The 102,250-nt window shown below is 38.8% G+C and overlaps 9 protein-coding genes and 2 long non-coding RNA genes across 13 annotated transcripts; 7 read left to right on the top strand and 4 right to left on the bottom strand.

Annotated features, from left to right (window-relative positions):
• Positions 1–1,166: 1,166 nt before the first annotated feature.
• LOC117489580 (activin receptor type-1B-like) lies at positions 1,167–12,645 on the top strand. The gene is made up of 9 exons (XM_034138975.1): positions 1,167–1,319; positions 3,253–3,498; positions 5,143–5,409; positions 6,045–6,275; positions 6,419–6,586; positions 8,583–8,739; positions 8,861–8,985; positions 9,104–9,234; positions 10,178–12,645. Exons 1-9 carry the CDS (start codon positions 1,253–1,255, stop codon positions 10,301–10,303), a joined length of 1,518 nt encoding a protein of 505 aa, XP_033994866.1. The 5' UTR covers positions 1,167–1,252; the 3' UTR covers positions 10,304–12,645.
• Positions 12,646–12,991: 346 nt separating this feature from the next.
• Positions 12,992–25,468, bottom strand: LOC117489579 (5'-AMP-activated protein kinase subunit gamma-1-like). Its single transcript, XM_034138974.1, has 13 exons — positions 25,140–25,468; positions 19,005–19,056; positions 18,807–18,907; positions 18,638–18,719; positions 18,492–18,550; positions 17,875–17,920; positions 17,721–17,775; positions 17,117–17,243; positions 16,760–16,925; positions 16,619–16,656; positions 16,160–16,306; positions 15,705–15,804; positions 12,992–15,277 (listed from the first exon to the last, which is right to left on the bottom strand). Exons 1-13 carry the CDS (start codon positions 25,146–25,148, stop codon positions 15,267–15,269), a joined length of 993 nt encoding a protein of 330 aa, XP_033994865.1. The 5' UTR covers positions 25,149–25,468; the 3' UTR covers positions 12,992–15,266.
• A 2,717-nt stretch (positions 25,469–28,185) lies between these two features.
• rhebl1 (Ras homolog, mTORC1 binding like 1) lies at positions 28,186–33,129 on the bottom strand. Its single transcript, XM_034138545.1, has 8 exons — positions 32,719–33,129; positions 31,725–31,796; positions 31,558–31,625; positions 30,853–30,935; positions 30,466–30,522; positions 30,313–30,360; positions 30,036–30,117; positions 28,186–29,914 (listed from the first exon to the last, which is right to left on the bottom strand). Exons 1-8 carry the CDS (start codon positions 32,768–32,770, stop codon positions 29,822–29,824), a joined length of 555 nt encoding a protein of 184 aa, XP_033994436.1. The 5' UTR covers positions 32,771–33,129; the 3' UTR covers positions 28,186–29,821.
• Positions 33,130–34,602: 1,473 nt separating this feature from the next.
• On the top strand, positions 34,603–41,026 carry LOC117489333 (zinc finger protein Eos-like). 2 transcript variants are annotated; one of them, XM_034138543.1, is made up of 8 exons: positions 34,604–34,728; positions 35,820–35,877; positions 35,991–36,095; positions 36,746–37,000; positions 37,581–37,748; positions 37,855–38,004; positions 38,292–38,423; positions 38,964–41,026. In XM_034138543.1, the coding sequence occupies exons 2-8, from the start codon at positions 35,838–35,840 to the stop codon at positions 39,803–39,805; spliced, it is 1,692 nt and encodes a 563-aa protein (XP_033994434.1). In that variant the 5' UTR covers positions 34,604–34,728; positions 35,820–35,837; the 3' UTR covers positions 39,806–41,026. The 2 variants fall into 2 exon arrangements, with proteins under 2 accessions (XP_033994435.1, XP_033994434.1); XM_034138544.1 differs by lacking the exon at positions 38,292–38,423 and having other exon boundaries at positions 34,603–34,728.
• A 2,831-nt stretch (positions 41,027–43,857) lies between these two features.
• Positions 43,858–45,722, bottom strand: LOC117489658 (40S ribosomal protein S26). Its single transcript, XM_034139121.1, has 4 exons — positions 45,705–45,722; positions 44,397–44,637; positions 44,185–44,315; positions 43,858–43,946 (listed from the first exon to the last, which is right to left on the bottom strand). Exons 1-4 carry the CDS (start codon positions 45,720–45,722, stop codon positions 43,911–43,913), a joined length of 426 nt encoding a protein of 141 aa, XP_033995012.1. The 3' UTR covers positions 43,858–43,910.
• Positions 45,723–46,683: 961 nt separating this feature from the next.
• Positions 46,684–48,940, bottom strand: fkbp11 (FKBP prolyl isomerase 11). The gene is made up of 6 exons (XM_034138542.1): positions 48,594–48,940; positions 48,444–48,506; positions 47,661–47,748; positions 47,484–47,517; positions 47,245–47,315; positions 46,684–46,934 (listed from the first exon to the last, which is right to left on the bottom strand). Exons 1-6 carry the CDS (start codon positions 48,717–48,719, stop codon positions 46,726–46,728), a joined length of 591 nt encoding a protein of 196 aa, XP_033994433.1. The 5' UTR covers positions 48,720–48,940; the 3' UTR covers positions 46,684–46,725.
• Positions 48,941–52,218: 3,278 nt separating this feature from the next.
• Positions 52,219–56,085, top strand: LOC117489330 (ADP-ribosylation factor 3-like). Of its 2 annotated transcripts, none has more exons than XM_034138540.1 (5): positions 52,219–52,273; positions 54,122–54,374; positions 54,480–54,590; positions 54,674–54,798; positions 55,331–56,085. In XM_034138540.1, exons 2-5 carry the CDS (start codon positions 54,227–54,229, stop codon positions 55,490–55,492), a joined length of 546 nt encoding a protein of 181 aa, XP_033994431.1. In that variant the 5' UTR covers positions 52,219–52,273; positions 54,122–54,226; the 3' UTR covers positions 55,493–56,085. The 2 variants fall into 2 exon arrangements, with proteins under 2 accessions (XP_033994431.1, XP_033994432.1); XM_034138541.1 differs by having other exon boundaries at positions 52,220–52,277.
• A 5,439-nt stretch (positions 56,086–61,524) lies between these two features.
• erbb3a (erb-b2 receptor tyrosine kinase 3a) lies at positions 61,525–83,248 on the top strand. The gene is made up of 29 exons (XM_034138957.1): positions 61,525–61,885; positions 67,374–67,531; positions 69,069–69,255; positions 70,263–70,388; positions 70,864–70,929; positions 71,242–71,360; positions 72,255–72,396; positions 72,841–72,954; positions 73,295–73,412; positions 73,550–73,623; positions 73,721–73,811; positions 73,983–74,000; positions 74,551–74,762; positions 75,430–75,562; positions 75,726–75,819; positions 77,469–77,623; positions 77,708–77,761; positions 77,857–77,998; positions 78,348–78,467; positions 78,563–78,661; positions 78,914–79,099; positions 79,209–79,364; positions 79,531–79,606; positions 79,923–80,069; positions 80,392–80,489; positions 80,603–80,797; positions 80,905–80,973; positions 81,363–81,624; positions 82,065–83,248. Exons 1-29 carry the CDS (start codon positions 61,798–61,800, stop codon positions 82,868–82,870), a joined length of 4,305 nt encoding a protein of 1,434 aa, XP_033994848.1. The 5' UTR covers positions 61,525–61,797; the 3' UTR covers positions 82,871–83,248.
• An 842-nt stretch (positions 83,249–84,090) lies between these two features.
• On the top strand, positions 84,091–91,913 carry pa2g4a (proliferation-associated 2G4, a). The gene is made up of 13 exons (XM_034139223.1): positions 84,091–84,282; positions 85,127–85,255; positions 85,419–85,524; positions 86,248–86,317; positions 86,428–86,520; positions 87,897–87,960; positions 88,142–88,220; positions 88,377–88,455; positions 88,568–88,701; positions 90,027–90,121; positions 90,214–90,341; positions 90,461–90,514; positions 90,613–91,913. The coding sequence occupies exons 1-13, from the start codon at positions 84,201–84,203 to the stop codon at positions 90,673–90,675; spliced, it is 1,176 nt and encodes a 391-aa protein (XP_033995114.1). The 5' UTR covers positions 84,091–84,200; the 3' UTR covers positions 90,676–91,913.
• Positions 91,914–93,013: 1,100 nt separating this feature from the next.
• On the top strand, positions 93,014–94,739 carry LOC117489619. The gene is made up of 4 exons (XR_004556610.1): positions 93,014–93,082; positions 93,183–93,209; positions 93,697–93,719; positions 94,426–94,739. It is a non-coding gene; the product is annotated as an uncharacterized LOC117489619 (long non-coding RNA).
• A 1,164-nt stretch (positions 94,740–95,903) lies between these two features.
• On the top strand, positions 95,904–97,508 carry LOC117489620. The gene is made up of 3 exons (XR_004556611.1): positions 95,904–95,995; positions 96,467–96,489; positions 97,195–97,508. It is a non-coding gene; the product is annotated as an uncharacterized LOC117489620 (long non-coding RNA).
• The last annotated feature ends 4,742 nt before the right edge of the window (positions 97,509–102,250 follow it).

Here is a 102,250-nt window from a genome sequence, read left to right as displayed (position 1 = left end):
TTGTTTAGTAAGGATAGAAAAGGTGATCCATGAGTATAAGCTATTGAAAATGTAGAAAATCCAAAAGGACTGAAAGGATGTTTTTTTAATGTTTACAATGTAATGCAATATTTACTTTATTTGCGCATTTATAATGTCTACCTCATCATTCACATAAAATACAGGCAGAAGGTCACATACTGTATGTACACCTGCATATCCAGACCTATGTAAGATGTAAATAAAGAAATGTGCAATAGCTCATGTGTGCTTTAAGCACAATTGTTTTATGTATTGTGTATTTTGTAAATAGATAGACTAAAACAAATTGTAAATACTGTACAATATTGTAGCAAATATTTATCAAAATGGTGGTTTTGTTTAACGTGTTATTGCCACTTTTCATACATTGCCAATGCCATATTCATATGAAATCTCCTGTTTTTATTAACTCTGTGAGAAATAAAGAAAACATTGATTCCTTGATGTTTAATGCTTACCTCAATATTTTCTCTTTGGTTCAAATGACTATGTGTAATGTGTTTCTGGCAGTGATCAACTGCACAAGGAGTTAGTTTCCTCTTATCACCTCTGTATCTATCATCAGGCAACTGCTTATAATAAGAGCTACATTTACGAATGATTGAATGGCTGGATGGACTTAATTAATAAAGTATATGTCAGTAAGTAAGTAAGTAAGTAAAGAAGTAACTAGGTGATAAAGTGAGTAAGCAGGTAATTATGTATCACAATTGTTCATCTATTAATGAGTACTTCATAGTTGTTCTTTTGTGTTATGTTATGCTGCAGGGTAGCTCGTGGATTTTACCCCAGGTGTAACTAAAGTCTTATTTGTAGTTTATTTCACATAATTAAACAGAATATGCAAGGTAACTCACTGTATGGTACTAAATAAATTCAGTGGAGTAAAAGTACACGATTTACCTCTGAAAAAATAGTGGGGTAGAAGTACAAAGTAGCAAAACAAATTAGCAAAAGGTAAAGTACAAGTCTCTCAAAATTGTACTTTAGTACAGTACTTGAGTAAATCTACTTAGTTAAAACAGATAGATAGATAGATAGACAGATATATATATATGATTGCCCGCGGCCCACCTCTGTAACCCCCAGTGTGTGTCTGTGCTGCTGCCTGCTGGTGGAGCATGTTAGTAAACTGTGCACTGGCAGCCTGGTTAGCTGTCATCATCAAGTCTCGCCACATAACGCTAGCTAACTTAATGTCTTAATGCCATGAACCGGGAATATATTGATCATGGCCAACCTACGGATTGCTTTAGCCGTCGTGGTTGTTCAGGCCGTCTTGTACAGAAGCTGCGAGGGTGAGTGACTTATTGTTTGTTGTCTTCCTAAGCTGCTGCTTCTGCTGCTGTTATGATCGAGGCGAACGGCTGTGCAGTTAGCTGTTAGCTAACGTTAGCTAGGTCAGCTAGCCTAGCCGGACGACAGATTCAACTGACACCGGTCAACATTCATTTAAATGAACTTGGGTGTTATTAATTAAACAGCTTTCATGTGTATGTGACTATTACACGATATCTCACCGTCTTTCTGTCGCTGTCGAGCTTGTTAGGTTAGTCTGAAACAGCAGCAGTTAAAGTCTGTGGCTCAGCGGCTGTAAGCAGGGTTAGCTTTGCTCTCTGTAGTTATTTACCCGCTGTGAACAACATTATATACCTTCCATTTAGTGAGCGTTTAACTACCTCTCTGCATCACATTAATAATATCTTAATGCATTAATAATCTTAATGATCTCTCTCATGTTGCTAATGATGGCACGTCATACATACAATATTTACACTTTTTAAATCTCTAACGTTACAGGTTTTATTCTGGAAATGATGTTGTGCTTTCATTATTAATATCATTATTATTATTATAAAGCATAGCTGTTAATACTAATAACAATAGTAATAGTTTGATAGGTTGTCCTATCATAATGTACACTACCTTCAATTATGTATATTGTGTATTAAATATATATACTTTATACTTGTACTTTATTTTCTTCTGCTGATATGTGTATATGTATTTTATTTTATTATTTATTCATGTGCAATGTATTATCTAAATGCTGCTGTTATGAAAAAGTGTCCCAAATGTGGATCAATAAAGTATATCTTATCTTATTTATGAATTTATAGAGCACTTTTCATACAACAAATATAGCTCATGGAATGTGAGAGCTTGTGAAGTATCAAAACACCTGCTGATTACAGAGCCTGAAATGTTAATGAAAGTACAAATCAGATAATATCTGAAGGGGCATAGGAGGCATCCAGTTTTCCTAAAAGTAAAACCGTCTATATTAAGATCAACTTTTATTATTAGTAACGCACACTTTTTTTACCAATGCATTTTTTAAATCACAATTGAACGGCCCCTGTCAGTATCTTGGATGGATTCCTTCGATAAGGTGTTTTTTACAATCATCCCAATGTGGATTAGAGTTATGACATTTATAGCCATCTAAAGTCTGAAATGTCTCATTTAATGTTTAGTCAGCGTTTATCTCCATTATCTTCTTTGGTTGTTTTGACCAACAGCATCTGCCAAGTAGGTGTTGCCATTATATGAGTCATCACCACAGAAGATGTTGTAACACATTAACTCTACATTTCTCCTGTTTCACGTAGATGACACATATTTCAGGTGTATATGTGTGGGTTTTCTAGCAAACACATTCAGCTTACATGCTGAAATTCTGAAAGTCACATAATGTCTGTGTCTTAATATTATTACTTAATATCATGTATTAAGAAGGATCAGTGTCTTGTTTGTCAAATGACAGTCACATCTGGTAATTTCATCTCTACTTGTGCATGCCATAAACACCCCCACCTCTAACACTTCCTCTACTTCCTGACCTCCCCACAGTCCTCACCTCTCTAATTCGTATTTGCAATACATCACTCCCTGCTAACTATTTCTAGTTTTACTGGTTATTGTCATATATTGATTCGGCTGAAAGGATATTTAGCATATTGTTTGCAAAACTCAAAAAAGAAAAAAAGATCTTTGAGCATACATTTGACTGTTTTAGAGCCAGAATGATTAGTCGCCTAATCTAATAATCGATTGAGAGAAACAATCTGCAACTATGTTAATAATTTAATTGTTAAAGTCATTTGTTATGCTAAGGTTACAGAAAATTCAGTTTTCAACTTCTCAAATATGTGAAAATGCATTTCTAATTTATATCAAACTACTTTGTTTCACACTGTGTTGATTCTTCTGCCACTTTCGTCCCTGCAGCTCTGCGGTGTAACTGCACCACTCCGCAGTGTGAGAGGAATGGCTTCCAGTGTGAGACTGATGGGGCCTGCATGGCCTCCACTTCCTTCATCGAAGGCCAAGAGCAGAGCATCCGTATCTGCATAACACGGGACAACCTTGTGCCCCCTGGACAACCGTTCTACTGTCTCAGTGCAGAGGGCTTGCTCAACATCCACTGCTGCTACACAGACTACTGCAACAGCATTGACCTCAAAGTACCCACAGGTGAGAACTGTGTATCATGTTGTATATACAGTACGACTGGAAACACTTCTTGCACTTGAGAGTGTTCATGAGCTTGAAATCTTCATGCTAACATGGTAAAAAGAAGATTGTATGTTAGTGTTTAGTGTTCAAACTGCAAGCTGACAGATGTTTTGGAGTTGTTATTACGACTTGAAGAGCTTTCACATGAATGTTCACCGTTCGGAAACTATTTTTCCTTTTATTCCGACACCAAATGAATGCAGCACAAAATTGATTAGGTTCTTCCTTGGTCCATGCTACACTCTTCTACCAAGTTTCATGATAATCAGGATTTGTTCAGAGAGACTAACTGAGCTGAAATCATTATCTCCCCCTTGTGTGTTTTCACCTTGAGTTCCACACATCTAACGTCCGCTCATACATACAGTGTGAGTCAAGCACAGGCAAGAACATGTTTCCTGTTTTCTACACAGTCTGTGACTCATGGTTCCTGAGAAGATACAGGTTTCCTCTGGTTTTGTACAGTGTCCAAAAATATTAATCAGAGTGTGTATAGAGAGAAGAATGTTACTGTGGAAACATTGTGACAGGAAATTGTCGACAGTACTCATCCAAAGCATGCACAAAACCATAAGTTCATATAAAGCTTTTAACTAAAAAGCAGCACTTCATAGACTGGTACAGTATAAACAAAGGGACTAATATTTTTAAAATACCTTGTTCTAGGGCTGTGCGATTATGGCAAAAATCATAATCACGATTATTTTGGTCAATAATTGATATCACGATTATTAAATACGATTATTCATTGACTTTGAAAACATCCATTTATTGAACTTTAAAATACAAATAATAATTTGAACAGTATCTTTTTAACTGTTGATTTCCCTGAACGTATAATTCAACTGAAAAACCAATACAAAAATAAATAAATTAAATTATACATTTATATCTACATTTAAATAAATAATATCAAAATAATAAATACCAATAAACAAGATCAACAAATATTTTGGAGCGCACTTCCCCAAGCTACTAAACATATATAAATATGATAAATACAAATAAATGAGACCAAAATAAATTAGATCAAATATGTTGCACTGTCACAACCAAGCAAAGCTAAATAATTGTTTTTTTCGATTATGTTGTTTTCGTAATTGTGGCAGGCCAAAATCGTAATTGCGATTAAAATACGATTAATTGCACAGCCCTACCTTGTTCACTTCCACAGTAAGTGATTCACGTATTTGACGTTGGATAATTTTTGAATAATAATGGTACTAGACTAGTACAGTCTGAACAAAGTTAGGAATGCTTCAAAATATGAGAAAGGTCAACAAAAGGAATACGCAGACTAATCAAATGACAGTTCTAGAATGTTGAATTCAAATTCTAGAATGTTGGACACAAATTCTAAAATGTTGAATACGAATTATAGAATGTTGAATTTAAATTCTAGAATGTTGGATACAAATTCTAGAATGTTGAATACAAATTCTAGAATATAAAATGACAATTCTAGAATATTTAATGAATTAAACATTAAATGTTAATTTCATTGTAATTCAACATTCTAACACTGTAAGGTAACATTCTAGAATGGTAATATGTACTGAGTGCCAGATATTGCATTTCATTCTCGACTTTTCTGTCTTTCAGTCACCACTCAGGCAGGACCCGGGGGAGGCTACGGCCCAGATGGGACATGGGGGCTGGTGGAACTAGTGGCTGTGGTGGCAGGGCCGCTGTTCTTGCTGTGTCTGCTGCTTCTGACCTTTATGTTCCTGTATCAGTACCACCAGAGGGCCTACAGCCACAGGCAAAGGTTAGAGGTGGAGGACCCCTCCTGTGATCATCTCTACATGACCAAAGACAGTACCCTGCAGGACCTCATTTACGATCTGTCCACGTCTGGTTCAGGCTCTGGTCAGTGCACAACGTCATAATGTACACTGATCAAAGATGTAAACGCAACACTTTTTATTTCATTCCTATTTTCACGAGTTGGAAAAAAAGAGATTCCAAGTTTTTCTGTGCAAAAGGCTTATTTCTCCCATTTTTTTTTGCACCAATTAGCCAAAATCCTCATTAGTGGGTACTCCTAATTTGCCAAGATAATTCCTCCACCTGACATGCTGTATATAGTGATTTAATACTATAATTATTACAGATATGTGCTATGCAGTTTAAGGGCAACAGCTCTGGGACGATGGCACGCTCCCTGAACTTGCAACATCTGTAGAGTTGGGTTTTGTGATAAAAATGCCAATTATAGAGTGGCCTTTTATTGGACCAGCCCAAGTTACACCTGTGTAATAATCCTTTTTGTTTAATCAATATCTTGATATGCCACACCTGTCAGACAAGAAATGCTCATTTACACGGATTTTAACAAATTCAAACCAAAGTTTTAAAGAAATACGCTTGCTGCATGCAGTCTTTTATTCTTCATTTGAACTTAAGAAGAATTCAAGCAAAAGCAAAAGTGTTTTTATTTTTGCATGGTGTAGCACAAGAATATGAAAAGACTGCTGATAACTGTTCTTATCTTTTCTAAGCAGGCCTGCCTCTATTTGTCCAGCGGACTGTTGCCAGAACAATTGTCCTCCAGGATATCATTGGTAAAGGGCGTTTCGGGGAAGTGTGGCGAGGACGTTGGAGGGGAGGTGACGTGGCGGTGAAGATCTTCTCTTCCAGGGAGGAGCGCTCCTGGTTCCGTGAGGCTGAAATCTATCAGACTATCATGCTGCGCCATGAAAACATCCTGGGCTTTATAGCTGCTGACAACAAAGGTGCAAACCTGTTAAATGTTGTATAATGGGAGAATAATTCACAGCTCAGGGTGAAGTGTGTTGTATTTGTTATGTAATCATTCATCATTTTCAATTACATTTATAATGTTTTGTATATGTCTATATTCCCATCTCCTGCCCAGACAATGGCACATGGACCCAGCTGTGGTTGGTGTCAGACTACCACGAGCACGGCTCCCTGTTTGACTACCTGAACCGCTACCCTGTCACCACTGAAGGGATGATCAAACTTGCACTGTCAGCTGCCAGTGGCCTGGCACATCTGCACATGGAGATACTGGGAACACAAGGTGACTGCTTCATTTATAATGCAACACATAAAGTGCTCCTGTTATTCATTTCTCTTTTGTCTCTTTCCTCTCCCCACAAGGCCTCCTATTTTGACAAATTACCTTAAAGGTCCCATGACATGGCCATTTCTACTGATCATAATTCCATTGTTGAGGTCTACTAGAATAGATTTACATTGTTCAATGTTCCAAACTCACATTGGTTTCTCATACAGCATCTCTGTATAGCATGTGTATTCACTCTCTGTCCTACACGGCTTGTTGGAGCTCCTGCCCCCCCCTCCCTATGAGCCCACTGTGCTCTGATTGGTCAGCTCGCCCACTATGTTCTGATGAGTCCACCACCGTTACAGCGGAACATCAGTGTTTATGTGTTACAATGGCGTTTGTTAGCAACCAGAAAATGACCCCAGTAACGGGCCGTCTCCACGGCAGCGTTAAAAAATCTTGAAACGCTTCTGCCCATTCACTTTGAATGGGGTGACGTCACTTTTTTTCGCTTTCGCCGAAATGCATTGTGGGCAGGCGAGCGGAGATTCTCAGGATTTTCAAGATCCAAAGTTGAACAATGTTCAACTTTTGAGGCTGAGGTGGAAGCGTCAGCCAATCAAATCCCGTGTACGCAAATCTGACAGTTCAAGCTCTAGCCAATCAAACGGCGTGTATGCTGGGAGAGAAATACCGCAGGTCATTTCCTCATATTCCAAAAAATGGAGGAGAAATTAGCGGTAGCGAATCAATCACCCGGTGCTTTATGACCAGACCTACCGGGATATAAACCGGAGGAGCCAGGCATGGAGGGAGGTGGCAGAGACAGTGGTAGGTTTTCGCCTGTTTTGGGGAGTTTATATCCAGTTTACTTCGGGCTTTTTTGCTTCGTATGTCGCGGGCGGGAGATTCATGTGATTGGTTGCTCGCAAAAAATCCTCAAGCTTCAGATACGCCCACCTCCAAGATTTTTGTAACGCTGCCGTGGAGACGGCCCGTAATGACAAACAGATGAGAATGCTGCGTGGGGTCTGGGTGCCATGTTGGCGGGACGTTGCGGGGCTCGCTGCTCCGCCCTTTGAGGCTCGAGGAGCGGACAGTGTGAGCTGGATTACTGGTGTCGTTTCCTGGTTGCTGCGTGGGGTCTGCGAGACAGCGAGACACCGCGGAACTCAGCCTGAGCACACACACACACTCACAGCCAGGCTGCGCACGCGCGGAGATCCGCGGAGCCACGGCTGAGAAAAGATAAGGCTGAGTGAGTGTGTGCCGGCAAAGCTCCGCAGAGTACCGTGGCTGAGAAAAGATAAGGCTGAGTGAGTGTGTGCCGGCAAAGCTCCGCAGAGTACCGTGGCTGAGAAAAGATAAGGCTGAGTGAGTGTGTGTGTGCGGAGCCGTTACGTCACTATGACCAGAAAGAAAAAAAGAAAAAAAGAAAAATCTCCAACGAGGCGTTCTGGGGCAGCATAGACAGGTATTTTCTGTGTCTTTTACATGCATAAAAAGCTACATAACACACAAGGGGACGGGTAATAACCGGAAAAGGATGTCATGGGACCTTTAAAACAAATGTTTAACCCTTTGAAAACAAATTGGGAAAATAAATAATTTAGCTTAAAGAATTATAATAGAAATTGACTGAACAAATCTTAGTTCACTTTGCCCAAAACAACCAGAGCGAAAAGTTTTAACCTTTTTCCAATTATGTACTTTATACATTTGTTGTGGCTAATATAAATAGTTTCTTCTCTCTTGTCTTTGTCATCTGAGTTATCTTAGGAAACAATTCACTCTGAATCCTCAGCTACCCGTATGGAGTTTAAAGTAAAGTCAATTTGTTGCTCAAATTGGGGGGTGTTTTTCTATTTTTATTAACCAAACTGATGGCCAAAAAGAATGTTATAGTTTCTAGTTTCTCAATAAAGAGAATCGACATTGACCTTAACAAAAAAACAATTTAGGGATAAGAGTTCACAATTGTCTGTCATGTACACTTCTGCTTTGGTAGGAAAACCAGGTATCGCCCACAGAGACCTGAAGTCCAAGAACATCCTGGTGAAGAAGAACTGCACCTGTGCCATCGCTGACCTGGGCTTGGCTGTCCGTCATGACTCTGCCTCCGACACCATCGACATTGCACCCAATCAGAGGGTGGGCACCAAGAGGTCAGTGTCAACACCCGCACCTGCAGCTGCTGACTGTGCTTCTCACAGATATCTTTGACATCTTTTCCAGAAAACACTTTGACACGTATTTACAGACTGAGATTGTTCTTACATCTCTCAGGTACATGGCTCCAGAGGTTTTGGACGAGACGATCAACATGAGACACTTTGACTCGTTCAAATGTGCTGATATCTACGCTTTGGGGCTGGTCTACTGGGAGATTGCACGCCGCTGTAATACTGGAGGTCAGACTCGTTTGTTTTTACTCTGGATACTCAACCTGTGGTGTTTTGATATTTGTATCCATGTTAACAACGGAGATCACAGCACTGATCTGACCCCGCCTTTGTCCCGTGTTATCAGGTATCCATGAGGAGTACCAGCTGCCCTACTACGACCTGGTACCGTCTGACCCTTCCATAGAGGAGATGAGAAAGTTGGTCTGTGACCAAAAGCTTCGACCCAACATTCCTAATTGGTGGCAGAGCTACGAGGTATAACAATGATCGATTAAAGCAATATGTTTTAACTTTTCAAGATCTGACTTATACCAGAATGGTAATTCCAGTTTATTACAAGTTCAAGTTCATTGCTAGGATCTAGAAATGCTTGGTAATCACTAAAGGAAGTCCAAGAGGTTATTAGGTTAAACCCCAATGTTGAATTACTCTAAAGGTAATAATATATACAAATTATTTAAAATATCTATAAAAGACTAGACCTATGATATATATTTTGTTGAGTGGTTTACTTACATTATAGCAAATGTTTCCAATATTCAAACTTAGAGAAATCCATCACTTTAATCAAAGTACCAGTCCATCCTGCAATGATAAACTGCCAAATCCTACTTTTTCTGTTAAATGTTTGGATTGGGGGCTCCCAGTGGCAGAAAAGTGACATATTGTGCCTTTTAATATGGTCATAATTTTTCTCCCAGAAATATTTGTCAAACTGTTTACAGGCTGTCTGCTCTTGTGTGTTTTCATGTGCCAAGGGAGATGCACATTATGGCTGCGCTTGCTCTCCGTTAATCGTACTTAATCTGTTGGCTTTTTTACAACTAGAGCCAGATATGTCGGCCAGTATTACTAGATTTAGTGACGCATACACCAGTACAGGTCATTAGAAACTGGTGCACAGAAATGCCAAACTTATATCTTTGTGTAATTTAGTTGCTAGAAATGACAGCCAAAGCTAGGACAAATTAGCCTAACAATGCAATGAAGTGAGTTATCCTATAAAGCTCTTTTTGAATGCAATTGAATTGAATTTTTTAAGCCTAATAAGTGTTTTGACACAGGAAACACAAAACTATTTTAAACAAATGTTGAACATTATGCATGGACTTCTTGAGCTACATTTGTGTCATCATAGCTATGTATACTGTATTACGAGCTATTAATCCTTATCTGCCCCATCTCCATGTTGTCACAGGCCTTACGGGTAATGGGAAAGATCATGAGGGAGTGTTGGTACTCGAATGGAGCCGCCCGCCTGACGGCCCTGCGCATCAAGAAGAGCCTCTCCCAGCTCAGCATTCAAGAGGACATTAAAGTGTGAGCTCAGAGAACGAGCACTGAGCACTACCCGACTCCAGACTTTTGAAAACTGAGCACTTTGTAAAATATTTCTCCATTGACACTCCTGCCAGTTTTGAAGCCACTTGATTTCTGACCAACCCTACCTCGCTTACCCAGCCAAACTACCAAGAACACCTTTCCTGTCTTGTCCTCAGCTACTGCTGCCCTTTTTGTCCCTCTCTACACTCCGTACTAACAAGGATCCTTGGGTTTCCTGTGTACTTGTATGCAATCGATTGCAGGACATGTATTTAACCATTTAACATTCTGAAAATCAGTTGCTGATATCTCCTCAAGGTCTCTTCGATCACAGTCGCTTAATAGTTAACACATTTGCTCTTCTTGTGTTTGAAAGGGTGCAAACTGGGAGTGTTTTTAACTTATTTTTACTTATTCTGTTATTCAGATGACTCGATCTTGTTAATATATGGGGTGTTTGTGAGGCTATTGTTCAGGTTTCTCTGTGCCACCTACAGCATACAGGCACATATCACTAACTGCTTAGAAATCCTTCAAAGAGAGCTATCCATCTGGTTCTGCTACCACTGTGTTGTTTGCTTGTATGCTGATTACCATGTAAGCATGTACAAAGCACTTAGGGCAGTTTGTGTTTGAAAACTTCAAAGTCATAGGAGCTTGGCAACTTGCCAAACATGATTTAGCCTTTGGACCCCTTGCCTGGAGCCCTTTCCCATAAGCTGTTGTAAACCTCAGGTTTTCCTTATGCTATCCAATCAACAAGTTGTTTTGGCTCTTCATCTTAAGCAACATACAGACATAGGAATCAAGCAAAATGTATTAAAGTAGGATGGGGGGTTGAATGTAGAGCAACAGCTGCCAGGGTCTGTGTGTTTTATTTGTTGGATCTTCTTAGCTGAGACACTGGCTTCGGATTGGGACACTTCTTACATAAATACATGTAGAATATTTAAATGGTTGTATCTATCTAAAGCCGCTGTGTTTGATCAACCCACAGAACATAACCTGCCATGAGAGTAAGCTCAGATAAGCCGGTGTGCACGACACTCAGATAAACCTTACGTTCTTTGCAGCAGCGAATCCTATTTACACTGTACTTTCAAACATGGGATTTTTTTTATTTTGAATCCCTTTTTAAATACACTAACCCTGAATCTGAATCATAGCTTGTTTTTATTATACGTTTTTAATATATTGTCAGAGCATGTCCAATGTTCCTTTCCCTGCAGGGCATATATTTCCTGGCCAAGTATAAATACTGCACATAAACTAGCTGTTTAGGATGATACTAGTGTAAATAAGATGGTTCAATTGGATTTTATGTCGTGTTTGAAATGGTTGAATCTCTTACTAACTTGTGTTTTGTTTTTGATGACGATCTACTGTTTGACCTCTGAAATGATATTTGTGTGTGTCACAGCTCTAATGTTGACTTTTCTCTAATAGCCGTCTATGACTGCTCAGCAGCATTTGATTTTTCCCTTCAAAGCTCCGTTTGTTCACCATACAATACCTCCTCAGTGTGCAAATTGTAGGTGGATTTTTTTCCATCAATCTAACTTTGTCAGAAATCACTGTCGAAATGTTTTGTTTTCAGGAAATAGGTGCACTTTTGTCTTTAGCTGTATGCAAACTCAACAGGTACTTTGTGTGTGTGTGTGTAATCTTTCCCGTGTTATTTATATTTGTATGCTGTGAGTCCCTACGCAAGGCTGAAGGCCACGTGTGCACTACTACTGACCTCGCAGCATTAAAACCAAATGTTCTCAGAATTATCTCTGGTCATGTCCTCAAGTGTTTATTTAAGATCACACCACTGAAAATGAGAATGTTTATACAAATCACGCCAACCAGTTGCAGAACTCTGCTGACTAGAGACTGTAAGGAGGATCTGACTTTGTCTTTGGGAGAAGAAATGTAACTAAATACTACTGAAATGTCTGAATTGCTGTCTCAAAAATGTGTTTGACCAATACTTTTATTTTAAAAATCACTCTTTCCCTGAATGTTTAAGTCTTTCAGGATGTATGTAAGAACAAAGAGACTGCCCTTGAGGCTGTGAAAAAATGTGTAGATCTACTGTTTGATAAGTGGTTGAGTGTCAACCATGACATACACACTAAAGGGGAATGACTGTCTTGTCCAATAGTACCTGCCTTACAATGTATAAAATGCATAGTGTATTTAAGGTTGAAATACCTTGCTCCAAGTGTCACCAAGAAAGAAAGAAATTGGTTGTTATTCTGCAGGCAGTGAAAGAGACGACTGCATCCATGTAAAAACCCCTTCAGGACTTCAATCATGTACCTTCTAATATAGTAATAAATGCAATTGTTTTCATAATTGGTGTGTATTTATTTTACTTTCTTTCATCTCGACCAACCAGACTTTAAGTGAAAAAAAGGTACTAATGACATTTATCTAACCTGTCCTAAAGTATGACTAGGCATTATATTTGTATGAAATGTATAACTTGACATAAATGACGATTATTCATTTTAAACAAATAAACAATAACTTCAGTCAGTATTAATTGCGTAACATCCGATCACATACTGATTCCAAACACAACGCCATCACATGTGTGCGGCCAGATACTGGTTAAAGTTACACACACTTTGCTCTGTATATAATATTCGATCTGAAAATATAAAAGTATCTCAGACAAGTAACTCAAGTCATGTCTCCATTCAAGTCACAAGTATTTAGTATCATGTCATTTATTTTCTGTAAAAAAAAAAGCAAATTCATCAACAGTACATTTAGTCGACTCAAGTCCAAGTTACAATAACATGGGTCAATATCTCCATGACCAACTCATATAATAAAGTACAAACCTCAAATTTGTATTTAAAAAGGTTGCCATATGATGTCATTTTGTTATGTGCTTTTTTCCACTATCTAAAACTGGACAAATGACTTCATTCTGGTTCACCGAACAGTTTAATGTTGCAGTGTGAATCAATTTCATATCAGATACCTGGTTACATCTTTAGATTAAGGTTATATCTGGTAATATAAAACATTTAACAATAATACCAATTTAAAACAATCTCTTTAAGAACCTTTTATTGCTCATCCTTCCAATGTTAATCTCAATGCATATCACTGCATAACTGTGCGTTTACAAACAGGTGTACACATACAATTTACATATGTAGAAACATGAAGTGTGACAGGTTCCTGGCCCATCCTCTTTTGAAAATGGAAAAGGGAAATGCTGGTATTGAGTGATTTTGATAAAGTCCCCTAAATACAATTAACATTAAATGTTTAACTGAACGCAGCAGACATCACACATCATCACTGACTGTGACTGACATCAACAGAACACACTAAAAAGGTAGAAATCATAAAGAAATCAATGCCACAGACATGTTCACTTGACCATTTGTATTTAGGTGGACCAAACTTTAAAAAACTAAAGCTCATTTGTAGCAATGCAGCAATGGTTAAGTCCCTTTAATGATAATAATGCCAAAAATCCAAAGTGTGATTAACAAAACGGGAAGAGAACAAATGTCTTTCTAAAGTCAAATATACAATCCACTAAACATGTTGTCACGTGAAACACAGACAAAATGGCAAAACACAGAATCCATAAATATCCAGAGCATTTAACGGTCATCTCCTCCAGGATTCATTGATACTGTTCTGAATTGCACCAATGACCTTCTCTTGACAGCCTAATATTATTAAACTCTTCTAATACTAGAGTTGCAACGATGAGTAGGCGAGTCTGTTTTGAATAATGGATTAGTCTAGTCTAGAAAGGCTTTTTCAGCCTCTTAAATATGGACATTTCCTGCTTCTCTCTGTTTTTGGATCATGTGAAATTGATTATTTTGGAGTTTGCACCGACAAAACATGACATCTAAAGACATCACCTTGGACATAGAGAAACTGACAGTTTTCTGACATTTTATAGATAAAACAAAACAGATCCATTCTCTCAGCTACATTGTTGTCTGGCTTCACAACTAATTCGATCCTGAGTCCTTATATTCTTTGCACCTTTAACATGTAATCAATTGATTTAATTGTTGAAACAATTCCTGGCTTAATTCAAATGTAGTCAGACCGTGACGGGGCCTTTTTCGTTTTACCTGTGAAATCATATTCTAACACAAATGACCAGTGCAGACGACTAGCAGTCTCCTTCAAAGTCTAGAGTTTGTATGATTAATTGAGCTAAACCCAAAGCAAAGTGTAGCATTAAGCTAGTGTATGAGAGACACAAATACAGATAAATATTTCTGCAACCATATAACCTTCAAAATTAAGTTTTAGGTTTTTCTAGGTAACATTTTTACGAATCCTCCAACCACGTCTAAATAATAAAACCAATTGGAAAAACAAGATCATTTTGTCAAGAAAAAACAAATCATTTATGTACAAAGTACAGGACACAGGCTAATGTTGGAACTTCCCAGAACAACAATGCACACCAAATATTAATCTGAAAAATAAACAGTGTTTAAAAGTCTTTGACAAAGGCTTTTGTGCATTCATATTCCAGCTGTATTAAAGAAATGTAATTCTGCCATCAAAAAGCATTACAGGTAAATCCGTTTTTATTTAGCTAGTGACCGATTACATAATTTAAACTGATGTGAATGAATTTGTGATAAGAGCCATAATGACTGGCCTAAGATCATGGAGCACAGCGGTGGGAATGATGCCTGCTCAGAGAAGACGGCTCCTCATCCAGAGGTCTTCACATCTCTCCTTGCTTGGAATTTGGCTCGTTTTACAGGAGCTTCTGTATGTCTTATGCTACTACCATTTTGTTTTGCTGTGTTGCTAAAGCTTTATATTTTAGCAGAGAAGGCGAAGTATTCACGTGTTAATATAGGAAGTCAGGAGATAGGTGATGGTACTTCAATATACACATGCCTGTTCTCTCTCCATTTGCTCTGACCTTCTCTTAAAATTGTGTAGCCTTTCTTGTTTCAGAAACATCCTCAAGCTGTGCCTGTGGACAGAAAATAAAAATCATTACTTAGTTCATCATAAACACATTTAGTAGAGATCACCGAATGCAATTTTCTTGGCCGATTCCAATTATCTTTTGTCTGACATGATTTCCATATTTTTTCTAAAACAAAATTAAAAGTATACACAAAATATGTGTTGTAACTTTTCTGTAAAGGAAAATTAAACTGTATAATCCTACAGATATGAATCAGAGAAAGTATCATTCTATACTGTGTAAGTTGGCCAATAAGCTGACTGCCTGTCAGCTTTGATAGTAACATTTATAAATTCAGGAAACGTGTGAATGATTACTTCTTTTTATAGTGTGTATTTGTATTCTGTAATTATATTATGCTGTTGCTTTTACTTAAAATGAGTCTATTCAAAGAAATCTTAAGAAAGCTACACAACTGTACTGTACTTACACTCTTCCCCATCGGTTAGGACTAATGCCTGGAGAATATCTGAAAGGGAGACTATTCCCTTCACCACTTCCTGCTCGTCCACCACCACCAGTCTGTGCACCTGAGGGAAACACCACAATCAACGTCACTCTCACCTCTGGAAAACTGTATTTCTACAATGGCCAGAAGAATTTATACAGAAACTGATAGAGGACATGCCAGGTGTCAGTAGTTGTGTTGATAAAGTATCTTCAAGTGTTTTGTTTGAGTTTCTATTTAATGCAAAATCAGAGAAAAGCTACTTGTAGCCTAATGTACTTTCACATGTGTTTAGTCACCCACTTAGTACTTTAATTTTAAACATTTCTGACACGGTTTATCACAGGGCATTTAAACCCTGGACAGTTATAGCAAAAAGCAACAGGGCCATCAGCCACAAGGCTACTCTGTGACACATGATGAAATCCAACACTCACCTCGGCCTCCACCAATCTGTTGATGATGGCCTCCAGGGTCTCGTGCCTGTTGCAGGTCAGCACTCCTTCAAAGTACTGAGAACGGTGCTGCAAGGCTTTTGTCACCGTCAAGTCCAGGTTGTTATACGTCTTCTCTGCTGCCAGATTCTGCAGCAACACAGGTCTTTAGGTTAAATATGTTACTTTTTTCAAAAGTTTGAAAGAAATACAGAGGCAATTTTAGCCTCACGTTTCAAAATCCTTGTTTATATTCACATCTCAAGTAAGCCTGAGTAATATGAAGAAATCCTCTAAAATACTATATGAAATATTGCTAAAATTAATTTGTAAACTGAACATTTTGGACTGTTGGGCAAATCAAGCAAACATTTGTATGCATTAATCAGGGCATTTGGAAATTATACAAGCATCTTTGTGCATGTAAAAAGAAAACATGATAAAAGATGAATAACAACTTACTATAACATCAAATTTTGAGTATATATCCACCACATGACCTGCAGGAGAAGCACCATATTAGTACACAAACTAACACAATTAAAGAGGTCTTTGTCATTGATGCAAAATCAACAAGGGTGTCATTTCAAACTGCCCTCATACCTTTGTCATCCACGACGGGGAGCGCCGACACTCGCTGTTCAACAAAAATACCCAGCGCCGTGTACAGCGGTGTGTCTGTGCGGACCACTGCTATGTTTTTGAACGTTCCGATGTTCAGGTCCTCTAAGGTTTGTCCCAGGAAAGAGGGTTTTGGCATCTCTGATATCTGGAAACAATAACAAGAGATTGTGCACGCTTTATCAAAACTGAGGGAGATTGGATGTCTATGTAAATATTGTTAGAATTATAACTTTTTCCTTAAATGTAGCAAATAGTCTTTACTCTATACTCATCATCTGCCATTATATTGAATGTATTCAATGTAGTACTGGTACGGAGCGTATAGAGATAACTTACAAAAAGCTTCAGGAACTTGAGAATCCTCTTGTGTGTGAGAATATAGAGTGTGTTCCCGGTCAGGGGGTCGATGACAGGCAGTCTGTGGATCTTATTCTTCAGCAGGGATGATACTGCATCATACAAACTGAGACACAGAGAAGATTAAAGAGGACTAAGTCAATCAAGGTGTTTTGGACAAAGCATGTTGTAAGATGAAAAAAGTGAAAGGGAAACAATCTAAAGAATAGCAAATAATGTTAGCTTTTCAATTATTGGTAAAATAGTGAGAAAATTAATCTTTACAAGTTAAATACTAACATAATTTCAAATCTCCCAGCATCTTTATTTAGATTTAGAACACTTTGAAACTATTGGAGATATTGATTACTTCATGAAGTTAATATGAATCCTACTATCAATCACACAATTGTAGAAAAGCTGCTTGTAGCCTCATCTTATTGCCAGTTAGTGTTTGAACTCTGCCTTTATAAACACAGGCTAAACTATCAGATGCCTCCGTGTGCATCATCTGTGTGTCCAGATAAGAGAACTAAAAACAAAATGTAAATGCCTTGAAGTACTTCTGTACAACAAAATATGAATTAAAAAATAATACACTCACCTCGCATTGGGAGAAATGCTAACCAAGGGTTTAAAAGAGTCTTGCAGGTACAACTCTATTACAAAAAAGAACAGAAAATACAGTCAAGACTTTCAAAATTCCACAAGTTAATTTGAAGAAGTATTATATATCATTACATATTAAACTAAATCACCTCGCCACGTTTCAATTTTGTGTTCTTCCAACTCGTATATCTGGACCTAAAGGATAACAAGGAGAGAAAGGGTTGACTTATTCAAGAAGATCTGAGAAAGGGCTGCAACCAAAGATCTTGGTTATGAAAGATGAAGGTGTAGACACATTTAGAAATTGATAGATTAATTGTTTGGTCTATAAAATGATAGACAACAAGGAAAAAGGTCCATCCCAGATTATGAAAAGTCCATGGAGATGTATACAAGTCCATGGAGATGTTTAAAAGTCTTGCTTTGTCAGTCCAAAAAAACAAAGACGATTAGTTTAATGAATGAAACAGAGATGAGCAGGAAATCTCAACATTTGAGAGCCTAAAATCAGACATTTCTGAAATTTTTTCATGCATTCCTTGAATCTGTTATCAGAGTAGTTGGTGATTTCTGTTCCGACTAATCATTAAGTCAACTGATAATTGCAGCTCTAGAATCAAACAAGCTTGAAAAGTTATAAGGTCACATTCCTATTAGATAAAACACAGCCTGACAAATTCCTCCTGAAATTCATCTTCGAGTTGTAAAATGTTATACCTCATTATATCATTCTAGGTCAGTAACCATCTAGTGTCTACAATCTTACCAATGGAGATTTGTAGTAGCGATGAAGGATGTTTATAAAGTCTGTGATGGTCAACATACCTGTGGAGATGCAGGAAGAGAATCAAGTCACACCTTTATTTCATTTTGTCTTACAGTGAAAGTGTACCAACTGAAAATTGTCCTTACCGACGAAGCACTGCTTCTTGCTATCCCACAGAGGCGCTGCTCTTACCCCATTAGAAACAAGAGCAAAAAAGGCTTTCTTCACCTGTGAAATAATTACAGCAAATAGTTCAGTCTACATTAGCCAATGACAGATAGACTTCATTTATAAAATGTAAAGTTTATGTCTTACCTGAAGTGAAGTATCGAACACAACAAGTTTGGAGCTGGTAGGTACGAGGTCATAACACCGATGGGACTTCATAAACCTGGTGTACACATTGTGCTCTGGGTCTGAAGGAATGAGAGAGACAACTCAGGACAATTATTTGCTGTTTTTAAACATGACTGTTTCTGACTTTGGTATCAATGTATTTCTACATTAGTTTACCTTCTATGACAGGGTCCTTTTTGCCCTCAAGATCATCAATAGCCACTGGAATCTGAAATAAAGAGATAAAGGTCTTTAACATTCAGTTGTCTGTGTGAACTTCAAACAAGTGAATGTGTATGGGTAAACTTTAATTATTTAGAAGCCTGCATAATATGGCTAAATAATCCTCAACTTAGCTAATGTAACTAGAGAATGCAATTCCTGAAGAAATTGCTAGTGGGAATGCTTTATGGTGAAAAGCTGACGCTAAACTGCTATGCTGAAATGTAATGTGTAAGAAGAAAGTGAAGAATTTAGATTGAAATGATACATGAACACTGGGGGCTTGAATGTGTGATGAGAGAAGAAAAGAAAGTAAAAAGGCTTGGAAAAGCAGCAGAATAGTTGAACTGCAAACTTTTGAACTAACTCGATGGCGAATGATCTGTCGCCATGCCAATGGCATTTGATGACATCTCATAATACGCTTAGATGTGTTGATGGCTGCATCGTTACCAAACCTGTGAAGTTTTGGGCCGTTTGGAGCATTTTCACTGAAGTTATGAGAAAACCGTGTTTCATGGTGAGCATTGTGTTGCCATGGCAGCGGCATTTGAAGAAATCTCAAAACTGTCCCGTAGATGTCTTCACGTCTGGACTATTAGCACACATGTGAAGTTTGAGCACTTTTTGAACATTTTCATAGGAGTTATAGCGACATCGTCCTTTATGGCAAGGGATGCGTTTCCATGGAAACGGCATATGATGACACCCCATAATTGACGTAGAGCTGTTGAGGGCTGGACCGTTAACCATTATCTGAAGTCTGGTGCTGTTTTGACCCTTTTCATAGGCGTTACGACAACATCGTGTTTTATGGCGAAGGATGCGTTTCCATGGAAACGGCATATGGTGAGATGTCAGATTTGACGTAGAGCAAAGAGGTGATATACAGGTGAAGATTGTGGGACGACCGGACCGTGTCCATTGGAGCTACAGCGACATCGTGTTTTATGGCGAGGGATGCGTTTCCATGGCAACAGCCTATGGTGAGATCTCAGATTTGGCGTAAAGCTGTTGAGGCATGGACCGGTGATATACAAGCGAAGTTTGGGGGACGATCGGACCGTGTCCATTGGAGTTACAGCGACATCGTGTTTTATGGCGAGGGATGCGTTTCCATGGAAACGGCATATGATAACACCCCATAATTGACGTAGAGCTGTTGAGGGCAGGACCATTAACCATTATCTGAAGTCTGCTGCTCTGAGCATGTCAGTTGGAGTTATGACATCGTGTTCCATGACACAGGTGTATATATTTGAGCTAACGACGTGTCCAGAGATCAAAGGTTTCCATGGTGATGTGCAGTAATCAGTGAGAGAAGAGCATTTTCATTGTTCTGAATGAGAGATAAACCTCTTACATGTGAACGTTTTGTTGAATAACCGTAACAGATATCGGTGAAATTTCAAAGAGTGAAGCATGTCAAGGAACTTGAGCATCTGAAGTGTACTTTTTGTGTACTTTCGGGTTAATAATGTGGCCTTTTTGGCAGATTAACTAAAGGTGTGCGGCTGCTGTGGTGGGGAAAGATGAGGCTGAACTTACAATGGGGTTTAATGGAGACATGTTGAACGTTTTTGTCACTTCATGCCCTCAAGAGTCATTTTGTTTAATTATTTTGCTTAATTATTTTTTTATGTTTCAAGCTACGAGATGTTTTCCTACGTTTCTCATGACAAATTATGTCTCAGGAATGTAGGGTTTGGGAATTATGGCAGGTTTAAAAGAAAATATGAAGGCAAAATTAAATCTGTCCTCCACTCTAGCTGTGACATCATCACACACTCTAAAATCTGAAGAAGGCCTCTTTACCAAGGTCTGAACAATGTTTAATATCTCTAAAAGTACGAATCAGATTTAAAAGTTGTGTTACACGAATAATATCAGAAAGATGTGTAACATTTTAAAGTTGGAATGAGGTTTCTGAGTGAAAGTATGAAGGAGCAGTTAGCAGGTGAAGTTGCATGAAGATTGTTCAAGTCTGAAGAGTTTCTCCATTGACTTCCATATTAAAAATGTGATGAATTATGGGATGTATCTCTGGAATTATGAAAGTTATGAATGAGAAAAGTAATAGCCATCGATTCCCGACCGAGCTGAACGTTTTGATGTTTGAACGGAGTTTCTGCGATGTGGAATGTGGGAGAAGAAGAGGTGCAAAATAACCCGGCGGAATAATAAAGAATTTCGTGCGTAGCATAACAGATAGTTGGAATGCTGTATCAGCATTCCAACTAAATGATCCAAAACTGTGCAGCAACACTTAGGCTAGGCATGTGGTTTAACATGTTTATGATTTGAGCGTAGGTGCAACCCTAAACATTGTTACATTTATGTATAATGTTGTTATAAGCTAACTTTGGAGTAGGGTTAATAAATGGGCAGCTGGGTTAAAGTTAAAGTGGACCTATCATGCTATATTTAAATGATATATTGTAGGGCCATACCTATATAAGGTATATTTATACGTTTCTGTTTTCAAAATACCAAACGGATCATGCATTTTAGCCATGCCTCATTTCGCTCTATGTGCCGTTTGCTGTCTACGGGGCTGATCTCTGTTGCGGCTTTCACACCAGCGCTTTTCCCTTTCTAGCTAGAGCTTTTCTGGTTCAGCTCCGGTTTCCCTTTTCAGCTCCCGCTCTGTTCACACCGCCCAGCTGCCGCTGCTGCGTCATGACGTCACCGTTTACATGGCTGATTTTCTCCACAACGGAGCTCACAACAACAACGGGGGGGGGGGGACTGCGTCGGGTCGATGATCGTGTTGCTTTTAATCATACGAAGCCAGATTAAATTAAATAACGACTTCTCCAACCTTATACTTTTCTCCAGAGTGTCGTGGTTCATTGTTTATTAATGTGTTTCAGCGGCATTTACCGACCGCTGCAGTGCTGGCTGCTCTTTCACAGGAGTTTATTCTCCCGTTAGCTCCGGGTTAGCTCACACGGCTCTAAAGTATTCACTGTCTGACTGTCACACAAACAGCTGATACATATCCCCAGTTCCCCTTAAGTGAATGTGTGTCAGTCTGAATTGACGCTGTTTGGCATCACAACGCTGTTATGAAAGTTTCTCTGGTATAACATGGGTGATGTTAGCATAGCAACCGAAGCTAAACTGACTACTTGCTAAGCCGTTTTCTACAGGCACATTTTACCGGCATATTTTTCATTATGATTCTACTTGTGATAGTCGGACATGACAACCTGTGCAGCCCATGTATTGATTCCATCCGATAGCTGCTATAATAACAAACAAAACGTCTGCCTGCTCTCCACAATGATCAATAACAGCGAACGGATGGTCAAAGTAAGGTACAAATAAACAGAATCACACGGGGAGGTGGTTTCCTGCACGCCTCGACGTAAGAGAGAAGTAAGCGACGCCGCGTCATAGCTCCGAAGCTCTTGCCTCTAGACCGACAATTTTTTGGAGCTGGAAGTGAACCGCATTCCGGAGCTATGACGCGGCGCCGCTGCGGTGTGAACAGGAAAAACCGGCGCTTTTCCAGCTCCAGCTCCGAGCCGGAGCTAGAAAAGCGCCGGTGTGAAAGGGGCATGTGAGCTGCAGCTGACCACGCCCCCCTGCAGAAGAGGGGAGCCGTGCTCTGATCAAGTCAAGAGGGGGAGAAAAAAAGATCTCCGTCCTCCATGTTTTATTAGGCCTAGGCTCCACGGGAACAAAAACGGGTTGTATCCGCATATTTCTCTTGCGTATAGCCCTTTAAGCTACACGACGCTGTAACGGAACGGTAGAAACGGACCCTGCAAACGACAACGGGTCCAAAGGTGGATAGATCTGGGAACGGAGCGCTCTGGGGGGTCCAACGGGGCCGTGTGGCAGCCTATACGGTCATCCGTTTCTGATAATGACGACGCAATAGCCCCGCCTCTCCCCGCCTCTGCTGCTCACCTCCGCAAAAGTACACTGCACACTGAATTCAGATTATTTATCTTTATCTCGATATGGACATAAACGCGAGTGAAGTCTAATCTGGCAGGACGGAGACACGCAGCTCCTCCCGCTGTGATGCAGCGGGAGCAAAACACACACTTCAAGTCAGATCATCACCCTTAGCTATTTTAATTACCTCTCAAACTACCTAAACTAGTTATAAATATGTTTATTTTTACTGTCGGGTTTACTTACTGGATCAGCTGCTGCATGAGGCAGCATGAAGATTTAAACTTTAACACACGTTGACCGGCGAAAAACTCTGCCCGGTTCCCTCGGCCCCCACCGCGGAGAATAAACAGAAGTGCAGCCATGACAACCATTCTTCTTCGCTGCTTTTGTGGAGGAAGGTGCTGCTTTTGTGGAGGAAGTTACAGCGCCACGTACAGGCTCGGCATATGTACTGCAGCTTTTCCAGCGGTTGGATCTAAACGGAGCTGTCTCGTGTGGCAAGACACTATCCGGTGTATATTGCGTGTGGACGGAAGCTTTTTGGCAATTGCGTTTGCGCTAATCCTATGCGTTTTGCCGTATGCGTTCCCGTGGAGCCTGGGCCTTATATAGAGTCGTTATTCATTTGTTTTAAAGCTCAATAAATAACAAAGAAGACCTTTGACCGGCACTTTTCTAATTTTGTCCGGAAGATTTAAACTTTAACGGACATCTTGACCGGCGAAAGAAACTGAAAGTGAAACTCTGCCGCACGGTCCCCTCGTTCCTGGGAAGAGGCGGAGAGGTGGGTGTTTGTCATCTGCTGGTGGACTAACCGGAGAGAATTACAGTGCTTGCCTCGACGGGGAGGGATTGCATTGAATTAAAGCAGCGGGAGCAAACGCTTGCCTCTGGGAGGGAGAAAAAAAGCCACAGCGGAGAATAAACAGAAGGGTAACCATGGTAACTATGGGCGGGAAGTCTTCTTTGCTGCTTTTGTGGCAGACTACAGCGCCACTTACAGGCCTGGCATATGTACTACAGCGTCTCCAGCGCTTTCGAGCGGCAATTTGGCCGGCCGTGGCCCAACCTCACATTCCCCTGATAGGTGGAGAGTTGGCCCAATAGCTGTAGCGCCACTTCTGTGATGTCATAGACGTTGCAGCCCCTTTTTTAGAGATTTGGGTATGGAGGAAAATAGAGAGGGTTGTGTTTTCTGACACTTGGTGAGTTCCCTGGAACACCGGGGACACATATTCATGTATAAAAGACGTACAAAAGTGCATTTTGCATGATAGGTCCCCTTTAAGTTAACGTAGAGTGGATCGTGTAGGTAACAATGTGTATGTTGTATGCTTCCATGGGTCAAACATAACGTTATGTATTAGGTTGTTGTCAAGGTGCATTTATCAAGGTCTCACTAACATTTGGTTCACAACATTATTACCCATTATACGCACTGACTCGTTGATTAAAACTGATTATAGCTAATTAGTTGCAGCTACTGTGCCTGCTATCAACAAGTTTAACAACTTGAGCTAAGCACAACCCTTTACCTGCTTCAGAAATGTGATCAAATCAAGTTTTATTTATAAAGCACATTTAAAAGCAATTTTTGGTCGAGCCAAAGTGCTGTACATGTAATAAAAACACATCACTACCATGTGATCCAGTTGTATCCGCAGGTGTAAACGATTAATTTGGCAGTAGTGTTATAAAATAAGCTGAACCTTTTTGGCAAACCAACGGAGAGTGTCCTCGTTGTTGAAGTTATGTGTAAAACTGAATAAACTCCACTTTTAAACATTATTATAAGATTAGCATTAAGCATTAGCAACAAGCTAGCTGCTAGTCTGTTGACAAAAGGAGCCAGTCGAGGTGACTTAATTCGGCTGTGGCTTTTACTTCGGTGGCACTAGTAAGGTTTTATTGTACACTATGTCTTGGTTATCTTATATGATAACTCTACAACGATACCGGGGGAAAGTAAAACATAGCTTTTGCTCTTCCTGGCGGTTGGCTAAAGTTAGTAACAAGTGAGCTAACGTTAGATTGAGAACTACTCTGTCAATAATTAGCTAACTTACTTAGCTGCTAACATTAGCGTACTTCTGAAAGTCAGGTTATAACTAAGGTGAAAAGGGATTCATTACAAAACCGTACAATCTATCCACGCTTAAGTAGGCTAGATACACTTACACACTCCATATTCCATTCACGGTTTCTCCTTCCTGTAGCCGGGTTCGTTTACAGCCGGTGGGATCTTGCAGTCAGAACCACGCAGGTCTTCCGCTACACCTCGCAACGAGAAACTTGAATGGCTGGCATTCGTTACCGTAGTTCATGTAGTGTTATCGCACCAACATGTAATATCTGAAGACCATGAATTAACCCCACATACTATAATCCTGTGTATGCCTACCTACATGCCGTAAAAAAATGCTGCGGTCAAACCAGCCTCCACTTCGGAAAACACAGTCAAGCCAGCCCGCACATTGTATTGCGGTGCGCGAATATCCTATGCATTACGGTAGAGGCCTGGAAAAACTGCCTTCAAAATAAAAGCGCTTACTCGGTCAATAACAAATATACCTAAAAAACATACCAAACATATTCATATATACTGGAGCTTAAATAAAGAAATATGTACTATATAATGTGATCAATAATCATTTAAAAACAAACTACGTATAACTACCACATTATAACTGAGTGAATGTAAAACTTAAGGATACAGTTATGAAGACATATCTGACCATTACATTCAATATTAAAATGTCTATTTCCACTGGGTGACTAATTTAGTTGGAATGCTGATACAGCATTCCAACTATATGTTATTCTACGGACAAAATTATTATTATTCCGCCGGAATTGTGCACCTCTTCTCCTCCTGCATTCAACATCGCAGAAACTCGGGTCAAACATCAAAACGTTCAGCTCGGTCGGGAATCGATGGCTATTACTTTTATCATTCATAACTTTCATAATTCCAGAGATACATCCCATAATTCATCACATTTTTAACCATTGAAGTCAATGGAGAAAATCTTCAGACTTGAACAATCTTCATGCGACTTCAACTGCTAACTGTTCATTCATACTTTCACTAAGAAACCTCATTCCAACTTTAAAATGTTACACATCTTTCTGACATTATTCGTGTAACACAACTTTTAAATCTGATTCTTACTTTTAGAGATATTAAACATTGTTCAGACCTTGGTTAAGTAGGCTTTCTTCAGATTTTAACATTAACTAGAGTGCGTGATGTCACAGCTAGAGGGTAGGAAATCTTGAAATTTGCCTTCATATTTTTTTTTTAAAACTGCCATAATTCCCAAAACCCTACATTCCTGAGACATAATTTTTCATGACAAACGTAGGAAAACATCTCGTAGCTTGAAAAATGACAAATAATTAAGCAAAATAATCAAACAAAATGCCTCTTGAGGGCATGAAGTGACAAAAACGTTCAACATGTCTCCATTAAAACCCATTGTAATTTCAGGCTGATATTTCCTCACAGCAGCAGCCGCACACCTTTAGTTAAACTGCCAAAAAGGCCACATTATTAACCCGAAAGTACACACAAATTACATTTCAGATACTCAACTTCCTTGACATGCTTCACGTTTTGAAATTTCACAGATATCTGTTATGGTTCTTCCACAAAACGATGCAACAACAATGCAGAACAATGCAAACCTTTGATCTCTACAGAGCTCGTTAGCTCAACTATAAACACCTGTGTAATGGAACACGATGATGTCATCACTCCAACTGACAGCAGTCAGTTCTAACTGTTCATTTCTCTCTCTCTCTCTCTCTCTCTGACACACACACTCTCTCTCGGCCCAAAACTTCACAGGTGTGGTAACGATGCAGCCATCAACGCATCTAAGCGTATTATGGGGTGTCATCAAATGCCGTTGCCATGGCGACAGACCACTCGCCATGAAGCACAATGTCGCTGTAAGTCCAATGGAAACGGTCCAATCGTCCCCCAAACTTCGCTGTAGATCACCGGTCCAGCCCTCAACAGCTCGACGTCAATTATGGGGTTTCTTCAAATGCCGTTGCCATGGCAACACAATGCTCGCCATGAAACACGGTTTTCTCATAACTTCAGTGAAAATGTTCCAAACGGCCCAAAACTTCACAGGTTTGGTATCGATGCAGCCATCAACGCATCTAAGCGTATTATGGGGTGTCATCAAATGCCGTTGCCATGGCGACAGATCATTCACCATCAAGTTAGTTCAAAAGTTTGCAGTTCAAATATTCTGCTGCTTTTCCAAGCCTTTTTACTTTCTTTTCTTCACTCATCACACATTCAAGCCCCCAGTGTTCATGTATCATTTCAATCTAAATTCTTCACTTTCTTACACATTACATTTCAGCATAGCAGTTTAGCGTCAGCTTTTCAACATAAAGCATTCCCACTAGCAATTTCTTCAGGAATTGCATTCTCTAGTTTCAATTGATGTTGACACCATCGCACAACACTCCTAAAATAACATGACTTTCTAAAGCACAATTTAAAATGTATGCTGTTTAAAATCTCAAATTAGATCTATTGCCCATCTATATTTTGATTATTATTTAATGGAAACTGTCCATAATCAAAGAGTCATTCGAAGTCAATCAAAGACTAATATCACTCCAAGGTGATAGCAGGACACCCCATCTAGTCACTTATAGAGAGAATCAGGACAATCTGATGTAGAGTTTCAAAATAAAATACATTTGAAGTCTCATATATAAGCTATCATCCCTCCGTTTTTAGATAAGAATAAAACAAAAACTATCCATTATCAAAGACTTATTTCACTTCAGGATGATAGCAGGACACCCCATCTAGTCACTCAGAGAGAATCAGGACCATCTGATGTAGAGTTTCTTAAGTTTTACATTCACTCAGTTATAATGTGGTAGTTATACGTAGTTTGTTTTAAATGATTATTGATCACATTATATAGTACATATTTCTTAATTTAAGCTCCAGTATATATATATATATATATATATATATATAGGTATATTTGTTATTGACCGTGTAAGCGCTTTTATTTTGAAGGCAGTTTTTCCAGACCTCTACCGTAATGCATAGGATATTCGCGCACCGCAATACAACGTGCGGGCTGGCTTGACTGTGTTTTCCGAAGTGGAGGCTGGTTTGACCGCAGTTCTAAATAGGCGACCCCTACTGTAATCCAGCTCAAACCAGCACAAGTACACATCAAATGAGTAACAGATTTATTTATATACAAAACTGTTTACAGCAAGATTTCTGAATTAACATTGACCCACAAGGGGATATTGGTGTTCAGGTGCACAACACCACCTGCACAGTGGTATCAAGTCAACAGAAGGAAAAAAACTAACCCTTTAAGAGCACCTTGAGTCATGAAGGGAAGAAGATGAGGGAGTTTGAGGAACTGTAAGGCACAGGACACAGCATCACCAGCTAAATTCAACCATCATTATCAATCAACAACTAAGCAAAGCACTTAAAAAAAAAAAAGGAAGTTACAATTACCCACTACAGGTTTAACATGAGGATTATGGGGGGAAATCCATGTTGTGTCATGTTTTGCCAGGCTACAAAATCTAAGAAAAAAAAACGTATTAAGGATCTCAAGCATCTGACAGTGAACATGCAAGTCCAAAATGTGAATTAAATGGACTGCATGCCATTCTGGCTTGGTTTAATCAAGCCAGTTTAAACCATCATATCAAAACCATGAGATCAAAGATAACTGAACTAAATGTGTAGCCTTGAGACACTCGAATAGTCTTACGCAGTGTTAAAATGTAATTTGAAAAATGCAACTCAATAATGTTCATAATTATAATGCATTTATAAGAATATAATCTACTTGGAATATTGAAAGGAGAGCAAACCTGCACCACTCAAAATAACCAATAGTATCAAACCAATGACTAAGATTCTATTGATATTGTATAAAAAGGCCATAACTGGTAAATACCAAAAATCTATTCCAACCTAAACTAAAATTATTTGAGGGTTGCCCATGACATCGTTATTACAGTCAGTAAGGAGAAATTAAACTGTATAAACAACTGAAGAGGACTAATATGCTTAGCGGAAGAGCTTAAAATGTGAGTTTTTAGATATACAAATAGATTCCTCCATCATGAAGACAAAGTTCAAGAGTTAATTGGCGAAAGGTACCTGAAGATAAGTTGAAAAATTACAGTGAGAAAAACTGTGAAACAAGTGATATTTCTTATGTTCAATTTCCTCCAGGGTCTTTAAGGAACTCCATTTGTAAGAGATACTGACATTTTAACACCACATTTAAAGCAATGTGAACTGTGACTCTGAATCACTGTCAAAAAAAAGAAATAATACCAGTCCTTAAAGAATGTTATTTACCAGCCCTACCTTTACATTAACTCAACTAATCAAAGAGTTAGAAGATATAAGCCAATGATGTCTCAAACATCATCTTTAGAAGTAATTGCCATAATACACTTAATAAAGAATTTGATGCAATTAATTGGGACTAATATGTCTGGAAATATGTTTTTGTTTTCTGGGCATTTGAATAGATGTTATGCCCAGTTTAAGATTACATTTCAGTATTTAAAGAAAGTATTTACTGTCAGTAATTCTTTGTCTAAAACAAAGATTAATCTTGCTCTTAGAAACTTTTCCTTGCGGTTACAATATGTGGGATGGTTTTATCGACTGTCGGGCCAGTTGGCTTGCTATGTAAATCAATCAAGCATCACAATGGAGCAGAAAAGTTCCACTGCAGTGTCTTGGTGTCGGTGAGGTCACGATTGGCCAGCTGGTGAAGTTGTGCCTCTTGTCTTCAGCAAATGAGCTTACTGATGTCCTGGATACACTTTCACATCACAGCACACTTCTTCTCCTCTGGAGGTCCATTTCCATCAGCTTTCTCCATCTCCAAAATGATCCGCTTAAAAACCTCCACAGCAGTCTGTATTGCAAGAATGTTGTAATCAGTGTGATGAAACATATTGAAATGAAATTAATTTTGTGAATCTTTGTCAGAATGAGTATGTGGACTGCATCGATTAATTGGAAATATCTGTCATTACCTCATTTTCCTTGGCTGAGGACTCTATGAATGCAGCTCCCCAGGAATCAGCAAGTTTCTTTCCCTCCTCTGGCTTGATAACCCTGGGAAAATAGAAATGGAAACTTCAGTTACGGAAAACTCCTTTAGTATTTGGATAAACAGGTACTAGATTAACATAATCCATTTTTATTTCTTCCGTTTTCATGAAAAATGTCTGACTGTATTATTAATTGTATTTTCAATGACAGTAACATCATGCAGTTTAGATTCTAAATATGTTCAATAATCTTGATTACCTTTCCATGTGGAGATCTTTTTTGTTCCCTACAAGAACAGTTGGGACCCTTTAAAAAAGAAAAAGAAAAACTTGTTGGAAAACAAAAAACACTTACAAAATAAAAAAAGACCATTTTGGAAGCATTGCATTTTAAAGATCAAACTAAACTTACTGAATCTTCCCAACCATGTCTAGCAGCTTGTCGTGTAGAACCTGTACAACTTCAAAACTGACCAGGGACAGAAATCAAAGTACTTTTAGAAAAAAATATATACTTATGAACATTTGTTTAAAGAAATGGGCAAACAGGCACCCAATGATTTTGAATACAGCACTGAAATAGATGAAACTGTGGGTTATCACAACAGTAGTTTTAACCCTTTTAAATATTTTTGTTCTAGGAATAAAGTATCAACAAAAGTAAAGTCTGTATATGTTTGAACACATTCCTATCATTAATTGTGAGACACAAAGTGTAGTCTACATAATATAGAATGTTTTAAGACTGGTAACAGTGTGTTCCTATTCGTACAGATATGAAAAAGAAACATCCACTCACCTTTTATTGGAAGTCACTGCGTAGACAAGGACATACCCATGGATGTCCATTGAGTGGGATTGGTGAAAAATTGAGTACTCATCCTACAGACAGAAGGGGAAAAAAGGTATTATAATCTCATTGGGCATTAAAGTTACCAAACACAACACATCACTAAATGGAGTCGCACATACAGGATTATCACTTTAAATGTTACATCCACATTTGAATACTACGCAGTTTAGGTTAAGCTCTTTTTGCATTTCTATTCATACTGTTTAAAATGTGTGTTTATGCATAGATGCTGATAAAGATTAGGGTACACTCCTTATATTCATATTTTACTATTTGTAAAATTAGATTCCCATTGTGGGTTGCGTATGAATTTTTCTGATTTGTGTGGTCCAAACATTTCCAATAACTCTAAAGCCTTGTACTAGTACAAAATCAAAATGTATTGGAAAAATATATAATTAATAATTTCCAGATTTCAAATCAAGCTTTTTATCCAAATAAATATTCTTGTTGTTGAGCATTTCCCTTTCCTGCTTGCTGCACAAAAAGGGAGGAAAACACAGTTCTACCAGTAGGCCAGTCTAGCTTTTTAATCAACAAAATAACAAATATATATATATTTTTTTTTAAAGGGTGACAGTGGCATAAGAATTAGGAAAAAAACAAGACCTAAGTGCTTGTGTCAGATATGTTGGTAGATGAAGAACTTACTTGTCCAGCTGTATCAACCAGCTGAAGATTGAAGTCTTGACCATTCACGTTGACCAATTTGTTAAAGGCTGGGGAGAGGGATTAACAAAGATTTTTTAGATCAAGCTCTATATATCAATACTTTCTTAGCGGCAATATCTTACACACAAACTATTAATGACACATACTGTTTTCGATGGTGGGGTCATAGGAGTCAACAAATTGTCCTTCCACAAACTGTATTGTAAGAGACGACTTTCCTGTGAAGGGCAAAGAAACATAACATGGTTGTTGTTGTTGTTGGGGATATTCCTACATAGTTAAAACTGTCTCTTCATAACAATCATCTGCTCACTTTAACACACACACACACACACACATAAATACTGTGTCAGTGTAGTAGCTTTCTGAAATATGTCGTGTGTGTACGGAAACACTATTGTATTAAAAACTCTCAGATTACGTGTACAACCCGATAATAAATACTAAATAATTGACAGATATTAACTATTGGTGAAGTGATAGTGCTCTTAAGATACACAACAGGTTCTGCTACCACAGCTATCAAAATGTGTGATCCTATGTTCATCTGTGGGGTCATTTCTCTTCTTTACAGCTATATATATATATATATATATATATATATATATATATTTGTGAATGCTTTTGATGCAACATTGTTGGTAATGTCTTCTTTAAATATTATAAATACCGTGATAAAACATGATAAATAAACGGTTAACTCAGAATATGATTAGTCATTAGTGTGGCGCAATATCAGACACAAACATATTTTTAGAATATAAACGACTGATGTTAACTTGCTATGTCTAGTATGGTTAGAGGCTGATTTTCTTAATTCCTCGACATTACATACTTGCTAGACTTCAACCCCCACGACTAGTCTCCATACTAGGATGTCACCGGCTGAGCTAACTTTGTTTTCACACAACACGTTACAAATAGTAACAGATGGCTTTAGGTATACCATCGGATAATGTTAATTGTTAGTGTGGTTTTGTTATCAACTTGCTGGGTAAACACACGGAGCACAAATAGCCTGGACGAATGTTATCTAGCGTGTGTGGTGTAATTACACATTAAGAGGAAAACAAAGCGTTAGCCTGTTAGCTAGCTAGCTTACTAACATTAGCTGCTCACCAGCTCGTGTGCTTTACTCACCTACAGACCTGTACCCTATAACAGCAATCTTTCGATGCTTTGGTTGAGGCATTTTGGTGAAAAAAGGAGTTCAAAAGGTTTTAATAACGTAGTACGCCACCTAGTTTTACTATCTAAACAAACTTTTATCGCCACATTCGTCTCGCATCACGTGACAACAACAAACTTTTCGGAGCTGCCGCTCGAGCTCTCTGCTGGGCCTCGAGCTGGAAGTTCAGAGTTTAAGTACACAAAGTACAACTCCTATTTATTCAAAAAATCTCTCTTTCTGTGTGTAAAATGTAACTCGACATCGATCGTTAGTTTGAAATGTTGAAATTGTTGTCCCAACTGAAACTGAAATCGAAAAAAAAGTCTCGCTCAACGCGGTTACGATTAGCGAGTCGAGCTGACGGAAACTGTCATTGTGTAAGCACACCGTCGTAAAACAGCCAATACGTCATAACTGACACATCTTGTACAGTAGAGGTCACTGTGCGCCCCAGACAAAGCAGATTTCTGACAGACAGCCTGTTCAGACTTTTTCAGTCTGTCCTTCAAGCTCAATCACCGATTAAAATGTGCAGTAGCAGTAAAGGTAGAAAAGTACTTAGATCCCCTAGTAAGAACAAGTTATTATACTACATAGGCTAGTAGAAATACTCAGTTAAAATGAAAATAACAGCAACAAAGTATAAGCATCAAGATATAAGTACACAAAAACAAAAGTTGGCTACTTCTACTTAATCGGCAAAAAGTAAGATTTCAGGATAGGTTAATGTATATCTGTAAATCTGGATTATTGAAATATATGTATTGATGCATTCATGTGTTTATAATTTGAATGTTGTGGCTAAAGGAAGGGGTTATTTTTATTGAGTTATGTTATTCTTTATATACTACCAGGTAGCAAATTGTGAATTATTTCAAGGGATCAAAATAGTTTTAATTTTCCATATACATGTCAATAATAATAACAATTGGACTGCGGCCTACAACATTTTGTTATTTATGGGGTTATTTTATTAAATCTCTGAAACTGCTATCATGTTGTATCACCAGAAACGAATGACATCTGATAAAGCTTAAAGTACAGAGATTAAGACAATTGCCACTAGTGTATATAAACTTTAAGAGCTGCACATAGGAGAATAAGCTGTTTTTTTTTACAACTGATGAATGCCAAATCAATTTCAGAATGCAACTGCACCAAAGCAATACATTTTAAGAGTATTTACAAAATGAATATATTACCTGATTTAAGACAGCATTTCAGCGCTGCAATATACATTATTATTGGCATCGCCAGCTGAAAATATATTGGTCCAATTTAATAATTGACATGTAAAAACATTGGGTCTGGATGCAGATGAAGCAGGTGTCCCTCAACCTGTGGCTTCATGCCATTATTTAGTACAGAACACATTTTGAAAAAAGTATTATTATTGTTTTAAACGTACCAACTGTTATCTGATCTGATTTACATACATTAGAATACCATATATGACATAAATACATCAAATTAATGTGTGTTGTATCCTACCCGGTGTCTCTGTATCTTAAATATTATTATTACTACACATGTTCATTGTAACCTGTTTTGTATGTATGAATCTGAGCTGTTGTTTTTGGTTAGTTTTCTTTACATCAATTGTTTAATCTTTTTATTTCATTTGTTTCTCTCCTGTGGAGATCCATAATGTAGACATGTTCTATATGTTCTATTCATTCAAAAATAACTACTAATAAATATAACGGTAATGTAAAACAACACACATATCGTGTTAGCTGTGTTTGCTTGTGCTAAATAAATAAATAAAGACATGTTCTAAATTCATTTCACAGTTTCTCGTAAAACATATTCGTAGTTCAAGTGAGGCCATTCACTGTTGCTTTTTGAGAGGCAGAGGTTTGGCATCTGACCGGAAATTGTTTGGATCTGGAGGTAAACGCTGCCGGGAGATGCTGCCGTCATAAACAGGCAGATGAAAATACAGAATAATCTCACTGAAACAGCCCTGACAGGGACAGGTAATGCGACAGTTACTGCGATAACCATACAACTTCAAAAGTACTTTCTATGATTGACTATCTCCGCTGTACGGTGTTGTAAAAGTCGGCTTCAGTGCTTCAGGGAGAGCTAGCTCGATAGCTCAACACTGGCTGGTTAGCAATTGCATTTGGGAGGGGGTGGGTGCCATAGCAACCGTTTAGGAAACATTGACAGTGGCTAGCTAATGGCTAACGTTGGTTTGTAATGCTAGCGATAAACACAACCTCGTAAAGACTTGGGTGTCCAATTTAGCGCCATTACAACTATGAATGTCACAAGTCAACGTTATATCCCTTGCGTCATCTCCCACATTACTTAGCTTTAACTTTGGGACATTCTTTTCAATAAGCTGCCGAAGATGGCAGACTGATGTAGCGTTGTAGTGTGAAGTTTAGCTAATTTAGCTAACGGTCATTTCACATGCTAACGTTAGCCACAGAGGCCGACCCATAGATTTAGGTCACCTCAAATCCACCGTTATGTAAACGTCAAAGTAAAGGCTATCTTTCTTGATCACGATGTGTTTATCAGACATGTCTCAAATGAGCACAATCTTAGATTAGCCTGAACATTAGCCTACTTTATTAATGTTGTCATGGGTCAATGAGCTGATCTGTGGCTGCTAAGATTTGAGTTGACGCTAATGTAGCTGCTAGTTGACTGTTGTCTGGTTCGATTACTTAACAACTAATCTTCAGCTCATCTATTTTAAGTGCTAGTAGCTAATGTTGCAGTTAACATTGGTGCAGTTCAGGATGTATTTCTTGAGAGTCAAGTTGCACTGACAAGTTTGTAGTTAGCTGACATTCATGTGTGATATCACAATATCTTTGTATTATAATCCTAAACTTCTCTGAATTAAGTTTTCATGCCTTGTCCAAATGAACTTTAAGTGTATCAGGGGTTATATTTTACCCATGTGATGTCAAGTTTGACCTAGGCCTGTAACTACTGAATGTTTACCTGTTGTATTAAAATGGGGGTTGCACAACACACGTTGGGCGAGATGTGAGTTTTTTTTAGAGATAATTCAGATTGATTTTAACATTTTGCACAACTGTCATTTCAGTATTCAGCTTGAACTAGTATGGATGTTGAAGACTGCAATGTCCCGTCTTGCATTTCAGGTAAGACTCCTATCTTTCTCTTAATTCAGTTTGTATTAACAGTTGTACATACTTTCATTAATTGGCACGTGGTTCAAATGACAGATCTAGCTTGTTCCACTTCTCTATTGCAGCTAGTGGAGACTCTTCAATGGAAAGAGAGTTTTCTGGGGCTCTTGGAGGAGCAACAGTGAGCACCCCAAACAGCAAGGATACCTCCCCTAGTCGCTCACTCAGTGGTAAGTGAGTAATGGTTATTCACCTCTTTTTAAGTTCCAATGAGTTCAAATGTTTTTAAATGTCATCCTATTTTTTTGCACTGTGAAACCAAACCATGATAAATGGAAAGCCAACCAAAAGTATCAGCTTCTCAATCAATGTTTATTTATATAGCCCAATATCACAAATGTTACATTTGTCTCAGTGGACTTCACAGTTTGTACAGAATATCAGTATGACAATACGACACCCTCTGTCCTTAGACCCCCACATCGTACAAGGAAAAACTTCCAAAAAATGAAAAATCCCACAGTTTAAAGGGAAAAATGGGAGAAACCTCAGGGAGAGCAACAGAGGAGGGATCCCTCTCCCAGGACGGACAGACGTGCAATAGATGCCATGTGTAAATCGAAGAGATAATACATTTGACAGCGTAGGTAGACCAAATGTTTGGAAATGCATGTGTCTATAATAAGATGAATCCACGAGCTTCTCTCAGATTTGCACGAGCTGAACAGACTACGGCTTGTGAAAGTATACTAAGGTGTCCCTACTTTTATCACATAAGTAATGACAAATAAGCACACTGTTGTCTGTTTCTCTTAAATCTGGCGATATGCTGGTTAAAAGTATTTAACAACTTCTTTGTGTTTGCTCTTTTCCTCTGTAGCCAACTCCATTAAAGTGGAGCTGTACAGTGATGAAGACCCAGGCCGCAGTACTGAAGATGAAAGAGGGGAGCGGCTCGAAGAAGGGGGTCCTGATCTGGGATCTGAGGCTGTTGGAGGCTACAGGGAGCTCACCAATCCTGAATCCATGCAAGCTGGAGCCACCAGACTTCCAAATGGAAAGCTCAAGTGTGACATCTGTGGAATGATCTGCATTGGCCCTAATGTTCTCATGGTGCACAAACGCAGCCATACAGGTAACTGATCAGTCCAGTTCAGATAAGTCATCTCTGTGAGAAAACATTTGCTTTATGTGAAGGATATAAGGTTAGATACATGTCCAAAAACATAGCATGGATGTTGAAAAGAAATATTGTGTTTTTCTTATACACATAACCTTCTACACACATTGCTGTGTTGTTGCCATTCTTTACTGAAGTACTGAACAAATAATAATAATTTGTGTTCTTTGCCAAAGTCACTTAACTATTTACTGGAAGAACTTGTCTTAAAGCCATTGTTTCAGCTTGATGAACAGCACATGGAAGTTTGTGAGATTACTTGATTAGCACAAATTACCCTGAAATGCCAGAAATAAGGTTACTGTTCCACTCCATTTGTGGGTGAGATTATTTTGACAAGAAATCAAAGAGTGATGGGAATGAAGAGGGAATTGTTAACATGAAGAAGGATGCTTTCTAACCTCTTTCTAACGCCAACAATTATATGAGTATGGGTCATGGGGATTTAGTCATGGAAGGAAATTAGACACTGTTCACACACGTTATTTTAGATGTAATCCGACCATTTGGATTGATGGGTTCGATCTATCCCCAGGTGAGCGACCATTCCAGTGTAATCAGTGTGGCGCCTCCTTCACTCAAAAGGGTAACCTACTCCGCCACATCAAGCTGCACTCAGGGGAGAAGCCCTTTAAATGCCCCTTCTGCAGCTATGCGTGTAGAAGAAGAGACGCGCTCACTGGCCACCTTCGCACTCATGCCGGTAGGACGGGTTCAAGGCTGATAACAGTTTTTATTTTCTTTATGATAGCATACAATATTGTGACACTAATTTGCCTTTAATTTTTTTCTTTATACTCTCTTCCCAGTATCCTCTCCAACTGTAGGGAAGCCTTATAAGTGCAGTTATTGTGGCCGCAGTTACAAGCAGCAGAGCACCCTGGAGGAGCACCGCGAGCGCTGCCACAGCTACTTACAGAGTCTGGAGTCACAGCAGCCCTCCAGTGCGCATAATACAGGTACAGTTGAATTGAATTCATGTAGGTGACATGTCACAGGTAAACAACATTTCCACAGATAAGATAGTAACCAAAATCTAAACATAGTGTCGTAAACATTTTCCAAACGGATGTAAATCTAGTGAAATGTAGTCTACAGTACCTCCTAAACAGAGCAATGAACACAACCTCTCTCTTAGTTGCTTTTTTATCCAAAAACCATCGTACAACTTAAACATTTGGGATAAATGCTGTCTGGGTAATAAGACACCCCCCAAATAACATTAAAGTTTGTTTGTACTCTGCAGGAGAGGAGATGAGAGAGCTAGAGTTTATACCAGACGCTCTACTGCAACCCTCCTCAGACAAGATGGCATTTATCGATCGTCTTGCCAACAGCATCACCAAACGCAAGAGATTCACACCTCAAAAATGTGTAGGTGAGCATTTGGTCTCAGAGTGGACAGGTTGAGGAAACTAAAAGTCGCATTAATTGGTTGAATTGGGAAACACATACAATAGTACTGATCTTTTTCTTCAAGTGATTTCTTTTTTTATGTGTCCAAGCTGCATGATTGGCTGTTGATTCAAACCAAACTACAATGTGAATCAGAAAGATATGCACTATGAATTGATGTTTATTGATTAGTTACACACATCTTGTGCAGGAGATCTCTGCATCAAATGCTTAACAGGAACATTTGTATTATTTAAAATCTTATACAAAGCACCATCATTTAGAAGCTTTTTAATCGCATTGACTCTAGATGGCACATTCTGAACTTAATTATATTAAAATCCTGTACAGAGGCATTTTGGGAGGAAATACAGAATTTGAGTCAGATTTAGAATTAGAACCTCCAAACTAATCATGGCATAAAGAATGTTACCAAATAACTTGGCAGGCTGTTCATTTACCTCGACAAGCTTTTGGACGTATTCCACAGATTTCCAAAGTACATTCTGTTTCTCTTTTGCAGGACAGAAGCTCATACACCTCAACCTTGCAGATGCACCTTATGAGCTCGGCACTGGTTTGGATAAAGACGGGGAGATGCACGCGGAGGACTACGAAACCAGACACTTTACTCATCTGGGAGGAGAATACACAGGTGTAGAAGGTAATGGAGGAGGAGGGGTGTCGGACACACTGAGGCCTCTACACCTTCCCACCACTCACCCCTCATGTTTAACAGAACTCAGGCCACTCCACAGCTCCGTGGCTCTGGGCGCCAGGCTGGACTGCACGGGGACTGGAGCCGGGCTGAGAGCTGCAGGGGTCGGGGGGAGGGAGGCAGCAGAGGGTCACGAAGACCTGCCTGCGGGTCGAAGTCATGCAGCCTCACCTAGCAATGGTTGCCATGACTCTACAGACACAGAGAGCATGCCAGACGAGCCCTGCAACAGTACCGCTCCAGCCCTGCACAGCAACAATGGCCATCATCTCCCTCACTCCAAAAACCACCACCCAGCGCCTCCTCTGGGTTCACATCGCAGGAGGCAGGACAGTCCCAGCCGCGCCAAAGACCGGGAGGACGGAGCTCTCCTACCTCCTGCCCTCGCTCCAACCCCAAGCTCACCCACCGCGCCGTCCTCCACCTCTACAGAGGCGTTTCGAGTTGTAGACGGGGAGGGAAGAGCTGTGCGCTCTTTTCGTTGCACGCACTGCCGTGTGCTTTTCCTGGACCATGTCATGTTCACCATCCACATGGGCTGCCACGGTTTTCGCCAGCCTTTCGAGTGTAACATCTGTGGACACCGCAGCCAGGACCGCTATGAATTTTCTTCACACATCGTCCGAGGAGAGCACATTCTTGACTGAGGACAGAGGATGGTCAGCCTGCTTCATCTAGAGATATTTTTACACTGAGACAAGGACCTGGCTGGGTTTGGTCTGCACACGGGTTAAAGGAGACGCTAAATACATGAAACTGATCTGAGAATTTCAAATAGGCGCTGGTACTCAAACGCATATCCCAGGATTAATGGTCAGCTCATATGTGTGTTTTCTAACACTATAAGCGTGGTCCTTTGTACTGTAAATGCACTTTGATCAATTAATCAATTTAAAAAGCACTTTTAATTCCTTGTAGATAATGAGACAATGCACTTTTTTATCCGCAGATGTGCCTTGCTCCAAAGTTCAGGATTCAAACCTGATGCACAAATTACAATATACCAATCTGGCTTTTGTCCATAACCTGAAAAGTCCCTTCTCGTGCACTTTAACAGCTCAATAAGAAGTGAATAGGCTCACCTACAATAGAATCTGTAGAAAGGTCAATGCCTTGTACTAAAAGCACTTATTTATTTAAATGATTCCCTTACAAATGTTAAGTTCTACAGAGTTTTTACAACTTGGGGTTGCCTCATTAAATGCTTTTTATAATATAAAAAAGTGCAGACCAAACTCAAAAACCAGGTCCAAGTCGAATAGAGGATTTTGAGGGGTTGTCCGTGAATAAGAAATGCACTTTTGTTTTTAACAGGGTGGGACAGATGGAACTGAGTGTGTGTGTGTTTGTGTGTGTGTTTTTGAGATGGTGATATGACAGAACCTGTGGTTTATGGAAGTTAATTGAATGAGTAAGGTAGAAAATGAAGGCCTTTGTGTGAATGCCGTGTGGCACAATGTACGAAATGTTTTAGTTTTTTCTCTTCTATTACTGTTTTTGTTGCACTGATACCTGCCAGAATACTTTAATTATATTAAACTATTTTATTGAATACATTAATGACCTGCACATTTCTCTAAATGAGAAAAAAAGGTTTTTCCCCCTCTGGGAAAGGAGTACGAGTATCACTGCCACCATTTTAGAGATTACTGAATAGGTTCTTAACAAGTCTTTAACATTTGCTTTTACATCAAACTGCACACCAACACAAATCTATTTATATTTTCTAATTATTTTTGATGTTTTTATCTTATTGTATTGTGCCTTTCTTCACCTTGATCATATCTTGTTGACCAGAATCATGTCGGATCATTGTTGGTGATTTTAAATAACTTAAGTTACAAAATAAAATTCCTTATTCAAGTTTTTCCCGACAATAGTCCACATCTTATAGCTTTGCACAATATTTATATTCTCCCACTCTTCACTCCCTCACGCTGATTTTCATTAATGTGAAAAAAACACTTTTACTAATTTATCAAAGACTAACGTGCAAGGCTTTTGCTGCTATGACATGAATAAGTGCAGTGGCAGTTTAATACCGTCCTCACAGGAAAAACGTTTAGATATTAGATTTTCTTTGAACACATTTTAGTCCACAGTGAAAAGGGTTTTTCTTTCAAAATGCTGGTTGTGATCTATGATATAACCTGTATTGGTAATAAGGTGCAGAAATGATATGTACGTTAACCCTTATGTTGTGTTCGGGTCTCCCGTGACCCGTTTCAAGTTAAAATTATATAATAACTACGCTCTAGTTTTTTTGATCGGAACAAGGCTTCATGATATCCTCCACAGCAGCTATATAAACACTACAAAACTGATTTTGACAATTTTAGCCAAGTCTGAAGGTCTCTAAAAAAATAAAGTGTATAATTTGGTGTTCGGGTCTGGGGAGACCCAGCAGCATTGTTGTGGGTCACTGGGTCAAATTTTGCCCAATCAAAATTCATCTTTGACTTTAGACACCCCACCCCCACCCCCTTCATCCACTGCAACAATAATTTTTCGCATCATGCACCTGGTCTCCCATCCCTCTGCCCCCCTCCCCCCACGGGAACTCGACCTTTCTCAAAGAATATGTACACTAACACTTGAACCTGAACTCACACATGCACGTGTGCAATATGTGGTGTAATATTTGGGCCATAAAATAAAATTACAACAGGATTGTACGGTTTACGGTTACGAATGCATAATAAGTTAGTTATGATGTAGTTAAAACAATATTGGATGATAGTCATTTTTTTTTTGTGTTTTGGACTGAGATAAATCATGGGTCAAAATTGACCCGCGAACACCATGAACGTTAACAGCTTTCGAACACAACACAAGGGTTAAGAAAGATGTTTCACTTTCAGCTCTTGATTCTGTTTTGACTATTTAAATGGTAAAACAATAGAGATAGTGGTCTAGAAGTCCTTGTTTATATTTCAGATTCATCTCCATGTTCTCAATCCAAATAGTCACTAAAATAAGTTTAGAACAGACTGAGACATATTTTTCAGAGACCCACTGATATCTAGATTTCTAAATGTGTATCTATTCCCCAAGAGCACCTTTGCAGGTTGAACAAAATCCACTGACCACTCAAGGCTTTAAGTGTATATTTAGGGATCATTTCTAGTGTTATGAATGACTCCATGGTTTTCTCAAAGGATGACATGTCTCTTTATCTTCTAATCTCAACCAAAGAACCACTTCTTTCTACCGTTAGGTTATTTTGAAAATGACAGTTGCAAAAGGGGGAAAAATGCATCGAGTAGGAATAAGAAAGAAACGGCAAGGTAATATTTCTGTTTTTATTGCTCCTTTATTTAAACCTTGTAGATGTTCAAACAGGATACTTTCCAGGAGGTATCTCCACTTAGCTTTACAGAAGACATCTAGAAAAGATCATTTGGAGATTCCTTTTCAAAATAAATAAACTAAGTTTACCCTAATGTTCTTTTGCTTTAACAATTGTAACAAATTATGAAGTGGAGTTGTACTTGTTTTGATTAATGGTTAGAAATCGTATTGCACAATACTGTATGAGATTTTAAAGGGAGCGTCAGGTGTTGACACAAAGCCCTGTGGGCTTCTCCCCATTACAGAAACACATTTAAATAGGTGGACAAATATCTCACATCTAAAGTTGTAGTTTTATTTAATATTCAAATTAACTTGCCTTAATATAAAAATATAGACTGTTAGGTAATGTCAGGAGAGAAGTCTGCAGTAAGTCAAACATGGCAGTGAAGCTTGAGATGTGGTTTGCTGCAACCTTACTTAGAAAACCATTGACATCACTAATTTAGATGGTCAACACCAAAGTGGTCGCTGAACTTGACATCAGTTTTACTTGGACAAGAGCTTAGACCTATTGACTGGATCCAACTTCACTGTATATTGGGATTTAGGCTAAGGCTTGTAGTTAAACAAGGCCCAGGTGTGATTATTCTGTTGGTGTGTTTTGTTTAGTTGACTATTGTGCCTTATGTATTATTTTGCCCCCTGCTCATTACAAAAGATCACACATTTTTTTGCAATCTTTGACCTGAACAAAGATATTTAAATTCATTATGTATAAGGGTTTTGGGAATGCAGACTGTTAGGAGCCGAAGAACCAACTTGATACAATGTGTGGAACATTCTGAATACCTGAATTTTCAGCTGTTTTGTCAACCTCAAGTGTGACTGATCTTGTACAGAAATAGCAAACTACTTGGTTAGCTCTCTAAACTGTTCGTTTTGTTCTCCAAAAATAAGCAAACTCGTTTGAAAATTATCCACTCTTTTCTGTGGGAAAATGTAACCTTAGGGGGTAATTATTCTTCTTCATGTGCAACACTAGACAGATATGTGCTTCTAAACCCGATACATGCAAAACAAATGCCGTTTGCTCCCCAACCTTTTACTTTTAGACACAAAGATAACCAAATAAACGACTCCATTTATAGACTGTACTACTAGAAACTAGTTATGTGTTCAATTTCCTTTGTTGAATAATTTCTTCCCTTGAGTTTTACCATATTTGTTAACCATCCCATACCGTTAATGGTTTGATATTGCTTTAAATAACTGCAGAGCCTTTTAAATTACTGTAAGTTTTGTACTGTAAAAAGGTTTATTCCAAATAAAATACTTGACAGACTTGTCTTTCCTGAAACTACCCACAATTGTGAGTTGAGAATAATTGACACCACACATGTTTTTTTAAAGAATTTTTTTAATTTATTCTTCAGATGTACAGCATCATCCAATTCTGCTTTACATGGGCTTAGGAGGGGCTCTTGGTGCACCGGCCTGTAAAGAAAAAAAGGGAACATTTAGACTTCTCATATAGACCCTTCTCACAGTGGACAATGTGACTTGTCAAACAAAAAGAAAAGAAATCCCCATATCATCTGCATTCATTCAGCGGTGCCAGTTTCAACACCTGCACTAGACCTATTATTGGTCATAATATCTACTGTGACTATGACTAAGTGTAGTTTAGCAGATCCAACAGTTAACGCAACACAGACTAGTAGAAAGTACTTACAGCGGGCCTGAATCTGGGAGGTGGGGTGCGGTCTTTCCTTGCCTCACAAGAGCGGTTCCTCACCACCTTACTGTGGATGGCACAGCTGACACAGTAGTGGAGCTTCACGTAGAGTTTGGGCAAAACGTAAGCTGCAGGGTGAAAGATTCAGATTAGGACAAGCCACAAGAATCAAAAAGACAATTTATGATGCAAACAGCCTGTTCACTTACAGTCAAAGACACTGGCCTCTGAGATGTCTCTCACTGCCGCGGCCTCCACGATGTTCCTAATGACAAACTTCTTGATGGCCTTATCCTTGGGCACACAGCGGGCACAGTTGGTGCAGCGGATGGGCTGCACATGGCCACGACCCTTCTTGGCACGACCGTTATTCCTCCTTTTCTTTGTCTGTAAAACAAAAATCAGAAGAGTCAGAGAGACATACAACCTAAAAACCAAACAGTGCAATAGCTATGCTTCTATTTAACAAAACAACTTAAGTACCTAAAATTGGCATCAAAGTCAAGGCAAAGGTCTGGTCTGCTTATGTTTAACATTAAAGAATTTCCCCTTTTAAATAAAAATAATTTGTCTCCAAGTGAATTGCTAAAAGTATTGATTTTTACAGAGTATTTACCAAATACAACTTTTTTCCTAGTATACAAACTTAAGTACCATTTGTAAACTTTTTTTAATATCTTAGTGTAATTTGACAACTGTTGGCATGCTGAATACAATTATGTTTTTGAGTTACCGTTTTTGCCTTTTTATTAAATGTCTTAGCAATATGTTATTTGCATGCACAATACACGAAGGAAAATTATATTCAAGGGAAACCTATATGGCAATTAACCTTTCTTTTAATACAAAGCACAGCACAAACAGTCCCGGGATTTGTCAATCAATTGCCAGTCTTCCAATACATATTTTTTTCCAACAGGCTTTGAGCAAGGTAATACGTCAATATTATCTGAAAATAGCCCGTACACTTAACTAATCCTAAACGCAATGCAAATATAAGATGGTGGGGGGAATTAACCATAATCGTGTATCTCTCCTAAACCGGGCTTTGTATAGCTTTGTATATGCATGTGATGGCAGCGGTGTCTCAAACCCGACAGCCATTGCACCACACGTAAAACAATAATAATTTGAAGCTTTTGAGTTATGTCCAACTGACACATTGGTTCACATCGTCGGCATAAAATAAGATATATAATGAATCCACGCCACTTCGTGGTGTATTTCCACATATTAACATCATCCTTCGCCGTTTCACAGGAACACATGCACAAATGGTTAGCATGCTAACAGCTAGCATAAGGCCCCGACTATTTTTATTAATACATTAGAGTGACATTTGTGGACTTTTTTTACACATCGTTGTATAGCTATGTCTTTAAATGGGAATAATACTCAATTACGTGTGATAATTCGAATACAATGACAGTAAATTCAGTTTTTGCCACACGGCCGCCGCTGAAACACACTCACCATGTTGCACGGGAAGCTGGAAAGAGGACCGGAAGAGGTTGTACCGCCAGAAGTAGGGCCATCCGCTCCGCCCTCAAAATATTTATTTCAAAAATACAATCTTGTAGATGCCCTATGTTGTTTATTTCTTCTACAGAATAGTGTGTTCGAATTGAGTGTCTAAACTAAATAAAGAAATGCACAAAATATCTTGAGAAAAATAACCTCATTCATATTTTAATCGCGGAGGGATATCAGTGTAGTCAACGTTTCTTACCAGCGTAACGCGAGTGAGCGGAGTTCATGGGTGGAGGCACACTGGCAGTGCCGTCGAGCACCGCCGTATAGTAAAACAAGCCCACCTATGTTCCTTACTCTACTGAGAATAATCAGAGCCATAAAGTGCGTTAAAATATTATTTATTTCATATCATAAAGATAAAGTGAGTTTCACACTCATTTTGCGATTGAAATTCACCAGACTACTGTGTTTTACTGGCCACATATCTTTCACATCAATGTGAAAATAGCAGACGATTACTTACATGCTTTTCACTATTTCATTGCAATGTTATAAATGTACAGCCAATCATTTCATAGTACATTCTGCAATGTTCGATATTTAAGGATGCCTGTTTATTTGTTCAACTTCAAAAATGACGATTGAATTGCAGACTTGAGTCAGGCTACTTGTTGAAAGTGAGGTTACTATGTGGCAATGCAGTGATCACAGAAGTCTGCACTACATTTCCATACAGAAATAATTAGCTTTAATCATGTAACTTTAAGGAAAACGTAATCTTTATGGATATATGTTACCTATCTCAAGATGGAAGGCTTATTGTGCATGCTGTGTGAAAGGTTGATAGAGAGACAAACTGTAAAGCTTTGGTTAATAGCTTCTCTGGTAAGAGAAGTTTCAGACCATTATAACTTACCCAGGATTAAAAGACAGTGAATTTATACATAATTACAACATGTCCTATTTTAATTCCCAGAATGGTTTATACACAAAGCCAATTCAGATTAAATAAAGAACACCAAATACAATTAAAAAACTTTATTTAAATAGTTTTGTGGCTTGTCCTTATTTCTTCTTGATCTTCTTATCCTTGGACTTCTTTTTGCTCGGCTTCTCTGCATTGGCCTTGTTGTAGAGGTAAAGGCCCACCAGGCCCAGCAGAGTGGGCACCAGAGCCAGACACACGAGGGGGAGCACGTCCGTCACCATTTTCTGCCATGGCGTCTGCTGTGTCAGAGAAACAACCTCCACCTCGAACTCAAGGACAGCGTCACCTAGGAGAAATCCAACTCACGTTTAATGTGTTTTACTCATTTACATTAAGTAAACAAATGAAAATGAAAAGTGAAAAAAGAGATGAGAATAGTTATTAAAAAATGCATGGACTTTATTAGTCAGCAGGTGAAAAATTAATTATTTAATTGTTTGCACTTCAGTGTGCGTACATTCGGTTCACAAATAGGAACATATACATATCTAAATAACGAATGAGGCTTATTCTTTTTTTGTTCATGATTGTACATTTTCACCAAGCCCTTTGCTCATGTCTGTGTTTGTATTGATTTGTCTGCATGGGTTCAGTACCTGGAATTGTAGGAGGGTAACCTTTTTTTCCATATGCGAGGTGAGATGGAATAGTGGCTTTAATTTTTTGCCTAAACGAGAAAAAGAGAACACAGTTACAGGGGAAGAATTTCTCAGATTCCATCACAAAACTATAAATTATAGTAGTTTTTGCAATGGCTTAAGGCTGCATGCAGACTTTAATAAGTAAATCAATTGATAGGCTCTTTCTTTCAAATGGACCTTCACATTTTACTTACCCTTCACACACGCCAACCAAGCTTTGTTCAAGACCTGATAAGAAAATCACACAGAGAAATTCAATCAGGAAAGCGAGCACATTCCCCGGCACACTCAACATGTTGCAGAACTCTCAAATGTGAGCACATCAAAGTGCCACTGATTGAGCAACACCTAATGATTTACTGTTAATTTACCAGCAATAACTGTCCTCTTCCCCAGCTCTACCACAAGCGGGTCCACGGATAGTGACGAGTCGATCACCTTTCCATCCAACAGTTTACCCTGGATAGTGAAATATACATGGTAACGTGTGAGATGGTGACAGGAAAGAACAACACTAAGATTGGAATGATTGATTTGTTTAAATGTATCAACTCCTGAGAAGTTTGAGCATGCACCCTTTTAGGAGGTATACTTGACTATGTTATTCTTCAAAGAAAATATAACAACATATATAATGGATTCTTAATATTGTTACCATCTTATCAACCGAACGATTATTCGATTCATCTATAAAATATTTGTCTGATTAATCACTGATGACAAATAACATTTAGACTGTGAGTTTTCTATTTCCTAAAGATCAACATGTGTGAGCCTCCAGTAGAGAGCCTCCTGTAGGCCTACTATAAGAATGCCTGGATGAAGTGGTTGGGCTTTATTGCTGACGTGTTGCACCGCCCCATCACTCCATAGTAATAGCAAAGGACAGATAAAGGCACACGAGACAATCCCAAATAAAACGTAGGCCTACTGCTTGACAATAAACCACAATCTGCCCCATTTTCATTTCGAAAATGCAGTTCTGACAGCTGCTGAACCCAGATATGTCTGTAATACATAAACACAGCGGGTTCCCATGGTTCATGCAGACGGTGCCACATAGACAACAACTGCTTTCGTCAGCAGCTGGGTCCGCTTCCCTACGATTTATTACAAAACGCAGACATAACGGATTGTTGTGTCCTCTGTCTTACCGTGTAGTGGATTGTCAGCGTATCTCCCATTCTGGAAAGTACAGAGCAAGTTTCGGGTTGCACCTTTGGGTCAGAAGAGTTAACTGTTAACACTGTTGCATATATTTGGCAGTGGGTGTTATTGCTGCATTGTGACTGTGTCTGGCTCACCAGGGTCTCCACCTGCACCTCCTCGACATCATTTTCGTTTCCCTGCGAGAGTCCACAGGTGAGAACTGCCAGGAGCAGTAGAAAAACGGTGCTCTTCATCGTGAACTTCTGGAAAACAGCTGCCATCCAAACCAACAACTTCCGTGTTCAGGCTTCTTCTGCATACAGCAGCGGGGGGAGAGCGTGTCCCTGTGTGTCCAAAATGGCTCAGCCCCGAGTAATGCTGATGTGTTATTATGCTGTAGTGATAAGGACTCGCGGCCCGTGGACGTTGTCCCAACACCTGGGCCTCCCTACAGAGTCCGCGTCGATCATTCCGCCAGCATCCCGTCAGCCGCCGGGGGAGGGGAGGGAGGGGGGGGGGGGGGGGGGCGGCAGCGGTAGCTCTGCAGAGGCGCTGGGGGGCAGTGCTCTGCAGCAGACTGTCAGCTCCTAAAGCCTGTGAGTTATCTGTGTTATTGTTTGAAGCCCCTCACTAACACACTAATATGATACTGACTTCAGAAGAGGACAGCAGACAATGTCAAATGAGGTGAAAGCCCATAATAACAAAAACAGTATTTATCTGTCATATTCAATGTTTATGGATAATAAGTGAACAATAACTTCAAGGAGCAAAAAGAAAGCAGACATACAAATATTAAATTGTCAACAAAAACGTGGCAAAAACGTGGCAATACCTCATACCCAATAATTATCATTATTATCATAATGATAATTATTACTATTATTATTATTAGACATTTTATTATTATTATAATGTTTTTTACAATCAGCTTTCAGGTCACCCAAGGACACTTTACAAAACCAGACAAGAGATTATACATAGTAAGAAAACATAATGTGGAAATTAAATAAAACACACATTGCGTGGTCATTTACAAAGTTGACAAATTAGATTATCTCAAACATGTTCACTACGTTGAGACCATAGACTGTATATATAAAGGTTGAGACCTATTTTCTTCCCCTATATTTAATGATTCATCACCCTTTTTTTTGTTTGAGTGCAATGTATGAGTGCTGTCATGACTCCTGTCAAGCAGAAAACCTCAATGACTTGCTAACAAGATCATTAAATGTCAGCAACTCATGCATGAAGCAGAGTAGTGATTAATCAGCATATAAGAATAGCTTGATTAACAAAGATTGGAAATGTATAAACACTATTTATTCAAATTTCTGAACTACAACTCTGTTACTCTCAAAAAACAAAAAAAGCCAAACTCATAGTACCTGCAAGTTGAGATATAATTCTTGCAGAGTCTGTGCTCATTCCATCTTGTCAACTGTGTTGTTTTCATCTATAAATGACTTCCACTCCCCCTCGCTGTATTTGCAATAATGACCTGCAAAGCAGCAGAGCATCAAACATTTGAACCACCAACTGTCTCAAGTCCTCTGTTTGCCAGCAGGATGTCTTGGAAGTATCATTTGCACAGCTTGCAGTATTTGTGCCACATGCTCATGTATTAGATATGTATTACAATACCTTTTTATGACAAACGTTAGTAGGCTATAATCTCTATGATATGGTGCCAGCTAAACAAACCTAGTCTGCTCAGTGCTAGGTGAAATGCCATGATGTTGCTTGCTCAAGCATTGTGCTGCTCTTTATTTCTGTCCACTGAATCCTGGTGAGCAACAGTGTAGCACAGTGTGTCAAAGCATTGTAAATGTGTGGTGAATTTGTACTTAAATGTCTGAAATAACAGTAAAATACAGATTCCCTCTTTATAAATAGGAGTAGGATCAAGTACATTAAAATGCAAAACATCACAGTGCAGCACAAAATGGAAACTAATTACTCATCTTTTTGTGCAAAATACAAATAAAGCCTGCTTCCCCGTCAGATAACAGACCTATGCATAGCATAGCAGCATATTTATACTTTGCTGGTAAAAAAAAACAGTAAGTCATTTTACGTTACATGATGTTTTATTTAGCTGACAATTTTATCCCCAGCGACATACAATAAGTGCAATAAACCGTGACGATACAAAATCAAAACACATCCTTGTAGTGTCATAAAGATACATTTGTATTTGTTTTCACATACCTTGTTTGCCCCCATTGCCACATTTACCTAATGTGTTAAAGTTCTCTTTTTCCTATATAAGATTTTCTGTTGTTTAAAAATAGTATATAATCTATATATCACCTAATTATTTACATTAAGGATTGCATGATTATTTCTATTCAGAAACTTTTATTTTGTTCCCCATTTGTGGATAAAAATATTGCACTATAGCGTTATGCAATTCTGAAAATAATTTCCTGAAGACAAACTTAATTTAACGTACTTGATTTCACACAAAAAACAGGAACTCTAACAGGATGTCAAGCTCAGTAGCAATTCAAATCAGCATATTTTAAATGACAATGATAATTTCGACTGAACTTGATGCTAAGTGGCATACAGCTTAAAATGCACTGAAGAATGCTTTCAGCTTCTGGTCATCTCTTGGAAAATGTCCTGTGTCTGTTCAAGTGGAAGCTGGTGATGCTTCTCAGCATTTTGTATTGAAATTGATGCCCTCAATGCAATTATACTTTATTTAATTTTAAAATACACTATATTACACAACATTGCAAAATGTGTATATTTTTGTTCCTTTTTTGTTATGTCATGGGCAATAATTAATAATTTTATTTAAAAAGAAGTCGAGAAGAATGACCACACAATTATGTGTGACTAATCAGAAAAATGAAGGAAGTAGTATTTGAGTCTTGGGTGGTTACAAACATGGCCCATTAAAAACAGAGAAACGAATATAACTGTTATGTGTTCGGAGAAAGAACACATTTTTCACCAGAGGTAATTTATTGGCACTACTTATTGTTAACTTTTTGTTAAAGTTATGTGAAGAGTGATATTTATGTTATTGAAATTGAACTAAAAAAGAACTGCAGCTTTAGCAGCATGTTGTGTTTAACCTCATCCTTTCTTTCATTGTTGTGAAAAACCAAAACACTTACAAATCAGAAGTGAAGTGACAATGTTCCAAAATAATTTTGAAATGTGGCAAATCTTTATCAAACCCAAATAAAATCCTGTACCAGAGTGTAGTAATACTCGGGTACAAGTAAAAGTCCTGCAGTTAAAATGTTACTTAAGTAAAAGTACAAAAGTATTGTCACCTAAATGAACTTAAAGTACCAAAATAAACTCATGCAGATTGGTATATTTCAGAATAAGATATATTATATGTTTTGATTATAATTATTGATGCATTAATGTGTTTAGCAAAGCTGGTAAAGGTGCAGCTAGTTTTAATGACTTTGTATACTGCAGGGTAAGCTTGTGAATTTTCTCCAGGTGTAACTAAAGACTTATTTAAGTGATGATTCCCACATCATTAATCCAAATCGGTAAAAGCAACTAAAGGTATGGAATAAATGTAGAAGAGTAAAAGTACACTATTCACATCTGAATTGTTGTGGAGTAGAAGTACAAAGTAGCATAAAAGGGAAATACGCAAGTAAAAGACAAGTATCTCAAAATTGTACTTAAGTACAGTACTTGAGTAAATGTACTTCCCCACCTCTGCAGTCAACCTATGCAGGGTACACAATCAAGGTTTGGCTTTGACATCAAATCTCGCGAGATCTGGTTCACTGCTGAGTTCGTCTCCCGGAAAATACCGTAAGACATAGCAGCAGAGGAAAACTCGGCTAAGGTAGGTAAGGATACTGGCACCATGCACCCAGATAACACACACGCAGGTACCACCAGGTGATTAAATATCGTTGTGTTTAATGGCTGCCTTGTGGCGGCTGTGTAGCCTCGGTGCTGTCCGCTCTGTGGCTGCGGTGGGCGGCTCTCTGGCAGCAGGATGCCCGTTGAGGAGGGGATATAATCGGATGGATGAATGGGGTGGATCGGGTAGTTAGCTAGCGCATCGATAAAGCGATTAAAGTTAAACTGGTAAAGAGTTTACATTATTTTAGATAATGAGGAGGTCGTTAAGCTTGGTAGCTGAGATTAAGTGTGCTTATTCGCTAGCTGAAGCAGTGAGATGGACGGCTGGTAGCCATAACGTAACCGTGTAGCATCCTGCTGCCGTAACCTGAGTCCCCCGGAGCTGAATGAACATGATCAGGCCGGTATATCGTGCAGTAATCACATTTATAAGAGCTCACACTCATACCTGTGAACGCACCTGTGAGAGGAGAGGATCTGGTGTCAGGCAGTGACAGGTGTGGTGGTCCTCTTCAGCACCATGGACAGGGCTAAAGCTAGTCTCAGTTCTTCTGGAGACTTTATTTATTTGTATTTTATCCTCTGTGTGTTAACATACAGTCTATGGTGTTAACTCAATATGAGTCTGTTGATAATCTGAGTCCTTAACTGGCGTTGTAGGATGAACATGAAATATAGCTTCTACACATACTGTTAAATGTAGAGCATTTGCAATTTGTAGATTTCACATAGGGCATATGCCAGAATGTCAAAACATATTACATTACATTTACATTTAGAAAACATTAGTTGGGAACATTCCATCTGTGAAAAACATTTGCTGTGTTGAAAGGCAACATAAACATGTAAACTACAAGATAAATACATGAATACATTGAAATAAAATCAATCTGATAATCAGGCTTATAGCTAGTAAGAGGACTTTTTCGCTTTGATAATTGTGTGCAGTTCTACTCTTAGAGAATGTTTTTGGACTCTGGAATGAAGCTTTGCAGTATATTACGTCGTATACAGATATCGTGTTTTGCAACTACATATCGTCTTGAATGTTGCATGTAAAGGGGAAATTACTAGACTGTTTTTGGTATTGTAGTATTTTTGTTTACCCACTTATTTCAACATCACTGATGTACAAAGAGATCATTACATTTTATTTTCTCCACATCACCCAGCCCTTTATATAAAAGCATTTTACTCCTATACTCTGTTGACACATAAATATGCACAAATGTTTGTTGCCGATACAATAATCAGAATGTTGGACAAAACTGCAGACGTGTTGTTCTGTCCGTGTTTTAGTCCAGGTGGTTTTGTGGTTGGGGATCAACTGAATGGTTTCAAGCCAGGCCTGTAATGTAGGGCATTTTGAATGTGCTCTGAGGGCTTGGCATTGTTGCAAGATAACATTTGAAGGAGAAAGAAAACAATGAGAAGGGTCCAAACAGATTGTGCTGCAGCCTGGAGTCATGGCACTGACATGCACCCCCTTCACCCTCTGTGGTGATGACTGAAGGCAATTAGCATAGCTTGCATCTGTCTTAGGGTGGTGCATGTAGAAATCAGAGATCCTTTATTTGTCCCACAGCGATGACATTTACATAAAAAGGTGACAGTTTCTGTCATGGTAGTGCAGTGTTTTCAGATCATTAAAAGAGCAGGAGTGTGCCCTTCTTTGTAATTTAACAAAGGCCTTAAAGAGCGTGTAACTTATTACTAATCATCTCTTTATTCCAACATGTTTGTGAGAATCATTCATCTGATTTCACAATGCAATATTGCATTAAACATAAAAGTAATAATGTGTATTTGTTCTGTTTCTTTTCAGCCCCCCTTTTTAATCAAACCTTGCTGGACAAGTACACATTTGTGAAAAATCATCTTTGATCAAGGTTGTAGCCACACACTGAAGTTTCAGAACCTCATCTGAATCATGGGGAACCTTTTTGGGAATTTGCTGAAAAGCCTCATAGGGAAGAAGGAGATGAGGATCTTGATGGTGGGCCTCGATGCTGCAGGAAAAACTACAATCCTATACAAACTCAAACTGGGGGAAATAGTCACCACCATCCCAACCATCGGTAGGTGCTCAGTCAAAAATAATATCTGTTGCTAATTCTTGTCATATGCATAAATGGACCGCCATTTTTGTTTTACATGTTGTATGAACCCACTCTTATTTCCAGGGTTTAACGTGGAGACAGTGGAGTACAAGAACATCAGCTTCACTGTGTGGGATGTGGGCGGGCAGGACAAGATCCGCCCCCTGTGGAGACACTACTTTCAGAACACACAGGGTGAGAAGAGCTAATCAAACGCTACTTTCCTGTTCTTCCTCAGAAAGAATTAGGATGACGTTTTTTATGTTTGGCTGTTTCAGGTCTAATCTTCGTGGTGGACAGTAACGACAGAGAGCGTGTGAACGAAGCACGGGAGGAGCTGATGAGGATGTTAGCTGAGGACGAACTGAGGGATGCAGTCCTCCTTGTGTTTGCCAACAAACAGGCAAGAAACTATAAACTGTTCGGCATACTGTATATACACACTTATTGTACATATTGCATATACATTGACACAAAAAAGGGTTGTAGTGGAAGATCAGTCCATATCAACAAACCTCTTAGTATCTTCAAAATAGAATTCTACTGCTATAATCATTATTGTCTAAATTAAAAGATGATAATAAGCGTATGTGTAAACTTGGTAATAAAATCGATTCTGATCTGAAATACCTTAGTTGAATGATGAAAAGCTATTGTGGCTTACAACCTTACAACCCTCTGGAAGTCTTTGATGGAAAAAATATACATAGTTTCGTTTGTGACCTTCTATCCTTTATATACATTTATCACGTTTGCAATATCAGTCAATATCACCATAATTAGATCTGTTTCAAACCAAAACCATACACACACATCTGCAGAAAAAACAATACTTGCAATTTTAACCTAAACTAAAATGGAAGATATTTGCTTTCTAGTCACACAAAGCCAGATGACTGACCCATGACTTCTCTCACCCTCTCCTCTCTGAACAGGACTTACCGAACGCCATGAATTCCGCTGAGATCACAGACAAGTTGGGCTTACACTCCCTGCGTCACCGTAACTGGTACATCCAGGCCACCTGCGCCACCAGCGGAGACGGCCTCTACGAGGGTCTTGATTGGCTGGCCAATCAACTCAAGAACAAAAAATAAACAGGAACAAGCAGCCGTCCAACTTTCTATTTGTTCCTGGAACGGGGGCTTCGGTTAGGTACGGGAGATTTGATCAATAGGTGAAAAGCAAGATTCATGGTTTAAGGGATATTTTAGGCTTTCATTTTCAGTCTGTTGATCTCTAAGTAGTTAACCTGTTAAGCCCCATAGCCCCTGCCCGAAACTGTGTCTTAGGGCTTTTTAACATTTAACAACCTATTAATGTGTCATACCCACTTAACGGGAAGAAACTCAGCTAACTGACGATATTAAAACATTTTGCAGAAACAAAACACAACTCTAATGCCGAGCGTCTGAATTAGCACTAAGTGAAAGAGTGCTAACGCACTTAGCACATAACTCACAGTAGAAATATTTTATACTTCATCGGATCTGCACAAACAAGACATAAAATTCGCGGCAGCGAAGGCAAAACCAGACAACACACAACTTAGCTTTACGTAGCCAAAACGGCAAATACGTCGTACCTTTGCTGTTTCTGATCAAAAGTTGTGATCAATGGCATTAAAATGCATGAAAACGCTGCTGAAGGTTAAGCCAATGTCTCTGTGTCACTTTGAAATGATTACTGATAATCCATCATAACATTTCTGTAAAAAACTGAGTTTTCATACAAAGTGTATGAGAGCTGTAACCCAGCTTCCGGTTTTGGGCATGCTGGCTGCGCATCACTCCCTTCACCAATGGTAATGTTTAGATGGATTTTAGGAACTTCCCTCTCGATTCTATTGGCTCTAACGGTTCAAAAGTGGTGTCAATCACCAAAATCGACCAAAGGGTTCCAGAGATATGGCAAATACACCCAAATGACCCCAGAAGTTGGTTCTTTTTTCTAAATCTCTAAAAAGGTCAAATTTCACTTGTTTTGCATCAATCTTGATACAGGGTACTTATTATATGTTATAGTTTGGATTCCTAAATCTTTTAGTCTACTATCCCATCATTCAAGGGTGTTTTTCACTATAAGTCATGTTTTCTTTTTTGACGGACACTATCATTTAAATTTTTTTACTATGTTCAATCTGAATTTACTTTAAAATAAAAAAATCTATATTGATTCTGACTTTTCTACATCCAACTCACAGGTTTATCATTACTTTGAGAAAAAAGATGATTAATTTACCCCTTTTAGAAGTGAAGATCTAGTCATTTGTTCTGGGCATGTCATTATCGAGCCTGAGACCTGAAAAACAGGCTTGGGGCTTAACAGGTTAACAGTGCTTATTAGAAATTGATTCTCATGTACTTCATATAATCGCACACATACATAATGGACATTAATCACAAGCAATCACAGCACACACTTGCTTTTCCTGTGTCCACCTCTTGTCCTTAGGTGCAGTGTACTGTATGTTTGTCTCTAGGTGCTGTACCAAGTCTCCACTGAGTCAGCAGTGAGTCAAAGATGACTTCTTGTTGATGTATTTTGGTTTCATCTGTCAGCTGTCCATACAAAGAACTGCTCTCTGTCAGTTGCACTTCCTGTTTTTTTATGTTTTTCTAACAGAGCCATGTTTGGGAACAATCACAGCTGATGCATGTCACCCTAATTCTACATTTCAATTTGTGAGCAATGCTGAGGCACTTCGATACTCAGATACAGTGTGTAAATGTGTGCGAGTGTGCAAACATTCTGTGTGTGTTTGTGTCAGCGGTCAGTATTATTCGAGAACAAATTCAACAGGAGAGGAGTTTCCCCTGTCCCTCTTACTGCTTCATTTTTTAAATGTTTCAATATCTGTGTCGTGATTTTACTACCAATGTTTCTGAAGCGTCAAAGTCGCCCTTTTAAAATATTTTTAAACGCACAAGACATTCTCAACCGCCTGCATGCGTACTGGTAGATCTTGCTGACATTGTTGCAAACCTTTCCATCCTGGGAGCTGCATGCACGTCGATGCTGCTTGTAGATGTTTCAAACTGCTCTCATTGTGTTCTGATGCTGTTTGCAGTAGGATGCACATACTTACAATCGACCATTATCTGCATTTAGTATCAACATGCGCTGAATACAGTATAGTCAGCTTTATGCTCTGTCAATGTGAAAGCAGTAAACAACACACAACACACATGACCTGCTCAGTTGCTGCTTATTTGCCTCCGTGGGCTGAGTACTCAATCTGCGTCAGGTTGCTCTCTGTGTTTTTGTCTCAGAATGTGAATATTGTTGATGAATCTATAAATGGCTGTAATATTTATTTAACATGCATATTGCTTTAGTTCAGTGATTATTATGTGAAAGAAAGCAGGGTAATCAGAACACATCCACGTCGTGTGTCACAACTGAAACCAGCAGAACCCACAGACCTATGTCAGTAAAAAAACTTCTCGTGTGCCATACATGGGTACTACTACTCGTATACCAGTGACAGTACAACATACTGTAAATCCACCCCAACATTGTGCATCTTTTGCATCTATGTTAAATCATGAGTTTAATCATTTGGGTTTTGTGGCCTTATATGTAGAATTGACTTCTATTTCCTTTCAGCTTAATCGGTTCTGATTTGGAGTCACATATATTTATCTATAAAGACTGATTTAATGTATTTCTTAATTCCCTCAAATGGTGGGTTTTATATCATCATTTTAAATTATTAGGTTTTCGTCTTTTGTTTTATCAGTTTACTTGATTCTTACTCAGTGGTAGATTTATTTGGTTTTCTTTGGGGTGTAAGGAAACTTTGATGTAGACTGTCTGTGAAACAATGATAATCAGTGCAAACAAAAACATTAAAATGATTCATTCTGTACCGTTATAGTTACACAAGTAGATATAAAAACGGTAAATAACATGTTTCAATGCTGAGTGCAAGGAGACATCTGTATGTGATGTAAGACCAGAAGAAAAGTCCTGCTGTATTACAAATAAACCACTTTTCTGTACGACCTGTCTCATCAACTCAGTGTTACTGATTAATTTCCCATAAATATATTTTACATTTATGTTTACAAGTGACTGAAAAGAGAATATCTGTGACACGCTTCCACCAGAAGAGGGCAGTCTGGTTCAAAGCATAAAGACAGCATGTCTACATTTTACAAATCAAAGTTGCATGTAGCTTTTTTTAACCTAATTCTTCTGATTAGCCCTCTTTAACAGCTCAAAAAAACATACTCAACTTTGTTTTATAGCCTACTTCATGACTTTAGAGCAACTAGGGGATTTAAAACACCTTCTCAAAATAAAGTTAAAACTGTTTAAAATAGAGTATGTACAAATATTAAATTGATTTGTGGTACATTCTGATTGATGAGTTGATATTAAGGCAATTAAGAAAGGACAATAAAGTGGCTTTATGTCAGATTCCTGTGTCTTTTGTTGAGGACTGTGCAAAGTTTTTGCAAAAAGTGCCATGTTGGACTGCTTAGGTCAAAACAGAAAATATGTTCAGAGTATTGAAGACTTAAGCTGATTTATTGTTTTAGCAACTGTTTGTGATTAACTGAATTTTATTTCCTTACATTTATGACCTCAGCATCTTCACTATGTAATGCACTGTCTGTCTATTTTTTTATAAACATTTGGCATGGTAAGGACAGAGAACAGCGGCATCTTTATGTGTTTCCCTGAACTTAAACAGGCTGTGTTGTGAGAAAATACTTCTGAAAATGACTTCCTGGTAGTGGTGAAATATTAACCTTTTGTTTTGAGAACTTTGTTTTACCTTTCAAATGACACTGACTGGAGAACATGTAAATGACTCTTTTGTTTAATGTAGGCATTTGTTGTCAGATGTATAATTCTATGTAATTTAACCTGTTTGGGTGAGAAACGATACGTCAGAAATGTTAAGTGTGTGTGTGTGTGTGTGTGTGTGTGTGTGTGTGTGTGTGTGTGTGTGTGTGTGTGTGTGTGTGTGTGTGTGTGTGTGTGTGATAGACTTGAGCTGCAGGCAGAGCCAGTTTCTACAGAGCAGTTGAGCTGGCTCGCCCACTCTTACGGACAGACGATGTTTGCATAAAGCTTGAGTGACAAACTAACAAGATGTCGAGAGATAAGATTTTCAGGCCAAACCACGTATTAGTCTAAGAACATTTTCTGCAACTTGATCTGGTCTATAGTGATACTTGTGCGTCAAGTAATTAGCTGACGCTGTTTTGCACAACTCATACACACATAAGTCCGAAGTACATCAGTCAAATCACGGTGCAATAAAATGATTCAGCAATCAAACAATCTTACCTTACCTAGGGCTCCAGAAAGAAGGAGTGGAGGGGTCAAAGCCCAATTGTTAAGATAACAGATGTAAGAAAGGTTCCTTGTGTGTGACACACAGAAGGAAACTGATTTAATTTTTTGTTGTTGTTTTTAGAGGAAAATTAGAGGGGATGTGATTTTGTTTTTTGCTTCAGTCGAAAAGGTCATTTATTTGATAAAGGTCATTAGCAGAGAAGGAAGGTGACTCACTGTACCGACTGTAATGATACATCCACTCTGTATTTGCCTTTTCACAGTGATTGAGCAAGTACATTTACTGAAGTATGCAAGTTGTTTTTTACTTTGATGTATTTTACTTGAGTATTTCCATTTCCTGCTACTTTAAACTTCTGCACCACAATTCAGAGGCAAATATCGTACTTTTACTACATTACATTTACTCAACAACTTTGGAATTTCAGATGAAGATGTTAGTAATTTGTCTTTTAGGATATGCCGATTAAGATAAGTTTGTCAACATATTGAATTAATCACACTCAGTCTCTTTACGTCATGTTACCAAAAATCACACACATGGTTTCTAGATGCCTTTATCCTGTCATCCCTGTCGCCTTGAAGCCGAAGGTGCCATGTTACAGTTTTATTGTGACTGGGGAAGTTTATGGCACGTCATCCTACTTTCTCTCTGTCCACATCCCTCTCTGTTTTTACCTGCCAAACTTTTTGATAAAGGCAAAATGTGACAGACCCGAAAAAATGATGTTAAATCTAAATCTAAACTAAATATATGTTTCTATTTCATCAATTGTAAGTCCTTTGTTGATTGTTCTTGGTTTACTATGAATACTCTGCTGGACATGTTGTTGCATTAGCAGTGGGTTTTTTCTTTAGCCATGCCAATGTAAGAGCAACATTGTTATTGAGTTTTCTTTTGTCTTAGGGTTTTTTGCTGTTCTTTTTTTGCTATTGCATAGGGATAGAATACTATGGGATGAAACCCTCTTTAATGGTCACACATGCAGAGCACACAACACACAGAGTGAAATTTGGCCTCTGCATTTAACCCATCCTAGTACCAGGAGTCTAGTACTAGGAGCAGTGGGCAGTTATTGTACAGCGCCCGGGGAGCAACGGGAGGAAGGGGGTTGTCCGGTGCCTTGCTCAAGGGCACCACGGCAGGGCCCAGGAGGTGAACTGGGACCTCTCCAAGTAGCAGTCCACACTCCACATTTAGGACTGTTCGGGGACTTGAACCGGCGACCCTACGGCTCACAGTCCAAGCCCCTACTGACTGAGCCATTGCCAGATATATATTACTGAAATGAATGAATTCTTGTTTCTTTAAATGTTAATCCTGGGTTTTAATGCTTTTTGGTTGCCATTTATTCGCGGTATGCGCTTTCTGTTTAATATGGAATGCTTTTACTTTGAAAGTATAGTGCTTTTTGATAATATTACTTGACTGTAAATTACAAACCCCCTCTGCACTATAACATCCAAAGCCTTCTGCATCCAAACTTTGTGGGCTTGCATAAAGAATGAATGACATATAAAACATAAAATAAACAACATATTTAAAATGATTGATTATTGACATATAAGTTATAACCCTGAATCAACAACATGAAACACTTTTTGTTAGGACTGTTGTGACTCGTGCATCCATCCACTTGCATATTTCAATGTGTCTTAAAGGTGTGCATCGTGTGTCCAGCTGTTGTTGGTGTTGCGGCTGCAGACAGGCCCTCCCAGTTAAATCAGTGCCAGAGAAACAGACGCTCCGGCTGCTGATTGGCTGAGCCCTGGCTCCAATCACTGAGCTGTAGTGATTCCTCTCACACGGGCCGGAGCAGGCGGCTTGTAAAGTTACGGCTCAGTTTCATGTCAAACAGAGAAAACAGAAAACAGGTTTTCACTACGGAGTGAAGTTACCTTTTTAATAAGAACAAAGCAAAAGGAAGAAAAAAGACAATTTGGATTAACTAAACAACCTGCTGTTTTTAAATGGACTGTCTCGGAATAAAACGATCGATTTTGTAATGAGAAAGGTCCAAACTTTTTATTATCGATGAAATGGACATCTTTATTTAAAACGTCGCCGGTGTGGATAATCTGAGTGAGGATGACTGCCCTGATGAGGAAGCTGCAGCAGGTGCTGTGCGTCCTGCTGCCGTGTGCTCTCACACTCTGCAGCGCGCAGACACAAGGAGGTGGGCAAACATACACACACACACACACACACACACACACACACACACACACACACACACACATACACACACACACACACACACAAATCCTCTTTTGTTTCCAAAACCAACACTTTTCACACTGAAGTATCCCAGAATAAATGTTAAATCCCTGCGAACACCTGGATTAGAGCTGTTCAGTAGGCTACTGCAGGGGGTTAGAAAACACCTGTCCTTCCTCTGCCACCGCAGACACGAGAACCTGTTCCGCAAACGTAGAGCTTGTTTGCTGTGAGTCACCTGCACCTCTCCCACGACTGTGTGCTTTCTCGCGTTTGTCTCATTGTTACGTCGGTGTAAGGTTGGGACAGACGAGCCCAACCTTACACCGACTGTTGACTGACAACCACAGTCAGCCCAAAAGATCTCAAAACTTTACCTTTGATTTGTCATGTTCTCAGTCTAATGAGATATGGAAGAAATAGTCAGATGTATTAGCTAAATAAAAGGAGCAATACCACAATGTGAAATGATAAATACTTAATCCTGCTTTAAATTGTAAAAGTGCATAATGTATTAGCGATTAAATACTCATTGGAAAAATGCATCAAATCCTCCTGATAGAGTGCTAATTGGAAATCTTTTGTATATTTTCTTTATAATGATAAACAGATAATCAACACAGTTGCAGATTCGTTTTAGCTTCATATTTTAGTCAATAGAAATGATTGAAATGAATGGAATGAAGTAACGAGTGCAATACTTCACTCTAAAATATAATGTATAGGAGTCAAATTAAATCTTCAAGTAGCCATAACAATTGTTGTCGAGCGCAGCACTCAAGTAATTGTACTCAGTTACTTTCCACCACTGAGGGTGGTGACATGTTAGAGGCAGAGAGGTGTTGTGATTTGAATCTCAGCTAGACTCTGTCCCCTGGCTGCAGGTGAAACAAGTGACACGGTGAGTTTGAGAGAAACAATGTGAACACCAGATCATTCATCTTTAGGCAGATGATGCTCAGGCGACAGAGCCTCTGGCACCTGAACTTAATACTAAAATCACAAAAACACAGTGAATAAATAAATCATGATCACATGAGAAGGAACATTTGATTGAATAGATTGTACAAAGTTACTATTGCAGTTAATATTCTCTTTAATCCATTACAAAATAAACCATGTTTGCTTGATGACTACTTAATGTCTTTCTAAAGAATTGGGAATTTCCAAAGTATGAAAGTGACATTTTCTGTCATCGGTCCTTCTCCTTAAGTAGTTGATGAACAGCATTTGTTGTGCAGTCAGACAGTTATGAAAGAGGTTGCTGTTGTTATGTTGGTGCAGGACGGTGGACCTGCATACCAACCAATGTTACCTGGCCAGCCATAATAAAATAATTCAAGATAATATAGTTTTTTAGTTCTGTGTATCTCGTCAAACTTCAAAGCCAGTTGTCATTTTAGATGCTTACTGCACTTTCATGAAAGAAGCAATTGGAGAAAACAATTTTACATATAAGAAGCATGATTTCACCCTGCAAACAAACAACACTTGTATCACTTTTATTTTCAAAGTTTTCAGTTTTCAGTTTTGCCAACGGAGGATAGGTTTTTTCCACATATGTCATCATGACTTTAAGAGTCAAGTTGATGTCTCAGATGTGAGATATTTTATGTATCAGATAGGGCTTTGCTTTACAAGAGTACGATGCCTCAGTGTAACATTTGATTTACCATCAAGAAAAACAACATTGAGTGGAGCCAGTTTGATTTGCTTCTGTACATTTACAGGTGTGACATCCAAATAACAGATGCGTCAAAAAGCAAATATGCTGCCGCTCCTGCTGCCAAAGAATAATGTTAAGCAACTCTCAGTCGGCGTCATTCTGATCACTGCATGCTATGAACACACTAACAACTCTTACAGGTTATTTTTGCACAGCCATTGGCTGTAAACCAGTGAATGCTCTGCAACATGGAATAGTTCATGTGCTCAGGTGTCTGTCTTTGTGTTTGTGAGCGTGCGTGTGTGTGTGCGCTCTCTTGTGAGGTATGCAGTAATCTCTGGCACAGCCTGTGCCAAGTTTCTGTTTACTGCAGTCATCGTCTCAACTGCTTTATTCAGCTTGTTTATCTCCTCCTCCCTCCTTTCTTTTCTTTCTCTGCCTTTTTGAAACCCTGTTAGCAGCGAATGAACATAACAGCCTAACCTGATCTGTGTTATGTTTCGTCATGTGCTATGTGACACTTTAGTGCCAAGGACAATGAGACCATTTATGCCCTGAGTTTATGTGCTGCAAATAATATTTAGCGAATGGAATAAGTAGGAAAGTGGACTCCATGATGAGACAGAGATAGAGGCTGCATGGGTCGCACGTCTTGATTCACTACTACACTAGTAGTTTTGCGGTCTTTCAAAATAGGGCCATTGTTTGCATGTGTGTTTATTGACTCTAAACCCTCCACCCCATTCCTTTTTTCTCCATCATCCATCTGCCAACATTGAAAGTCCTCTTTTGACAGAAAAACCCACTCAGCCTGTTGAGATGTTCGGCCTCCACAGCTGCAGCCTGTGCATTGTCTGTATGGCTGACATACCACTTTGTCTCAAACATGTGTGCACACCGGTTTGTCCCTTCTAGTGGGTTGTGCTTAAACTGTATGCATACTGTACATACTGTATTGGTGGAAGGTTCTTGAACATACGTGCGCAGGTGTTCATGAGTGTTTCCCAACAGGCAATTCAAGCAGTGTAGAGTCAACAATTCGTCCACTGATAGATTAACTAAGGTGGGGTAGATAAAGGGCTTCACCCTTGGGCAGCTCATAAACTGTCATCATTCCAACTGAATGGCTTTTAATGAAGAATGAGACGTTTCTGAAGCATGTTAGTCATTGCAACTTGATGTGATAACCCTGACTTGTCCCGTGCTACAGCGTGCAGAAGTATAAATGTTAAAGAGTTCATGTGCTGGTTTCTTAAGGAGAGCTCCCGGGATTTAAATTGCATGAAGTTGATCGATATGCAAGAAACAGATTTAAAAACATGGTGAAACTCGATACAGCAGAGGCCTAGATATTCCAGTATGTGTGGTTCAAGCTGTACAAGAACATGACTTGAAGATACTCATTAGGGTCTCTGTTATGCTGCATATATGTTAAATTGTAAAGACCAGAGTTATTTCAGAAAATCATACATTGGTAAAAGGAACAAATCATATAACAAACTAGTGCAACATTTCAGCAAAAGCAACCATTTTTGGATGTTGCATCAAAATAGTAAATTAAGAATCTTTTAAAGATATTTCGTCTCATTAAACCCTGATTAACCCTATGGTGTAGGCCTTTTTTTTAACATACTTAGTATAAGCTCCCTTCTTAAACAAACTGCAGGCTCCTGTTGACTAAACTGAGTGTGTGAAATCATCGGAGATCATCTTTAAAGGGTCAATTCACCCAAATAACAACACAAATATGTATTCCACTTCCCACAAACTGACACAAATCATGGACACACTATTAAAATACCTCCCTTTGAGTCTCCTGCCTCCACTCCAAAAACGCTGAAAGATTCTAATCACCACTGTAGTAAAGAAGTGGCGGAAGGACTTTCCAAAGTTAATGAAACCAGTTATGTATAAACACCTTGCAGGGGGGGGGGGGGGGGGGGGGGGGTGGGATATGTGTTTTTGTGATTTGAGAGAAACCATCCTTGAATATGTTTTTTGGTGCAAAGCCAGTGCTTGTAAACCCGATGTTCTCAGAAACACAATAAAGCGACTCTTATCAGGGCTTTATGGACGTAGGACACGCTCGTTGCACCGTCTCTCCCTAACACACACACACACACACACACACACACACACACACACACACACACACACACACACACACACACACACACACACACACACACACACACACACAGTGCTGTAGGTTAATAATGATTAGCTTTTTCATGCCCTTGTTGATCCTGTTGTTCTTCTGAGCTCTGTATTGACTCTGATGACAGTTGGAGGAATGTGTTTGTGTCGACTTTACTTCATGCGTGTGACCTGTGAGTAAGTGTGGTTAAAAAAACATTCCTCACATCTTTACTCAACAGTACAACAGAATAACAAGTTAACAAGACTGACTGATGCATGATGCTTGGACTAAGGTTATAGACTAAGTTAAAACAAATAACGAAAAAGCAACAAAACTAGAGAGCGTGTCGCGATGGGATCACAGTTGAAACCCCAAATCGAGCCACGGGCATTAAGTTGGGGGACTAAGACACTTTCCCTTTTCTTTCGACCCTTCATTTTGATTTCAACTACACACAATTTTGCAACTGAATGGTAAAAATCTCTTTACGGGCATGCAGATACTTTTAGTTTAATTTGCTCAAGTTTTTAGGCTAGATTAGTCTCTGAGATTCATGCCATCACTTATTATACCAAGCGCTAACATAATGACACTAAACCTGTTAAGGAAATATATAAAAAATCAATCTTTTCTGGAACTTAGGTAAAACTTAAGTAAAACTAGCAAACACATTGTGAAACAAACTGAACTGAACCAAAATTCAGTCAAAACGTAAAAAAGCGGACATATTATGATTGTTTGTCACGACGTGTACATTACACAAGTAATTGTTAGTATTCTCAGGCAAAGTATTGACATTTAGATTCACAGTCATGTTTAATGCTCTGCCCTCCTCTTTTCTCTGTGCTGCTTCTCTGCTGTCTGACATTTGAATAGCAAAGCAGCCTTCCAGTGACGCTGCATGGCTGAACTCCCACAGCTCGTAAACAAGGCCTTGTATGTTTCTCTCACAGAAAACGGCCCTGCACAATCCCCAGCTTGTTTCAAACGGTTACAGTACACTCATTGATAGTGTGCATGAACACAGTGGTTTGTAGTAAGGCATAAAACAGTCTTTATAGGGGCTTAATCTAGTCCTTGATTTAACAAAAATATCCATAGTTTTATAGTTCATAGTTAGTGTGTACACATATGGAGAATTTGCTCCGGTATTTTGTTGTTCTCACAACAAAGCTGAATAAATACACGGGCTATTAAATGTATCTGTAAGCCTATATAAATATAAATAAATAAAACATACTGAAATGTGATCATTATTGTAGTGTTAATAGGGTTGCTGTGACTTGTTGTAACACGTTTTTGGTAGAATATTGTGTTACTATGCCTTCATCAGCCATAATATACTGTAGCTCGTTGGTAATTTATTCACAGACATGTCCATTCATTTTATTTTATTTAAATATCCATGTTGGAAACACAGAAACAGACTCCAGTCATTGTCTCTCCAGTTAGAAATGTGTGTTTTATGTCTTTACCATCACAAATCTGTTTTTCTGCCATTTCATTCAGCCAATTCATTTTGTTTTTGAATGTAATATTTTAATTAGATTATGTATATACATCACCAGGTTTATCTTTCAAATATGTGTTTCTAATCCAAACATATTGACATTAACAAGAGTTAATTATTCACTTTTACAGTGAGGGTTTGTTCTGGCACCCAAAATGATCTGAGCACGACGGGAAATTCAGAGATCCAGTACAACCTGATGAAGGTTATTTACACCGACTGTGAGATAGTGATGGGCAACCTGGAGATTACCATGATGGAGCACAACAGAGACTTCTCCTTCCTGCAGGTGAGGCTTTCAACTAGTGGTACACCGAGCCATCGACTTGGGCTGATTAATGCCATTTTGAGGTCATCTGCTTTATTTACTGTATTTCTTTTTAAAACCAACCAAACCAACAACAGGAAACTACACTAACACTTGTATGTAAGTTTACCAATGTCCATTTTCTCTCAGAAACAAGGAGAAAATAATATATTTCTTTGCTGCATAAAAACAACAACAAGAAATGGGATTTTTAGAAGGCCATTAGCTCTTGTTATATAATTGGTCGTAGGAACCGGAACCAATTGTGTGTGTGCTCGTGTTTTCCGCGGAAAGGTAAACAGTTGTATAACCATGCCTCACACATGTGACGTTGCTGAATGGAGTTTGATTGGAAACGCTGTTGGAGTTTAATGGAAAAGAATCCAACTAACTAATAAACGGAATCAGAGGCCAAATGTGAACTTTTGTATCGGACATCAAACAAGGTAAACAAGGTAATCTGTGCGTAATTAACCACAGCAGTACAGCGTCACCCCAGCGGCTAAAAGCGTCAGTTAAACCTTAAAGGCATCTTGTATCAGCGGCTGGCAAATGTTTCAATAATAGATTCCAGAAAACCGCTGTCGACTAATACTTTGAGGCATCACCGCACGTTTACAGACTTTCACAGATGTGTCACTGAGAAAAACTGCATGGTAACCAGTCTGGACAGGGATATGGATTAACGTGATGCCAAAATACTTCCCACATCTGAGTTGTTTATCTCCGTCCATAGGGGATGTTGTCTTCGTCTCAAATGAACAATGAGCTCATTTATGTCCCCTTCCAAGTCCTTTTCTATTAATCTCTTTGATTAATCACTGCACCACCGTCATGGTGACTGACAACACAAGAAAAACACACCTCTGCTGCCAAGTCGTGACTCTGATAACAATCACCATGACTAACAATCAGAGCAAAGGTGTTTGTACTTCTCTTCTTTCTATTATAGTGTTTATCATTTACGCATCCTTAAATAGCCATTTCTGAAAACAATTACATTTATGATTTATTTTTGTTGAGTTGAAAACTTACATTATTCCCAATCATTCCAACATTGTTAGAGAAATCCATTATTTGATTCAAGGTAAAGGTCTGTTTAATTTGCTGTATGTATCCCTCTCTCAATACATTTTTATCCAGTTTAAAGCCTCATGTTTACAATACATCTATTTTAATATGTTGGCTGTTTTAACTGACTGAAGGATGTTAGTCATCAGACATATGTCTTAGCAAACACAAGGGGCACTCAAACAGCATCAGAGAACACTTTCTGTTTCTTCTCTCTGTGATTTCACTGTGATTTTACTCATTTTAACCACTGGGTATGTTTGATTTGGAGAGGAGACATCTGCAGATAATTTGGCTACTGGTACAACCCTTCTGATTTATAAATATTCCTAGCAGAAGCTGGCTGCAATGTGTGCCACCAAACTCTGCCTTACTTGTTGTTTTAATAGAGGAAAGGTCCAAATTGTGTGTTTAATTTATCTTTCTTCATATTTGTTCCTCCCTGCAGTCTATCAGGGAAGTGACGGGCTACATCCTGTTCGCGGTCAATGAGTTCAGCCGCATGCCTCTGAACCAGCTGCGGGTCATCAGAGGCAACACGCTGTACGAGGGGAAATACGCCTTGGCTGTGATGGTGAACTACCAGAAGGACGGGCAGCACGGCTTGCAGGAGCTGGGCCTGACTCACCTCACAGGTACATAGGAAGTCACTCGGTGTGTGTGTTTAGGTGTCCGAGGCTGCAGGGCAGCAGGTGACTGGTGAAGTGCCTCTACCTCATTAATTTGGCCACCTGTGTGTGAGTGTGGGTAAACAAAAACATGTCTCACTGAGTTCAGAAAAAACAAAGAGTGCACTGATTCATCATGACTGATGTTAAAAGGTCAGTTTAACCAAAAAACACTGTTGCCTCTGGTATCCAGCATTGCTTGCAGGTTTGGAAACATTAGTCTTGTCCACTGTCCCAAAGAAATTGAGATGAATGGAATTGTGTTAGTGATGCTCAAAGATTTAAAAAAATGACATCTGACAAAAACTAAACAGTGTCCTCACTACTATGTTAATCCGCATATCTCGCTGCAAACACCTTACACCTTGGAATCATTTTGTAAGCATTTTCTAGATAAAATATTCCTTGAATGAAAATTGTTAACACTGCATTATGTTTATCATTCTAGATCAGGACACACAATAACAGATTATCGTGACCAAATAGCAATATTATCGTGGTATATCTCGAAGGTTTGGGAAATAAAAAAAAGATAATTGAATAAAAATATCATTCAAATATCAAATTCATCTTTTACTTTTAATTAATTTGTGCATTTTGTCTCTTTTATGTGCAATTATTTGCACACAAAGCACAAGTATAGATGAATAAAAGCAAAATGATCAACATATGGGAAGTGAAAATATATGTTGGTGTGTTTAAGTGTGGGTGCATGCAGGAGTTGAGATAAGGAGGTATTCCTGGTGACTGTTGGAGCTCACACACCTACACACTGCAGCCACACCTTCAGGAGGGTGGGGGGGCTGCAGCAGCGGTGTATGTAGGTGATGTGAAGTCCCAGGAATGTCTCAACTGCCACGGTAACATGAGCGCATTTCATGTATGAACTGTAGTAAGGGATGAGTCATGGGCTCGCCCGGGCTTGCTCTGCTAATTGTGTTTTTGCCATTTAAATGTTTGTGTTCCGCCCACAGAGATACTGGAGGGAGGAGTCCACATCATCCAGAACAAGTACCTGAGCTATGCCCCGCAGGTCAACTGGCTGGACATCGTGAAGGATGCAAAAGCTGAAATTATTATCGAGGGCAACGGGCCTAAAAGTGAGTAGAAAGGGTGACAATAAGACATATTACCTTACATGTTTATGTTTTATGTCTAGGAGTTACGCTTTGGTCTGCTTTACAATGTTAACATGCATCTACTGCAGAAAGGCTGTCACAAGGAAGAGGCTAAAATGAGAGCCACACACTACTGATGATAGATAGTAATAACATAACAAATATTGATTATAGAAAGGTCATTACTTTACCCCAAAGTCTGACAGAATAGATAGAATAATTGAGTGAGAATATAATGTTATTTAAAAAAAATGTTATCCCTATTCACAGCTCACTCATTATTCCTTTTTGATTTGTTTTAATATCTAAGATGAAAGTTTCCCAGGTTAAATTGTAAATAATTAAAGCCTCTTGTTGACCCAGACTATAAAACATGTATTTTTTTTGCATAATGCTTTATTAATCTACTTGCAGAAATACTGAAAACGATGAATGTGCTACATTTGTTTTTTCTTAGAGCCTTGCAACGCGGCATGTGGAGACCTTCCATGTTGGGATGCAAGAAATGACACATGCCAGATCTGTGAGTGAAATCATCATCACTTTATTTCCCAAGCAACAAGCAGTTCTGTAGTGAGGGGGTTTCAAGCATTTCAATCAACTTTTAGAGAACTTAATGTTTATTGAATCAAGAGAGAATAATAAATACACACTGGAATCCCCTTGTTTAAAACCATGTTGAATAGAAATGTGTTAGATATTTTGTGTAAGGAAAATAGATTTCTTTATGCACTGGGCATTTTTGAGATTTCGGAGGAAAGAAAATATAAAAAGAAAAAGAAATGTAACCACTGCTGCAATAAATTAACAAATGCTCATACACTCTCTGTTTCAGTGACCAAGACCGTGTGCGCGCCTCAGTGTAACAGCCGATGCTTTGGTATTAACCCGAGCGAATGCTGTCACATCGAGTGTGCGGGAGGCTGCACAGGATCTCTGGATACAGAGTGCTTTGTGAGTCTGCTGCTTAAAGGCCTTTTTACACAGGGCACATTTCAACATGTCACAATAAGAAAAAGAGGATCTCATGATTTGACCTTAAGGGGTATACTGTATATGAGGTCCTAAAGCAACTGCTCCATTATCTGTATCAAATGCACACATTGATGCCACCAAATGAAACAATACAAATAGAAAGTAGGCTACTACAAATAAACTGGAATTAATATATATAAATATAAATTATTAATATATACACAAAAAAAGATAAGGTACATATATACAACCTTCAAATTGCTTTTTTAAATCAACATTGCTCTGCACACTTGCTAAAGAACATTTGTGTGGACATCTCAGTTCATTTGTAGTGCTGCGCGAGTATGACTAAAAGTATGTGAGTAAATCTCACTGTAAACTATTTAATCATCACCAAACTCGGTGTCATTGTGACCGATCATAACTCAGCTTTATGCACACACATACTTTTAGCATGGTTTAGGAAACGGGCTCGGTGTTACAAGACGGGTCGAGGGGTTTGGCGGCACCGCTGCAGACTCTCTGCACGGAGGAGCAGCGGAGGAGCCCGGGCGGTGCTGCAGCTCCTGATCGGAGCAGAGACACACGTTCACTAAGCCGAAAAACTATATCTGTAACAGAGATTTACTATTTTAAAGTAAAGTCAACACATATCGACCCTAAATATAGTCTATATTAAGAACGAGAAAAGATTTTAACATATATATCGTTTTTTGTAAACATATGACAAATGTGCGAGGGTGATCACGTCAGAGCATCGTCCTATGTGCCGGGGCTGAGCCCCGGACAGCCCCGGCCCAATTTAACCCCTGGACATAAGCACCTGGAGTATGAGCTGTGTTGCTGACTTTGCTATCTGTGTGACGTTTGCAGGCCTGCAGGAACTTCAACAACTCGGGTGCCTGCGTGCCTCTCTGTCCGCAGACCCTCATCTACAACAAGCACACATTCAAACTGGAGCCCAACCCCAACGCCAAGTACCAGTACGGCTCCATCTGTGTGGCCCAGTGCCCCCGTGAGTCCACACACTCATAGTCACACACACTCGCAGGTCAAAGTTGATGGTTCCCCAGATGCTTTTGTATACATATTTTATTAGTTAAAGAAAATGTGTTAAGATTTGTTTACAGTTTTTGAAGTGGCAGGTAATCTGTTTCCCCAGTAGATTATGGATGATGATTGATTCTTCTTTTTCTTAAGTATTCACATATTATATATAGACTAAGCCTGTCATTGGCAGACCATCTATTTGTATTGTCTATATATGTTTTGAGTTAGGGGCCTGCTAAATAATAATTTCTTTCTACCCTTGCTGCCACTTTCTCGCCCTTTAATGTTTAAATAGAGTTGTATTTTGACTGTGAACAAATATAAAACAAATGAAATACTACTTGTATATTACCCTGGTCATATATGTTTAAGTCACTTATTTGAGACTTACCTTGTTTCTTTTTCACAGCTAACTTCGTGGTGGATGAAAGCTCATGTGTGAGCAGTTGCCCTTCTGATAAAATGGAGGTGGAGAAAAACAGATTTAAAAGATGTGAACCCTGCGGAGGCCTCTGTCCAAAAGGTGTTTAAGACAACTGAACAGTCCATTTCCAATACATGGATTAAATAATATATATATATATATATATATATATATATATATATATATATATATATATATTTGCAAGTAAAAACTCTACAGTAATATAAATTATTATGTGTAAGCAGCATGTCTAGCTGCTAAATGTTGAGCTGATTTGAGCTACTTTACTGTGCAGTTGGCTAGTTAAAGCTGCAAAAGATTCATCAGATTTGTTTGTTGCTCATGTATTTTGTGTGTAATATCTTTAACGTTAAATAGTAGTAAATTGAATATCTGCTGGTGGTTTCTCACTGACATTGCTTCTTTATCCTCCTCTCAGCTTGCATTGGCACAGGCAAACAAAAGATGCAGACGGTAGATGCTCAGAACATCGACAGCTTCATAAACTGCACCAAGATCCAGGGCAGCCTTCACTTCCTGGTGACTGGGATCAAAGGGTAAACTTATCCTAAGTACTTCTCATTCGTTTTTATAAAATAAAACAAAGCTTTTGAGGTATTTAGTAGGTAAAAACTATTTTTTTTCCTTCTTGGTTGCTGCCTTTGCAATAATTCTCTCAACTTTTTTTCTATAGTGATAAATATAACAATGTACCAGCCCTCGATCCAGAGAAACTGAAGATCTTCAACACTGTGAGGGAGATCACAGGTGTGTGTGTGTGTGTGTGTTTAAACTGTCACTGTATTTTTACATTATGTCACGTCACAGTGTTTGTAATCTGGAACAACACTGTTTTTATTTTCAGACATCCTCAGTATCCAGTCGTGGCCTGAAAGCATGTCCGACCTGTCTGTCTTCTCCAACCTACAATCCATTCAGGGCAGAACTCTTTTCAAGTGAGCCTGTTGTTTTTATTTTTGTTCTAACAATGGTTTTGCTTTGTGAGTCATGTTACTATTTTGTTGTTGTATTTCTCATTGCATTGCAGACTCAACGTTCACTGGCATACATCTGATTGTCTTGTATTTATTTGTTTTCTTGTTGTGCCTCTGTTTTACCGCGTGTAGAGGAGTGAGCTCTAAAAGGTACAGTTATTATTTCACATGCCTGCCTCTAGCCATGCGCAATATTTCTATTTAAAATTACTTTTCTTGGTTTAAGAAATTATTAAACCATAATATTCATGAGCATTTTTGGTACTGGGTATCAGGTGGTGGGGACAACTCTTAAAATGTTCTCCTGGTTTTCACGCATGCTCTTTCTTTTGAAAATCATCTGGTGTTTGGCTGGAAAATGTTGGTGTCTGCTGGTTGTATTCTATGGAGTCAAAGAAAGGCCCTAACGATTGGAACCTTTTAAGCAACTGAACACGTTATTGCTATGCTTAATAACTTTTATGTTTAAGCATTTCAATATTTTATTCTAGAACAAATAGCTTGAACAATAAGCAATTTAAACACAATGATTGTGTCCATAATGATTCATAATACTCGTATTATTGTTATAATAATTATAGAAAAACTGCTTATTCGAATTCAAAATCTGTTTCTATGCTTCCATAGTTTTTAAAGCAATATAAAAACATTGGCATTATTATTCTCTTACCCAGCATTTATTCACTCCTCACTTTTTCAGGGGCTACTCTCTCCTGGTGATGAAGATCGGCTCTTTGACCTCCCTGGGGTTACGTTCGCTGCAAATAATAAACGACGGCGGCGTCTACATCACAGGAAACAAGCAGCTCTGCTATCACCACACCGTTAACTGGACACGTATCTTGAGCAGCGGCTCTCGCCTACGGAATAAACAAATCGACGTCAAGGAGAACAGACCGAGAAATCAGTGTGGTGAGTGAGGAGGGATCTTTTCATACCCCAAAAAAGTGTATTTGTTTTAAAGTACACACAGTGTCATTAATATGATATGGTGTATTATGGAGGTGTGTGGCATAGCGGGTTGTCCGTAGGTGTTCGGATCAGGGGGTCACAGGTTCAAACCCCACTGCAGTCAGCATGTCGTTGTGTCCCTGGGCAAGACACTTCACCCCAAATTGCTCCTGTGGGGATTGCCCACAGTATTGAGTACGTAAGTCGCTTTGGATAAAAGCGTCTAACAAGTAACATGTAATGTAATGTAATATTAACATATTAATTTCTGTAAATAACAACAAAACATATTAAATAGATACATTTAAAATATAATGAATTGAAAATGAGAACACAATAATAACCAAGGGGTCAAGTGAGCAATGATTTATATCATCTCTTTTTGAGATGAATGTTTTTTTTAATTAATATTCTGACTATAGAAGAGTAGAGTATGCGATACATGTTGATCGAATGTTTGATAATCTTCAGGTTGAATACCAAAGATAGTTGAGCGGGGTTCACATAGTGAAACACACAAAACATAGGAAACTACTTAAACTATTAAATACAATTAGAAAATAATAGTTGACACCAGTTACTTTGTCAGTGTTAATGATGATACTCTCCTTTTTGTTGTTGTCTGTAGTGAGTGAGGGCCATGTGTGCGACCCCCTGTGCTCCTCTGATGGCTGCTGGGCCCCGGGGCCAAACCAGTGTCTGTCCTGCAAGAAGTACAGCCGGGGAGGAACGTGCGTGCCAGATTGCATGTTCCTGACAGGGTGAGTCTTTAAAGAATAATTAATCAAATGAATAATAAAAGCCATAGTGTTTGTCTTAATGTGAGTAATGTTTGCTGTGGCGGAGCCGTCCCAGGTGTTTCAATCTTATCTGCAGTCCGCTGAAAGAATTATAAAGTGATTGACTGTTTCGCTTTGATTGCAGAGAGAGGAGGGAGTTTGCCTCTCAGTCAGGAGAGTGTATGCCCTGCCACCCTGAGTGTAAGGTCCAGGAGGGGAAGCAGACCTGCTTTGGCCCGGTATGATTTCATCTCCTCACTGACTAACAACTTTAAACAAGAGGCTGAATAGCTGCGCTGCTTAACACTGATATTCTCAATACAAGTTCTTGAAGATCAAGAATTGTTATAAAAGCTTGTTGCTGCCCCCTAGTGACCTCATACTCCATATTGCCACTGACTTTGAAACATTTTCGTCCACTTGGCTTCAGGGCTGCCACTTACAATTATTTGTATTGTCAATTCATCTGCCTATTATTTTCAAGATTTTTCATTTGGTCTTTAAATTGTCAGAAAATGTTTTAAACATTTCTCAAAGTCTAAGGTGATGTCCTTAAATGTCTCTTTTTGTTGGTCCAAAACCCAAATATCTTACCTTTTTAATATGATATAACACAAACCGTTTCTACAGTATTAACATCAAAATGTACCTCAAGAACCAAAACTAAAAGTACTTATTCTGCAGAGCAGCCAATTTCAGAAAGATATGTTATATTATTGGATTATAAATATGAATCCTTTAGTGTGTTTATTACTTTAATGTTGCAGCTGGTAAAGAGACTTTTTTGTAATACTGTATAGCCTGTGGATTTATCCAGGAATGTAACTATGATAATACAAGATACATCATTTGTTACAACATTTAATATCATTAATCTCAATTTTCAAAGTAGCTAATGTTATCAAATCAATGTAGTGGAAGGAAACTACAATAATTGCCTCTGAAATGTAACGTATAATATATATATATATATATATATATATATATATATATATATATATATATAAGTTTATAAGTGATAGTGGATAAGTATGAAGTCATAGAAAATGGAAATACTCAAGTAAATGACCTTGCCTAACAATTGTTCTACTGAAAAGGGCTATAAGAGTTATCAATAATGTTGGATATCTTGAACACACTAATGTATTATTTTTGAAGTCACACATATTGAAGTTCACTGATCTGGTTAAATTTAAAATTAAAAACATTGTTCATAGACAGAGAGGGTGGGTATAATTTGAGAGGAAATCTACATTTTAAACAACTCAAGGTCAGAACAACTCTGAGAAGTATGAGTATAACAATCTGTGGGGTGATTTTATGGAATGGTTTGGAGCAGGAGTTAAAACAAAGCACAAGCATAATTCAGTTTAAAAGGATGTACAGAAACACTTTTTGGGAAAACTATGAGAATGAAGAGAGGTGACTGAAGATGAGAAATTATTGTATATGTATGTATAAATGTAAATGTAAGTAGGAATAACTTGCATAATGACTTAAAGGACAATCATTGATCAAGTAAGGGGTGGGAATTAATAAGCATTTGCTTCCTCCTACTCCCTTTCGGACACATATGATTTATTATTATTAATATGAAGACTTTTTTTTGTTGAATATATAAATATTATCATGAATGTGGATAAATACTGTATTTTAACAATACGATATTCTGTTTTTCACATTTTTTATTTTTTATTTGTTTAATCTGTTCGAAATAAAGATTGAAATGAAATGAAACAGTACTTGAGTAAATGTATTTAAATTCTTTACATCAATGAAAATAGTTACCGATTATTTTTCTGCTGATCAGCTCATTGATTAGTCATCAAAATGTTGCATTGCTACTTTTCTTTTGTCTGTCAAATAAAGCCTCCTTTCTCCTCTTCAGGGCGCAGATCAGTGTGTAGCGTGTGCCCGCTTGCAGGACGGCCCGCACTGCGTGTCCTCGTGTCCCGAGGGCGTGATGGGAGGAGAGGAAGTCATCTTCAAATACGCCAACAAGAAAGGCAGCTGTGAATCGTGCCACAAAAACTGCACCCAAGGGTAAAAATGAGTAGAGCTTCTTTCTCTGTTTTCCTATCGAAGCTCAGATTGTGTTTATTTCAATTTGACCTCTTTTCTGTTTAGGTGCTTCGGCCCAGGAATTGGAGAATGTCTCAGGAAAGAGCGCTTTATTTCTGGGTTAGTTGCTCCTCTCTAACTAACATGTTTTTATTTGTATTTTAATTTATTATAAAGTAATGAGTCATTCTTTCTCCCTTTTCACCTGTCATCAGACAATCGACCACAGCCATCGTACTGGGAGTGATTGCCTTGCTCTTCGCTTCATTCTCGATTTTTGTGCTGACTGTTTTGTACCGCAGAGGTCTCGCCATCCGTCGTAAGCGAGCCATGAGGAGATACATGGAGAGTGGAGAGGTCAGTCAGAGTCTGAGGTCATCTAGTGCAACACTAAGACATTCATACAGAATAGGGACAGCTATAAACAGGAAATCGGTCGACCAAAAATTAAGAAATATACAGGAAAAAGGAGTTCAATCACTCATACCACGATTATACACTCGCCTACCAAGCATTTCTGTTATTCTTGATTTTAAGAAAGGACATAAATGGGGGGAATATATTTTTTTTTATTGTGTCAGTTCATCATTCAAGATTAAACCAAATCTCTCTAGGTGCAATGTGTTAGTTATTCCTGTTCTGAACAGCTTCACTGGAGGGCTTTTTTTTTGCATAGTTTGACTAAAGGGGTTTTTTCTTCCTGCAGAGTTTTGAGCCTTTGGATCCGGGAGAGAAAGGAGCTCGGGTCCACTCTCGGATCCTGAAGCCGACCGAGCTGAAAAAGATCAAGCTGCTGGGTAACGGAGTGTTTGGAGCCGTCCATAAGGTACTGGGGATTGTGGAAATAGTCTTTTCAATCCTTCTCTTGCACAATTGATTTTCATCAGGTAATTAATACATCTATTTTTATTTACCTCGCAGGGCATTTGGATCCCTGAAGGTGATACAGTGAAGCTTCCTGTGGCCATCAAGACGATTAACGACCGCACCGGACGACAGACTTTCTATGAGCTGACAGACGTAAGAGAAAACATGAATTATATCTCCTGTATCTAAAACTCACTGATGGTAGGCCCAAAATGTGGCTCCCAAAGTTTGTATAGCTGGCTACTCTGAGGAGTCAATTTGCGTTCGGAAGTTTGGTTCATTTTGTTATCACTTATAGATTGTAATGGATTGTATAAATAGACGTCTGAAGATTTGCAGTGGAAAATCTGAATTGACAGTGGATATTTCTGACCTGTATTGATTTTCTCTGACTGTCCCCTGCAGCACATGAGGACCATTGGGAGCATGAACCACATTAACGTGGTCAGGACTCTGGGGATCTGTCCCGGGGCCAGCCTGCAGCTCGTCACGCCGCTCAGCGCTCAGGGCTCGCTGCTGGAGCACGTCAGGAACAGCAAGAACAAACTGAGCCCACAGAGGCTGCTCAACTGGTGTGTTCAAATCGCAAAGGTAAAGGACCAACCCTTTCATTGTTTGTGTGTGTACTTGTTTTTAACCACAGCTTGGTTCATTCCCCTGATACCAGGAGCACTTAAAGACGTTTGTCATTTCTCATCAGGGTATGTATTACCTGGAGGAGAACAGGATGGTGCACAGGAACCTGGCCGCCAGAAATGTTCTCCTGAAGAATAATTACACCGCCCAGATCTCAGATTACGGCGTTGCAGACCTGCTTTACCGCGATGACAAGAAGTACTTTTACAACGAGGTCAAGGTGTGTAGCCCAGCAGAAAAGATATGATACTCAGTAATTTGACCAAAGTTCATCAAAGAGACTTTGACATGGATTTATATTGCCCTCTGCTCCTGTTTACTCATATAAGACTCGTATGTTTTCACTGGAGTAATCAATATAGACAATTCTCTGTTTATGTCTTTAGACTCCAATCAAATGGATGTCTTTAGAGAGCATCTTGTTCCGCAGATACACACATCAGAGCGATGTCTGGAGCTACGGTGAGTTTTTAAACCAGGTAGTCCCAAGTTAAAGTAATATTAAGTGTTTATGAAAACCTTTATTTATGTTTAATGCCACACTAAATCTTTCAGCTTGCATTTTGTTATTGCTATAAATAGTGTATCTTGTTTGTAATAGTTTGTCACCACCTCTATATAATTGTGAACTTTTAATATAATGTATGTGAAGGCTTAAGTAAGCCCTGTGTGGGTACTTTCTGCACTGTATTATTATTTGTTATATCTTGTCTTTATGTAGTTTATTTTTTAATGTGCAAATAAACTTTAGCTAAACAAAACGTAATCCTTCATGTAGGTGTGACAGTTTGGGAGATGATGTCCAATGGTGTAGAGCCGTACACTACGATGCGTCCTCAGGATGTTCCTGATCTGCTGGAGAAGGGCGAGCGTCTGTCCCAGCCTCAAATTTGCACCATTGATGTCTACATGGTCATGGTCAAGTGTGAGTGTCTTCTTCTATTCTTCTTTTACATCTGGTCTGATCTACTAATTAACCGAAGCAACATATGCCTTTTAGCCATGCTAGCAGCAGGATCTAGGGGGAGCAATATTGGACTGTTGGTCAGTTCACCACTTTGATTCAGACTGAAATACAGTATCTCAACAACTATTTATCAGAGTTCCATAATATTTGTTACATTCATTATCCCTGCAAGATGAATCCTAATGACTTAGGTGGCTTAGCGACTTTTCATATTGCGCCACAATTATTTCATTTTCGTGAAATGTCCTGACTAAATTGTGTTCTTATTTCTTATTTACAGGTTGGATGATTGATGAGAATGTCCGTCCAACATTTAAAGAGCTGGCAAATGAATTTACGAGAATGGCAAGAGATCCGCCTCGCTACCTGGTGATCAAAGTAAGAACGCTGTTTGTTTATCAGTAACCATGCAGTTTGTATGTCAGTTGTTTTCTAAGTTTGGTTTCTTTTAGATGCAATATGCTAATTAAAGTCTCACCTCTTTTCACCAGGAGGACTGCACCCTGCAGGACCCACCCCCGGATGAACTCGCCCAGCGGAGCGCAGACCTGGACGACCTGGATGATCTGGGCATTGAGCTGGTGGAGCACGAGGAGGAGGAGGAGGTGGATGGTTTGACTCCGGCCCCCCACTCCCTTTCTCAGTCCAGGAGCCTCAGTCGCCTCTCAAGGATGGACACTCACAGAGTAAGAGTTGTTCTTACTGTTGAATTTATGTCCAGTTTATATCTAGAAATGTGTTTTCTGTCAACACCCTAGAGACTGACATCTTACTTCTGTCTTTTTTTGTAAAGGTGATTATTACATCATCAAACATGGCTGGATACCTGCCTATGACTCCAGGATTTGACAACCCAGGACAGGTAAAACCGGCTTTTGAGGTGTTGAAGTATAATATGTAAACTTTCTGCATCAAAATATAGAAGAAACTGACTAAGGTGGTGGTGAAGACAACAACCTCCTTGATCTCACGCCTACTTCATAACATCACTAAAATCCATTGTTTGTTATTGTTTTAATTGGGAGTCCTCTAGAGGCAAAAAATTACATATTTTGTGTCAGGCAGGTGATATTCGTCTGCACACACTTACAAAAATAGCGACATATCCCCTTAAGTCCCTTTGTATGTAAACTATTTTTCATTTTTTAATGTACATAAGCCAAACATTTTTAAAGCTGTTATCAACATCATCCAATTGTCCTTCCTGTTGCCATTTTAGTGATGCATGTGTGTTTGTGTTGTCTTGTGTAGGCCATGTGGCAGTCGCGCTCTCGACTAAACTCAGCCCGCACTGTGTCTGAGAGCTCGGAGGGCTGCGGCCCGACAGTGGAGCTGGAGATTAATGAAGACTTTTCTATGACCGGGAGCCTGAAGAGACGACGTCAGCGTGAGGACAGCGCCTACGTCTCACAGAGGGACAGCTTTTCCGCCGGGCCTCCAGAGACACCATCACCAGAGATGGATGAAGAGGACCAGAACGGATATGTGCTTCCTGGAGACAGCCCAGGCAGAGGTGATAGCACTAATCAAATTTGTTCTCTATTAAAATTATATTGTCAACCATCTTACATGGAAAATTGCTCTATATGTCACATCCAACTAAAGTAGGGTATTTACTTGCGTATATAATGTTGTAGAACCAAACGTTACAATCTTATGTGTTAATCAAGCCCATATTGCCTAGCCATAATAAAACAGACCTTATTCTAGGCATCTCAGCAAAAAAACATTTTTTTTTTAAAACACTGACTTGGAGACAAGTCAACAGGGAGGGCAGAAATGCTGACTAATTTCTGGGTTTTAACACTCATTCTTATGGCACTGTAATTCACCAGCGCATTTGTATTAAAAGGCTTGTCTTGTAAAAAAAAGACAGTGTATCCTCATTATGTGTTAACTACCTTACACAATATTCTAATGCGAACCTTAATTTATAATGTTTTCCTTTCTCAGATACATTACTTTCCTCGGCTCGAGCTGCTCCTGGCAGGATGAGCAAGTCTCATTCAGCGAGCCTCCTGGACGACCCAGATGAAGAAGACTATGAGTATATGAACAAGCGGACGTGTCTAACAGCTCCTTCACCCAGGCACAGCAGCCATTTACTAAAGCCCAACAAGAAGCGCACCTCCTCCGTGTCGTCACAAGCGACAGCGTGCTCAGCTGACACCACATCCTCAGTGGAGGTCAGGGGGGCTCACACAAGAAGCAATCACGACTCTGATTCAGAGCAGCAGGGATCTGATGATGTAGAATATGAATACATGGACATCAGGGGTAGTGAAAAAGATGCAAGCCCTCCAACGCCTGAGCCTCCTCCTCTTCCTCCTCCACCTCCTCCTCCTGCACCAGCAAGTATGGTCAGAGAGGTGGAGGGTGAGGCGGGGGAAATGGAGGATGAATATGTGGATGACAGTAACTATCATTACACAAACAGACAGCCGAAGCTGCGTCAAGCTCTTCAGGACAGGAAGGAGCTGAATGTAGAGGGAAGGGGCGAGGACGAGGCGTATGAGTATGAAGACATGGACTCCTTTGCTGCCCTGCTGCCTGGAGACGCTGTGGTGTACCACAACCTGCAGAGGGAGGGGGAGGGAGCAGTAGGGGGCACAGAGGCACATCGATCGGGGTTTGAACCCAATGTCAAGGTGCGAGCTGGAGTCGGGGTTGGGGAAACAGCAGCCGCCGACAGATCTTTTGACAATCCTGACTACTGGCACAGCAGGCTGTTTCTGAAGTCCAAAGCAGTGCCTACATGAAGAACGTTTTTAATCTCATGAACTTCACTTTGAGACATTCTCATGAAGGACCCAACATACAATCAAAAGCCATTATCAATGTAGCCTATGACACATTTTCAAAAACCCAACATGTGTGACTTTTTCACAGCTTGTATTTTTTTCTCAGACCAATGTTTTAGGGCATTTTCCAAAACTAATAGCACTGAGTGTTGAAAACTTTACAGGAAATGAACAGATTACAAGCTATATTTTTCTGTTTACATTTTTAAACGAAAAAAGATTTTTCTGGAGAACAAATGTGTTTGTTTGGAGTTTGGACTTTTTTGTTTCGAGACCTCTTTTAATGATGATATATGCAATACATTTTCTACTCATTAAACATATTTTGAATAACTATTATGATGCACAAACTTTTTATTTTTTAACTTACCTATATAACATTAACATGTGTATAATATGTGAATTGTAGGTGCGTTTCCTCAGTCAGGTCTAATAATAAACCATGAAAAGTAATTCTGGACCTTTTCAGCAGCAATTTCACAGTGATTTTAGGGGGAAGTTGTTACTATGGTTGTTACGTCACAATGTCCATGTTTGCAGGACCCAACATCACGTTTTTGAATTCAATGTTATTTGTCTTCCCATTGAAACTATAGTTGGATCAGAATTTGCTATCTGTTTTCCAGTGTGTTGTCCTTGATTTATTTTCTCTGCTTTAACTTAAATTGTCTTTGCTTCTGCTCAAATTGTATGCTTTGACTCAGATATACTGTTGCTCACACAGATTTCCCCTCCAGGCCATCTCGGTTTATTCATAAAAATGTAAGTCTTACTGTGAAAAAACATGGACTGCTACAAATGATCTATTGAATGCTGAGGCTGTTTGAACAAGTTGGTAACTGTTTACTAATATATTTACGAAGAGTGAATGAAACAGATTATTATCAGATTATTCTCACATAACAGGATATGCCTGTGGGTCAGTGACCTTTCTGTATCATTGTATTCAGCCTAATGCCTACAAATTTGATGTTGAATTAATGCTACATTTTTGTAAAAAGAACAAAAAATTGAAAGCTATGTATCATCTCCAAACAGCTAATTGTGTGATTAGGACGTCACTAAGCACAGCCAATGTCACATGATATTTTAGGTAGCATAACTGCTTATTTAAAAAGGGATGATACATAATATACATCAGTTTTTTGGCGGGTCGGCATCGCTGTGACGTAGAAGGGGGCGGGGCTTGGCGGGCAGCGGGAGGCCGTGGTTAGCAGGATCCGTCAGATCAGAGACAAGGCGCGGGGAACCTTCACTTTGCACGGGCGACTGAAACTTCACTGCCAAGATGTCTGACGACGAGAAAGAGCAGACCATAGCAGAGGACCTGGTTGTCACCAAGTACAAGATGGGTGGTGACATCGCCAACCGTGAGTACAGTTAAAGGAGTAGCCGTTGATGCTGCTCTCTCCGGCCTGCAGACAGCTAACGTTAGTTTCCCCACAGCAGCAGCAGCCATGTGGTTAACATGCGAGCCACACACATGCTGTCCTCACTGGCTACCAAACAGGCACAGCTGCTTTACTCTTAGCTAATGCTAGGTCCTCTTTCACTGTTCATCAATGTTGGCGTTTTAGGCTTTACTGGAGGGAGCTGCCTGTCTGTTAGACTAAAGTGAGATGCTAACTAGCTAACCAGCTAGCTCAGCCTGTTGCCCAGTGCTGTCAGCTTAACATTAAGATAAGCAAATGCTAAAAGATAAGCAGGAAGCAACTCTAACATTACTTTTATGTGCACAGTTTTCCTCTTGACATCACTCTTTATTTTCCTTGACAGCTCACTAATTAACATTTAACTAACAAGCTGATTTATCTGCTGCACTAATAATAGTTTCACTTGGCATATTATTGTAACGTTATTCAGGGGAGATTATCGTAAACCAGGCGTCATCATTCAATGCACATACAAATAATGCCTTGTTTATTTGTGATTTGGAGTGGTAGATATGAATAAAATAAACTAAAAGTCTCTACAAAAATATTTACAAAATTATATTTTGAAAAATGCATCAACACACAGTGATCATATGGATATAAAGAGTGATTTATTAATAGAACATCTTGAACCATCTGGTTAATTCGGGAAATGACTTCACTTAACTGTAATAGAAACATAAGACCTGTTTAATTCTCATCTTATATTTCAACATCTCATTACTGCTCCACGTGGTTCCTATTCTGAATCTCATATAAATGTTCTCGGTGTGTCACCCAGAGGCTCTTCGCCTGGTTGTGGAAACAGCCATGCCCGGGGTGTCGGTGCTCAGCCTCTGTGAGAAGGGGGATGCCTATATCATGGCTGAGACTGGAAAGGTCTTCAAGAAGGAAAAGGAAATGAAAAAAGGTGAGCCGAAATTGAAACTAGTAGTAAGGCTGTTTTAATTCTAGTGAACTGAGGTGGACCCAGAAAGAGGATTTCCAATTGTTGATTCTCAGCCCTGTTTTCATGCTAAACTTGTGGATGATTTCCAAATGAAGACTTGGTGGTTTTCTTTTCCCTCTTCTAGGCATTGCGTTTCCCACCAGCGTCTCAGTCAATAACTGTGTTTGCCACTTCTCTCCCCTGAAGAGTGACCCTGACTTCACACTTAAAGATGGGGATCTGGTCAAAATGTAGGCACCACTCTCGGCAAAAATGTCCCCCCTGTTCTTCCCGTTGTGTCTTGAGTCTGCCAGTGTGTTGTCCTCCCTTCTTTCTATGTGCCATCTTGGCTTGTATGTGGGAGTTTTCTCTTGGCTGTTGCCTGTCAGTTGCTTCATCAGTAAGCGCTCGTCTTCTTGTCTGTCCTGTGTGGCAAACGACAAGTAAGGTTGGACATTTTTAGAACGGGGGTTTTTCGGCAGTTTTTTAAATGGTATGTTGGGTTTTAGTTTTTATGCCCATCCAACTGCTCGATTCCAGTTATCACATTTTTCTAAATGTTTTGCTTTGAAAAGTCAGCTCAACTTATTTGTTGTATTGCCACTTGTGTTTTCGTCCTTTTGTATCGTTGTTTGTGCTTTGTGTGTATTTGCAAGGTTGTAAATATGTTTGTTGTTGTTGCCTGTGGTGATGTGGTCATACAATATGTTTGTATGTTTCGCAGGACTCACGCACTCATAGCCTAACCTTCTGTCTGTTCAATTTATTACAGTCTCTAGTGCTGCTACCTTGAATTCACAATAAATCCTTCAATATATTCCAGCTGATGTACAGGCTAAACGGAATTCACCTTTCAGTATATCTAATGGCCTTAACAGATTAAATTGTTTTATTTTATATCTTCCTGCATCAACATACGTTGTCTACACAGCTGGACAGCTCTCATCTCTTCTTTTCTTCTTTTCTTTGTGTAGAGATCTAGGGGTTCATGTCGATGGCTTCATTGCCAATGTTGCCCACAGCTTTGTGGTGGGAGCCAGTAAGGTGAGCTCCTGGTTTAGAAAAAAGAAAGGAAACTGTTTTAGATACACCTTTGGTGTTTTATAGATAAAGACATCTTTAATTCCCCTTCTCTCTGTGTCTCATTCCTGCAGGAGAACCCCATCACAGGCAAGAAAGCTGATGTAATCAAAGCAGCCCATCTGTGTGCAGAAGCAGCTCTTCGCCTTGTTAAACCTGGAAGCCAGGTACGTGGAACAACTTCTTCACAGGCTCTTCTCCATATCAGAGTCCTGCATCGGGTACCCGACTGGTGACCCGCAATTTTTTCAAACATTTTTTTCCGGGTTCGGTTCTGGGTAAAACAAAGAAGATGCGGGTCGGGTCGCGGGTGTTTCATAATAAATATATAAAAATAATAATAATTTAATTTAATGTTTAAATCCTCAGACCTCTCCCCCTCGGGACCGCGCATAATCATAATCTGCACTGCATCAATCTGCTGCTGAGCGCGCCACATTCGAAATGGCTGAGGTGAAGCTCTCTAGCGGAGGATACAGCATTGTCAATAACTCTTCCTCAAGAGCGAAATCCAACGTCTGGGAGGCTTTTGGTGTCATCCTAGATGGAGAAAATAACCAACATCCCATGCTTTTTGAGCCAAATACGCAACTGACGGGTCGTGTCGGTTTGCGGAACAAATTCGCAATATGTGCGGGTGGCGGGGCGGGTTCGGTATTGCATGTCGCAGGGGCGGGAGCGGGTCTTGAAAATCAGACCCATGCAGGACTCTGCTCCATATTAGCCATAATGATGAGTTACCTTCTACAGTGGCTCTAAACTGTCATACAACTGGTCATTTGTCTATGTGTAAGGCAACATCAGGTAGGGCTGCTCGATTATGGCAAAAATCATAATCTCGATTATTTGGGTCAATAATTGATATCACGATTATTCAAAACGATTATCCATTTACTTTGAAAACATCCATTTATTGAAAAAAAAAATGTGAACAGTATGTTTTAAACAGTTGATTACCCTGAACTTTAAGTGTAATTCAACTGAAAAACCAATAAAAAAATATATAACCGTTTTATTTAGATTATGTTGTTTTCATAATCGTTGCAAGCCCAAATCGTAATTGCGATTTAAAATACGATTAATTGAGCAGCCCTAACATCAGGCTTGTTTCAGTCAGTAGGGGCTTGGACTGTGAGCCGTAGGGTCGCTGGTTCAAGTCCCCGACCAGACCTAAATAAGGAGTGTGGACTGCTACTCGGAGAGGTCCCAGTTCACCTCCTGCCCTGCCGTGGTGCCCTTGAGCAAGGCAGCGGACAACCCCCACAGCTCCCCGGGCGCTGTGCAACAGCTGCCCACTGCTCCTAGTACTAGACTCCTGGTACTAGGATGGGTTAAAAGCAGAGAACACATTTCACTGTGTGTGCTGTGCTCTGCATGTGTGACCATTTAAAGAGGGTTTCATACCTCCTAATTATTAATATTATTAAACACAATGTAACAAATAAACATGGATTTTCTCTGATGCTTTTCCCTCATTTTGAATTGCTCAGTCAGTGCTACACTGTTTTTTATGTAAAATGTAATATGCATTTTTCTGTCTCAGAACTCAAAAGTGACAGAAGCCTGGAACAAGATCGCCAAGTCGTTCAAATGCACACCAATAGAGGGTGAGTGTCTTTACAGCGTCTGTGTCTCAAGTGTTCACATTTACATGATCGTGGTTCTTTTTGTATCTCTTTACAGAACAATGACTTTTAGGAGTTCTTAACATGCAAGTGGGTGATTATTATTATTTTTTTTTTATCATGTTTTAATATGCGTTTTTTCTTCCCGGCCCTTTGTTTAAAGGTATGCTGTCTCATCAGCTAAAGCAACACATCATCGATGGAGAGAAGACCATCATTCAGAACCCGTCAGACCAGCAAAGGTACATTTAGTAATTTTTTTGTACAAAGAAGAAACAAAAAGAGATCTGAGGCTGTGAATCATCCTAAATATTAATTAACCGTACCAATCAATACCAAGAGTATGAATGTACAAAACTGTTAACCATTTGTTTTCACTGGCTGCTGTTTATTTTCAGAAAGGACCATGAGAAGGCGGAGTTCGAGGTACATGAAGTCTATGCTGTGGACGTCTTGATTAGCACCGGAGAAGGGAAGGTCAGTGTGCTCTGTGGTTACTTAACCCATATCTGCAGAACGTGTAACTAAAAACTCTTTTTGTGTTCAAAACAGATACTTATAATGTTCACCTTCTGTCATTTAAAATTAGGCCAGAGATGCAGGTCTAAGGACCACCATTTATAAGAGGGACCCCAGTAAGCAGTACGGCTTGAAGATGAAAACTTCCCGTATGGTCTTCAGCGAGGTGGAACGACGCTTTGATGCCATGCCCTTTACTCTCCGGTATGAATCCAATTCTGTTTGTAACTACAAATATAGATGGGCAACCACCTGCTCATATTTTAAAAGGGATTGACAGGAAGTTGAGTATTAACCCTCTGAGCCCTTAAGCACACCAGCAGGTTTGAGAAGCATTTTTTCTTCAGAAATTTGACGAAATTATACCTATTCACACCCATAAACAGACAGATCCCGCTATCCTCACATTATTATGAATAACTCATTAAAATGTTGCCAATAAATAAACAATTTGCGCCAACCAGCCTAGTGCTACTTGGTTGCCTTGATTGACTTGGCTGAGAGGTATTAACAGGGTTCCCGTGGGGTCTTTAAAAGTCTTAAATATGATCAAAAAAATAAGAAAGGTCTTAAATATGATTTAGTAGGTCTTAAAAATGATCGGATTTGAAAGGTACTTCTGTGTTGCGATCACGTCTAACTGTGTTTTGGGGGAAATGTCCGGGCTGCAAAGTAACCAGTACGGTAATAGCCTTTCAGTTCCCCCCAACAATTTGTATTGAAATAAATCAAAAAGGAACCAGTAATCACTAACTTTGTATCCCCCCGGCCCCTTATCGGAGAACACCCAGCTAGTAACCTAGCAACCAAGCTTTGTGAACCGTTGCGCCAGTGTTATGCATTCCCGCCGAGATATGAATGCACCTCGCGGGAGCGCGCACAGCGTAAAGCAAAAACACACTTTCACGGTTAGGCAGTTCTGTGTGCTGTTATGTTCAGTCATCGTTCTTATGTTGAACGTGAATACATTTACTTTGAAAGTAATTATGGGACGTATTTCTTCTTTCATAGCAATTTTCCTTCATACTTTCTTGCTGTGAAATAGGTCTTAAATTCTATTCAAAGTTGTCTTAAAAAGTCTTACATTTGAGTTGGTGAAACCTGCAGGAACCCTGATTAAAGATGTACATATCGGTTAATGACTTTATCCTGTGGAGCCCTTTTAAAAAAAAAAAAAAACTAATATTAGTAACACTTGGAGTGCTCGGAAAAAACATCTTTATGTAATCATATATTCAACATTTTTGTAAAATGAATTATGAAAGAAATCCAACTAGAGTATTTTTGATAAATAAAAATGATTTCTGACCTATCTGTTGAACTGACGTTTTGGGATTTTGTTCTACTTCTAACAATGATTCAGCTGTTTCTAGAGGTGCAGGACTAATGTTGCAATATTGAAAACAATAGGCCAATATAAGTCAAACATTTCCCAGGAACAATAAAAGCCCTGAGACCGCGTGGGGTTCAGAGGGTCAAATATGTTTTGGCTTGAGCACTTTCTTTATTCCACCATTATTTTCAATCAGGGCGTTTGAGGATGAGGCCAAAGCCCGACTGGGTGTGGTGGAGTGTGCCAAACACGAACTGCTTCAGCCCTTCGGTGTGCTACACGAGAAAGAGGGTGAGTGTTCATGCTTCATGTTCAATGCTTTTGTTTTTTTGACAGCTTTACTTTTTATTTACGTCTCCTTCCTTCTGTGTCTTTGTTCTCAGGAGAGTGTGTAGCTCAGTTTAAGTTCACAGTGCTGCTGATGGCCAACGGGCCTCACAGAATCACCAACGGGCTCTTCGATCCCGAGCTCTATAAGTCAGAGCATGAGGTGCAGGACGCAGAGCTGAGGGTGAGATAGTTAACTCACTTCTATATGGCATACTTACAAGCTTCTTTGTCACACAGAAACTGCCTGCACTGAAGATCATATTTCTTTTTATACTAAAATGTCTCTGTCCTTTCCACCAGACTTTGTTAGAGAGTTCTGCAAGCCGTAAAACACAGAAGAAGAAGAAAAAGAAGGTCAATTATTTTTCTAACAAGGAACCCTCACCCCATTGACCTCGGTGTCTTTTTGCGTCCCCTCACTGATCTGTTCCTCTCTCTTTCACCCTCTACAGGCCTCAAAGACAGCAGAAACCGCAACTGGACAGCCAGCCGAGGAAACGGAAGCCGTAGAATAAATAAATACTGCCTTTCCACACACGGAGGACCCCAAAGAGAAGCGCGAGAAAACAACAAATTGCCCCAAACTCTCTGCCACCTTTTCTTTTCACAATTTCAACCGTGGAATTTTAGATCCTACATGGATGCTTAACCCTTTACTGCACTATTGAAAAATACTGTGTTGCTTTTTCTTCTCTAACCTCAGTAGGAAATAAACGATATTTGCAAATAGTTTTACATCTTTGCAAAGACTTGTTGCCAAATGTTATGTGTGCGACGGGTGTTTCTTTGTTGTTGTATTTTTAAATATGTTGTCCTCTTTGGTTTTATCATATGCATCTGAAAATGTTCTTTCAAGTTACACTGACTCTTACAGTGGGCGTAAATGGATCAGCTTTATTTTTTTAACATCCAACCAGCATTATTGGATACAGACAGATACGTGAATCAAATTCTTAAACTTAGTCTTCCTTTGTCTAAAAGAACACGTTTCTTTTTGGCCACGAAGTTACAAAAAGTTATGTAAACATTTTTGTATGTAAACAAAGAATCATAGTTATAATGAAATATTTCTATATTTTACTGGAAGCTCTCTGTCACCTTAAGTGTAAGATCAAGTGATGACGGTGAGTTTTTCATCCAGTTTATTGTGAATATAAACTTATTTTTTCTTAACTATATTATGCAGTAAAGGGTTAAATTATCAATTCAAACAAAACCATATCGACACTTGACAGTGAATTCATCAACTGTAATTGAAAAGTTGGTTTTTGTGTCAGAGTTAATGTAGTCAGGGTTATTAGTTAGTCTTCCATCATCTAGGCCTTACAACTTCTTTGGTTAAAACTACAATGTTTCAACCACTTGACTCTTAACACAAAGTATTACCTGAGCACAAGACTGTAAACAAGCAAAAAACATACCATATCAGTTTGACGTTGGGGGTCAAAACTGCTATATTTACTGCCATCCCCTTGAATTTTATGAAAAAATATATATACGTTCTAGTTTTGAAAACGTTTTTTCTATTGATGACATCTGCTCATTTCTTTACTACGTCATAAGCCTTGTGAAGAGTGAAAACTGAAGTGGGCCAACTTCGAAGGTTTTATGGGTCTCTTCAGTGGACCATTAAGATCCTTTAAGGTCTGAGTTTGATTTCAAGGTCTGGGTCTTGAAAGAAAGTAAAATCCTGCATTGTAGCTCAATCAGTGGGCAATGAACATCTAAGGAAATAAATACATTTTCATACATTTCTGTTGGGTTTTTGCTGTGTTTTGTCAAACTTCAGTATTGGAAAAAGGATTAGCCCTTTATATGTACTAATCTATTTGGGATAGAACTCGTAACATCTCAGTATGTATTAGGCCATGTTGGGTGATTATGGTAACATTATATATACATTTGATTTGACTTAACAAAAACCCACGGTTTCCTGTCTTTTTATATGATTGATTTTCCAACAAATTTACCAAAGAATGATCGCTAATGTCACAAATGTAACCTGCTTAGCATTATTTTAGTGTTTTGCATAAAATATAAGCATAGAAAACATTTAGTTGATAATACAATGATGACAGTGTACTTTATTCTTAACATTAAAAATAAAATAAAAAGTCAATCGTACATTGAAAAATAAACAGAGAAATTATAGGAAGCTGTAGATCAGCTGATGAGCCTTCAAATGTGATTAAAAGGAAGATAATAGTCTGGCACCTTGAAATAATAGTTGCATGAAAAGATCAAGAATAAACCTTATCTAATTTCTAAAGATTTTTATGTAATTATTTAGAAAATAAAATAAAACGTACAGGCATGGCCAAGGTTCAAGGTTCAAGGCTTTTATTAGTCATGGGTATAGCTGCAGTGAGTTATGAGGATGAGGTCTTAGGTCCCAGGCCAGCGCAGTTATTGCTGTCTGTATAATAATAATAGTTATTATTATAATAATAATAGTTATGAGTAATATTACTATAATTATTATTATAAGTAGAAGTATTTTAAAATAAATTAACAATTATAATAAGTGAATTCTCTAGTTAAATATGTAGGTGTAACCAGCGCCATATAGAGAGATTCTATTCTATTCTATTCTATTCTATTATACGGCTCTGGGTGTAGTTAAAACGTCAGCCTTTCAAAACAAGGCACAAGGTCTATTGATTCCACAAATATTATACTTGCTTTTGTGAAAGGTCCTGAAAGCTATTCCCAGTTTCAGCATATCGTTTTGAAAAAAAAAAACTATTTTTATTTAAACTGTGCGCCATATCCTAATTAAACTACATTTGACCTTCCTTGACTACATTTCCCAACGATTGTAGGAAAAACAACAGTTGGCGGTTGAGCATGACGTCATTTTGTGTATAAATACCGCCCTCGTTCTTCGTCACATCCTCTTTCCATTGCTCTTCTCGCGCTGAGGTACGTTGAACATTTTAACTGCTGTCTGAATCCAAACTAATCTTTATGTTTTACAAGTCATCCGCAGTTACTAATAATTGTATATGTATTGTTTTCACAGAACCTTCTCCTCACGATGAGAGCCAAGGTGAGTTGACCAACCTGTGTTGGTATATTAGTGTTGATCTTCTTCTTGTCCTAGACAATGCTGCTAGCTAGCATCTCATTAGCACTGCCTGTGCTGCTTTTTCTTGACTTAATAACTGAAAACGTTTGGCTAGACAAAGCTGTTTCTTCTGTAGTTATTCTAATAATAGCTACTCTTCAGTTTTTACTTCTAATTGTGTTGAAAGATGTGTGAAGGCTTTTGGTGCAGGAAGGCCCGCTTCAGTGCATGCTAAAATGCTAGCTAGGGAAGCCCTCCTTGATATCTTGCCTGTTAATGAAAGGAAGAAGTAGTTTGGTGACTGACTTTGCTGCTTTTAATGTGTTCATCACCTTTATAGTCAGCACTGCAGTATGTGGTTGCATTAGTATTATGAGAAGCATGCAGTCAATACGTGGGAGGGAACACATGGCCCAGTGAATGCACTTGCTGTGATGTTGAGCTAATAAATATTTCTCTTTTCTTCCAGTGGAGGAAGAAGCGTATGCGCAGGTAAGCAATGATTCAATTTATTTAATACAAATAAGTTACTAGTAAATGTTTCATATGATTGATACATGCACTATTGAAAATCTGAGTTGTGGGGCTAAACAAATTCAGTGAAATTTATCACATTAGGGGCAACATTTGTTATATAAGATACTCAATTGGTAATATGGTGCAGTGACAAAAATCCAGACTTACTAAAGGGTCCCAGTTCTTTTTTAAAAGACATAGCACCATTATATGGCAATGAATATATTTATGGAAAAAAATCAGTCGCATTGCTTTTACAACAAATTCATTTCAAGGTCTGTATTAACAGCCTATTCCACAGACATGGCGATTGGATACACTAATGATTCATGTTGTAGATATTTCCAAATGTGGATCTTAGTAATTAATTGTGCACATTTTGACTTAACCTTACAACTCAATACTTTAAAATGGCCTTATGCGCTGTAAACAGTCGGCCTCATGATTTTGAAATGTAAGCATTCATTAGCTTTAATGAGCTGTCAAAAACAAGTGGCATTTTTAAAAGCCATTTTCCTTTGGGCTGACTTAAACATTAATAAGGGATATTATACCTTCCCCTAAATGTAGTGTTGTAACTTAATTGAATTGGCAATTAAACTTATAAGGTCACTAAGATGTCAAGTGTGCTATTGTGCATTAACTTGAATATTGACCTGCTGTATTTTGTTTCTTCAAACAGACTGAAGCGTAAAAGGAGAAAGATGAGGCAGAGGTCGAAGTAGGCCCTCTTCTTCTTCAGCTGTATTCCCATCGGAGCCTCCCCTGATGACTGAAGCGTGCGGCTGAAGTGAAGCCTCCATCAGTGGATCGAAGGCCTACACCTGATTTCTGCTGACTGTGCGCCTCATGGATCCGGCTGTGAACGTCGGACTGGACGAGGCTAAGATGCTGGACAACCTCCCGACATCAGAATTGCAGCTGCGTTGTTAATGGACCAGAATACAACTGTCATGTGGTGTATTTAACAATAAATGGAACACTTTTAAAAATTGACCCACAGTTTCAGTCAGTTTTGTTCTCGGTTCTTTTAGCTGCTGTTCCGAGGCCTCAGTAGCTAGGTCTGAAACATGGCTCTGGCATGTGTCCGTCATGTTACTAGAGTCTCTTTGGGTGTGTGAAGCACATGTTAACTAAATGCAGCCTGCCAAGAGTCTGGAACCAAGTGTTAAAAACATGAGTTTACAATTACTGTAAATTAGTGAGACTTGTGGTACAGTTCCATAAGTGAAAACTAAAGGCTGAGATAAAGCCCAATACATGTACTTATTCAGTTACTGGTAGAGCCAGTGTTTTACTAAACATTAAGTGGCTACATATCCATTTAGCTGCAGTCTATGGTCGGAAATATTTGGCTGTATTGCAGTAATCCAGGAAAACTCTTAGTCTTGGCCTAGCAAATTATAACTTGCATTGCTGAAATTCCTCTTAGATAGTAAGGACATTATTTTCCAGAAGCAGTGTCAAGCATTAAACAAAATGCTTTAAAATTGTGCAATAAGGTACAAATATAAATCAACATTAGAGGCAAGAAAGGAGAGTAAGAATAAAAAGTGACATGGATTTGCAGCTTGGTTTGTGCTAACCTTCCACCTCCAATTTAATACACTATCCAACTTGTCCTTGTCGAGTGAGCACTTAGGTGTGTTCACATCAAGGACTTTGTGAACCATCAGATTGTGTCTCACTTGAGTTTGATTACTGTCAAAAGGAGCACTGGATGCCACTTCAGACTTTAAATGTTCTAGTAATGTGTTTTTATAACCTCTTTAGTAAAACACATTCTTTAACATTTGCATTATCCAGGGGTTTACAAACAAGGAGGGATCAAGAGTTACTGAAGGTGGAGCAATTAAATATATTGTTATATTTCTTTGAAATTTATGATATGAAATACACCTTTATAACGTGTATTTCTCCTGAATTGGGGATTGGGAGAGTGTACATTGGTAAAGTAAAATGTAACAACCAAATAATTGGCAGGGTTTGATATTGTAAGATCATTATTGATTTCATAACACCAATGAAAAGTAAGAATACTGAAAAAGAAACAATGTAAGGAAATGAACATCACAGTCATCTTAATAGCCAATAAACTCAAAAATAAATTCAGATTAAATTATACAAAAAGTGGTTAGGGTTATATTCATTTTTTGTATAAATACCGCCCTCGCTCTTCGGCACATCCTCTTTCCATTGCTCTTCTCCCACTGAGGTTCTCACAGAACCTTCTGCTCACGATGAGAGGCAAGGTGAATTGACCAACCTGTGTTGGTATATTAGTGTTGATCTTCTTCCTGTCCTAGACAATCTCATTAGCACTGCCTGTGCTGCTTTTTCTTGACTTAATAACCGAAAACGTTTTGCTAGACAAAGCTGTTTCTTCTGTAGTTGTAAGAACAATAGCTAATTTTCAGTTTTTACTTCTAATTGTGTTGAAAGATGTGTGAAGGCTTTTGGTGCAGGAAGGCCCGCTTCAGTGCATGCTAAAATGCTAGCTAGGGAAGCCCTCCTTGATATCTTGTCTGTTGATGAAAGAAAGAAGTAGTTTGGTGACTGACTTTGCTGCTTTAATGTGTTCATCACCTTTATAGTCAGCACTGCAGTATGTGGTTGCATTAGTATTATGAGAAGCATGCAGTCAATAAGTGGGAGGGAACACATGGCCCAGTGAATGCACTTGCTGTGATGTTGAGCTAATAAATATTCCTCTTGTCTTCCAGTGGAAGAAGAAGCGTATGCGCAGGTAAGCAATGATTCAATTTATTTAATACAAAAACGAAGTTACTAGTAAATGTTTCATATGATTTTGATACATGCACTATTGAAAATCTGAGTTGTGGGGCTAAACAAATTTAGTCGACTGTATCACAGTAGGTGCAAAATGTGTAAAATCTACTGAATTAGTTGTATGATGATGAGAAAAATCAGGACTTACAAAAGGATCCAGTTCTTTAAAAGACATTGCACCATTATGTCAATGAATATATTTATGGAAAAAAAATCAACAGTCAACTTTATTTCAATGTCTGTATTAACAGCCTATTCCACAGACATGGCCCTTGGATACACTAATGATTCATGTTGTAGATATTTCCAAATGTGGATCTTAGTAATTACTTGTGCACATTTTGACTTAACCTTACAACTCAATACTTTAAAATGGCCTTATGCACTGTAAATCAGTCGGCCTCATGACGTTGAAATGTAAGCATTCATTCCTTTTTTTAATGTGCTGTCAAAAACAGAGGTGGCATTTTTAAAAGCCATTTTCCTTTGGGCTGACTTAAACATTGATAAGGGATATTATACCTTCCCCTAAATGTAGTGTTGTAACTTAATTGAATTGGCAATTAAACCTATAAGGTCACTAAGATGTCAAGTGTATTCTTAAATGGTTTTTGTGCATTAACTTGAATATTGACCTGCTGTATTTTGTTTCTTCAAACAGACTGAAGCGTAAAAGGAGAAAGATGAGGCAGAGGTCGAAGTAGGCCCTCTTCTTCTTCAGCTGTATTCCCATCGGAGCCTCCCCTGATGACTGAAGCGTGCGGCTGAAGTGAAGCCTCCATCAGTGGATCGAAGGCCTACACCTGATTTCTGCTGACTGTGCGCCTCATGGATCCGGCTGTGAACGTCTGACTGGACGAGGCTAAGATGCTGGACAACCTCCCGACATCAGAATTGCAGCTGCGTTGTTAATGGACCAGAATACAACTGTCATGTGGTGTATTTAACAATAAATGGAACACTGTTAAAAATGTACCCACGGTTTCAGTCAGTTTTGTTCTCAGTTCTTTTAGCTGCTATTCCGAGGCCTCAGTAGCTTGGCCCGAAACATGGCTCTGGCATGTGTCCGTCATGTTACTAGAGTCTCTTTGGGTGTGTGAAGCACATGTTAACTAAATGCAGCCTGCCAAGAGTCTGGAACCAAGTGTTAAAAACATGAGTTTCCAATTACCTTAAATTAGTGAGACTTGTGGTACAGTTCCATAAGTGAAAACTCTAAAGGCTGAGATAAAGCCCAATACATGTACTTATTCAGTTGCTGGTAGAGCCAGTGTTTTACTAAACATTAAGTGGCTACATATCCATTTAGCTGCAGTCTATGGTCGGAAATATTTGGCTGTATTGCAGTAATCCAGGAAAACTCTTAGTCTTGGCCTAGCAAATTATAACTTGCATTGCTGTAATTCCTCTTAGTAAGGATATTTTGTTCCGGCAGCAGTGTCAAGCATTAAACAAAATGCTTTAAAATTGTGCAATAAGGTACAAATATAATAAATCAACATTAGAGGCAAGAAAGGAGAGTAAGAATAAAAAGTGACATGGATTTGCAGCTTGGATTGTGCTAACCTTCCACCTCCAATTTAATACACTATACAACTTGTCCTTGTCGAGTGAGCACTTAGGTGTGTTCACATCAAGGACTTTGTGAACCATCAGATTGTGTCTCACTTGAGTTTGATTACTGTCAAAAGGAGCACTGGATGCCACTTCAGACTTTAAATGTTCTAGTAATGTGTTTTTATAACCTCTTTAGTAAAACACATTCTTTAACATTTGCATTATCCAGGGGTTTACAAACAAGGAGGGATCAAATATATTGTTATATTTCTTTGAAATTTATGATATGAAATACACCTTTATAACGTGTATTTCCCCTGAATTGGGGATTGGGAGAGTGTACATTGGTAAAGTAAAATGTAACAACCAAATAATTGGCAGGGTTTGATATTGTAAGATCATTATTGATTTCATAACACCAATGAAAAGTAAGAATACTGACAAAGAAACAATGTAAGGAAATGAACATCACAGTCATCTTAATAGCCAATAAACTCAAAAATAAATTCAGATTAAATTATACAAAAAGTGGTTAGGGTTAGGGTTATATTCATTTTTTGTATAAATACCGCCCTCACTCTTCGGCACATCCTCTTTCCATTGCTTTTCTCCCACTGAGGTTCTCACAGAACCTTCTGCTCACGATGAGAGGCAAGGTGAGTTGACCAACCTGTGTTGGTATATTAGTGTTGATCTTCTTCCTGTCCTAGACAATGCTGCTAGCTAGCATCTCATTAGCACTGCCCGTGCTGCTTTTTCTTAACTTAATAACTGAAAACGTTTTGCTAGACAAAGCTGTTTCTTCTGTAGTTATTCTAATAATAGCTACTCTTCAGTTTTTACTTCTAATTGTGTTGAAAGATGTGTGAAGGCTTTTTAATACAAAAACTAAGTTACTAGTAAATGTTTCATATGATTTTGATACATGCACTATTGAAAATCTGAGTTGTGGGGCTAAAGAAATTGAGTCAACTGTATCACAGTAGGTGCAAAATGTGTCATCTACTGATTTAGTTGCATGATGATGAGAAAAATCAAGACTTACAAAAGGATCCAGTTCTTTAAAAGACATTGCACCATTATGTCAATGAATATATTTATGGAAAAAAAATCAACAGTCAACTTTATTTCAATGTCTGTATTAACAGCCTATTCCACAGACATGGCCCTTGGATACACTAATGATTCATGTTGTAGATATTTCCAAATGTGGATCTTAGTAATTAATTGTGCACATTTTGACTTAACCTTACAACTCAATACTTTAAAATGGCCTTATGCACTGTAAATCAGTCGGCCTCATGACTTTGAAATGTAAGCATTCATTAGCTTTAATGTGCTGTCAAAAACAGAGGTGGCATTTTTAAAAGCCATTTTCCTTTGGGCTGACTTAAACATTAATAAGGGATATTATACCTTCCCCTAAATGTAGTGTTGTAACTTAATTGAATTGGCAATTAAACTTATAAGGTCACTAAGATGTCAAGTGTGCTATTGTGCATTAACTTGAATATTGACCTGCTGTATTTTGTTTCTTCAAACAGACTGAAGCGTAAAAGGAGAAAGATGAGGCAGAGGTCGAAGTAGGCCCTCTTCTTCTTCAGCTGTATTCCCATCGGAGCCTCCCCTGATGACTGAAGCGTGCGGCTGAAGTGAAGCCTCCATCAGTGGATCGAAGGCCTACACCTGATTTCTGCTGACTGTGCGCCTCATGGATCCGGCTGTGAACGTCGGACTGGACGAGGCTAAGATGCTGGACAACCTCCCGACATCAGAATTGCAGCTGCGTTGTTAATGGACCAGACTACAACTGTCATGTGGTGTATTTAACGATAAATGGAACGCTGTTAAAAATGTACGCACGGTTTCAGTCCGTTTTGTTCTCAGTTCTTTTAGCTGCTAATCCGAGGCCTCAGTAGCTTGGTCTGAAACATGGCTCTGGCATGTGTCCGTCATGTTACTAGAGTCTCTTTGGGTGTGTGAAGCACATGTGACCTAAATGCAGTGTAGTGATTTGTGGCTGCAGCCTGCTAAGAGTCTGGAACCAAGTGTTAAAAACATGAGTTTCCAATTACCTTAAAGGTGTCCTATCATGCAAAATGCACTTTTTGATGTCTTTTATTCATAAATGTGTCAGGAAACTCACAAAGTGTCAGAAAATAAAACCCTCTCTTTTCCTCTGGAGTTGGGAGTGAGAATGTGTTGGTACAACAGAGCTGATCCAGATTTGCGTCCGATATAACGTAATATCAGAAATGTGGGCTGACTTTACACCCACGGCTCTCTCAAACTTCGCTATAAAAAAGGAACCTTGTAAACCCGCAAGAAAAAAAGTATTTGAGTACCATACTGTTTCAGAAATAATCCTTGAAGTGGTTTGGAAAATTATATGGCGTTTAATCACGGCAGAATTTTGCTGCATCTGAGCAGAGCAAACGGCTCGTCAAAGACCTCACCGTTTGCCTGCGTGCTCAAAAGGGGGCGGGGGCAGCAGCTACAGTTACAGAATCAGCACTTCTCTAACTGGGCTGAAATAGAGGGATATGAGGGATGTCTAAAATTCATGATCTGTTTGGTATTTTGAGCATAACACATAGACATGTTTTTATATATATCTGAGACTCATAAGCCTAAAAATAGCATGATAGATATTTAAATTAGTAAGACTTGTGGTACAGTTCCATAAGTGAAAACTCTAAATGCATGTATTTAGTCTATGCATTGCTGTAATTCCTTTATTTAAAGGTGGGGTAGGTAAGTTTGAGAAACCGGCTCGAGATACACTTGTTATATTCCATGGAATGCTCTTAACATCCCGATAGCAATGAATATCTTAAGTGCTTTGACAAAAAATCCATAAAGTCATCTGTGGAAGCCGTAATACTGTAAAAAGCACGACCAATCATTTTAGCCGGCCTGGCTAAAATAACTGGATGGCCTACCTGCCTGTCAGCCTTCCATCTGTGCACAAACGTATCTCGTGCCCTCATTGGTCATGTGCGCGTTCCTGTGTGTTGGAGGAGGGGCTCTATAAGGAAGTGGCAGATTTTTTCCGGTTGTGTATTTTCAAATTCTAGCGCACTCGAGCTGGTTTCTCCAAAATTACCTACCCCACCTTTAATAGATAGTTGGGATATTATTTTCCAGCAGCAGTGCCAAGCATTACACAAAATGTTTTAAAATTGTGCAATAAGGTACAAATATAATGAATCAACATTAGCGGCAAGAAAGGAGAGTAAGAATAAAAAATTACATGGATTTGCAGCTTGAATTGTGCTAACCTTCCACCTCCAATTTAATACACTATACAACTTTTCCTTGTCGAGTGACCACTTAGGTGTGTTCACATCAAGGACTTTCTGTGAAACATCAGTTTGTCTCAATTGAGTTTGATTACTGTCAAAAGGAGCACTGGATGCCACTTCAGACTTTAACTGTTCTAGTAATGTGTTTTTATAACATCTTTAAAACACATTTTTCTTTAACATTTGCATTATCCAGGGGTTTACAAACTGGCACGGATGAAAACTTACTGAAGGTGGAGAACCACAAAATTATTTTCTTGAAATGTATGAGAGTACATTGGTAAAGTAAAATGTAACAACCAAATAATCGGCAGGGTTTGATATAGTAAGATTATTATTGATTTCATAACACCAATGAAAAGTAAGAATACTGACAAAGAAACAATGTAAGGAAATGAATATCACAATCATTTTAATAGCCAATAAACTCAAAAATAAATTCAGATTAAATTATACAAAAAGTGTTTTGAGCTCCTGTAACTTTTAGACTAGATCAGATCCTTTTGGATTTTGCCTGAAAGAAACTGTGTCTCGGTTTTGGCAGGATCTTACAGCTGGTTAAATATCAGAACTGGCAATCATTACAAGATCAAGGAGATCTAGAACAAGGTACTCAGAGTAATAATCATCAAAATTAATCATACCGAAAGGTATAAATGTTGTGCTACAAGTTAAAGTTCTATATATAAAATAAGAAAACTATGAATAACACTAGTATAAAAGTATTAGCCTTCATCAGCCCCCTGTTCTTCAGCACAAAAAGTACTCATTGTGCACAACGGAAAAATAGCGTATGTTATATTATTGGATTATAAATAGTGATGCATTAATGTTTTTTTATTTGACTAATTACGC

This window comes from Trematomus bernacchii, unplaced genomic scaffold, assembly GCF_902827165.1.
Source record: "Trematomus bernacchii unplaced genomic scaffold, fTreBer1.1, whole genome shotgun sequence".
NCBI classification, from domain to species: domain Eukaryota; kingdom Metazoa; phylum Chordata; class Actinopteri; order Perciformes; family Nototheniidae; genus Trematomus; species Trematomus bernacchii.
Note: the sequence above shows the minus strand (reverse complement) of the source record. Positions and strands in the feature narration are given on the sequence as shown.

What these genes read in the sequence shown, in the direction of transcription:
- LOC117489580 (XM_034138975.1), top strand. Translation starts at nt 1,253, where the DNA reads ATGGCCAACCTACGGATTGCTTTAGCCGTCGTGGTTGTTCAGGCCGTC. An exon ending in TGACCTCAAAGTACCCACAG is followed by an intron (nt 3,499 to 5,142) that starts GTGAGAACTGTG and finishes TCTGTCTTTCAG; the next exon opens with TCACCACTCAGGCAGGACCC. An exon ending in CAGAGGGTGGGCACCAAGAG is followed by an intron (nt 8,740 to 8,860) that starts GTCAGTGTCAAC and finishes TACATCTCTCAG; the next exon opens with GTACATGGCTCCAGAGGTTT.
- LOC117489579 (XM_034138974.1), bottom strand. An exon ending in AAAGGACCCTGTCATAGAAG is followed by an intron (nt 18,908 to 19,004) that starts GTAAACTAATGT and finishes TCATTCCTTCAG; the next exon opens with ACCCAGAGCACAATGTGTAC. An exon ending in ACAGATTGGTGGAGGCCGAG is followed by an intron (nt 15,805 to 16,159) that starts GTGAGTGTTGGA and finishes TGTTTCCCTCAG; the next exon opens with GTGCACAGACTGGTGGTGGT.
- rhebl1 (XM_034138545.1), bottom strand. Translation starts at nt 32,770, where the DNA reads ATGCCTCAACCAAAGCATCGAAAGATTGCTGTTATAGGGTACAGGTCT. An exon ending in TATAGGGTACAGGTCTGTAG is followed by an intron (nt 31,797 to 32,718) that starts GTGAGTAAAGCA and finishes TGCCCTTCACAG; the next exon opens with GAAAGTCGTCTCTTACAATA. An exon ending in TGGTTGATACAGCTGGACAA is followed by an intron (nt 30,936 to 31,557) that starts GTAAGTTCTTCA and finishes TTCTGTCTGTAG; the next exon opens with GATGAGTACTCAATTTTTCA.
- LOC117489333 (XM_034138543.1), top strand. Translation starts at nt 35,838, where the DNA reads ATGGATGTTGAAGACTGCAATGTCCCGTCTTGCATTTCAG. An exon ending in GCACAAACGCAGCCATACAG is followed by an intron (nt 37,001 to 37,580) that starts GTAACTGATCAG and finishes ATCTATCCCCAG; the next exon opens with GTGAGCGACCATTCCAGTGT. An exon ending in CCACCTTCGCACTCATGCCG is followed by an intron (nt 37,749 to 37,854) that starts GTAGGACGGGTT and finishes CTCTCTTCCCAG; the next exon opens with TATCCTCTCCAACTGTAGGG.
- LOC117489658 (XM_034139121.1), bottom strand. An exon ending in AGAGGCCAGTGTCTTTGACT is followed by an intron (nt 44,316 to 44,396) that starts GTAAGTGAACAG and finishes TTCACCCTGCAG; the next exon opens with CTTACGTTTTGCCCAAACTC. An exon ending in CTCCCAGATTCAGGCCCGCT is followed by an intron (nt 43,947 to 44,184) that starts GTAAGTACTTTC and finishes TTTTCTTTACAG; the next exon opens with GCCGGTGCACCAAGAGCCCC.
- fkbp11 (XM_034138542.1), bottom strand. Translation starts at nt 48,719, where the DNA reads ATGGCAGCTGTTTTCCAGAAGTTCACGATGAAGAGCACCGTTTTTCTA. An exon ending in CGCTGACAATCCACTACACG is followed by an intron (nt 47,749 to 48,443) that starts GTAAGACAGAGG and finishes TTCACTATCCAG; the next exon opens with GGTAAACTGTTGGATGGAAA. An exon ending in TTACCCTCCTACAATTCCAG is followed by an intron (nt 46,935 to 47,244) that starts GTACTGAACCCA and finishes GATTTCTCCTAG; the next exon opens with GTGACGCTGTCCTTGAGTTC.
- LOC117489330 (XM_034138540.1), top strand. Translation starts at nt 54,227, where the DNA reads ATGGGGAACCTTTTTGGGAATTTGCTGAAAAGCCTCATAGGGAAGAAG. An exon ending in CACCACCATCCCAACCATCG is followed by an intron (nt 54,375 to 54,479) that starts GTAGGTGCTCAG and finishes TCTTATTTCCAG; the next exon opens with GGTTTAACGTGGAGACAGTG. An exon ending in TTGTGTTTGCCAACAAACAG is followed by an intron (nt 54,799 to 55,330) that starts GCAAGAAACTAT and finishes CTCTCTGAACAG; the next exon opens with GACTTACCGAACGCCATGAA.
- erbb3a (XM_034138957.1), top strand. Translation starts at nt 61,798, where the DNA reads ATGACTGCCCTGATGAGGAAGCTGCAGCAGGTGCTGTGCGTCCTGCTG. An exon ending in CTCTGGATACAGAGTGCTTT is followed by an intron (nt 71,361 to 72,254) that starts GTGAGTCTGCTG and finishes TGACGTTTGCAG; the next exon opens with GCCTGCAGGAACTTCAACAA. An exon ending in AGCAGACCTGCTTTGGCCCG is followed by an intron (nt 75,820 to 77,468) that starts GTATGATTTCAT and finishes TCTCCTCTTCAG; the next exon opens with GGCGCAGATCAGTGTGTAGC.
- pa2g4a (XM_034139223.1), top strand. Translation starts at nt 84,201, where the DNA reads ATGTCTGACGACGAGAAAGAGCAGACCATAGCAGAGGACCTGGTTGTC. An exon ending in TTGTTAAACCTGGAAGCCAG is followed by an intron (nt 86,521 to 87,896) that starts GTACGTGGAACA and finishes TTTCTGTCTCAG; the next exon opens with AACTCAAAAGTGACAGAAGC. An exon ending in AACCCGTCAGACCAGCAAAG is followed by an intron (nt 88,221 to 88,376) that starts GTACATTTAGTA and finishes GTTTATTTTCAG; the next exon opens with AAAGGACCATGAGAAGGCGG.